Here is a 144,179-nt window from a genome sequence, read left to right on the forward strand (position 1 = left end):
AACATTGCATGGCACATACAGCATCATATAAGCATTATACACATAAAACATCATATTCACATTTTTAAAATAAATAAAACCCATCATATTATAAATGCGAGAACATGATTTCTGAATGTTTCTTTAAGTTGAGTAACCAGTGTCATTGCCCCTGTTTATGTCAGTTAGCCTGTAAGCAATGGTGTGCTGGCAAATTTTAATAACTAGTTCTCTTGAGTAGGGGATGGAAAAGGCTGATTTATGATACTCGACAATTCCTGTGGTGTAAATATTTCAATGACACATTAATGTGACATCATGGGATACTGTAGTTTTCAGAAGAATATAATCATTTCTTATGAGCAAGTACAAGTTGACTCAGAGACACCATTTATAACTACTTGTATGTGTGATAGTCATTACTATTATTTTTGCAAGCTAAAAACTGAAAAGCAAGCTAAAATACCTTTATCATTATGTATTTTTCAATGATTTTGCCCAAATCTAGATCTTCTTTCTCTGTCATTTATTTTACATATGCCCAATTATACTCCTGAATTCTTATTCTAGTTTATTGTCAGCACTGGCCTAAAACTAGACTGAAAAATGTGGTACACACATTATCATTCCCCTACCTATGGTATCTTTGTGTGCACTAGTTTACTAATTGTAATCTTTCCTGCTCAGACTTAAAAGAAATTCATCATACATCTTAACACAGCTAACTGTAGTTTACTAAATGGTTATAATAGTCTATCAATCTCTTTACTTCCAACTTCGATCATCTGCTATTAGTTACTAATGGTGACTAGCATTTATTAAATCTTTGCCATGTGCAAAACAGTACTTTAAGTAGTTTATATATAACTCACTTAATCCTCCTAATTGTATTAAATAAGTTCTATTTTAAAATCTATTATTATAGAAAATATAATCAAGAAACAAAATTTAGGTAAATTTCTCTAGGTTATGTGTTTCAGACATGTAGTTGAAACTTTCTGGAGTTCAAACCAGAAAGCTCGACTTTCTTATTTCACTTTCAAGTCAAGATGACCATTTCTTTACAAAAATTTTCTAGAGATCTTTAAAAATCCCATTTCCACAATTCTCCTGAAGTCCCTGTCATCATTGGTCTTTTCAAACACATTTGTTTAGATTATTATCCTACAGTTTTTCTTATTTCAATGTTGAACGCATCTCAAAGTTACATTCCACTTTTAGATTGTCTAATCCAAGACCATGAAATCATTTGTCATCATTATTCACTCAGATTTTGAATTCTAAGCACCAAATTGAAGCCTTTCTAGAGTCGTCACAAGGAAGCTAGACTGACTGTTTATTCTGTTCATGCCTCAACAGATTCAGTTGATCTTCTGTTCTCTAAAAATGTTGTAAATTTTCTATTCTCTAAGAATGTTGTAAAATTTTAGGTTTTCTAAAGCTTAATTTATATTTATTCTGTATTTCAAAGTGGCATACATACCTTCATTCCTATGTTTTTCAACTTTAAAGAGTTGTATTTTCTTAATTATCATTTATATAAATATAGTTGTATACACCTAGGAGGCATTTAAATGTAAGTATATAACACATGATTTCTTCTGCTGAAGAGTAAGTATATGCTACAGGGAGAAGAAAAATAACAAATTCAGAAAAGTTAGAGAATAACAGTGAATTCAAAAGTGTTGTATGGTACAATAGTTTTAGCTTATCTTGAAGAATTTATAGAGCATCTATTTAAATTCTTTTTAACTATTCATGACTCTAAAATGTAAGCAATGTTTTAAGAACACAAGACACCTAAAATTAAACAAACCCTTTTATGTAAGTATAACATATACAGAGAAAAGATAAAAATTATCTCTCTCTTCTACAGCCTTACCATTGAGTTCTTTATCACCTGTTTTAAAGTCTTATCATCTTTAAGATTTTTTTCTCTGAACAAGTTCTACTGGCATTATATGTGATATTAGTGATCCATAGAAGGAGATTAATATTTTGTTGTAGGCCCCATTTTATTGCCAATTGTTTGGGTTACTCCTTTTGAGGAAATCAACAGAGTCCGGATGGGTCCTAGAAGAGTATCTGAAAAGAGTGAGCTATCCACCAGCACAATTGTTTGCCCCTTTCCAGGGCTTTCATCCCACTGCTCACTCCCTGCTTTTGCTCATCTGAAATGGTACCTCCCTACTGCTCCATCTACTCCCTAGTGATTACAACATAAGTGGGGTCTTTGCACTGATTGGCTTATTTTCTCTTTTATTCTAGAGTATTACTGTTATAAGCAGTAGTAATCCTAGTGTTTTACTGAAAGAGACACATATTTAATTAGTAGAAGAAAACTGGCTAGTAAGGGCATTTAAAGCGGTAAGAATCGACCTTCAAGTCATGGTAAATTTTAAAATAAAATGTACCCTGTATATGAACTAAATATTGTCACAATGTAATTTATTTCTCTCATCTAATTTATGAGGAAAGTGTCATAATACATGGTATAGGGAAATTTTAAGAAATCAAATAATAATCTACTTTTTCTTGCTTCATTCTCCAAGTTTACAACAGGAATATTATATATGCAGTGGACTATGGGACAAAGGATAGATCCCAGTGGTGTACAATAGTTTAGCTGTGGTTGTAAGTTTTTTTTTTTTTTAAATGAGGGTTTATTACTTTATTGAAAACAAAGTCTTTAGGGGCAGGCAATTTACAGTGCAGTGTCATAGAAATCTGAAAAGATGCCAAAGAGTTGGTCAGGTGATGTGCTATGCCCATGTTAAGAGTGCTAATATTAGATTGTCACATAACTCATTTTCATAGTCCTAAAATCTTCTTTTTTTTTTTTTAATTTTTTATTGGATTTTAGGTTTTGGGGTGCATGAGCAGAGCATGCAAGACAGTTGCGTAGGAACACACATGGCAGTGTGCTTTTCTTTCCTTCTCCCCTTCACCCACATTTGGCATTTCTCCCCAGGCTATCCCTCCCCACCTCCCCCTCCCACTGGCCCTCCCCTTTTCCCCCCAATAGACCCCAGTGTTTAGTACTCCCCTTTCTGTGTCCATGTGTTCTCATTTTTCATCACCCGCCTATGAGTGAGAATATGCGGTGTTTCATTTTCTGTTCTTGTGTCAGTTTGCTGAGGAGGACGTTCTCCAGATTCATCCATGTCCCTACAAACGACACAAACTCATCATTTCTGATTGCTGCATAATATTCCATGGTGTATATGTGCCACATTTTTCCAATCCAGTCTATTATCAATGGGCATTTGGGTTGATTCCAGGTCTTTGCTATTGTAAACAGTGCTGCAATGAACATTCGTGTACATGTGTCCTTATAGTAGAACGATTTATAGTCTTTTGGATATTTACCCAGTAATGGGATTGCTGGGTCAAATGGAATTTCTATTTCTAAGGCCTTGAGGAATCGCCACACTGTCTTCCACAATGGTTGAACTAATTTACACTCCCACCAACAGTGAAAAAGTGTTCCTTTTTCTCCACATCCTCTCCAGCATCTGTTGTCTCCAGATTTTTTGATGATCACCATTCTAACTGGCGTGAGATGGTATCTCAATGTGGTTTTGATTTGCATCTCTCTGATGACCAATGACGATGAGCATTTTTTCATAAGATTGTTGGCCTCATGTATGTCTTCTTTCGTAAAGTGTCTGTTCATATCCTTTGCCCACTTTTGAATGGGCTTGTTTGTTTTTTTCCTGTAAATCCATTTGAGTTCTTTGTAAATTCTGGATATCAGCCCTTTGTCAGATGGGTAAACTGCAAAAATTTTTTCCCATTCTGTTGGTTGCCGATTCACTCTAGTGACTGTTTCTTTTGCCGTGCAGAAGCTGTGGAGTTTCATTAGGTCCCATTTGTCTATTTTGGCTTTTGTTGCCAATGCTTTTGGTGTTTTGTTCATGAAGTCCTTGCCTATTCCTATGTCCTGGATAGTTTTGCCTAGATCTCCTTCTAGGGTTTTTATGGTGCCAGGTCTTATGTTTAAGTCTTTAATCCATCTGGAGTTAATTTTAGTGTAAGGTGTCAGGAAGGGGTCCAGTTTCTGCTTTCTGCACATGGCTAGCCAGTTTTCCCAACACCATTTGTTAAACAGGGAATCCTTTCCCCCTTGCTTGTTTTTGTCAGGTTTATCAAAGATTGTATAGTTGTATGCATGTTGTGTTGCCTCCAGTGCCTCTGTTTTGTTCCATTGGTCTATATCTCTGTTTTGGTACCAGTACCATGCTGTTTTGATTACTGTAGCCTTATAGTATAGTTTGAAATCCGGTAGTGTGATGCCCCCCGCTGTGTTCTTTTTGCTTAGAATTGACTTGGCTATGCAGGCTCTCTTTTGGTTTCATATGAAGTTCATGGTGGATTTTTCCAGTTCTGTGAAGAAAGTCAATGGTAGCTTGATGGGGATAGCATTGATTCTGTAAATTACTTTGGGCAGTATAGCCATTTTCACAATATTAATTCTTCCTAACCATGAACATGGAATGTTTCTCCATCTGTTTGTGTCCTCTCTGATTTCGTTGAGCAGTGGTTTGTAGTTCTCCTTGAAGAGGTCCCTTAACATTCCTTGTGAGTTGTATTCCAAGGTATTTTATTCTTTTTGTAGCAATTGTGAATGGCAGTTCGTTCTTGATTTGGCTTTCTTTAAGTCTGTTATTGGTGTAAACGAATGCTTGTGATTTTTGCACATTGATTTTATATCCTGAGACTTTGCTGAAGTTGCTTATCAGTTTCAGGAGTTTTTGGGCTGAGGTGATGGGGTCTTCTAGGTATACTATCATGTCGTCTGCAAATAGAGACAATTTGGCTTCCACCTTTCCTATTTGAATACCCTTTATTTCTTTTTCTTGCCTGATTGTTCTGGCTAGAACTTCCAGAACTATATTGAATAGGAGTGGTGAAAGAGGGCATCCTTGTCTAGTGCCAGATTTCAAAGGGAATGCTTCCAGTTTTCGCCCATTCAGTATGATATTGGCTGTTGGTTTGTCATAAATAGCTTTTATTACTTTGAGATACATTCCATCAATACCGAGTTTATTGAGGGTTTTTAGCATAAAGCGCTGTTGAATTTTGTCAAATGCCTTCTCTGCGTCAATTGAGAGAATCATGTGGTTTTTGTTTTTGGTTCTGTTTATGTGGTGAATTATGTTGACAGACTTGCGTATGTTGAACCAGCCTTGCATCCCCGGGATGAATCCTACTTGATCATGGTGAATAAGTTTTTTGATTTGCTGTTGCATTCGGCTTGCCAATATTTTATTGAAGATTTTTGCATCTATGTTCATCATGGATATTGGCCTGAAGTTTTCTTTTCTTGTTGGGTCTCTGCCGAGTTTTGGTATCAGGATGATGTTGGTCTCATAAAATGATTTGGGAAGTATTCCCTCTTTTTGGATGGTTTGAAATAGTTTTAGAAGGAATGGTACCAGCTCCTCTTTGTGTGTCTGGTAGAATTCGGCTGTGAACCCGTCTGGACCTGGGCTTTTTTTGTGTGGTAGGCTCTTAATTGCTGCCTCGACTTCTGACCTTGTTATTGGTCTATTCATAGTTTCAGCTTCCTCCTGGTTTAGGCTTGGGAGGACACAGGAGTCCAGGAATTTATCCATTTCTTCCAGGTTTACTAGTTTATGTGCATAGAGTTGTTTGTAATATTCTCTGATGATGGTTTGAATTTCTGTGGAATCTGTGGTGATTTCCCCTTTATCATTTTTTATTGCATATATTTGGTTGTTCTCTCTTTTATTTTTAATCAATCTGGCTAGTGGTCTATTTTGTTGATCTTTTCAAAAAACCAGCTCTTCGATTTATTGATTTTTTGAAGGATTTTTCGTATCTCAATCTCCTTCAGTTCAGCTCTGATCTTAGTTATTTCTTGTCTTCTGCTGGGTTTTGAGTTTTTTTGATCTTGCTCCTCTAGCTCTTTCAATTTTGACGATAGGGTGTCAATTTTGGATCTCTCCGTTTCCTCATATGGGCACTTACTGCTATATACTTTCCTCTAGAGACTGCTTTAAATGTGTCCCAGAGGTTCTGGCATGCTGTGTCTTCGTTCTCATTGGTTTCGAAGAACTTCTTTATTTCTGACTTCATTTCATTGTTTACCCAGTCAACATTCAAGAACCAGTTGTTCAGTTTCCATGAAGCTGTGTGGTTCTGGGTTGGTTTCTGTTTTCTGAGTTCTAACTTGATTGCACTATGGTCTGAGAGGCTGTTTGTTATGATTTCAGTTGTTTTGCATTTGTTGAGCAGTGCTTTACTTCCAATTATGTGGTCAATTTTTGAGTAGGTGTGATGTGGTGCTGAGAAGAATATATATTCTGTGGATTTGGGGTGGAGAGTTCTGTAAATGTCTATCAGGTTTGCTTGCTCCATGTCTGAGTTCAAGCCCTGGATATCCTTGTTGATTTTCTGTCTGGTTCATCTGTCTAATATTGATAGTGGAGTGTTAAAGTCTCCCACTATTATTGTGTGGGAGTCTAAGTCTCTTTGTAAGTCATTAAGAACTTGCCTTATGTATCTGGGTGCTCCTGCATTGGGTCCATGTATGTTTAGGATCGTTAGCTCTTCTTGTTTTATCAATCCTGTTACCATTATGTAATGGCCTTCTTTGTCTCTTTTGATCTTTGTTGCTTTAAAGTCTATTTTATCAGAGATGAGAATTGCAACTCCTGCTTTATTTTGCTCTCCATTTGCTTGGTAAATCTTCCTCCATCCCTTTGTTTTGAGCCTTTGTGTATCCATGCATGTGAGATGGGTTTCCTGGATACAGCACACTGATGGGTTTTTGATTTTTATCCAATTTGCCAGTCTGTGTCTTTTGATTGGGGCATTTAGTCCATTTACATTTAGGGTTAATATTGTTATGTGTGAATTTGATACTGCCATTTTGATGCTAAGTGGCTGTTTTACCTGTTAGTTGTTGTAGATTCTTCATTATGTTGAAGCTCTTTAGCATTCAGTGTGATTTTGGAATGGCTGGTACTGGTTGTTTCTTTCTATGTGTAGTGCCTCTTTTAGGAGCTCTTTAAAGCTGGCCTGGTGGTGACAAAATCTCTGAGTACTTGCTTGTTCGTAAAGGATTTTATTTTTCCTTCACTTCTGAAGCTCAGTTTGGCTGGATATGAAATTCTGGGTTGAAAGTTCTTTTCTTTAAGAATGTTGAATATTGGCCCCCACTTTCTTCTGGCTTGTAGTGTTTCTGCCGAGAGATCTGCTGTGAGTCTGATGGGCTTCCCTTTGTGGGTAACTCGACCTTTCTCTCTGGCTGCCCTTAGTAATTTCTCCTTTATTTCAACCTTGTTGAATCTGACGATTATGTGCCTTGGTGTTGCTCTTCTTGCAGAATATCTTTGTGATGTTCTCTGTATTTCCTGCATTTGAGTGTTGGCCTGTCTTGCTAGGTGGGGAAAGTTTTCCTGGATGATGTCCTGAAGAGTATTTTCCAGCTTGGTTTCATTCTCTTCATCCCCTTCTGGTACACCTATCAAACGTAGATTAGGTCTTTTCACATAGTCCCACATTTCTTGGAGACTTTGTTCATTCCTTTTTGTGCTTTTTTCTCTAATCTTAGTGTCTTGTTTTATTTCATTGAGTTGGTCTTCGATTTCAGATATTCTTTCTTCTGCTTGGTAAATTCGGCTATTGAAACTTGTGCATGCTTCGCGAAGTTCTCGTATTGTGTTTTTCAGCTCCTTTAATTCATTCATATTCCTCTCTATGTTATCCATTCTTGTTATCATTTCCTCATATCTTTTTTTAAGTTCCTTAGTTTCTTTGCATTGATTTAATACATGTTCTTTTAGCTCACAAAGGTTTCTCATTATCCACCTTTTGAAGTCTAATTCCGTCATTTCATCACAGTCATTCTCCGTCCAGCTTTGCTCCGTTGCTGGTGAGGAGTTTTTGTCCTTTCTAGGAGGCGAGGTGTTCTGGTTTCGGGTGTTTTCCTCCTTTTTTCGCTGGTTTCTTCCCATCTTTGTGGGTTTATCCACTTATTGTCTGCGTAGTTGCTGACTTTTCGATTGGGTCTCTGAGTGGACACCCAGATTGTTGATGATGAAGTATTTCTGTTACTTGGTTTTCCTCCTACCAGCCTAGCCCCTTCACTGTACGACTGCTGAGGTCCACTCCAGGCCCTGCTTGTCTTGGGTGCACCTCTAGCAGCTGTGGCACAGCGAGGGATGCTACCCGTTTTTTTTTCTGCTGTCTTTGTCCCAGGATGATGCCTACCAAATGTCAGTCTTTTGGATATAGAGGGGTCAGGGAGCTGCTTGAGGAGACAGTCTGTACTTTATAGGAGCTCAATTGCTGAGCTGTGAGCTCTGTTGTTCATTCAGGGCTGTCAGGCTGCTCTGTTTGATTCTGCTGCAACAGAGCTCATTAAAAAAACCCTTTTTTTCTCAACTGCTCTGTGTTGGGGGGTTCGGGCTTTATTTTTCGATGTCCGATGAGGCGTCCTGCCCAGCTAGAAGGCAGACTAGCCACTGTTTGGCTGCCGAGGCTCCGCCCTGCTGTTGTGTGATTCGCCCTGTTCCTGCAGGCTCTGCTGTGGTCTCCGCCACGCCCTGCAGCGGAGTCTCTTTGTTGTAGCATGTTGCCTCAGCAACAGCAGGCTGCGTCAGCAGTGGGCGTGTATCTCAGTAGGGACGGGTTGCCTCTGCAACGGCTGGCTGCGTCAGCAGTGGGCGTGTATCTTAGTTGGGGCGGGTTGCCTCGGTAGTGGTGGACGCCCCTCCCCCACAGAGCATCTCGGACCGTCTGCTCGGGATAGTTTGAATTCGCGGTTTTGTTCGTCCCACTGGGTATCCCAAACGATCTTTCCCTGCAATCCCCTGGGCTGGCCTACTGTCCAAGTCTCATTCAGTCTCAAGTCCAGCCCTCTCAAGTCTCAGGTTGCCGGTTCAACAGGGCACCCGGACAAGCGCACCCTGTAGGGATTGCTGGGTAGGGCCGGCCGCCGCTGCCCCGGCTGCCGGCTTCGCCAGGCAGACCTACTGCCTGGCGTCCCGTGTCTTTTTTATACTTGGGAGTTTCCCCGTTCTGTGGGCAACAAAGATCAGTCTGGAAATGCAGCTCCGACTCACCATTTGCAGATTCAACAAGAGCTCCAATCCTGGGTTGTTCTCACAGTGCCATCTTGAGTCCTCCCCGTTGTAAGTTTTATACTGTGTCTTTTTAGCTGATGAGAGTCCATCTTCAGTTAATACTCTACCAATTTACACATAATATGAGAAATTTACAAGCCATATACTTGCATTTTCCCTTCTTCAAGTTTGGTACTATTGTCCAACATTTCACTTTTGGGGTGTTATAGACTCTCAATATGGTGTTATAGTATTTGCTTTAATTGTGAATTATTTACTCACACTTCAAAGTTCTAAATTATTCACATGTCAGAGTTACTTTCAAACGTTTTTATCTTTCTGAGGTATTTATTTAAAATATTTTAGGAAAGACCAGAGCTACATTTGATCTAACTCTAATTTTTATTCACTTCTGAGGTTATAGCCATCTGTGATGACCTGTGTATTACAGGTCTTTTCTACTTTTATTATTATTTATTCACAGTTTAAAGGTGGAAAACTAGTAGATTAAAAAATTAGATTATTTTATTTTCCCACATATTTTCCACTTTGAGTGCTTTTTACTCTGTGTGCATGTCCAATTGTCTATCTGCCATCACTTTCCTTCTGCTTAAAAGGTATTGTTTCCATTTACTATAATGCAGATATACCAGACACCAGTGATAAATTATTTCTGTTTTGTATATCTGAAAAATTATTTTGCCTCCATTTTTAAACATATATTTTTGCAGGAAAGAGAATTCTAGGCTCATATATTATTTTTTGCTCTTCCAATACTTTAAAGATATAGTTTCACTGTCTCCTCAACTGCATGGATCCTGAAAAGACAACTGCTGCTATTCTTGTTATTGTTCCTTTGTAGGTAACATGTCATTTTTTTTTCCCGACTGCTCTTAATTTTCTCTTTATTATTGGTTTTAAGTAATTAAATTATGATGTAGTCTATTGTGGTTTTCTCACATTACTTTTACTTGGGGCTTGTTGAGCTTTTTGAAATTGCAGATTTACAGTTTATTACATTTGAAATATTTTCAACAAGTACTTCCTAAATATTTTTTCATTTTCTGTTTCTTCCTCTCTTTACTGTCTTTCAATTACTACAGTTACACATGTATTAGGCCCAGAACTAGTTAATGTTGTGTTTATGTTGTGTCACTTTATTTCTCTGTGTTACATTTAAAATAGTTTCTATTTCTATATTTCCAAGTTCATTAATCCTTTATTTTGCTGTATTTAATCTAACTTTAAAAAAATGTAAGCCCCTGAGTTTTATAACAGATAGTATTTAAAGTTTCTTGGAGTCTGAATTGAACCTTAAAAATTACCTTTTATATGTCTACTTAACATGTTCTAGTGTCCCTCTATCTTCTTGAAGCTCTGTAACATAATTATAAGAAATTTTTGTGTCTTTGTGTTCTGATTATATCATCTGTATATATTTTTGGTCGGATTCACTTGATTTCTCTCTTTTTCTTTTTAAGTTGCATTGCCTATTTGTTTGAAGCACTGGTTATTTTTTATTTTGTAGGCCAAACACCATAAATTGTATCTTTTTGATGCTGGATATATTTATATTATATTAAATATTTTGGAGTTTTTTTCCTTGTATGTTAAGATACTTTGAAATCTTTTTATCTTTTGGAGGTACTTATTTACCTCCAAAAGATAAATAAGAGGTAAAGGTTTCTTAAATGGGAACAGGGCAACATTTGGTTTAATCCTAATTGTTATTCACTGCTGAGAAGATAGCCATCTGAATACTCTGATGACCTGTGTATTACAAGACATTTCCACTTTGATTACTGGGAAAACTAATTTGTGCTGTCTGTGCCACAATAATTGTTCTACACATTCTTTCAGACATGTGCTTTGGTAAACACCATCTGAAAGGATGTCTAGAGCATGCACTTCTCACCCCTTTGTAATTCTGGTCATAATTCCTTATATGGCAGGTGAAATTTTTGGATGTCTTTCTTCTGACCAGTTTACTGATAAAGCCAGATTTCTTTATCAGGGCACATCACCATCTCAGATGTTTTAATTTCCAGATGCATGAATAAGAAAGAGAGTTCATTAAAGGTATCTCTGGAAATCATAGGGGTCAAAACTCAAATTAACATACATTATATTTAGCTGCATCAATTTGCTAACTCCTGTCACATGATCTCGACCCAACTGCCAAGGAACCTGGAGCATAACTTCATGTGTACCTAGGGAAATGAAACAGAACTGGGAGTACTTAGCCAATGTCTACCACAGGCCCATGTGGATTATGGGCTTTCTTAGAATTGATGTGGGTCCTATAAAGTAGGAGGAAAGAGGGAATACAGAAACAAAATGACTCAGGGCTTTGAAATTCACACAGAAACCTTTGGGATAGAGTAGACTATATGGAACCACTTTAAGCTCTTTAAAAAAGCAATGGGTATTATTAAAAACAGGCTTGGAAAGATTCATATTGTAAAAATATGTGATGTAATGATAAAGGAAAAAAATAAAGTGAGCTGAAGTTTGATTTTCTTTTTTAATATGTTGGTACAAAGTGACCAGGTCAATAACCAGTGCATTTGATGACTTGAAAGTCATGATGCATTAATAAGAAAGAGAGTTCATCAAAGGTATCTCTGGAAATAATAGGGGTCAAAAAGTCATGAAAAAGAAGAGTCAAAGAGAATTTCTAAGGGAAGTGAAGGAGAGCTTGGAAATAATATGTGGGGTAAACAGAAAGGAGTATTCAAAATAACTCCAAAGGAGTATCCAAAATAACTCTTTGATTAAGTCAACTTAATCAAAATCCTCATGGAAAACAGGGGCTATGTATACACAGGACTTCCTGGGCAAATTTAAAGTATTAACAGGTTAAACCAAGTTTTGTTGGTGACAAAAGTAACAATATTATACATCATACCTCAGAGCCATGTAAATAGAATAATAAGGGAAGAAAATGAAAAACTGTGACAGGTAAAATGAGTTTTCTATTCCACAGTGGAAAACAGTTTCTTGGAAACACTTAAGGATTTATGTATTAGTAATGTATATCTTTCTGGTGTGCTCTTGCTGTGCATTTAAAAGTGTCGAACTGTAAATTCATTTAAACTGAAGAATAGTAGGAGAAAAATTCAGATAAAACTATGTATGTAACTAACTAGTCACAGGGGTATTTAAAGAGAAATGGAAATTTCAGGGTCATAAATTAGCTTTTACTTCAGTAGAAGTCCTGATAAATATAAGAACATAATTTTTGAACCTGGATACAAATTCTTGTAAGCTACCAATAACCACTCACCAATGTTCTCTCCTTAAACTTGGGAGTGGTGTATCTAAATACAAAGCACATGCATGTTAGTAAGATTTGAAATGTCTTTGTCTTATCTACAATCTTCAGAAGTATGCAAAAATGCATTTGTAGAAAATCATGTGAGCCTATACATGAAAATATTTTTATTTGATTTGTGTTTCCTGTAATCAACTTATAAATAGTAGTTGCCATTTTAGGGAACATGACTTCGTGCTCACCTCTGTAAATGTGTTTTATATATATATATATTTACTCTTTCCTGTTACTTAATCCATACGACTCCACTTTATTTTACCATTCAGTTGGCTGATATTTGGCAATGATTAAGAAAGGAGTTTTGCTGCTGAAATATTAATTTTTGAATATGAATGAGAACCTCCTAAATAAGGCAAAGAAGATTTAAGAAAGAAACAGTAAAAGACTGAAACCTTGTCTATTGTTTCCAAACAGGACAGTTTTACTAATAGAAATAACCTAACCGAAAATATATTATTTTCTCAGAAGATTTGTTAAATAAATATTCCCTATTTGAGGGATGTGGTGGTTAATATTAGGTGTCACCTTGATTGGACTGAAGGATGCGTAGATAGATGGTAAAGTATTGTTTCTGGGTGTGTCTGTGAGCGTATTTCCAGAGGAGATTTACATCTGAGTCAGTGGACTGGGAAAGGAAGCCACGCCTTCATTGTGGGTGAGCACGATCCAATTGGCTGCCAGTGCAGCTAGAACAAAGCAGGGGGACGAATGTGGGATAAGCTGGCCTGCTGAGTCTTCTGGCTTTCATCTTTCTTCTACATCTGTTGCTTCCTTCTTTTCCTCCTGCCCTTGGACATCAGACTCCAGGATCTTCACTACTGGACTCTTGGAATTATACCAGTCATTTGCCGGGGGCTGTCAAGCCTTTGGACACAGACTGAAGGCTGCCCTGTTGGCTTCCCTGCTTTTGAGGCATTTGGTCTTGAACTGAGCCACTACTGGCTTCTTTCCCAGTTTGCCAATGGGACTTTGCCTTGTGATCTGTGAGCCAATTCTCCCTAATATTCTCCCTTTCACATACACATATATCCTATTAACTCTGACCCTCTAAAGAACACTGACTAATACAAGGGGGAAGGAAGAAATGTCCTAGACCCAAGTTTTTTAGTGAAGTAAAAAGAGGTAATAATGGTGGAGTGCGGTTAGCACTGGTCTTGAAGGCATATGTCACTTACCCATGTCACTATGGCTCAGTACAGCCTACGTGGCAAGTAAAATCATAAGAAAGAGTCTCCAGTAATATCTTTGGTCCTGTGGGCACGTGGCTAAACTTAAGAATTATTTAAAAATCAGGCGTTTTTATGGCTGGGTGCAGTAGCTCACGTCTGCAATCCCAACGCTTTGGGAGTTGGAGGTATGCAGTTTACTTGAGTCCAGGAGTTTGAGACCAGCCTTACCAAAGTGGTGACACCCCCATCTCTATCAAAATACAAAAAATTATCCTGGCATGGTAGTGCATGCCTGTAGTCCCAGCTACTTGGGAGGCTGAGGTGGGAGTATTGCTTGAGTCCAGGAGACAGGTTGCAGAAGCCAAAATCATGCCATTTCACTACAACCAGGGTCACAGAGTGAGATGTCATCTCAAAAACAAATGAAAACAAGCAAACAAACAGAAAACACAGGTGTTTTTAGAGCTGTCATTAGATAATCATGGGAAAGGCCAAGGAGAAAAAAGAATTTTGAAAAATGATTGCAAAGATAGTATAAGAAAGTACATAATAGCACAGCTTATTGCTTATTGTAACACTGAAGAAATTAATGTCCATATAGATTAATAGAGTGTACCAAGTACAATGTGTCTGAGAGAAAAGGCATACATATTTTCTGAATTAGTAGAAACAAATGGGCAGATTATAAAGAGATGAAAAAAGCATAATAGCAAAAATACGAGAGTAGCAATAGGAATAACACTTATGGCTGTGCATATTAACATTTGGATTGTCTAAACAGTTTTTAAAATGAAATTCTCCTGAAAATATATAGAAAAGATAGCTATTTGAGTAAGAATGAATATGATGCTGAAAATAAATTATTTTCATTCAAGTATTAGAAGTATGACCAAGACCAGAACTGAGGCTGTGTCCCCTGTCTGGATGAAAAACATTGACATATTCCTATTGTCTGAAGATTACTAGTTGAACAAGGACCACATATGTTTAATGTGTCATATAATAAATTACATGTATACCTTTGTTGACATGCTCAAGCACCATACACACACGCACACACCCAGAAACACTGTCATTCATTTGCATTAAGTCATCAGTTATTGAGGCAATACCAAGTGTTAGACTTGGTACTACGATGTAAAGCAGGAATTTACAAACAAACAACATATTAACCCCATTCCCAAGGACTCCTGGTGATACTACTACGTTTTATACCTTAGGGTTTTATCTTGAGAACAACTTATTTCAAAGCATTACCTCAGGGACTTGCTAATAGAATGGGTCTCATATCCATTGGTTAGCCTATTTCATGAATGTGAATATGACCTAAGAAAAAGTGCCTGCATAATGTACTTTACTAATTTAAATGGAAGCTTTAATAATCTTTCTGTCTATGTATTATTTTCTATTAGAAATATACAAAGAAAGATTTGCAAGGAACTATGACTCTAGCCAATGTAGTGTATATGAGATTATGTGTATTTTGAAAATATATAAATAAGAGGGTACTCAATTATCATAAGATATTGAAAGGTCAGGCTTGATTATTAAGAAATACAATAGGCTATATTTGAAGCAATGATGTAATGATGACAGTGGTGGCCCATCTGAAGCAGCTGCTGTGAAGATGCTGGCTGCAGTGGAGGAGGAGTGGCCAGTGCTGTGCATTTCATAGAGCCTGTGGAGGCCAGGAATAGGCAGGAGCCCTGCCCCATACCAAGTTGGCAAAGCAAGAGCTGTAGCTGCCCAGCTGTAGCTCTGAATCCAGGCATTCCTGTGTTATTAGGGGCCCAGGAATCCTCACTTCCCCCACAGGCTTTCAAGTGCCTGTTCCCATCCCTGGCCTCTCCCTGCTTCGAACACCTGCTTCAATTTCCAAGCAAAAGCTCTCACAATCTGGCCAGGTGAGCACATGCTCAGGGCAGCATTGACACACCAGCCCCTGCTACCTCCTTTGGACTTTGGACACTGATGAGCATGAGATGGAGGCTGATATGAAGGCTGAGGCAGCTTAGTGCAGGCCTGCAGGCAGCCCCTTGGCATGAACAACCTGGGTGCCATGGATGGCCTGTTGATGGCAGTAAGAGGCAGATAGGCTTTTAGGCAGAAAGGGGCAGGTCCTCAGTGAAGCTCCACCTTCAAGCCAGGGACAGCCTGAAGCCTGGGGGTAGAACCACTAGTTCTGGGTGGAATCCACAGCAGCAAAATAGTGAGAACTTATGGTGTTTATGGACCAATTAGCACACACTTTCTCCCTTCTGAGCCCATAAGAACCTGGACTAAGCCAGACTCAGACAGATATCAGGATGATCTGCCTGTGGAAGTGAGGTACCCACTGCAGGTCTTCTCTTGGCTGACAGCTACACAGATGTCAAGATGACCTGCCTGTGGAAAGAAGCTACCCACTGTGGGTCTCCTTTTCACTGATATCTGGATTCTTGCAGGGATGACCTGCCTGTGGAAAGGAGTTACCCACTTTAGGTCTCCTGAGAGCTGTTCTGTCACTTAATGAAGTTAATGAAGTTTCTCTCTACCTTTCACACCCTTCATTTTCCATGTACCTCATTCTTCTTGGACGTGGGACAAAAACTTGAGACTTGCCAATTACAAGACTGAAAGAGTTGTAACACAAACAGGGCTGAAAGATGAACCCCACAGTCCCTACCAACTTGCTGCACTGTGGGAAATGGGAAGGAAAGAAGAGATACAGCCCTTCAACCTAGGGGATCCAGGATTGGGACTCACTCTTTGGGGGTGTACAGTTTGTGGCATCTTCAAACTTCTGGGCACCATGTTCCCCTCATTCAGATACAAGTGCCTACAGCAGAAGCCACTTGTGGTGCATGTGATCCAGCACCTGTGCTGGCACCTGGTGCCGCCTGTTCCACTGTAGCAGCTGGCATGCCTGGCTGTGCATAGTTGCTGGACCCCATGCTCACTCACTCATGTAATACTCGCCACTCTGCACGTGGCTCATTCTTGGCAGGCATCAGATTCAGACCAGTAGCAAGAGCTGAGTGCAGCCTGCCAGGCTGAGTTGGTGGAATGAGCCCAGCAGGCTGAGCAAACACCTAAGCAAAGGTGCAATCGGCCACAGAATGGCAGCTAACCAAAAATTTAACTGTAGTACTTTTCTTGATACCTGATAGTTTTAGAAACACTTGAGCTGAAAATGAATTCCAGTTATTTGAATTAAAGTTTGTTAAATATGTCCCAAACACTTATCTGAACCTGGAAACAATTTTCATGGGTTTTAAAATGTTTTTCAGATAGAATGTCTTATAATACTGGTCTGTGAGTTTTCCTGTTTATGCTTGGTGTTAGTGACTTTACTTGACTTTATGGTGAAGAGTCACTTAATTTTTATACTGTTAAACTACATAACTTTTTAGAAGCACTAAGCAATATTTCTTTTGTAACATCCTCTTTTTCTGATAAACTTTCCATAAGTCTTTGACAGACGTAAACTTCTGATAGAAATATTATAAATGATGGCCAATATAAAATTGAAGAAAATGTCAAGCGTTCTTTATATTAGAGATTGCTCCACAAGATTTTCTCACTTGTTCAGAAGTGAAGGTAAGGAAAATAAGAGTGGTTTATTCTGCCCTTTCTCACACAGTAATAGGTGTTTCTACAAAAAGATAACAGCAGGAAACCTATCCTGTTGAGCAGAATCAGTCAGAATGGGAGATCGTGGGGAGGACTATGTGATGTGTAAGATGACAAAATGCATCACAGTTTAAAGGCAGAGTTAGGAAAAATATAAAATGGGGATTGATCAATCACATGGATGATGAAATGCCTTAGGTTGCTTCCAGTAGTCTTCTTGTCCAAATATGGATCAAATAAAGATATTGTGTTATTTTACTGAGAAGGAAAACAAAAGGCTTTTGTTTTGTGTTTATTTTGTTTTCAGGGGGTAGAGAGATGAGAGATGGAGGCTTATCAGGGTAAGATATTGGCTTAGAAATGCGAGTATTTCTTTTACTTCTTTATATACGCCTAATGATGGAGAATTTTGTTTGTGATTAAATTAATAATTAAATCTTACAATTCAGAATATACTGGCTAGAAAAGGAGGATGGTTGATAATTGAGAGAAAACTGTTGGATAGCATTAGTGGTTTATGTACTATAGCAGAGTATAAGATTTTTTTTTTCTGTAATATTCATGGGGTTTTCTTGGCACAATGATGAGGTCAGTTAGCTTAGATGTGGTCAATGATAGCAAAGATTAATTTACGAGCCTCCACTACATTTACCTGAGCCTACATGTCTCTGTTCCAGCTGATAGAATATCCCCCGAAACATGAAATGTCAGCTTTAGGGAAATGTACTTAAGAGAGATGAGATACATGTTCTTTGCTCACTTTTTAACCCTGTTTCATGCATTTTGCTGTTTGGATCATGCATCTGTTGATAAGAGATTCTTAATGATGATGAAGACCAGGATTAAATTGTTCCTTAAACGATGCATGAAGATTGGGCTCCTGGTTTTGAATCTCCATCCTTGCCCTGATCACTTAGCTCTAGCATCTGTTCATGAAAGAGAGAGAACATGTGTTGTATCTTATTTGAAAGATGTTTTCCCCCTTGGATTAAATATTACTCTAACTGAAGCAGAATTGAGCACCTGGAAATTGTATTTTTTTTTTTAGCTTTTAGCAAAGTCCTAAAAAGAGGAAAACTCAGCTTATTACCAGTTCATCTGAAAACACAGGTGGAAGGGATTATAGCTTTGCCAAGGAAGAGTTTTTCCTCTCTGGTGCCTGAAATCTAAGCTAACAGAGTCTAAACAAATTGGAATCTTAGAGGACTGAAAAAGCTCATTGCATTTGGATTCCAAAATGAAGCACACGTAAAAGAAATAACAATGGAGAAGTTGAGGCTATTTCCCCCATTTTTTCCCCAAGAAATTACTACTACTATCTCGCTGTCAATAAGAGGAAGATGAGTCCAGCAGCAAATATCAGGTTAAGGCTGTTACCTTACCACTGATCCCAAAAGGAAAAAGAAAACAAATACAAAGTTTAAAACTAGGTCTAAGCAAAATATTTCACTGTGGTTACTTGTAGCTCTGCCTTTTAAGATCTGGGGAGAATTATATTGCCAAAGAAACTATAGGCCTAGTTGAAAAAAACCTGCACTTAAATCCTTAATACAACTCTGGGAGTCTCAAATTTACACCAACAGAAAGGAGACTGTGCAAGCTTCTAATGTTCTAGAATAGGATGCTTTTCAATGATAACTTCAATTTTAGTTATGGATAATAAAAGACATGGTATATGCCCTCCCTAACCTCCAAAGTAAAGGGATCAGGAACTATGGCAGACAGTGAACAAGACTGTTTTTCCCACAGAGTTAGGATGAATTGCTTTTCCCACAGAAGCCTCTAGATGAACTTACAAAATAAATTGCACTATTACAAAAATAGATATTTTTCTTTCTGTCCAACAGGATGTGAAAATTTTTGTAGACCAGTGATTGCCAGGTATTGATTGTCTTCCGGGTAAAAGTCTTTATGGTAGGTATCATGTTCTATCATATTCTACTTTTGCCCATCACATACTGGGTATGATCACTGTGGTGGAAGGCAGATTTCTTGTCCTTTAGTTTAGGAATCTCTACATCATGGGAGGCTACTTTCACACCTAGTAGAGAGAAATGTGATACCAGAACTTTGAACTTTGAACAAGAGGCAAAATTTGGATGAAACGCTTTTGGTGTTTCTTTTCTCCTAAATTACTGAGCATGCTGTATGTGTTCATAGAATGTCACATATCACTATTTGAGTAGCCAAAGGATGCAATTTTGAAAAAATGTTATACTATCATATTGGTTTCTTACATCTTCCATATTAATAGAAAGTCTATCTGTTTACAGGTCATGTGACTCTTGTTCATGGGACTTGATTCATTTGTCATTGTAAACATGAAAAATAAAAAAAAGAGCAAAAATTTAGGTTAAAGTTCACTCATTGAAAAGTTTGTATTATACTAAGAAATGGAAATATGAAAACAGCCATCTCAAGAGGATGTTTAGTTAGTTGAGAAAGCATTTATATACTGAAATACTAAGCCAACAGTTAAAGTTGTGATGAATATTAAAATTAACTATGTTATGCACTGTATTTTTAGATCATTATAAAAGTCTGCAATATACTCTTCAATAAGAAGAGTAAGTCATAAAACACTGTGTAGCATGACTTTTTAAAAATAAAATATGCAGATGAATATTTAATATAAATTTAGGACCAGCTCAAAAAGAGATATTAAAGGCTTTATAAGCATTATCTCATTTATTTATGATATTAATGTTATCACCAATTTGAAGCTAGAGATAATGACACCCAAAGACTTAAGTTTTGTGCACAAATTCACAAGGCCACCCAGTTAGTGGTAGAGCTGATACCAAAACTAAAGTATATTTAATGAGTAAGTTTGTGCTTTAAAACAACCTGGCTAAAAGTATATAAATGTGATTACATAAACAGTAAAAAAAGTAAATCACCAAGAATATAGAGCAGAGTGTTTGTTTGTGGAATAATTTATCCACTAAATTGATTACTGTATCATCAGGTTCTGAATCAAAACCATAAAACAATATTCCCTATTCTATACTCACTTCAACCCCAGTTTCTCCAGAAAGTTAATAATTGCCAGAAGTACCACACATAGGCATAGAAACATTGGGGTAGAGAGAGGGGAGTACAGAGATTTATGCAGGTAAATCTAGGTTATGTCTGTCAAAATAGTTTATTTATCTTCCATATATTAAAATGTCTGCAACATTGCTTTGGAATTAGTTTAAAAAAACATAAAGAAAAACAAAATTGCTCAAAAGAAAGTGTCTGTAGATGATAAAACAAATATTTGATTTTGTTTAAAACAGAAACTATACTTAAGATGGGTTTTCTTGTTTTAATTTTTCTGCTGGTAAGATTTTGTTCAAAGAATCTGTGAGAAGGTACAGGTGTTCACAAGGACTTTGTATGTCCCTGGCTCATTTCATTTACCGTTATGCACAGCAAATGAAAGCTCAGACAGTCCAGCCCCATTTTGCAGAAATTAAACAGGAAGGGCTGACTTTAATTGCTTTGCAAGTCTGCTGTTATTGAATGACTTGCAAAGATGGGTTTGAAATTTATTGGCAAGCAGCTTAATTGTCAGAGCTTAATCTCCAGTTAGCAATTTTCTCTGATTCTGCTCTGCATTCAGTGGGATCCCTCTGCTCAGATAAAAACACAGAGAAATCCCCATTCTCTTTTTTCTAAGCAAAGAATGTCCCTAGTGCCAAGCCTATTTCAATATAATAGAAATGGCATTACAAATCACTAAACTCATTTAACCCAGGACATGTGTGCTTGTCTCTTTAGAATGATTTTTCAGTCACTTTTAACTCTATTTGAACATAAGCTAAGATGTTCAAACAGTCACATAGCAGGAATGAGGCTGCTGAGAAAAGGTAACAAACAGGAAAATGTTTTGAAGAAAACCATGATGCACCTCCAGGAATATTCCATAGAATTGATACATCCAGGGATGAAAATCAGCAACCAGTAGCAACCCTCCCTGACTAAATTTTCTACCTATGTATTGCTACGTTGTTTCGATATGGAGTTTTTTTTTTTAAAAAGAAGTATGTAAAGAAAATGAATACATAGTGTATCTAGGAAATTATAAGAAACAGATAGGGAGTATCAATACAAACAGATTTTTTTTTAAGTTGAAATACCCCGCCACATAGTAAGAATCATTTATTTGTGAAAATAAATAACGAATAATCAGTAATCTCTGATGATCTGTTAGGCAGCTCCTCTTCTTTACATTGATGCTGGCAATTAGTTGTCTCATTTATAATATCTCTTTCAACATTTCAAAGCAAGAACCAAATGTCATATTTATAAAACCTATCTACCTCATTTTATGACTATTACAAATAATCTCTGTAATCTCAAATAAGAAATTTGGGCAGCCTAGATCTCTACAGTAGCTGGCTTAGTGTAAAGTAAATCAAAGAAGTGAAAAGATACACATAAGTTTTAAACATCCAAAAATAAAAAAGAAATTGAGAATGAGGTAGCTGGGTCTCAGATTGTTCAGTCCACTCATCAAAATATTTTGCACACTATTTGTTAAATAATTAGGGCCTTTATTCTTGTAATTCTACTTTTTCTTGTTAAATCTCCTTTCCCTATATAGCTTCTTGCTTGCTTATAGGTTTATCTTCCCATTCTGTCTTTTCATTTTATATCCTAGCACTGCTTTCTCTCTCTTGTCCCCTGTTAATTACCACTGATAAGGGCTGCCTGTTGCTAGTACTGGTAGTATGAATTTTAAGTTAAAATTATTCATTATTAAACTTTAAAAATCTATTAAAACTCAGGACCAAAGATGCCAAAGATGGCCACAGTGGCTCATGCCTGAAACTCTAGCACTTTAGAAATCCAAGGTGGGTGGATCTCTTGACCCAGGAGTTCAAGATCAGAGTGGCAACACAGCAAAACCCTGTCTCTACCAAAAAAAAAAAAAAATTTACAGAAATTATCATTCCATAGCCTGGGCAACAGAGCAAACTCAAAAAAGGAAAACAAAACGAAACAAAACAAAAAACCAAGGTCACATTATATTAAAGTAGGCACTTTCAGAAGGCTAACATTGTTTAAGATTATTAAGAAATAAGCTAACTAGGAATGACTTCTACCTTTTGACATCACTAGAGCTACCAGGAAAAAGAAAAAAAAGGGAAAACGAAGAGAGAAAAGAAGGAAGAAAGAGATAAAGGCAGGCAGGGAGAGAGGAAGGAAGGAAATGAGAGATGTGGAACTATTCACTGCAATATTGTTTGTAGTATTAAAGACGATTTCAATGGAAATATCCAGAGTACTGGCTGAAGATGTTACAGCACACGTAACTAATGATATAGAGTTATAAGAAAGTTTTTATTGCCATATTATGATAATAAGTGGCCTGCATATATTGTTAAGTTAAAAAAATTGTATTCACAAGAGTTTATGTTATGCTCTTCTATGTGATTTAAGGAAGGAAACAAATGTTTGTGCACATATTTAAATCTCAAACTTAAAGAAATGTTGGCTGGGTGCAGTGGCTCATGCCTATAATCGCAGCACTTTGTGAGGCCAAGGCAGGTGGATCACTGAGGTCAGGAGTTCAAGACTAACCAAGCAAACATAGTGAAACTCCTCCTCTACTAAAAATACAAAAATTAGCCAGGCATGGTGGCAGGTGCTTGTAATCCCAGCTACTCAGGAGGCTGAGGCAAGAGAATTACCTGAGTCTGGGAGGTGGAGGTTACAATGAGCTGAGATTGCGCCACTGCACTCTAGCCTGGGCAACAGTGAGACTGCATCTCAAAAAAAAAATAAATAAAAGAAAGAAATGTTTGAAATGTTTATTAGATCAGTAAAGAGGGATTAGGAAAAAGAACAGAAATAAAAATAATGTAAAGGTGCATATTCACATTATTTCAATTTTCCACTATTCATAAGTCTTTTACCTAATTAGACAACAAAAACTTCGTTTATTTCTCCTCCTCCAACAGCATTAAGCCTCTGATGTTGATCCACAGATTGGTAGAGTTTTAGGTATGTCCATAATTGCTCTGCGATGACTTTCCTACTAGTGGGACCCTCTTTAATGTTTAGAAGTTAAAGAATAACAAAATTGCCAACTGTAAAGTCTTTAATAAGTCATAAAATGAAACAAATTTAACTACATGTCAAAGGCATACCCTCACAGATAAGATGCTTTAATTTTTTAAAGAATGGTTTTATTCACTGCACATCTCTAGTGTGATAATAGAAAAAGGTTGCAAATGAATAATAGCCTGTATTTAGTAATTTTACTCTTGAAGGACAATTTGAAATGTTATAAAATTAGTCATATCACTGGTATTTTTATTTAGTTCATATTAAAGTGATACTAAAAAAGCATAAATTATTTTATGTTTAATATTTAAAAAAATTGATCATTTTCTGAGATTGACTTCACGCATAACTGTATGAAGAGTTCTGGCAATCAGCTTCCCAATGTAACTGGTAAAAGTTCCTTAAAAAAATCAGTTTCTGCAAATTCTCCCAAGGGTAAACAACAATATTTATTTTTAAAAATCTATGAAAATTCAGTAAGAAAGGCAAGAGACTGGCATTGGCATTGAGATTACTCTTTCTCCTAAGCCAGCTCAGGGAGGTGGAGTTTCTACTCCACATCCCTGCAAGAAAGAATTATCAAAACTCTACTCCCAGCTCCCAGCCAGAAATATCTCTTCCAGAGATAAGCAAGAATTCCACGTTCTTATTATGTACCCAGTAGTCTGTTGTTGAGGCTGTGTGCTTGACAAGTGCAATTAGGAGGTGAGAGCTTCCTTCTGCCTAAGCCCCACTCTTGGAACACTGGCTCTACCCAGAACATGACCCACCGAGAACACTGGGGGTCTAATAGGCTTTTCCTGGCTCATGAGGTCACTGTCAGGAATGGCCACAGGGGAGGGCCTGAGGCTAATGCATTCTCCCTTCCCCACCAAGGGCTTAGCTCTGGGAGAGGTGGGAGCACTCAACATGAGCTTGCCATTCTTCCAACATCAAGCTCCAGAAATTTTGCCAGGGAGAAGAAGCAGGTCATGAAACAACTCCCAGTTTTTTGCCAAATGAACTAACTCCATTTGCAACAGAGCTTGGAAAACTTTAAGTCTCTGGGTACTCTCGTGATCAATGGAGGTTGTGGCAAAGGGCAGTTGGGAGGAAATTTCTGGTTGATACAACTTAGACTATAAGCCAGTTAGTTTTCAGGAAATACCTGGGGAATAAGACAGCTGGGGAGAAAAACTTCCTAGAATCCAAACAAGCACTGGACACTGACCGCAGAAACTATCCTGTTATAGGAGATGTAATGTGATTGAATTAGTTTGTAGAGGAATTTATGTCCTGGACATTGTTAAGAATAATGTAGCAATTTGGTAGGAAATAGTGTAGTTTAACAGCTGGATGTTGTCAGAGAAGGAGTGAAAGAGGGTCCTGCTAGTATGAGAGTCTTCCCGGAGTGATTATGGTCATACCTAAAGCTGTACCAATCTGTAGATCAACGTTGGAGGCTTAACATTGTTGGAGGAGGAGAAATGAACTAAAATAATCTAGCCATGTATTAAATGAATGAACAAGAAAATAAAAACAAAAAGCCCCAGCACTGGGAGACTAAACATAGAGTTGCTACAATATATTATCTGAATTGTCCAGTCTCCAATAAAAAAGACTCTTAGGTTGTAAAAACTTCCCCCCCAAAAAACAGGAAATCATGACCCATACAATGAAAAGAAGACAACAGAAACTGCCTGTAAGAGAGACTAGATGTCAGGTTAACAGAAAAGACTTCAAAGTAGCTATTATGAGTATGTTCATGGAATTAAAGAAAACTATAACTAAAAAAGTAAGAGAAAGTATGAGGATAATGTTGTATCAAGTAGAGAATATCAACAAAGAGATAGAAATTATATTTGAAAAATTTAAGGCCAAGCGCAGTGGCTCATGCCTATAATCCCAGCACTTTGGGAGGCCAAGGTGGATAGATAATTTGAGGTCAGGAGTTTGAGACCAGCCTGGTCAACATAGTGAAACACCATCTTTCCTAAATATACAAATATTAGCCCGGAAATACTGTCATGTGCTTGTAATCCTAGGTACTCGGGAGGCTGAGGCAGGAGAATTGCTTGAACCCCAGAGACAGAGGTTGTGGTGAGCCGAGATCGTGCCACTCCTCTCCAGTCTAGGTGACAGAGTAAGACCCTGTCTCCCTAACAACAACAACAACAACAACAAAAATTAAATATAAACCATATAGCTGAATGTAGCTGAAAAGTAAAACAACTAAAAATTTATGAGAGGCTTGGCAGTAGATTTGACTGGCAGAAGAAAAAATTATCAACATTGGAGATATATCCCTAGACATTATGCAAATTAAAGAGATTAAAATAATAAAGGAAAATTAACAAAGCCTCAAAGAAATGTGGGCTAGCATCAACTTACATGTAATGAGGGTTACCAGAAGACAGAGAAAGGAGAAAAAAAAATTCAAACAAACAAGGATGTAGCAGTTCATATCTGTAATCCCAGCACTTTGGGAAGCTGAAGTGGGAAGAATGCTTAAGCACAGGAGTGTGAGAGCAGCCTCTGCAAGAGAGTGAGGCCTCATCTCTACCTAAAATAAGAAATTAGCTGGGCATGGCAGCATGTACGTTTAATCCCAGCTACTCTGGAGGCTGAGCTGGGAGGACTACTTGAGCTCAGAAACTCAAGGATGCAGTATGCTGTTAACCTACCACTGCACTCCAGCCTGGGTGACAGAGTGAAATTCTGTTTCAAAGGGGAGCCTGAAAAAACTCTGAGTAGCCTAAATGCAAGGAGATCTACAAATAGACACCTTATAGTAAAAATACTGGATGCCCACTCAAGAGACCTAATCTGAAAGTTGGTAAATTCAAAGACCACAGGAGGATAAACTTACAATGATGGGAAGAAACCAGCTTAAAAAAGCTGAGAATACTCAAAGTCAGAACGCCTCTTCCTCTAAAGATGATCACAGTTCCACATCAACAATGGAACAAGGCTTGATGGAGAACAAGCACATCCCAATGCTAGAATATCGCTTCAGGGAATAGATAATAACAAACTTCGGTGAGTTAAAAGAACATGTTGTAGCCCAATGTAAAGAAACTAGGAACTTTGAAAAAAGTTTGATGAAATCCTATTGAGAATAGACAACTTAGAGAGGAGTACGAGTGAAATAATGGAACTGAAGAATACAATACAGGAACTCCGAGAAGTTTGCACAAGTTTAAACACTCGAATTGTTCAAGAAGAAGAAGGAATATCAGAGGTCAAAGTCCAACTTAATGAAATAAAATGCAAAGAAAAGATTAGAGAAAAAAGGATAAAAAGGAATGAGCAAAGTCTCCAAGAAATGTGGGACTATGTGAAAAGACCAAATCTACATTTGATAGGTGTACCTGAATGTGACAGAGAGAATGAATCCAAGATGGAAAATACCCTTCAGGAAATTATTCAGGAAAATTTTCCTAAACTAGCAAAGCAGGTCAATATTCAACCCCAGGTAATACAGAGAACACCACAAAGATATTCCTCAAGAAGAGCAACCCCAAGGCACATAATCGTTAGATTCACTAGGGCTGAAACAAAGGAGAAAATACTAATGGCAGCCAGAGAGAAAGGTCAGGTTACCCACAAAGGCAAGCCTATCAGACTTACAGCAGATCTCTCAGCAGAAACTCTACAAGCCAGAAGAGAGTGGGGGCCAATATTCAACATCCTCAACGAACAGAACATTCAGCCCAGAATTTCATATCCAGCCAAACTAAGCTTCACAACTGAAGGAAAAATAAAATCTTTTATGAACAAGCAAGAACTCAGAGATTTTATTACCACCAGGCCTGCTTTACAAGAGCTTCTGAAAGAAGCATTACACACAGAAAGAAACAACCAGTATCAGCCCTTCTAAAAATATACCAAAAAGTAAAGAGCACCAACATAAAGAAGAATTTACACCAACAAATGGATAAAACAGCCAGTTAACATCAAAGGGCAGTAACCCTAAATTTAAATCGACTAAATCCCCCAATCAAAAGACACAGCCAAAACCCAACAGCATGTTACATCCAGACCTGTTTCACAGGCAAGGATACACAAAGACTCGAAGGGATGGAGAAAGATTTACCAACCAAATGGAGAGCAAAAATAAATAAATAAATAAATAAAAAGCAGGAGTTGCAATTCTCATATGGGATAAAATAGATTTTAAAGCAACAAAGATATAGTGGAAAAAGGATCAATGCAACAACAAGAGCTAATGATCCTAACACCCAGTTACATAGAGACTTAGACACAATGAGACAGAAAATTAATAAGGATATCAAGGACTCAAACTCAGATCCGGAACAATTAAACTTAATAAATATTTATAGATCTCTCCACTTCAAATACACAAAATAAGCATTCTAGTCAATACCAAATCACACGTACTCATAGGTTTAAATGAAACATTGATTGGCCATTATTAATACCCATTTTTTTTAAACATAAAGCAATATTTCCACTCACTCTCCCTTTTTCTCTTCCTCTTTCTTCCTATCTTTTACTCATTTTTTTCTTCTTTCCTACACTCAAAAAAAAAAAGAAATCAACTTGTAAACCTCTAGATCCAGGTCGGCCATGTCTCTCTCATTGCTTGAATTCCTTCCTTCCCTTCCCTCCCTCCCTCCCTCTCTCCCCGCTTCCTCCCTTCCTTCATCCCTCCCTTCCTAAAACAAAAACAAAAACAAAAACAAAAACAAAAAACCTGAAAGTTAACAGCCAAAAAAAAAGGAAATAAATTATTGAAAGCAGTAACAAGAAAAACTCAGTAAGGTTTAAAGGTGATTTCTCAGCAGAAAAAAATTCTTTTTAAAGATGTCAAAAGGCAATAGAATAACATACTTTAAAATATGTTTTCTCGGGCCGGGCGCGGTTCTCACACCTGTAATCCCAGCACTTTGGGAGGCCGAGGCAGGTGGATCACGAGGTCAAGAGATCGAGACCATCCTGGTCAACATGATGAAACCCCGTCTCTACTAAATAAAAAAAAAATTAGCCGGGCTTGGTGGCACATGCCTGTAATCCCAGCTACTTGGGAGGCTGAAACAGGAGAATCGTTTGAACCCGGGAGACAGAGGTTGCGGTGAGCCAAGATCGCGCCATTGCACTCCAGCCTGGGTAACAAGAATGAAACTCCATTTCAAAAAAAAAAAAAAAAAAAAATATATATATATATATATATATATATATATATATATATATATATGTTTTCTCTTAGCTTTAAAGCTAAAAGAAAAAAAAAGTTCTGTCACCTAAGACTCCTACATCCAACAAAGCTGTCTATGAAAAATGAAGGAAAAATAAAGACTTTTCTAGAAAAATAAACACTAATGGAAATTGTTACTAGAAAATGTGTTATCCAATAAATACAAAAGGCATTTCTTCTGAAGCAGGAAAGTAACCTACACAAAGAAACAGAAAGCAGAATTACCATTTGATCCAGCATTCCCATTACTGGGTATCTACACATGGGAAAAGAAGTCATTATATTAAAAAAGGTATTTGCACATGCATGTTTATAGCAACACAAGTCACAATTGCAAACGAGCCTAAATGCCCATCAGTCAACATGTGGGTAAAGAAATTGTGATACACACACACACACACACACACACACACACACACCATGGAATACTATTCAGCCATATAAAGGAAAAAAATGATGGCATTTGCTAAGAGAAGTAACTCAGGAATGGAAAACCAAACGGTATATTCTCACTTATAATTGAGAACTAAGCTTTGAGGAGGCAAAGGCATAAGAATGATACAATGGACTTTTGTAATTTGGAGGAAAGTGGGAGAGTGAGAGGGATAAAAGACAACACATTGAATACAGTGTACACTGTTTGGGTGATGGGTGCACCTAAATCTCAGAAATTACTACCACAGAACTTATTCCTGTTACCAAATACTACCTGTTCCCCAAAAACGTACTGAAATGGGGAAAAAGCAACAATAAAGGTAATTATGTAATCATAAAACACACAAAAACACATATTTGTAACCTTTCTTCCCTTAAGGGATTTAAAAAGCAATTGTATAAAATAGTATGTATAACATAGTTTTGGGGTCTATGACATATAGAAAGGTAATAAATATTTGTAATGTGTTTGCCAATAACAGCGCATAAGAAGTGGGTGGGAGTGAAGCCGTAATAAGCAAAGGCAATGACTATATGATAAAATAATAACTGAAACAATGCATTATTGAGTTTGTAACATGAACAGATGCAATGACAACATGACCATAAAAACATAATAGAAATAGAGTTACATGTTGTTTACACTGGTATAAATCTGAAGCTGATACTCTAGTAAATTAAGATGTGTATAGTAACTGCGAAAACAGCCATAAAAGAAACTTAAAAACACAGTGAAAAAAAGCATTAAATAAATTAAAATGGAATGTTATAAAATACTCATTTAATGCAAGAGAGATAAAAAGCAAATAGAGAAACAGAGAAGGCATATAGAAAACCATAACAAAGTATAATATAGAAACAGCAAGCATAGAGAATTGGAATGGCTTATTAATATCATAATAAAAATAGCTTTCAGACAAAAATTGTGCTAAAAATATTGGAACATTTTATAATGATAAAAGGATGAATTGGTCAAGAAGACATAACAATTGTAAATATATATGCCGCTGATAACAAAGCACCAAAATACATGAAGTAAAAACTGACAGGAATGAAGGAAGAAATAGGCAATGCAACAGTTGTAGTTGGAATGTAAATTACTAGTCATTATGAAAAAACATTGTGGAGTTTACTGAAAAAGTTAAAACTAAAACTTCTATACGATTCAGAAATCCTACATTTTGGTATATATCTAAAGGAAATGAAATCAACAATAGAAGAGATATCTGCATGCCCATGTTCATTTCACTGCAGCATTATTCATTATAGGCAAGGTATGGAAACAAGCTGAGTGTCCATCAGTAGATGAACTGGTAAATAAACTGTGATTAAACAATTTTATTCAGGCTTTAAAATGAAGGGAATTCTGCCATTTGCAACAATGTGGGTTAACCTAGAGGCTATTGTCAGTAAAATAAGCCAGAAACAGAAAGAAAAACATTGCATAATCTCACTTGTATATACAATGAAAAACGTTGAATTAATAGAGGTGGAGAATGGTATGGTGGTTGGCAAGGACTGGGGGTAGTGAAAGAGGAATATGCTTAGCAAATTATACAAAGTTTCAAATATGTATAGTAAGTTTTGAAGATTTGATGTACAACATGGTAATAATAGTAATATTATATGGTATACTTGAAATTTGCTGAAAATAGATCTTAACTGTTCTCATCACACACATAAAAATGATATGTGGTAGTTTAATTCTGATAATAATTTAACAATGCATGCACATATCAAACATCAAATTGTATGCCTTAAATATACACAATTTTTAGAATATTTTTTCTTCAGCTTTTAAGTTCAGTGGTACGTGTGCAGGATGTGTACCTTTGTTACATAGGTAAACATTTGCCATGGTCATTTGTTGCATAGAGCATTCCCATCACCTAGGTATTAAGCCCAGCATCCATTAGCTAATTTTTCCGATGCTTTCCTTCCCTTCATACCCCTGACAGATCCCAGTTTGTGTTGTTACTCCAATGTTTATGTGTTCTTATTTTTCAGATCCCACTTATAAGGGAGAACTTATGATATTTGGTTTTCTGCTCCTGTGTAAGTTTACTGAGGATAAAGGCTTCCAGCTCCTTCCATGTCCCTAAAACAGACATGATCTCATTCTTTTTTATGGCTGTGTAGTATTCCATGAAGTTTGTGTACCATATTTTAAAAATCTAATCATTACTGGGCATTTGGGTTGATTCCATGTCTTTGCTATTTTGAATAGTGCTGCAACAAACATACACATGCATGTGTCTTTATAACTGAATGATTTATATTCCTTTGGGTAGATACTCAGCAATGGAACTGCTTGGTCAAATGATATTTCTGCCTCTAGGTTCTTAAGGAGTCACCATGCTTCCACAATGATGGAACTAATTTACACTTCCACCAACAGTGTAAAAGCATTTCTTTTTTTCTGCAGCCTCACCAACATCTGTTGTTTCTTGACTTTTAATAATTGCCATTCTGAATGACATGAGATGGTATCTTACTGTAGTTTTGATTTGCATTTCTCTAATGATCAGTAATGCTGAACATTTTTTTTCTCATGTTTCTTAATTACATGAATGTCTTCTTTTGAGAAGTATATGTTCATTCCTTTGCTCAATTTTTAACGGTTTTGCTTTTTTTTTCTGATAAGTTTGTTTCAGTTTCTTGTAGACCCTGGATATTAGACCTTTGTCAGATGGATAGATTGCAAAAATTTTCTCCCATTCTGTAGGTTATCAGTTCACTCTGATGATAGTTGCTTTTGCTATCTAGAAGTTCTTTAGTTTAATTAGATCCCATTTGTTGCCATTGCTTTTGGTATTTTAGTCATGAAGTCTTTGCCTATGTTTGGTTCCTGAATGGTTAATTAGATTCCACTTTTCAATTTTGGCTTTTGTTGCTATTGCTTTTGGTGTTTTTATGAAATTTTTGCCCTTGCCTATATCCTGAATGGTTTGGCCTAGATTTTCTTCAAGGGCTTTTATGGATTCTAGCTTTATATTTAAGTCTTTAATTCATCTTGAGTTAATTCTTGTATAAACTGTAAGGTGGGAGGGGTCTAGTTTCAATTTTCTGCATATGTCTAGCCAGTTCTCCCAGCACCGTTTATTAAATAGAAACTCTGTTCCTCATTGCTTGTTTTTGTGTGGTTTGTCAAAGATCAGATAATTTTAGGTGTGCAGTATTATTTCTAAGTGCTCTCCTCTGTTTCATTGTCCTGTGTGTCTGTTTTTGTAGCAGTGTTGTGCTGATTTGGTTACTATAGACTTGTAGTATTATTTGAAGATGGGTAGTGTGATGCTTCCAAATTTGTTTTTCTTGCTTAGAACTTTCTTGGCTATATGGGCTCTTTTATTGTTCCATATAAATTTTAAAATAGTTTTTGTTATCTAATTCTGTGAAGAATGTCATGGTAGTTTAATGGGGATAGCACTGAGTCTATAAATTACTTTGAGCAGTATGGCCATTTTCATGATATTGATTCTATCCATGAACATGGAATATTTTGCCATTTGTTTGTGTCCTCTCTGAATTTTTGAGCAGTGGTTTGTTCTCCTTGAAGAGGGCCTTCACTTTACTTGTTAGCCGTAGTCTTACTTCTTATGTATTTTTTTCTTTCTCTCTCTCTCTTGCTCTTTTTTTTTTTTTTTTTTTTTTTTTTGAGAGGGAGTTTCACTCTTGTTGCCCAGGCTGGAGTGCAGTGGCTCAATCTCAGCTCACTGCATCTCTGCCTCTGGCATTTAAGCAATTCTCCTGCCTCTGCCTCCCAAAAAGTTGGGATTACAGGCATGCACAAGCAAGCCTGGCTAATTATATATTTTTAGTAGAGACAGGGAGATGGGGTTTCGACATGTTGGTCAGGCTGGTGTAGAACTCCTGACCTCAGGTGATCACCTCACCTCAGCCTCCCGAAGTGCTGGGATTACAGGCCTGATACACTGTACCTGATTGGTATTTTATTCTCTCTGTAGCAATTGTAAATGGGAGTTCATTCATGATTTGGCTCTCTGCTTGCCTGTTGTTGGTCTGTAGGAATGCTAGCATTATTTGAACGTTAATTTTGTCTGCTGCGACTTTGCTGTATTTATTTATCAGCTTAAGAAGATTTTGGGCTGAGACAATGGGATTTTCTAGATATAGGATCATGTCATCTGCAAAGACAATTTGACTTCCTCTTTTCCTATTTGAATACCATTTATTTATTTCTCTTGCTTGATTGTCCTGGACAGAACTCCAAATACTATATTAAATAGGAGTGATGAGAGAAGACATCCTTGTCTGGTCCTTATTTTCAAGGGGAGTGCTTATAGCTTTTGCCCATTTAGTAGAATATGTGCTGTGGGTTTGTCATATGTGGCCTCTATTATTTTGTGGGATGTTCCTCAATACCTAGTTTATTGAGAATTTTTAACATGAAGCGATGTTGAATTGTGTTGGAGGCCTTTTCTGCATCTATTGAGATAATCATGTTGTTTGTCTTTAGTTCTGTTTATGTGATGAATCACATTTATTCATTTGTGTATGTTGAACCAACCTTGCATCCCAGGGATGAAGCCAAATTGATTGTGGTGGATAAGCATTTTGATGTGCTGCTGCATTCAGTTTGCCAGTATTTTATTGAGGATTTTTACATCAGTGTTCATCAGAGGTATTCGTTTGAAGTTTTCTTCTTTTTTTGTTGTGTCTCTGCCGGGTTTTGGTATTAAGGTGATGGTGGCCTCATAAAATGGGTTAGGGAGGAGTCCCTTCTTTTCAATTTTTTGGAATAGTTTCAGTAGAAATGTTATCAGGTCTTTTTTGTGCCTCTGGTAGAATTCAGCTGTGAGTCTGTCTGGTCCTGGGCTTTTATTGGTTGGTAGGCTATTTATTACTGCCTCCAGTCTGTCATTGGTCTATTCAGGGATTCAGTTTCTTCCTGATTCCATCTTGGGAGAGTGTATGTGTCCAGAAATTTATTCATTTCTTCTAGAGTTTCTAGTTTATTTGCATAGAGTTGTTTATTGTGTTCTTTGGTGGTTGTTTGTATTTCTGTGGTGTTAGTGATAATATCCCCCTTATCATTTCTGATTGTGTTTATTTGATTCTTCTCTCTTTTCTTATTTGTTTAGCTAGCAGTCTATTTTATTTTATTTCATTTTTCAAAACAGCATTTTCTGGATTTCTTGATTTTTGTGAAGGGTTTTTTTTTGTCTCCATCTCTTTCAGTTCAGCTCTGATCTTGGTTATTTCTTATCTACTGCTCCCTTTGGAGTTTATTTGTCCTTGGTTCTGTAGTTCTTTCAGTTGTGATGTTAAGTTGTTAACTTGAGCTCTTTCTAGCTTTTGCTGTGGGCATTTAGTGCTATAAATTTCCTCCTAACACTGCTTTAACTAGGTCCCAAAGATTGTGGTGCCTTGTCTCTTTTTTCTCATTAGTTTCTGCCAGTGGTAATTTCATTATTTATGGAGTCACTCAAGGGCAGATTGTTAAGTTTCCATGTAGTTATACCTTTTCAAGTGAATTTCTGAATCTTGAATTGTAATTTGATTGTGTGGTGGTCTGGTAGATTGTTATGATTTCAGTCATTTTGCACTTGCTGAAGGTTGTTTTACTTCCCATTATATGATCAATTTTGGAGTGACTGATGTGGGGTGATGAGAAAAATGCATATTCTGTTTTTGTGGGGTGCATAGTTCTCTACAAGTATATCAGATCTACCTGATCCAGAGCTGAGTTCAGGTCCCATATATCTTTATTAATTTTTTGTCTCCATGACCTGTCTAATATTGTCAGTGGAATTTAAAGTCTCCCACTATTTATTATGTGGGAGTGTAAGTCTCTTTCTAGGTCTCTATGAACTTGCTTTATGAATCTAAATTTTCCTGTATTGGGTGCATATATATTTAAGATATTTAGCTCTTCTTGTTATATTGAAATCTTTACCATTATGTAATGCCCTTCTTTGTCTTTTTTTATTTATAATCTTTGTTGGTTTATAGTCTGTTTTGTCAGTAACTAGGATTACAACCCCAGATTTTTTCTGCTTTTCATTTGCTTGCTTAATTTACGTCCATCTCTTTATTTTGAGCCTATGAGTGTCTTTTCACATGAGTTGGGTCTGTTGAGGATACCATACTGATGGGTCTTGGTTGTTTATCCTGCATACTATTCTGTGACTTTTAATTCGGGTATGTAACCTATTTACAGTTAAGGTTACTTTTCTTATGTGTGAACTTGATCCTGTCATTATGATGCTAGCTGGTTACTTTGCAGACTTGCTTAAATGGTTGCTTCGTAGTGTCACTGGTCTGTGTACTTGTGTTTTTGTACTGGCTGATAACAGTTTTTCCTTTCCATACTTAGTGCTTTCTTCAGGAACTCTTGCAAGGCAAGATTAGTGATGACAAATTCCCTCAAAATTTGCTTGTCTGAAGAAGACCTTGTCTCCTTTGCTTATGAAACTTTATTTGGTTGGATATGAAAATCTTGTTGGAAATTCTTTTCTTTAAGAATATTGCATATTAGTCCCCAGTATTTTCTGGTTTGTAGAGTTGCCATTGAGAGCTACACTTTAGTCTATGGACTTCCCTTTGTAAGTGACCTGGCCTTTCTCTCTGGCTGCCTTTAATACTTTTCCTTTCATTTTGACCTTGGAAATCTGATTATATGTCTGGGGATCGATCTTCTCATGGAGTAACTTACTGGAGTTCTCTGCATTTCCTGAATAAGAATTTTGGCCTGTCTTGCTAGGTTGGGGAAGTTCTCCTGGATGATGTTGTGCAATATGTTTTCCAACTTGGTCTTACTCTCTTGGTCCCATTTAGATACCCCAATCAGTCAGAGGCTCGGTCTTTCTACATAGTCCCACATTTCTCAGAGGTTTTGTTCATTACTTTTTATTCTCTTTTTCTCTAATCTTGTCTGCCTGTCTTATTTCGGAAAAATAGTCTTCATGATCCGAGATTCTTTTCTCCTCTTGGTCTATTTGGCTATTGATACTTGCGATTGCATTGTAATGTTCTTTTGTTATGTTTTTCAGCTCCATTCAGGTTGGCTAGGTTCCTCTCTAAACTAGCCATTCTGGTTACAAGCTTCTATATTATTTTATCATGGTTCATGTAACCCAATTCTATGTGTTGGGTTACAACATGCTCGTTTAGCTAAGTTAATTACTACCCACCATTTGAAGCCTATTTCTATCAGTTCAGCTAACTAAACCTCAGCCTAGTTCTGTGCCCTTGCTGGAGAGGTGTTGTGGAGGAGAAGAGGCACTATGGATTTTTGAGTTTTCAGCATTTTGGCATTGATTCTTTCTCATCTTTGTGGGCTTATCTACCTCAATCTTTGAGGGTACTGACCTTTGAATGGGGTTTTTGTGGGGTGTTTTTGTTGATGCTATTGCTCTTGTTGCTTTCTGTTTGTTTCCAGCACATGACTTCCCTGGTTTTCTTGCCTCTGGCCGGCTAAGGCCCTTTGTTTCCACTTTCCTCACCCCTGGCCGGCTAGGTGCCTTTGTTTTCATTTTTCCACCTCTGGCAGGCTACCTAGGGACTTTCTGTCTGATTTTCCAGCCTCTGGCTCTTGAAGGTGGGGGCTCTGTGACTCAGGGTTATAAAACAGTAACCAATCTGGTAAAGGATTCAAAAATTAATCCAGAGGATGTTTGAAAGAACCACTCTCATTGGGAGAGAATATGAATGGGGAGGGAATAACTCAGGGGTAAAAACTCTAGCTGCCCCAGCCTGGACTGCACCCTCTCTTCCAGTACCTTCCATGGGCATGGAAGCTGTCCTTTCACTCTGCCCAATCAATCACACTATTACACACTCTTTGGGTCCACGAGTTCTATTTGAGCTGTAAAACTCACTGTGACCCAGGCTCCTTTTCTCATTCTTCGGGGTTAGGATGGCCAAGAGTCTAAGTTCTGGTCACTTATACTCCACTTCTGTGGTGGCCGAGCGGTTAGGACTCTTGGCTTTCACCTAGGTGGCCCAGGTTCAACTCCCAATGTAGGAACGACGGAATCCATCTGTGGCTACTCTGGTTACAGTATTAATATGCTCTCAGCATTCTTTAATTTTTTAAAGTATTTAATTTTGTAACAAAATGTGTTAGTGAAGTATTTTATGTTAGTGAAGTATTTTATGTATTAAACACACAACCTGAAATATATAACAAATGAACTGTGGGGATCACACCCATTTAACTAATATCCTGATTTTTTAAAAAAGATATATATATATATATATATATATATATATATATAAAATATATATGAATATACATAGATGTGTATACGTATATATATATATGTGTGTGTGTGTGTGTATGTGTGTGTGTGTATACAGCCAAGACCCTAAACGTCCCTTCTCATGTTCCATCTCAGAAACTGCCTTCTCAAAGGTAACCTTTATACTGACTTCTTTAATGAGAAATTGATTTGTTTCTTTTCATATATTATATTAAGTGAATCATATAGAATATAGTCTTTGCTAAATAAGATGTGTTCCCTATCCCAATGCGTACACAAACCAACACACTTTGTTGTTTTCCTCAAATATTTTTGTGTCAGAATAAACCGCTAACTATCAAATATTTGTAATGATCTTTCATATTGTAGAGTTTTTGTTCAGAAGCAGCAAGAGTCTAGCTAAAGATTATATTAACCAATTCGTTTGTAGGCCCTTACAAGTTTTCGTAAGTATAATGTGAACAAAAGTGCTGTATATTACCTTTTGGCTTCTATAATCAAAACAAAGTTTAACCTTCTTTGTGCTATTTTCTCTCATTCTCCAATTGGATATTGTCACCTTAGGCAACTATGAGGACCATTAGTTGGTACAATCAACAGATGAAAGCAGAATGGATAATATTTAAATCGCCTCTTATGAAGGAGCTTTTAGTTGATATGGAACACCTTATTAGCTTTCACAGAGTGAATAATAAATATCTATATGACTTAATAATTTTGTATTTTTGGTATTGTTTCATAACAACAGTGAGTGTTATTTTAACCAATACATGTCTTTTTCTCCTCTGATCAGTAAGCATATTTTCACTACTCTTTTAGCAGAAACAAAAGGTCCCTTTTACATTGGAAAATGCAAATAGATGTGAGGAAGCTATGAAGTGATGTTATTAAAAACCTGCCATTAGACATATCATAAGGTCTACTTTTAGTAGCCAAACATATTAACATAGAAAGGCTTAGCAGTTAGTTTCCCAAGGCCATTTAGCTCCTGAAGTGGAAAGTAAGGATTCTCCCAAGTCAAATGCATGTGCTCTTCACTACCACAGGGTATTACCTAATTTATGTCATTGTTTTGCAAATCCTGGGGGAAACCTCTTCATAAAGAGGCACAGAGCCATAGAAAATACTGTACTAATTTAAATTCAGCAGCTTAGATTATAGCATTTTATTTCACTTTTAATTTAACCACAGCCATAGAAGGTCTAGGTATTCTTTATCAGCATTCTCTGCTGCCAGAACACAGCTTTATCATTTGAGAGATGTTTGGGGACATGGGTAACCACGTTTACTACATTTCAAATCATTATAATTGTTCTTCAAATTGGCAGTGCAGGATATAAGAAGCCACAGGTATCTTGCTGTAACCGGATTTTATGCAACCAGATTTTCTGGAAGGTAGGTTCTTGGCTTCTCTGATCCTGAATGGGAAAGGGGGCCTTGGAATCGCCGTGAGTGTTACAGCTCTAATAGAGCTCATGGACCCAAAGAGTGTGCTATAGTGTGGTTTATTAGGCAGAGAGAAAGGACAGCTTCCACGCTGTGGAAGGGGACCCGGAAGGGGTGCTGCTGCAGGCTTGGGCGGCTGGAGCTTATACTCCTGAGTTATTCCCTCCCTCTTCTTATTCTCATCCAATGAGAGGGGTTTTTTAAAAAACTTTCTCTGGATCAGTTGATCTTTGAATCCTTTACTGCACTGGTTACTGTTTTAAAACCCTGAGTCACCAAGCCTCCGCCTCCAGGAGCCAGAGGCAGAAAATTCCTGCACATGGAAACAAAGCCCCTAGCCCCCCAGAGGTGGGAAAATCCAGGCACTGGGAACAAAGCCCCTAGCCCACCCTGGAAGTTCCTCTAACACGGTCCCTCATTGCTATGTTTTACCACCTGGGAAACTTTGTCTAACACTCACATCTAGGATAAAGAAATGCATTGCAATACTCTGGGAAACAAAGTATTATGGGTCATCTAGAGTTAGATTTCCATGGTTCATGTACTAAAAGCAAAGGAAGAAAAAACTAGCTGTGATAGGAGAGAGTTAAGATGGATTCTTTGTTATCTTGATAGAAGAGGGGTAGGATGGGTTATTGTAATATGTGTACCAAATAGTGTTAGTCAGGTTCTCGACATTTCAAAGGCAATTACAAAGCTACTAGTACAACTAAAAGTACAATATTATAAATACATATAAACTAATCAATAACAAAGCAATTTTACCTTTTATGGGAGCTGATCAACTTTTATCCCTCTTCCACATCAGACAGGAGGAATGGACATAAATGAGGTAGCTACTGTTTTATGAAAAAAAAAAAAGTTCATATAAATGATTACTGTATTTTAAAAAATAGTTACAAAGAGAAATACACAGGTTCTGATGAGAGTTAGAAGGACCGTTTCACACTCTTAACCCATAGTTGCACAGCATTTGACTTTACTTAATGCTTTTTAACACGCCACATTAATAATAATTCTATCTATCATTGAATAATAACATATTTAAATACTGTTTGAAATTGACAAAAAACGAATGACATGTTATTTGAAAATATTTTATCGTGAAAAATGTTAAGTGTAGACAAAAGTAGAGAGATATAACGAACTTGTGTTCATGGCCCAGTTTCAAATATTAATATTAATCCTTGTATATTAAGCTTCATTTTCCTCTCACAAAATTTGTCTGTGAGTGTGCACATACACAATTGCATATATACACATACACAATTGCATATATACATATTCATGAACACATTTACATATAGATATCTATTGTTTATATTTACATATATACACACATAGTATCTATGTGTATGTAAATATATATATAAACACACACATAGTATCTATATGTAAGTATGTTTGTGAATATGTATATATATATGAAAATATGTGTGTGCTTTTAATGAACTGTCTCCATAACACCTGAAAATAATAACTATTTCCCAATGTCACTTAATTCAAATCCAAATTTATCTGCCTTGAAACTTTTTACTGTTATTTTACTATTGGTTTGCATCAGGATGCAAAGAACTCTCACAGGTTGTAGTCACTATTAATATCTCTGTTATGCTTCAACACTCCCACTTGATTATTTCATTCTAAGCCTCTTCAATGACAGAGCTAGAAAATACATAATATTTATTTTAATTTTATTATGTTATATTTTAATAATTTGGGGGGGAACAGGTGGTTTTTGGTTACATGGATAAGTTCTTCAGTGGTGACTTCTAAGCTTTTGGAGCACCTGTCAACTGAGTAGTGTACACTGTACCTAATGTGGTATTTATCCCTCGCCTCTCTCCCACCCTTCCCCCTAAGTCCGCAAAGTCCATTACATCATTCTTATGCATTTGTATCCTCATAGCTTAGCTGCCATTTAGAAGTGAGAACATATGATATTTGGTTTTCTATTCCTGTATTACTTCAGTTAGAATAATTGTCTCCAGCTCCATCCAGGTTGCTGCAAAAGCCATTATTTCGTTCCTTTTAAGGGCTGAGTGTGGTGTATATATATATACACTACATTCTTTTTAATCCACTTGTTGGTTGATGGGTACTTAAGCTGGTTCCATATTTTTGCAATAGTGAATTGTACTGCTATAAACATCCATGTGCAAGTGTCTTGTTTATATAATGACTTCTTTTCCTTTGGGTAGATACCTAGTAGTGGGATTGCTGGATTGAATGGTAGTTCAACTTTTAGTCCCTTACCAAATCTCCATACTGTTTTCCTTAGTGGTTCTACTAGTTTATATTCACACCAGCGGTGTTTAAGTGTTCACTTTTCACCAAATCCATGCCAATTTCTATTATTCTTTGTTTTTTTTAGTTAAAGCCATTTTGCAGGAATAAGGTGGTATTTCATTGTGGTTTTGATTTGCATTTCCCTGATAATCAGTGATACTGGGCATTTTTTCATATATTTGTTGGCCATTTGTATATCTTCTTTTGAGAACTGTCTATGCCCTTAGCCCACTGTTTGATGGGATTTCTTTTTCTTGCTTGCCGATTTGTTTGAGTTCCTTGTAGATTCTGGCTATTAGTCCTTTCCCAAATAAAAAGTTTGTGAATATTTTCTCCCACTCTGTGGGTTGTCTTTTGATTCTGCTATCATTTCTTTTGCTGTGCAGAAGCTTTTTAGTTTAATTAGGTCCCATCTATTTATTTTTGTTTGTGTTGCAATTTGCTTTTGGATTCTTGGTCACAAACACTTTGCCTAAGCCATTGTCTGGATAAATTTATCTAATGTTATATTCTAGAATTTTTATGGTTTCAGGTCTTAGATTTAAGCCTTTGATCCATCTTGAGTTGATTTTTATATAAGGTAAGAGACGAGGATCCAGTTTCAGTCTTTTACAGGTCGTTTGCCAATTATCCCAGCACCATTTGTTGAATAGGGTGTCCTTTTCCCACCTTAGGTTTTGGTTTGCTTTTTGAAAGATCAGCAAGCTGTAAGTATTTGGCTTTATTTCTGGGTTTTCTGTTCTGTTCCATTGGTCTATGTGCCTATTTTTACACCAGTACCATGTTTTGGTGACTATGGCCTTATAGTATAGTTTGAAATCAGGTAACGTAATACCTCCAGATTTGTTCTTTTTGTTTAGTCTTGCTTTGTCTCTGTGGGCTCTTTTTTGGTTTTATATGAATTTTTGGATTGATTTTTCTAGTTCTGTGAAGAATAATGGTGGTATTTTGATGGGAATTGCATTGAATCCGAAGATTGCTTATGACAGTATGAGTGTGTTTCCATATGTTTGTCTCATCCGCGATTTCTTGCAGCAGCGTTTCACAGTTTTCCTTGTAGAGGTAATTTACCTCCTTGGTTAAGTATATTCTTAAGTATTTTATTTTACTTTATTTGCAGCTGTTGTAAAAAGAATTGAGTTTTTGATTTGCCTCTTAGATTGGTTATTGTTGGTGTATGGCAGTGCTACTGATTTGTTTACATTAATTTTGTATAGTAAGACTTTATTGAATTCATTTATCAGATATCGGAGCTTTTTGGATAACTCCACGGTTTTCTAGGTCTGTGATCATATCATCAGCAAACAGCAACAGTTTGACTTTGTCTTTACTAATTTGGATGCCTTTTATCTTTTTCTATTGTCGGTTTGCTCTGGCTAGGAATTCCAGGACTGTGTTGAATAGAAATAGTGAAAATAGGCATTCTTATACCAGTTCTAAAGGCGAATGATTTCAACTTTTCCTCATTTAGTATAATGTTAGCTGTGGGTTTGTCATAGATGGCTTTTATTACCTTGAAGTGTACCCCTTCTATGCCACTTTTGCTGAGAATTTTAATCATAAAGCAATGCTGGATTTTGTAAAGTGTTTTTTTCTACATTGATGGAGATGATTATATGATTTTTGTTTTTAATTCTGTTTATGTGATGTGTCATATTTATTGACTTGCATATGTTAAATCATCCATGCATCCATGGTATAAAATCCACTTGATCATGATACATTATCTTTTTGATATGCTGTTGGATTCAGTTAGCTAATATTTTGTTGAGAATTTCTGAATCTAGGTTCAACATGGATATTGGTCTTAGTTTTCTTTTTTGTTATGTCCTTTCTTGGTTTTGGTGTTAAGGTGATACTGGCTTCATAGAATGACTTAGGGAGGATTCCCATTTTTTCTTTCCTTTGGAATAGTTTTAGCAGGATTGGTACCAATTATTTGAATACCTCATAGAATTCACTTGTGAATCCATCTGGTCCCAGCCTTTTTTTCCTGGCAATTTTGTTATTACTGTTTTAATCTCATTTCTTGTTATTGATTAGTTCAGAGTATCCATTTATTCCTGATTTTATCCAGAATATATGCAGAAATTTATCCACCTTCTCTAGATTTTCCAGTTTACCTGTGTAAAGATGTTCATTATAACTTCGATTAATCTTTTGCATTTCTGTAGTATGGTTTGTAATACCTCCTGTTTCATTTCTAATTGAGCTTATTAGGATCTTCTCTCTTCTTTATTAATCTCACTAATGGTCTATCAATTTTATTTTTTGAAGAACCAGCTTTTTAAAATTTATCTTTTGTATCATTTTGTTGTTGTTGTTTCAATTTCATTTTGTTCTGCTCTGATCATTGTTATTTTTCTTCTTCTGGGTTTGGGTTTGGTTTGTTCTTGTTTCTCTGGTTCCTTGAGGTGTGACCTTAGGTTGCCTCTTTGTGCTCTTTCAAACTTTTTGATGTAGGCATTTAATTCTATGAACCTTCCTCTTAGCACTGCTTTTGCTGTGTCCAGTGGTTTTGATGAGTTGTATCACTTATCACTATTATTGTTCAGTTCAAAGAATTTTTAAATTTCCATCTTGATTTTACTTTTAACCCAACATCATTCAAGAACAAACAAATTATTTAACTTCAATATTGTTTATAGTTTTGAGGGTTCCTTTTGAAATTCATTTACAATTTGATCTAGTTTCTAGAATGTTCCATGTGGAGATAAAAGAATTAATATTCTGCAGTTGTTGGATAGAATGTTCTGTAAATATCTTTTAAGTCCATTTGTTCTGGCGTAACAAATTGTTTCAGAAAGTCTGACTATAGGTGCCTCTAGGTTGCATTCCTGGGTGAGAAGCCATAGTTGTGTCTGTGGTGGAGTGCCATGGGGGAGCAAGGACCCCTTCTCCAAGGCCCTTCATGATCACAGAGGCTGCCTGCCTGTTGGGTTACAGATGCAGACTTTCCCTACTGTGCCCAGCACTGCAGTTGTGTCTCTACTGCGAGGAACAAACTACCAGTACAAAGATCTGGAATTCAAGGCCTGGTGTTCAAATTATTTTATCCCACAGGGTGATCATTTGATGTAGTGCTCTCCCCCTTCTTCTATGAATGGGGCTTTCTGAGAGCCAGACTGCAGTGATTTTTATTGCTCTTTTGGGTCTATTCACCCAGTAGGGCTACCAGGCTCCAAGCTGCTTCTGTAAGATATCTACAAAGAGCCCTGTGATATGATCTGTCTTCAGGTTTTCCAGCCATAGATGCCAGCACCAACTCTGGAGGGGGTGGCAGAGGAGTGAAGTATACTCTGTGAGAGTCCTTGGTTGTAGATTGTTTAGTGTGTTGGCTTTCTCAAATGCCAGCTATGCTAGCAGTGAAGGTGTTACATGGATAGACTCAGGACTTCTGGTTAACCAGGATGTTGCAACCTGTGGTACTGGTCATTGTTTTCTTTTTCCTGGGAGCAAGGATATTCTGTCATGAGTTGCTATAAAGGCCCTAGATTATTGGCCTCCAGCCAGGAGGTGGTACTTTCAAGAGAACACCAGGTGTGGTATTAGCAATGTAATATAAGTTTGCCCTAAGTTGGCTAGGGTGGGTATTCTGGTTTCTCAGGCAATGTGCAGACCCATAAGGCTCCCAAGAGTGTATGTCTTTTATGTTTGGCTACTAGGGTGGGTAGAGAAAAACCATCAAGTAGGGGCAGGGTTAGGCAGATCTGAACTCTCCTTGGGCAGGGCTTCCTGCGGCCATTGTGGGGCATGGAGGTGTAGTTCTCAGGCCAATGGGATTATGTTTCAGAGGGGATTATATAGTAAATAATAATCTGCTGTACTGTATAGTTCTCCAGGGAAGTGGGGGATAGCCAGTAACAAAAGTCTCACCCAATTCCCATGCAGTTGGTGAGGCTGGTCTGGCCCCTGCAGTGCCCCGCTAACGGCATCAAGTTTAGATGCAGGCAGCCTGCATAAGGAACTCAGACCTTGCCCCAGGCCATAAGCTTCCTCATGAACAAGCAAGTGAGGCTTTCAGGCCTTGTCCCTCCCTGTCTGTCCACAATGTTAGTGGAGGCTCCTGCACTCATATCTGTAGGACTTCTTTACCCCCAGATTCTGCTGACAAAAAGTTTGTGAATACTCAATATTATTACAAAATTCATTTGGAAACTTACTTCACCCTGTTAACCCTCCCTAATTCCACTGTTTGTCTTCCCTGAAGGCCCCTGTGAGACATAGTCAGAGATGGCTTCGGTAGGCTTGAGCTGGAAAATAGGAGTACCTATGAGGCTCTTCCTGCTGATGCTTCTACTTTCATATTTTAGGCAATATCCTAAATCAATTTCAGCTCCAGATAAGGTTAAATTCTTCTTCTGTGATCTGAATTTTCAGATTTCCCAGTGGGGACGTGTGTTCAGGGGCAGGTGTTCCCCCACTCACAATTTCGAAACACAATTTTTCACCTGCTTCATGCAATTTGCAGAGGTGTGCTGTGTTTTGCAGAGGATCTGTGAATTGCTTCAGTTTTCCTGGTACATTCCTGCAGTAGCCCTTGGAGCAAAAGTTCATAGTGCGAGTGTCCACACACTATTCTGTCCATCCAAGTGGGAGATGCATGTTAGCCCTGTTTCCTATCTGCCATCTTCCAAAAGTCTCCCGAAAATACATAATATTTAGAGAAAACACAGTAACATCATACTGTTTGTCCTAATTCAGATATATGATTGAAAATTGTAGGTTTTTTCTTAACTTCTTTCATCTCTTTTATTTCATAATGAAAATTTTGCTTTCTAACTATATATATGTTTGGTGAAGATACTTTGATTATTATTAATAAGCTATGTTATACCAAAGGGACTCCCTTTCTTCACCTCTCTTACACTTTTAAGTGTAAAGTTTCTCATTGTAAGTGGAGTAATTAGTTTTTGTGGATTTTCTTTAGATTCAGAACAGCTAGACACATATGTTAGTAATAGTCATTATTTTTTCAGTTTTTTAAAGATATAATTTACACATTATATAATTCACACATTGAAATTATACAATTCAGTCGTTTTTAGTGTATTCAGAGATATGTGCAATGGTTACCATAGTCAATTTTACAACAATGTCATCAATTCAAAAACAAGCATCATATCCATTAGCTCTCCCCAACACTTCACAGTTCTAAGCACCCACTAATGCATTTTCTGTCTACATGATATTGTTTCCCATTTTTGTCTTCCAAATGAGTGGAATAATAAAATGTAAAGTGTTTTGTTTCTGGTTACTTTCAGTTAGCATAATGTTTCAAGATTTATTCATGCTCTAGCAATATCAGTACTTTTATGTTTTATTGCTGAGTAATATTTCATTAATAGATACATTTTGTCTATTCTTTTATCTATTGATGGACATTTGCATTGCTTCTACTTTTTTGCTGTGTATTGTATTACAATTGATTTTGAAATGCAGGTTTGAAAGAATTTATAATCAGCAGGACCCAGCAGAAAAAAGAAAATGAGAAGTGATATGTGGAAAGAATGGTAAACCGAAAGGAAGTGTTGTGATGATATGAGAGTGAAAATGACAAAGCTATTGATACAAAGACTCTTGAGTCATGGGTGATGACGGTGAGAACTGGGCAGAAGACAAAGGAATGAATTCAAATCTCAAAATTCCGTAGTAAAACTTCGTGAAAATTTCTTGGTAGGTTTTTGCATGGTTGTCTAAATAGCTTTAAGGTTGTTACTTCAGCCCTTATTATGTAAGCCTGTCACTGATTTTTGAGCTTAAAACATTTAGGCTAAGAGTTTTCAGTCTAAGAAATCTTATCTGATTGGATTTTATGTGTTCTATTAAGTATATATTATATTCTTTGTTTTAGTAAAAGGATGTTGTTTAAATAGAGGGCTTGAATTATTAACAACGTTAAGAGCCAAAGATAAAATTTCAAGTGAAATAACCAAAACAGTTCTCCTTTGTTATAATAATTTTTTTCACACTTTATTCCTGTAATAAGTTTTTACACAATTAGCCAATTTGTGTCTATTTTGAATGAAGTGACTTTCATACTTTTTACACTACCATTTAAATCTTCTTCCCTGTGTTTTGCTGTATGTTTCACTGAGACTTTATTTTGCTTTATTTTCTTAGGACATTATTCTATTTGGATGCTTTATTTCCCAGGATTAAATTATTTAATTACAGGTATTAGAATTCCTTTCAATTATCAAAGAAAACATAATGTATGGAGCATGCATATGAGAAAAATAAGGACTGGGTAAATTACACGTCTCGAATTAACAAATATGTACTGTGTTTGAGTTTCTTTCATGATAAACTTGTTCAGTGAATGTGTAATAGTATATTTAATTCTCTTGGCCTTAGTACTCATGTTAAAACAGATATAACAATACTTAACTCTGAAAGTAGTTTTATGATATATTCAAAGCATGAATATACAAAACAGAGTTAGGAATGTTTCCAAATAGTTATGATGATGATGATGGAATAAAGTAAGTTTTGGACATATTTTTAAATAGAAAGAGCAGAACCTGTATTAAAGCTGTAGAGTATATCAAACAGATACTGGAGTGCATAAAATTAAGTGTATAGTTTATTTCATAGCAAACATTGCTATCAATTAATTACTTCTTTGAATGTGATTTACCAATTACAATTCCTCCAATTTGCCTCGAAGTAAAAATTATCCTGGCTTTTGGTTATCACTACATGTTTATAATATATATATATGACTATTATATATAAATAACTATTATATCCTTGTGTTCAAATCATGACCAAATTCAAGATCTCCATGAAATGCCAGACTCTGAGCAAATGTTCATTGAGATTTGGTATGAATGAAAGAAGGCACATATCAAACTATGAATTCTACTTGTGTGTATGATACCTTTCAAAACTGTCAGCTAAGGAAGGACTAAAATCTACAGTCAACTATGCCAAACTCACATTCTTCATGTAAATGAACCAAAGTGATAAGAATATTGATTTATTCAGGACTTTAGAGGCAAAAAATAATATAATTATCCTCCATTTTCCTATGGTATTCAACCTGATGTTGTTTTATCTTCAGTAACACCCAAAACTATATATTATATAATTATAGATCTCTGTTCCCCTTCTTTAGTGGTCCATTCAATTGATATTGTCAATACTTATTTTTTTCCTAAGAAAATTACCAATATGTCAGAGCTGGGCACGGTGGCTCACACCACTATGCTGTAATCCTACTATTTTTGGGAGGCCAAGGCAGAAGGATTGCTTGAGCCTAGGTGTTGGAGATCAGCCTGAACAATATGGCGAAATCCCACCTCTACAAAAAATACAAATTTAGCCAGGCATTATGGCCTATTCCTGTAGTCCTAGCTGTTTGGGAGGCTGAGGTGGGAGAATGTCTTGAGCTTGGGAGATGGAAATTGCCACTGTGTGCCAGACTGGGTGACACAGCGAGACCCCTCTCAAACAAACAAACAAGAGAAATCAACAATATATCAGAATAGTTATTTTTGTAGGGTTTATGGAGGCACCTTCCTACTCTTTGCATGTCCAGACTCCTGATCATAAAGATTGTAAATTTTTCTATAAATCTTTCCTTCTCCGATAAGTAGCTGGATGACTTTGGCCATGTTATAAAGATGAGATGATCCTTAATTATGTTATTATCTGTATACTTAATGTTTTAACTCAGAAACAACATAATATTTCCAAAAGAGTTACAATTTAGTCAGAAATAAATGCATTAATTAAGATAATTTATCCCAAGGAAGTATATTCTTCACTTGTGAGATACAAACTAAGGAGCAATTAAGATATTTCCTGGTCTTTTTTGCTACTGCAGACAATGGGTTTCCTGATTTTCTGAAGCGGTCACATTTATGTAAAACTTAACTAAAATGTGATAACCAGTCATCTTACTTGTGAACCAAAATATGAACAAAAATGTGTTTTTACATTGGCTTTCAACATCCCCTCTTCTGGACCTTCCTAATGAAAAACTTCATTTCATTTGGCCCCTAGTTTCCCCATCTCAAAAATAGTTATAATTATCTTGATTCCAGAAGGAGATAATATGGTTGTTCATTTGAAATATGAAACAGTAAAATCTTAAGATAAAATCTGGTTGCCCTACTTCTGTTCTCAAGCTTCTTCATATCATGCTTTGCAAGAAGCACAAGGAGTTGTAAAACCCAGCAGGTAATGGTTTGAGGATTGGCAGGGTTGCTAGGAAAACAGTGTCAGTAAGCAAGTAGGAGTTTTCATCCAAGGAGTCTGTGAGACCAAGAAGGTAATATTTCAAAACATAGCAGCCCCTAAACATAATATTCACCTCTCACAATTATACACTTTTTAAAAGCTTTACTTAAAGTTTCAGAACACATGTGCAGAATATATAGGTTTGTTACATAGGTAAACGTGTGCCATGGTGGGTTGCTGCACTTATCAACCTGTCATCTAGGTATTAAGCCCCACACACATCAGTCATTTGTCCTGATGTTCTCCCTCCCATAGCCCCTCCACAACAAGTCCTGGTGATTGTTGTTCCCCTCTGTGTCCCTGTGTTCTCATTGTTTAGTTTTCACTTATGAGTGATAACATGTTGTGTTTGCTTTTCTGTTCCTGTGTTAGTTTGCTGAGGATGATGGCTTCCAGCTTTATCCATGTCCCTGCAAAGAACATGATCGCATTCATTTTTGTGACTGCATAGTATTCCATGGTATATATGTACCACATTTTATTTATTTTTATTTTTAGAGATGGGGTTTGGCCATATTGGTCAGGCTGATCTCGAACTCCCAACTTTAGGTGATCTGCCCACCTGGGGCTCCCAAAGTGCTGGGATTACAGGCATGAGCTACCATGCCTGGCTAAAGAATGTAGATTATTGGCTTCAACATGACGTAGTTGTGTTTTTCAGAAAAACTTTGCATGAGAAAGCTAAGATTGTAAACCAATAAATATCTTTATCACATATTTTTTTCAGAAAATTACCAGAACTATTAGAAGCAGACAAAGAGCTTCCTTGTCAAGTATAGCTTTCTTATCAAGACTCAGTTTAAAATAGTTACTTCATTGTGTCCACCAATCCTAAGCTATTATATCACAAACTTTGCCCAATCCTAGAGAGTTCAACACCTAGAAAGATGTGCTTTAACCCACTTATCAAATGAAAAAGCCCTTCTTTCTCCCCTTTTGAGACACTTTCAATATAGTGTGATTCCTTACTGTAATAAGGCCTAATAAATTTAGCTTTATTAACAGGTCTTCTGGTAATATTTTGAATGAGTTCAACAAGTTTCAGCCATGAAAGTTACTTGAAGAGAATGGAATAGAGAGATCTTGAAACAAATTCTACTACTGTTTTTGTCCATTAACCTTTCTGGACCTCAATTTTCTCATTTCTAAAATGAAAGTCAGTACAGTCATTTTTAAAAGTTTCTGTTTTTTAAGTTTCTTTTTGTTAAATGTAAATGAATCTATGACTAGACACAAGGAGTCTTCATGATCAGAAACACATTTATTTAATTGATTTATAGTGTGATTTCTGACATTAAGTATTTTCTTTTTGTATCACTCATTTCAGTACCAAGATGCTATTCTTTAAATACCTTATAATCCTGTAGATCCAGTTTACCTAATATTTCTTATGCCTCATATTACATTTTAATTTCACATTTAATTTTTTGTGGGGATGGATGTGGTCTACAGCTTAGTTCTTAACTATTAGATTTACATAGTTTATGTATTGCTTTCTGCATTCTTGGCATAAGTACAATGGCTGGCTCACATAGTAAATAAATATACACAGTTCATTTTCTTACTGCTCTTTTCTCAAAAGAAAAATATTTTGCTTAAAATATCAAAATACTTAAACAAAGTAATAAAATATGACCTTGCCTACTAGATAACAGTAGAGGCTGGCGTAACTTCCACCGAGTTGCTCCAGGCAAAGCCAAACCTTGAAGAATGTTCTGGGACTTCTGAAGTCTCCTGATTTCCTGGGTATGAGGGACTTCTCAGGAGCATAGGTAAAGTCTATTTTGCTAGAAGCACTCTGTGGAAATGACTTTTTAAGATTTTTTTCCCTGTACACTGAGACCTCATTATTTCTTTCTTCAGGCAATAGGAAATTTCGAATCTGCGCTTTTTGTCACTTTAAGTTGGGAATAATTTTCTTCAGTATGTAAATATTGGCTAAAATGACCATTAGTTTTTTCATATTGTAATTACTTTGTCAGTCAATCAACTAAGTAAGCAATTCCAACTGCATTATGCATACACAATTATGGATGATCTTGTGAAGAGGTAAAGAAATTACATGTTAATAATATGCACCCCCTCAAAGAGGTAGCCACCAAGTTAGGAAGAATATATATATGTATATTTATATATTACATATGTAAATATACAAATAGATACAGCAATAGAGTATTGCAATTTAAGATATATGGCAGTCAAACTGAAAGGCAGAGCAAGAAATTTCAAAGATATTTAAAGATTATTAATTAAACAGGTGAATAAGGCTTCATAAAGAATGTGTGGTAAAAAGATAGACAAAATTTGAATAGAGAAGAAAAGTGCAGGCAGGTATAGTAGCATAAACAAAGCTAATGAAGGTACTTTGGAAGCATTGGATAGACTGAATTCACTGTGATTGATTATCTAGCTAAAAGTAAGAAGTAAAAATGAACAGATTAATTTTGGACATTAGAGTAGCATAGTGATTTGGTTGCACCCCCAAACTCTTATTTTGTACATTGCTTATCAGGGTTTTCAGTAGATTTAATATCAAATTTTATTTTTATTATTATAAAAATAATGTTTATTATTAAAAGTTTAATAATACAGACATATACGAAATAGACAACCATAAATTCATCCATGTCTCTGACCAAAGATACCTAGTTTTGACTCTGGAATATCATATGGTGCTATGCTGACATTTTTCTATATGGGTTAGTTGATATATTGAGGCATTTTGTTATTATTATAAAATAGTGTTCTTAAATTACCTTTTTTTACATACACATATTTCCTAAATAAGATCATACTATTCTGTATTTCCCCTTATTTGCAGTATATGTAGACTTTTTGTCATCTTTGCATCAACTCCAAGTTAACTAACCATAGGATTGACAAGATTTTAACATTTTCAATGTGAAAATTTAGTTATTTTCCCATATTTTAATATTATCAGTAATGCAACTTTAGACATTTATCTTTGCAAACTTTTGTGAATAAATTCTACAAGATAACTTCCTAGATGTTTACTAGCTAATTTAAAGGCTACATGTATTTTAAAATTTGATTCCTGTAAACAGTATATGAGAGTGGCTGTTTCTATTATCTAAGAAATACTATGTAGCATTCATATCTTTGATACGTACACGCTGGTTAATTATTAGTGTTTATTGAGTACGTATTATAAAAGAGGCATGATCTTCAATGTTTATGTGAATTACCTCAAGTAATACTCATAAGATCCCTATGACGTAGGAAATCTCTTCTCAGATGAAAATTCTAAGGCACAAGCATACTTGTACTTGCTAACGTCATATAGGTAGTAACATAGCAGAATATGGATTCTAAATCTGCTCTGGCATTCCTCTTAACTATAATTTAGTTATGCTACTAACATGCAGCCTCAACAAGTAAAAAGAATCATCACAAAGTTAAACAGTATGTCTCAATTCACACAGTAGATGTAGCACCAGAAATTTGCCTCAACAGTCAAAAGTAAATTTGTTAAAATATAATTTAGTACTGCCTGTTTTTTAAAAGCATCATATAATTAAAAAAAATCACTGTTTGTCTTGACAAACTTTTAAAAATAGATCTACCTGAATAAATTATCAGGAATAAATAAAGCTGGTAGATTGGTGGTGATCAAGATAATCTTTAATGTGACAGTTATTTTATAAGTTTAGCAAAAAAACTCCGTATCACTAGAAATACATAAGTGCAGATATGTTACTTATGAATACATTAAATTATATTATTGTGGTTTATGCCAGCTCCATTTTCTCAATTATTCATAGATCTATTTCTGTGACCATGCTTTAAGAAGTGTAATACCAACATGTCACCACAGATCCACAGATTCATACCACAGGAAAATGTGTAAATGTGGTTTTGAAAAATGCAAATGAGGCTCCACAATCCATACCCATCTATTTCAAAAAAAGCTTGATTGTGCATCTTTTACACAACACTTTTGCTTGTTTTCCCTATAACACTAGAAAATATTTAAGTAGCTGAGAATTGGTATTTCAACTTCTGAAGATGTAAGCATGTTAAAGAGCAGAAGGTGACATAAAAAAATAGGTCTGAGAAATTTGCCTCTCAAAGAAGCATATGGCTACATATGTGTGTGTTTATATATACCAAATGAGAGAAAGAAAGAGAGAAGAGGAAGAGAGAAACATTATATATAATGGGTTAAGAATAATTTCTTTTGCCTTTTAATTTTGAAGACATTAATATATTGAGTATGCATTGCTAAAAATACTCTATAATATATTCAATAGCTAGTGATATGTGTATGCCATTATATAAATATTTGTTTATAAACACATATTGATATTCAAACACAAGTTCTAAAGTAGTTAGACTAATAGGGATGCTTGAAAATAGAATGTTGGACTTTTATATTTGGAAATCATTGGGACTTCAGTATGAAAGTTATACATTTGTACAATCATGACAGGGAAATGCAAAGATATTTTAAAACTTAAGATGATAACATTGATTTCCTTGAGTCTTATGATACATTTTAATATCATTGAGCTTCTTCACCCAGTAAATTCATTAACTTAAAAGTATGGTGGAAAGAGAAAAATAAAATCCTATAATGTGAATAATTATGGTTGCTGATATTCTTGACAGGTTTCTCATTGTTGCATAACAATTAGTACAAATATTTAGATCAAACAACTACAGCATAAATAGTAACAACCACTTGTTGGAAACCAACTTTAATGTGCTTTCTCCAATGGTTATTTAGAGTATACTTTTAAATGACATTATATGTATTTCTGAAATGCATGTTTTTGTGCATTCATGCCTGATTTCGGACTTCTGCATAAAACAAAAGAAACTGTTTCTGAAGAAACAGGGATTATAGACTCCTTCTTTAATCAGTAATCTGACTTAACTGGTGAGAAAAATGTAGTTGACACATTATGCTAGTCTCATAGTATTTGACCGTAAAATTATGATGCGTAACTCATAGAGGCCTTTAACCATTCATCCATTTAGTTTCTCAGTCTCTCTTCTTAGACAGCCTTTCCAGTTTTAAAATATTTTACCCCTAATGACTACCTAGATAGCTGAGGATTGTATGCATTTTTTATGAATTTTTATTTTGCTATAATTAAAATATATTAAAAATGTGCAAAATGGCAACTGAAACTAACATACTTTTCTGCCCCAGTGTTAATACTGGGATCAAGCAAAATATGTTAGCTGCTTCTCCATGAAATAACTGTTTTTTAATTTTTATTTATTTGTTTTTTAATTGCATTTTAGGTTTTGGGGTACATGTGCAGAACATGCAAGATAGTTGCATAGGTACACATGTGGCAGTGTGTCTTGCTGCCTTCCTCCCCTTCACCCACATTTGACATTTCTCCCCATGCTATCCCTCCCCAGCTCCCCCTGTCCCTCCCCTATTCCCCCCAATAGACCCCAGTGTGTAGTGCTCCCTTCCCTGTGTCCATGTGTTCTCATTGTTCATCACCCTATGAAATAACTATTCAAAGGAGGTAAGACTGTGAACAAACGTAACAGATTACTTAAAACCAATAGTTTACTCATTGACACTCTCTTGCTGTGCTCACCATTCCAAAGGGAATTTATTATTGCTTCCTTTCCATTCTAAACAGTTTCCCATCTGGCAAGACCTACCTTATTTATCCTTTTTTTTGAAATGGAGTCTCTCTCTGTCACCCAGGCTGGAGTGCAGTGGCACGACCTTGGCTCACTGCAACCTCTGCCTCCCAGGTTCAAACATTTCTTCTGCTTCAGCCTCCTGAGTAGCTGGGACTACAGGTTCACGCTGCCACGCCTGGCTTACTTTTTGTATTTTAGTAGAAATGGGGTTTCTCTGTGTTGCCTAGGCTGGTCTCGAACACCTGACCTCAGGCAATCCACCCACCTAGGCCTCTTAAAGTGCTAGGATTACAGGCGTGAGCCTCCGCACCTGTCCTGTCCTATTAATTTACTAATTTTGAGATACTACTAAGACTTGGTCGAAGTGGCCAAGTCATTATTCTCTTAATGTAGAATAGCTATAGCTGATCAATAAGCTTTCATGGTAGTCTTTTGAGAAGCTCCCTTATATCTTCACCCAGTTTCACCAATTGTGAACATTTGCTACATTTATTTTATTAGAATTTTTTTCTTTTTTCTTTTTTTTGAGACAGAGTTTTGCTCTTATTACCCAGGCTGGAGTGCAATGGTGCGATCTCGGCTCACCGCAACCTCCGCCTCCTGGGTTCAGGCAATTCTCCTGCCTCAGCCTCCTGAGTAGCTGGGATTACAGGCACACGCCACCATGCCCAGCTAATTTTTTGTATTTTTAGTAGAGACGGAGTTTCACCATGTTGACCAGGATGGTCTCGATCTCTTGACCTCATCATCCATCCGCCTCATCCTCCCAAAGTGCTGGGATTACAGGCTTGAGCCACCGCACCTGGCCAGATTTTTTTTCTTTTGAATTATTTTGTCTCAGTCGCTTGAGGTAAGTTCCAGACATCATGCCCTTTTAAGCCTTAATGCTTCAGTGTACATTTCTAGGGAGGAGAGCAGTGACTTACATAACCACAGCACATTTTCAAAATCAGAACACTTAATTTTATAAAATATGATGATCTCCTGTACAGTCCATATTACAAATTTACACAGAGGAATTTGAAACTGTATCGGTATTACAGACAATGTAACAGAGACCTGTTAATTCAGAAAGTTAAGTCAGAAGAGTTTGAGTTTTTAATCTATTTAGGAGCTAACAAGTTTGCTTGCCACTGTGTGTGTGTGTGTGTGTGTGTGTGTGTGTGTGTGTGGTATGTGTAGTATATATATATATATATATACACACAGACATACATATATGCTATAAAATGTGTATATATACATATAATACATATTATAATATGTGTATATATACACATATGTGTGTACACATAAAGTGTCTGGCTCTGTTTCAGAGAAAGAGACAGTTTATTACTCGTTGCAAAATCAGAAGCCAAAGCAACAGCTTGCTTCAATACCCCAAGCTCTATTCTCAACAACAGAATGTGTTATAAGACAGATGGTACTTGTACACGTACTGGAGTACATTACAGGAAAGTGATCCGGAAATTAAGAAGCCTAATGGCTACCTTCTCCCTTCCAGAGAGGGAGAGAGTCATCATTATTCTGGAATTTACTTAGGGAAGGGGAGCTCTACATTTGTACCTCTTGGACCTCGGCAGGTAGTAAGATGTTCCTCAGCATTTACTATCCTGCAATAGCTCTCTCTACATATAAACATTCTTAAGCTGGCGGTAAATGACTTTAATGAAGAGGACCCGGACTGTTTAGAAATATGCGATGCATGGAAAATTGTCTCTCAGAAAGGCCTAAGTTAGTTATTACAAGAAACATAACGTGTTGCAGCAAATACATCACTCCTCTTTCTAGGTATTTCTAAATAAGCCTTACCTTGTTAAAGAAACCAGAGCTGGACAGAAGTTAGAATAGTGAAGATAAATTTTATTAAAAAAATGAAACAGCTATTCCAGTGGAAGAAAAGACAGCTCCATTTAGAACTGGGCTCAATTCCAAACACGGTGTGGATAAACGGGAATTTATAGCCAAGGAGTAGATGAGGGTGAGTGGATGGAAAATTACTAAGAGAAAATATCAGGGATAAGAGGGATTATGGCTAAATTGACTTGACAGGATTCTTGCTAAAGGAGGGTCAGCATGATCAGATAACAAGGGTGAGGGATGAGGGATTTGATTAGATACGGAACATGGGAATTCTCACTACATTGATTTAGTAGGATTGCTGCTAAAGCTGGATTCTACAAGGAGGAACACAAAGCCCAAGGTTGAGCTCTAGTGAAAAAGAGCTCGGAGGAGCCTGAGCAAAGTTCAGTCAGAGTCTTGAACACATTTGAGAAAAGCTGAATAATATCAGTGGAGACTTCAGAGTTTTCATATCCAAGGACTGTAGGAATGGGTAATGGTGTTAGAAGAGAGACTAAGAGCCTTATCTAGATGACACAATTGCCTAGAAAACAACTACTTTCACTGAGATTGTATATTTGGGGCATTGAGTCTTGATAAAATTTATGGAGAAGCTGCCTTCCCTTTCCTCTTTACACCACCCCTGAATGAGAACAGATGAAAAGCTTACTTTATTTGAGCAAATAAATTTTTAAAGTACTACAAAATTTATAGGTTTGGATGACAAATACAACAGCAAGTTATTTTAATCAACTTTCTAAGTCCTCTAAACATTGCTATAAATCAACTAAAATGAATAATTTGGCAGTTTATTATTAAAATTCATTTTTAAACATCACAGTTGAAAAAAAATGAAGTCTTCAAATGTAAATAACAACTTAATCCAAACTATAACTCATTGAATAAGCTCAGTACTGATCCCTAGTAGATGTAAGATAGTTTCCCTTAATATATAAAAATGATATTGTCATAATAAATATACTAGAACCTCCCATATTTTTTCTAATGGTATGTAAATTTTATTTGTTTTGTTAGAAGGATACTAAAATAAAATGTAAATGTGAGGAGGTTTTTTGAATATTGATTCAATGAATGTTTAAGTAAAGTTAGAAAAGACTTTCGGGGAATGAGAAAAGATATTTAAAGGTAACAGGTGATTAAATATAAAAACATTAAATGAAGAAATCAATAAAAGAAGGATATCAGAACATTGTTTAAAGAATCAGAAAATGGAAGAAGAAACTTGTTGCCCTAGAGGTGAGTAAGAGGTGAAATAATGCTGGGGGTTTTGAAGCAAACTGAACTTCTGCCTGGGAAAGTACATGGGTAGCAAGACCCAAGTCAGCCCAAAGAATGAAATATAAAGAATTTACTTGAGTCAATACTATAAACAGAGAAAATGGTTGGAAGAATGCTAACAATAAAGTAGAAGAAAGTTTGATAGGGATCGTGTTGGAGGATGGGAAGTAGGAGTGTCAGGCAGTGGACATGCGAGAATGAGTAAGTCATATCCATTTCCCAGAGCTGTCACAACAAAGATTACAAGTCCAGTGTCTTAAAACAACACAAATTTGTCATATAGTTCTGGAGACTAGATATCCAAAAATCAAGATGTCATCAAGGCCATGCTCTCCCTGATAATGGCATGGAAGAATTCTTTTGTTTCATTACAGTTTCTGATGGTTTGCCTACAATCCTTGGCATTTCTTGGCTTATAGCTGCACAACTTAAATCTAGTTGTGTGTCTGTCTTCCTTTTCTTTTTCTTTTTCTTTTTTTTTGTTTTGTTTTGAGACAGTCTTGGTCTGTAGCTCAGGCTCGACTCTGCCCACCACAACCTTTGCCTCCTGGGTTCAAGCAATTCTCCTGCCTCAGCCTCCACAGTAGCTAGGATTATAGGCATGCACCACCATGCCTAGCTAAATTTTTGTATTTTTAGTAGAGATGGGGTTTCATCATGTTGGCCAGGCTAGTCTTGAATGCCTGACTTCATGTTCTGCCCACCTCAGCCTCCCAAAGTGCTGGGATTACAGGCATGAGCCACTACACCCGGCTGCTTCCTCTTTTCTTATGAAGACACCAGTCATATGGGATTCAATGCCTACCCTACTCCAGTATGACATTATTTGAACTATTTAAGTCTTCAACAACCCTGTTTCTAAATAACAACACATTTCAAACTATTGGTCATTGGGACTCTAACATCGTTTAGGGGGATGCAATTGAAATGCAAACATATGTGGAAGTCATATGCACTGATGAGGGGCTTTGTGCTCTGCTGATTGCCACCATAAAGGCATGCTATGGAAAGGTGTTAATATTAGTGACTAGATGTATGTCTTTTGGGAAGTAAGTAGTAACTATAGTTTTAAAAATGAGATAATTCCACTTCTGATAATTTTTTCATATTAATTAGCCCAAAATATGTTAATATATAAAGATACTTAATTCAGCATTAAATGTGGTATATAAAAATAATGTACAGCCTTAAGTAAAATTGTTAAATACATTGTGACATTACAGGGATGATAATATTGTTTGTAATTGTTATATTTATTCTTACAGAAAATTTATCATAAAGAATTTTATATGGTATAATGTTAAGAAAAAAGATAAATGTTATGTGCATAATATAACCACTATAGTTAAGCCTTGAACAATAAGTGAAAGAAAATATGCTAAATATTATCAATAGCTGTGTTGGGGAGATAGGGTTCTGAAAGGTTTTTTCTTTACACTTTTCTCCATTTTACCAATTTTCAAGGAGAAGTATATGGAGCTAAGAGAGAAAATATAAAATAAATATTTTGTGATTTTATTGTCTTTCCTCTTCTGAGAACACCTGTTGGTTGGATTTTTAGATTTCTTGTTTAGATTTTTAGATCTCTAATTTTGATTTATTTTCGCCCCCATTTTCTATCTCTTTGGTTTTATGGTTCTAATTTCTGGGATTTTATTCTACTTTATGTTATCAACCTCTTTCCATATCCAGGATGAACATTAGATGTAGAAAAGGGCAATTCAAGTATCAGTGGCTTAGCATAACAAACGATTAGTTTACCCAGGCTTGGTTGTTCTTTCCTGAGTATCCCAAGTGACTGCAATAAGCAGGAACCAAGGGTGAGTCTTCTTGTACTTTGTGACCCTGCTGACTTCCAGGCCCTCAAAAACCTAGCCATACCAAGCAGATGATGGCATATAATGCATTATATAGCCGGGATTGGGCATTTTCTATTTTTTAAAAATAAAATAATAAGCTTTTATTGATTACTTTGCATGTGTCAGGCTATGCAAAAGCTTTGTGTTCTTTAATTCTCACAAGGACACTATGAGCAGACACTAGTGTTCCTATTTTACAAGAGGTAATTAAGGTTTAGAGGGATTAAGTATCCCACTCAGGGTCACACTAGAAAGTGGCAGAGGCAGGAGTGAAACCAAAGTCTTGTGTGTGTGTGTGTGTGTGTGTGTGTGTGTGTGTATATATATATATAAGGTTTTGGGGAACATGTGAAGAACATGCAGGATTGTTGCATAGGTACATACATGGCAATGTGGTTTGCTGCCTTCCTCCCCATCACCTATATCTGGCATTTCTCCCCATGCTATCTGTCCCCAACTCCCCACCCCCGCTGTCCCTCCCCTAGTTACCCCCCACAGACCTGTGTGTGATGCTCCCCTCCCTGTGTCCATGTGTTCTCATTGTTCAACACCCACCTATGAGTGAGAATATGTGGTGGTTGGTTTTCTGTTCTTGTGTCAGTTTGCTGAGAATAATGATTTCCAGGTTCATCCATGTCCCCTCAAAGGACACAAACTCATCATTTTTTATGGCTGCATAGTATTCCATGGTGTATATGTACCACATTTTCCCTGTCCAGTCTATCATCAATGGGCATTTGGGTTGGTTCCAAGTCTTTGCTATTGTAAACAGTGCTGCAATGAACATTTGTGTACATGTGTCCTTATAATAGAACAATTTATAATCCTTTGGATATATACCCACTAATGGGATTGCTGGGTCAAATGGAATTTCTAGTTGTAGGCCCTTGAGGAATCACCACACTGTCTTCCACAATGGTTGCAATAATTTATACTCCCACCAGCAGTGTAAAAGTGTTCTGATTTCTCCACATCCTCTCCAGTATCTGCTGTCTCCAGATTTTTTAATGATCACCATTCTAACTGGTGGGAGATGGTATCTCAATGTAGTTTTGATTTGCATTTCTCTAATGACCAGTGATGAGCATTTTTTCATATGTTTGTTGGCCTCATAGATGTCTTCTTTTGTAAAGTATCTCTTCATATCCTTTGCCCATGGATTGGGCATTTTCTAATTATTTTTACTGTTGTCTAAAAGATAGCCACGGTTTCCAGCTTGAAGCAAGAAGATTTTTGAATTGTAGTTTAGCTGAGTATGCAAAAAGATAAGAGCTGATGTTGATCATCATATCACAGCAATTGTTATCTATATTTATAGGTGTTTCTTAGCCAAACTAACTCAGAGGTCAACTACTTCTGCCAATCTGAATGCTTTTACAACAATATCATTTATAAAGCAGTATTTCTTTTTTCTGTACCCGCTTCATATTACAGAACTTCAAGCCTCCCTTAAAACATATGTTTAAATAATTGTTAGATAAATTACAGAAACTTTTTCAAGTGTGGTCCCAGGTATGGTCTTCTCATTCACCACATTGTATCTACTATGGTCCTCTATTCCTTTTCTTATGCAGTTGAATGATATCTAATTTCTTAGTTATTCTTAAGTCTCTTTGGCAAATATTTGGTTTGCTGTAGTCAATAAAATTGCCAAAGGAACTACTATGCCATCCAGAAGGGTGATACAAGGAGCTACCTAACTGGAATGACAATGTTTATACATGCAAGTGTAATAACAACTGCTAGCCAGACACCACACCTGCTATTTTCAACTTTCATAGTAGCTTCTGGACAGTATTAAGCCACTATTTTAAAGTCAGGCATCCTTTTCTGTTTAAATATCTATTCTCACCTGATTCTACCTTGTTCATTTGATTGCTGTAGAAGCTAAATGTTTGTAAAATTTGAAGTTGGTGCTCTGGCCCCAAGATATTTGGTCTAGGGGTGATGACTTGAACACAAATAGGTCAATAATTGTCTATGAACTGAGCATTTGAAATTAAGGCAGGATAATTTAGCCTAAGTTTAAATAATTTGTAAATTAATAAAATTTACAGCTGAGGTTTTAAGGGGCATTTTTCTGCTGATGTAAACTTATAAGCTAATAATGACACTCAAGAGTTGAAGAAAAATGCACAGCAAATGATACACAACATAAAGGTTGACTGACTTGCTGGCCTCTTTACATTGCTCCAGGACTTGATTTCAGTTCAACTGAAGTCTCAGATACATGACTTTTCTCAGGGTTTATCAGGTATCTTAGGAAACTTGCTGCACACGAACAAAATTCCCCATTTTCTTTCACAAGTTTGATTGGGTTCACATATTTACAGTCATAAGTGTAATTATATTTTTAGAGGCCTAAATGACAAGGGGAGAGAAGTTTAATTTTCCACAAGTATGTAGTTTATGAATTAAGAAGTAGTAATAACAGCCCAGTTGTTTTGAATCTAAAGTTCCTATCCCTTCTATCAGATAATACTTAATTGAAAAAAAATTGGTGCTCACAAAATTCTTAGAACATCCAAGAAGGTATTTGAAATCTATTGTAAATTAACATATAAATATGTGTGAATATTTAGGCAATATCTGAATATCAGAAAGTCAATGTATATTTCTTCTGATTAAATCATTCAACAAGGAACAGAAGTGTCTGTGGGGGAAGTATTTAACTGCATATGGTATTAGAAAATGCTGAACATACTACTCTAACAGTTACATATTTTAGAAGTTTGCCCAAAAACATTTGTCATCTTTGTTAAACTTGGGAATAGAGACAGCTGATTTCTAAAGAATTTTTAGTAAATTAACAAAGAAATGTCATAACATCTTAAAAACATGTCAAAGACTAGAATAATTATTCTTTCTTCATTAAAAAATGAATAGTATTTTAGAAAATATATAGATGAAGATAAATAATCAAAATTATGTTAATATATAGAAAATATTTTGTTCATTATATGGTAATTATTTCCTTAGAAGATATTTGCTGAAAGGTAAGAAACAATAAAGCAAATTTACCAAAAGCAAATATCACAGTGTCTTAGGCAAAGTCAAAATTGGTTCCCAATTTTAAATGGCAAATATTCTTAGCCTTTTTTTTCTCAAGTCTATGTTCATGGGAATTTTTTAAAATAGCATAAAGAATGAGCAGAAAAATAATGGCGTGCTTCTCTTCTTTTATCTTGTCAATGCATTAACTGTGATCCTTCCTGGAGAGAGAAGAGAAAGAGGAAAAGGCAGAAGAAATTCTTCTTAAGAGACTTTGGACAGTGCCAATACAGTAAAAAGTTATGGCATAGTTTGGCATTGTTCTGGTATGAAAAGAGTTTTTCAGCTTTGGGGAACCCTAGGTAGAAAGTACAGTTTTCTTGGAAGACATTAGCAACAGTTAATGCTACTTATTTCACTTTTACTGATGCCACTTCTTTTTAGTGTGTGTGTGTGTTTGTATAGAACTCAAAGAAATGTGAGACAAGATGGGGAAGAATGTTAAGAAAGTAACTGGTTTTCTAACTCCCTGATTTATGTATAAAAAAGTAACATGAGTATTCATATTAGTTTTAATAAATACTTAAACTTTTCAGATCTGGCAGCATTTTAAATATAAGATCAAATTGAAGCACAAGGCAATTATTTATTAGACTTGATCAATTTAAAAAATCTTATCTAGGAATCTTTATTTCCTGGCAACATGTTGTTGCCAGTAAATACTTACATTGACATTTCCCCTTTCCTCAGTCAACCCACTTAGAAAAAAAGAAATATCCCAACAAGATGTGTAACTTCTTAAGTGTGTTCTTGAGTTGCTACTAAACAATTCATACTTAGTTAATCAGGCATTGAGGGCATTTGTCAATCTTCATAAATTTGTGCATAAGATTTTTTTACACCTCTGTGGTAGAGATGAAACATAATTCATATAAGCCAATGCAAACCTTGATAAATGCCTCTCCATAAATCTAAATCCCAACTGGGTTCGAAAATAACATTCTCTGCCAAGTGCAGTGGCTCACGCCTATTATCCCAACACTTTGGGAGGTTGAAGGGGAGCAGATCACTTAAGGCCAAAAGTTTGAAACCAGTCAGGCCATCATGGTAAATCCCCGTCCCTACTAAAAATACAAACATTAGCTGGGCATGGTGGTGTACTCCTTTAATCCCAGCTACTCTGGAGGCTGAAGAAGGAGAATTGCTGGAGCTTGGGAGGTGAAGGTTGTAGTGAGTGGAGATTGCACCACTGCACTCTAGCCTGGACGACAGAGGGAGCTCTGTCAGAAAAGGAAAAAAGGAAAGAAAAGAAAGGGAAGGGAAGGGGAGAAGAAGGGAGAGGAGACGAGGGGAGGGGAGGGGAAGGGAAGGATGAAAGGAACATTCGCAGTACAAAAATTCCTCTGTACGTTAAGCTTATATTCTAATGGAGGAAAAGAGGCATAATAAACATATGATGTATCGGAAGGTGATAAATGCTATGAAGGAAACATAAAATAGCAAGAGGAACAGTGTTATGAAGTTGGCATGTTAAATACCTTGGTAAGAAAGAGCTAGCATAAAGATGACAGGAAATTATCTGTAAAGGAATGATTGATGTATATATCTGAGAGTCACACTTTTCAGGCAAATAATAGTACAAATTTGCACATACCTTTGGCATTTTGAAGCAAAAGACCAGTATGGCTGAACTAGTGAATGAAAGTGTAAATAGAGGAAGACTAAGTTAAAGGGGTAACAGGAAACCAGATTGGGCAAGACTTTTCAAGTAGGGTAACTATATATATCCAGCTTTGTCCATGAGAATCCCAGTTAGTATACTAACCTGTTGGTCAATGTAATTTTGACTAGAATCCTTTTTTATTTTCAAATATATCTCAATTTGGATGATAAATATATGGTCACCTTATTTGCAAGACATAAGCAATGTGGTTTTTCTTTTGAGTCATATGTAAAGCTATTTGAAGATTTAACCTGGTAAGTCACCTGATTTGACATATATTTTAATATGGCTTCTTTCTCTTAGCAAATAGAGTGAATCAGGGCAAGGGTAGACTTTGTTAGACAGTGGGAGCTCAAACCAGAATGGTTTCAGCATGATTTCAAAATTGGCATTCCATGGGCTTTAAAGATAAGCACAATAGAACATGCTGACACATTAAATTTACAAGTTGAAAGAAAGAAGGAAGTCAAAATTACTCTTAAAATGTTACCTGACAAAGAGAGTGTGGTGTTGCCATTACTTAAAATAGGGAAGACTGGGAAGAAATAACTTGGAGGAATAGATTAGAAGATCAGTTTTAGACAAGACAAGTTTCTAATGACTATAAATAACTTGTTGCATATATAGGTATGATTATCAGAAGAGAGGGCTAGGCTATAAATATAAATTGTGAAATGTTGTTCACTGGTTGATATTTGAAACCATGGAATTGGGTGAAATTTCCAAGCAAGTGAGAATACATAGAGAATATCATTGGAACACAGATTGAAGCCTGAGAATGGTAAAAAATGATCATGAATATGAAGAGGATTCTGAGAAGGAACAGGGAATGAGGTTGAGAGAAAACCATAAAAATGTGGTCACCAACATGCCTAGCCCAACAAAGTCAAATACAAGGAAACAAATCAAATTCTGCTGGCAATTCAAGGTGACCTTAGCAAGACAAAGAATTGTAAGGAAAAGTCTATTGGAGTAGATTCATAAGAGTATGAGGAAAAAGTACCTTAAAATGGTAAAGGGAAATATTTGAGAAGTTTATTGGAGTAGATTCATAAGAGTATGAGGAAAAAGTACCTTAAAATGGTAAAGGGAAATATTTGAGAAGTTATTATTGAAAATGAACAAAAGAAATGGGGCAGTAGCTGAATGAAAAAATGAGATACAACAGAATTTTGTATTTGCTGTGAAAGACCCAATAGAGGAAAAAAAATCCCTGATGTTTCAAAAGAAATTGAGGGTAGGGATGGCTGGAGCCATATTCTTGAGTAGGCATTACGAGATGATTAGCAGGCAAGTAAAGAAGCTACCTAGTATTAATTAATGTTGAATGACAGGAAATACGTTAGAGTTAAATACATGACAATAATGACATCACTGTCAAAAGGGTTGTGTGTGGTATCAAACACATAGTTTTCAGTTAGAGGATGGTATATATATTGAATTACTATACCTTGCATTGATTAGAAGATAATATATGTACTGACTTCTATAGACTTTGATAAGTTAGATATGCATATTAAAATTAAATATTTATTTTTTCTGAAAATAGAGAAATAGAGTATATTTTTACATAAAACAAAAAAAGAAATAATGAGATACAAAGAGGCAAGTAAAAAAAGAAAATCTGAAGCAAAAAATTAATAAAAATGAAATAATTAAAAATCAAAAAATAATTACTATGAAACAGAAACATTAATCTGTGTTCTTGCAAGTGACACAAATTAAAAGGAAACAAAACAAGAGTAGATGTATTAGTGGTAAAAATACCATCACATCCCAGAAACATTTCGTAAACTTTCCTTCATTGCTGCATTTGCTTCCTTCAGTCCTGCTCAATAAATTATTTTCCTAAATTTTGTATTATTTTGTTCTTTCCCTCTTTCTCTCATGGATTTCACTTCTTGTGTATGTATATTAAATACAAGTATTTTGCTTTGGAGAGAGTGGAGCAGATGGCAGTCTCATCATGAGCAAGCATATTCATACAAAGTTGTTGTCATACAGATCCAAATCTAAATAGCAACTAGATATATTAGTTTGTTCTTGTACTTCTATAAAAATTACCTGAAATTGGATAATTTATGAAGGAAAGGGGTATTATTGGCTTACAGTTATGCAAGCTAGCTTCTTTTCAGCTTCTGAAGAGTGCTCAGGAAGCTTACAATCATGGTGGAAGGCAAAAGGGGAGTGAACACCTTATACGGCCAGTGCAGGAGGAAGAGGGGAGGTGCCACACACTTTTAAACAACCGAATCTCCTGAGAACTCACTCACTCTATAGTATCAAGCGGGGATGATGCTAAACCATTCATAAGTACTCTGCCTGACCAGCACTGGGGATTACATTTCCACATGGAATTTGAGTGGAGACACCAATCCAAATCATATTACCAATGATCTCATTTAGTCTAAGTCTGATTTTTATAATACCTTAGAACATAGTTTTGAAAATTAAACAAGTTAATGTGTATGGAAACATTGATATAAAGTACAAAATTAAAAAATATGTATATTATTTTATTATAATAATTAAAAAGAGAAAAAAAGAAATTGTCTCATGGATGTTTTAAAAAACACCTACATTTCTCTAATGACGAGTAATGATGAACTTTTTTCATATGCCTGTTGGCTGCATAAATGTCTTGTTTTGAGAAGTGTGTTCATATCCTTTGTCCACTTACTTATGTTTTTTTTCTTGTAAATTTGTTTAAGTTCCTTGTAGATTCTGGATATTAGCCCTTTGTCAGAGGAATAGATTGTAAAAATTTTCTCCCATTCTGTAGGTTGCCTATTGACTCTGATGATAGTTTCTTTTGCTGTGGAGAAGCCCTTTAGTTTAGTTAGATCCCATTTGTCAATTTTGGCTTTTGTTGCCATTGCTTTTGGTGTTTTAGTCATGAAATCTTTGCCCATACCTATGTCCTGAATGGTATTGCCTAAGTTTTCTTCTAGGGTTTTATGGTGTTAGGTCTCACATTTAAGTCTTTAATCTATCTTGAGTTAATTTTTGTAAAAAGTGTAATGAAGGGGACCAGTTCCAGTTTTCTGCATCTGACTAGCCAGTTTTCCCAACACCATTTATTAATAGGGATCCTTTCCCCATTGCTTGTTTTTGTTAAGTTTGTCAAAGATCAGATGATTGTAGATGTGTGGCATTATTTCTGAGGCCTCTGTTCTGTTCCATTTGTCTATATTTCTGTTTTAGTACCAGTAACATGCTGTCTTTGGTACTGTAGCCTTGTAATGTAGTTTGAAGTCAGATAGTGTGATGCCTTCAGCTTTGTTCTTTTTGCTTAGAGTTGCCCTGGCTATACAGGCTCTTTTTTGATTCCATATGAAATTTAAAGTAGTTTTTTCTAATTTTATGAAGAAAGTCAATAGTAGCTTGATGGGGATAGCATTGAAACTATAAATTATTTTGGGCTATATGGCCATTTTCAGAATATTGAAACTATAAATTACTTTGGGCTATATGGCCATTTTCAGAATATTAATTCTTTGATCCATGAGCATGGAAAGTTTTTCTATTTGTTTGTGTCCTCTATTATTTCCTTGAGCAGTGGTTTGTAGTTCTCCTTGAAGAGGTCCTTCACATCCCTTGTAAGTTGTATTCCTAGGTATTTTATTCTTTTTGTAGCAATTATGAAAGTGACCTGACTCTCTGCTTTTGGTGTATAGGATTGCTTGTGATTTTTGCACATTGACTTTGTATTCTGAGACTGCTTAAGTTGATTATCAGCTTAAAGAGATTTTGGGCTGAGACAGTGAGATTTTCTAAAAGTCAGGAAACAACAGATACTGGAGAGAATGTGGAGAAATAGGAATGCTTTTACACTGTTGGTGAGAGTGTAAATTATTTCAACCGTTGTGGAAGATTCCTTAAGGATGTGGAACCAGAAACACCATTTGACCCAGCAATCCCATTACTGGGTATACACCCAAAGGTTTACAAATTATTCTATCATAAAGGCACATACATACATATGTTTATTGCAACACTATTCACATTAGCAAAGACTTGGAACCAACCCAAATATCTATCAATTATAGACTGAATAAAGAAAATGTGGCACATATACACCATGGAATACTATGCAGCCATAAAAAGGATGAGTTCCTGTCCTTTGCAGGGACATGAATGAAGCTAGAAACCACCATCCTCAGCAAACTAACACGGGAACAGAAAACCAAACACTTCATATTCTCACTCATAAGTGGGAGTTGACCAATGAGAACACATGAACACACAGAGGGGAATATCACACACAGGGGCCTGTTGAGGGGTTTGTGACTAGGGGAGGGGTAGCATGAGGAGAAATACCTAATCTTGATGACAAGTTGATGGGTGCAGCAAATTACCATGGCAAGTGTATACCCTTGTAACAAACCTGCACATTCTGCACATGTATCCCAGAACTTAAAGTGTAGCAAAACAAACAAAAACACCAACACTTTTAATCTTGATTTGACTATATCTGCAGTTTTCTTTAAAATTATTTGCTAAAATTTCAAAGATCAAATGAAATAATTTTCTTTTAAAAGAATGTACTTTTACTGAAGTGGATGGAAAATTCAGAAAAAGCACAATATTTGACATTAGTTACATAAATAATTAACACATGCTGAAAATGTGCATGCTGAGATGCAGGTGATTACTATAAGCAATAATTTTAAGAATTTCATCTTGGATTCAAGAAGAGGAAGTGGGACTCATTGTTTAGATATGCCGTTTACACGACATTGAAGATTGAGTGGCCTTGAGTCACTTGAGTTCTGGGTATGTCACGCCACCATATGTCACTATTACAGCACGCCTTCATAGCACCTTTATTCCTCAGAGATCACACAAACCTAACTTAATTACATAATGTGTATGCCTCTGTGAAAATGTCTTAGCTTTCAACTAATTTGTCAGCCTTTTTTTGAAACTGTTTTTTGAGAGATGTTTTTCAAATCCAGGCTTCCCTACTTGTATCTCACATTTGTCCTGTTAGTAGCAGGTCTTCTCAGTTTGCCATGTTAGTTGTAGGTCTCCTCAGTTCAGTCTTACTGAACAATGGTGACAGAAACAGAATAATAATAACAATATTAATAATAATAGTACTATTAACATGTTATACCAATAATTAGTTAATAAGCAATTATTTATAATAAATAAATGACATGTATATCACATATTTTCCTATTTAGTAATTACCTGGATATTTAATTAGTAATTAATTAGCTTTTTGAGTGAATAAGTGAATAATTGCAATTTTTTTGTGTGTTTCCAGACTATCAAAGAGTGCGAAAAATAAATATTGATTACCTGACACTTGAGGTTGAGTAAAAATTAAGATTTAGGAATGATAGCATGAAATATTCAACTTTAAAATAAAATTAGAGATTTCTTGGGGTAATATATAAATAATTGAATTGTTAACATGTGACATGTTATGACATGTGCAGAGATGGGTGGCCACTGGTATGCCTAGAGAGCAAAGTAAGAGGTTAGGATTTTACGGGAGAAAGAATAAGAAGTAATCTAATTTGGAGATGTTTGAATCAGCTTGTTGGTAAACTTTTTTCTACTTTAATTTTTATCTCATATTATACAAATAAATGTCATGGGACAAAGTTCTAAACAGATATCTTTCCAATTCTGAAGTGTGTCATTAATTGTAGTTTTCCATTGCAAAAATATTGTATCTATAATTTTTAAGGCCAATGCAAATATGCTATTTTTTTTCTCTAGGATTTTTTTCCTTTCTTGACATTTAATACTTTTCTGATTTTTTTTCTTTTGGTAAAGAGGAAAACACATCAAACACTATGTTTGTCAACTCAAACAATGTATGTCAATTTACAGAGCATTTATATCAGCATTTTTTGTATCTCAGAAAGAAGAATGAAATAAAACTAGGTGGTCATGTGAATGACAAGCAAGACCCAAGATACCAAAGCCAGTCCATTTAGTACTATCCTCAAGGCATGAAATGATGGTATTCACTAAAGTGCATTTTCTGATTAATTATGCTGAAGGCATCAGTTAAATTGGATCTAGTCAAATAAAGCCAGACATAGAGTCATCCAATTTAGCTATTAAAAGATTGTTAAGTACATTTACTAATATGATTTTGTTTGAGGAAAAGACTCTCCAATCAGATATTCTGAAGTCCAGAAATTTTTTAAAAAGTTATTCCTCAGAAGACAGAATGACCAATAACAGTTGAGAAAATAAAAGCTTACAAAAGCAAGAAGCAGTTAAACAGAAGCATCTTCCTTCGAAATAAGGAACTGCCAAATGTGATTACAGGTTGGCTTCCTTCTCAGCAGTCTGGGTGAAAAAAGTTTCTTCACATTGGTTTATTGATGTTAGTGTGCTGAGCTTTTAAATATTTTATTCCATTTTAATGTTTATTTTATTGTGTTTTTAACTGTAGTGTATTTTTAATGTGAGACTCAAAAGGGGGTCTTTTCAAATTTAATTATTAATTATAATAAAGCCATAAAATATTCCACAATGAAAGGATAAATTAAGAATTTATAATAAGAAAAAAATTTATAGGAGTCTATGGATCTTATGAAAAGATAATGGACACTATTTAGAAAGAAAAATAGACACGAATAGAACAAGTGACCAAAAAGATAATTTTTAGGAATTGAGGTATCAAGGATATCAAGAAGAGCTACTGTAGTTAATATTTCTAAAACCAAAACTTTAGCTATAAAGCTTCTGCTTTGTAGGATAAAACAAGTAGATCAAAATTAAATGTCATTATTAACATTATTTATCACATATATATTTTTAAAATCCATTTTGCAATTTTAAATATTTATAAGTAGATGCTGTCTGTACTCCCAGCTGGCCGAATTTCTACTTTAGGTTCATAAACATAAAATGATGTTCTTAGTATAGCTAAAATGATCAAAGAATAGCAACTGAGTTAGCTTACCATTCTATCATGTAGAAATAATCTGCTTTTTTTTTTTTTATTTAACTTTAAAATGATTGAAATGTTTGATGGCTAGCAGGAAGGTTTCTGAGAGGTGTCCTGTTGAGTTGTGAGTAGCAATAGCCAGATTGAGGATAGCTGAACCAAGCCGAAGGATCAGTAAAGTTCAAAGAATCCCTGAGGAGCAAGAGTTTGGATACAGATGAATAGTGAGAATCACAGCAAGAAGCGCAAGAGTTACCAGGCAGAGTGATGATAACAGACATGGAAAAATGTGGGAGTATAGTAATGTAGCATGTTCAAATGGGAAACAAAAAGAAAAAACAAAAAAAAAATCAGGATGTAGAGTATTAAAGGCCAGTGCAAATTAATGAGCGGTAGTTAAGACATACCAGGAAATAGAAGGCATCTTTACCTTACCTTAACATATTGTTAAATCTTGATATCAGGATTCTTTTAGGTGAAGGTGGCAGAAAATTCTTTAAGTGGTTTATAAAAGTTAATGGGAATAAAAAGTGGTAGGATAAGCTGCTGGTTCATTATGATAAAAAGGTCAGGATTGTCATCAGATCCAAGTTCTTTCTTTTTCTTTGTTCTTCAATTTTCTGTGTTGGCTTCTTCCTATATCTGGTTCCTATTGTGGTAAAAAAAAAAAAAAGACATCTTTCCTTTTATAATGTTCTTCTGCAGAGATAGCTAAACAGCATTCTCTTGAATATGCAATACTGCAAAACAACAGCAACAAATTTTTTTCCTTTGACACAGTTGACCTGATTTAGTTCATGAGACTTAAACCAAAAATTTGTCTGGGAAATACCATACATTAACTGGATTGAACTTATCAGAATTTCTACTCTGAATATGGAGATAAGAGAGGTAATTGAAGAAAACTGAGGCATTGGGAATAGGGAGGAAGGGGAGAAGTAATGTGGTAATCTGCTGAATGTGAAAAATTGACTTGTTTTAGTTAAGAATAGGAATAAGCACATGGCTAGAATTTGGTGGGTATGATATGAGCTGTAGGGGACATTTTGGCCATTTGTTTAATAAAATTTTATTTGGCATGTGGTCAACATGGGTACAAATTATGATGCTGTCATTTTTCATTTTTGAGGACTTGAGAAATTATTTAGATAAACCATATAATGTACATAGAACCAAGCCTGGCCATTGAAAAGTTCTATTGTTAGGTTATTTTATTGTGATGAATGTTGCTGTTCTTTATTATGTTTTCCTTATACTTTTGTTTGTTTTTAGATAAACTCTTGCAATCATTGAAATTATAAATGGATAGAGAATGAGGGGTTCTAATATATAGATATGGAGATAAGGAAGGAATTTTGAAGAGAAAATTACAATCAAGAATAATTTTTAAATTATTATTAGTAGTAGCATTTGAGATTAGCATGATGAAACAGGATTTCTCATGAATGAGTATGGTAAAGAGGTCAAACACTAGTAAGGATAATGATGTATTCTTGAAGAGCATTAGCACATATCTGCTCTGTTATTGGGCACAGTAAGATGAACATTTCAAAATGCTGCATCAGGTTTTCTATATTATTATCACATTTAACATAAAAACAATTTCTTATAATTTAGTTCCTAATGCCTATATATTTTCATTTAGCTTTGTGATTGTTTCACTAGCAAAAAAAAGTCATTAACAAATACAAGACACTTGAAAGTTAGTAAGAATTTTTCCATCAGAAAAATAGTACATTTGGAAATAGTACATTTTTCCATCAGAAAAATAGTACTAAACAAATAAGAATGCCCAATATCTGAGGAAACTAGTAACTATTTCACAACCACTTGCAATTTTACATCCCACCAAGAGGAGAATATGTGCTTAATTTGTGTGACATAACTTGTTCTTTGCTCAGCGACTGGTCCTAAGGGGTAGGAAATTACACCATAGTAAAATAATTAAAGGATATAGCCGAAAAGTAAGCTTAAGTTTTGTAGCTAATGTTTCTCAGGCCAAACTAATAAGAGGACACTTGAAATAAAAGAGCCACAACAATGCCATTGCAATGATAATTATTGATTAATAATATATGAGACAGGAGTCTGAAGACAAAGTAGAGCTTATTTTGTTGTTATTTTATGACATGGAAAAATCTAATGTGAAAGGATATCAGCAATCTTAAAGATATTTACAGATAAGTACTCTTTTAACAATTCCTGCTTTTCTGATTTCTAGTAATTAGTAATGTTCAACAATTTATATGGTTAAAAAAATAAGTTCAATGACACAGGAAGGTTTATCTTCATCCATAATATATTTATTGGACTTTTGTGTTAAAAGCTATATATAGCTTTACAGTTTATCCAATATAAAACCCTCTAGGTGATTCAAACATGAAAAATTTCATGCAGAATTCAAACTCCTACTGCCTTTAGTGACTCTATTTTATTATGTTTCAGTCTCTAAACCATTTTTATTTAATGTCTACATGTCTATAGAATGTAGAGGCTCTTTCTAAGGAAAGCCACAGTAGAAGAATAGTTTTTTATTTCTCCCATTTTAAAGGGGAGAAGGAAGAGGATGGCAGTGCTACAATAGAGCATCAAAAGATCTCTTATAAACCAGGACCCAAAGAGCGTATCACAGCTTGTCAAGGCCTCTGAAGACAATTGCTTGTGCCGCTTTCCTGTTACAATAGCAGCTTAGCCTCTGCAAGGTCTCATAATCAAAAACATTGATTTGTTCTTGTCGTAGGCCTTCAGTCTCTCTCTAGCTTCTAATTAAGCCCCGCCTATGTTCTGCTCTGCTGGGCACCCCTTCTGTTACAGTGTTGTAGATTCAGTAAGGCCCACACTGTCCCTCATCATGCTCCCTGGCTAAAACACAATCACGAAGGCTCTGCTAGAGTAAAAAGAAGGTGGGAGAAGGTGGCCACTGTAAATTTCACCACAACTGATTACTAAAACTCTAAATTAAAATTACCTAAAATGTGAATACCCACAAGTCTGTTCATATAATGACTTTAACTCTGCGTATTACATTCTAGTTCCATATAGACATACATATACAGTTCTTCGAAGTATAATACATATGTTTTTGTTACCTTTATTACTTACTATCTTGAACCACAGATGTACCTAAAACATTACACTTTACAAAGATCTAATTTTTATTTAAATACAGTGAATAAATGACTATATGGTAGAAAAGTGTCATGGTTGAATATGGATGCTATAGTTAGGATTTATGTCTTGGTTTTGACAACACTATATCTGTGGCCTAAAGCATTTCTAAGCTATTCATACGACAAACGGGAGAAGAAGAATAATACATATCTTGTAGTGTTGCTATAAAAACAAATAATGTTTTAAAAAAGAAAATAATTCATACAATGTGCTTAGGATTCACTAATCAGTATCAGACAAGTATTAATAATATTAGTAGTAGTACATTAATAATAACACCCTTAAGTTCATAGTTTTGTGGATCTTTCTGCAGCAAATTTTTTGCTCCAGATTTGCTTTCTCTTACTAATGTAGAGTTCATTTCTCTATGTCACAATGTGAACGTGATTCAGTTTTGTAATCTATTTAATAATAGCATTCTAATAAAAATATCAGTAAGATATAAAAGACAATATAAAATTTTCATGTAATGAATTTAAAATTTAAATAGGTATTATTTGGTTATCTACATCTCTACCCATTACCATGGATACTTGAAAGTATCTTCGTATTTATTAATACATGTCTTAGTTTGATTACTGATGCTACTACAGAATACCTGAAACTGAGTAGTTTATAAAGAAACTAGGCCCATTTGGCTCATGATTTTGGGGGCTGGGAAGTTCAAGATTGGCCATGTGTATCTGCTGAGGGCCTCAGGCTGCTTCAGCTCACAACAGAAAGTAAAAAGAAAGCCTTCATGGGCAAGATACCACACATGGAGAGAGAAAACAAGAAAGAGAAGAAAGAGGGATGAGCTGGGCTCTTTTTAACAGCTAGCACTTGTCATAACTTATAGTGAACACAGTCTCTTTGAAGAGAGGCAATAATCTATTCATGACGGCTATCCCTCATGACTCAAACACCTCCTTATGTTGATCAAATTTCAACATAAGTTTGGAAGGGACAAACATCCAACTACAGCAGTGAGACTTAACATATTCTGTGCCTCAAATATATTTGAAAAAGCACAAACAATATTTTATTATGAATGCTTAGTAGGCTTTTTATAGCATTAGTATTATTAAATATTTATTAAATAAATACATAGCCTAAGGTTACCAAGTATATACATTGACTAGTTGGTCTGAGTGCCGAAAGTATTTATTCTCAGAAAGACCACAACAACTTTTTTCTTTGTCTTATTGTGATTTGGCTATCTCATGCCTTCACTAATTAAAAAGTGAATAATTTCATTAAGAATATCAGACACTATGCCTAAATTGTATTTACAAAGTTAAAACTATGAATTTAAAACCTGACATTATTTAATATGGACTAACAGCATATATATTTATATATATATTAAATCTTATATAAAATATATAAATATTAAATGATATTACATATATTCATTTATTGCCATCTAAACTTGAACTTATATGAATTCTCAAAAAAGGGAAACCTTGTTTACTCATTCATCAGTCGTTACAGATTTTGGCTTTGTTGAGACCTTATCATAGAATGAATCATAAATACATTTGGAATGCTCTCCCAAAATTTAATTTTAAATCTGTGTCTTGGAAAAGATGGAGCAATAATGGCAGACTAGAAGGCACCATCAATCATCACGCCCCAACAACAACAACCAAAATTTATCAATTATCTACACACACAAAAAGCAGGTTTTTAAAAAAAAAAAATTAGGTGAGCACTCAAAACATTTAGTTTTAACTTCATATGACTGAAAGAGGCACTGAAGGGGTTTTAAAACACAGCCATTAATTGCTGATACCACCCCTCTCTCATCCCTAAGCAGCAGCCTAATGTGTAGTGTTTCTGTGCTATGGGGAGAGGGTGAGCCAGCAATTGTGAGGCATTGAAGTCAGTGCTGCCCTGGTTATAGCAGAAAGCCAAACGAGATCAAACTTTGCAGATTCCTGCCCATGGAGGGAGCATTGAAACCAGCCCTAGGCATAGGGGAATTGCCAGTCATAGAGTTGGCACTTGAGTTCCTACCAACCTTGCCACTGTGAGCTAAAGTAGTCTGGCGCCCCAAATAAACTCGAAAGGCAATCTAGGCCATAAGGACTGAAGCTCTTTGGCAAGTCCTAGGGCTGAAATAGGCCCATAGACAGTCATTTTGGAAGGCATGGAACCTACTGAGACACCAGCCAGGATGGCAAAGGGAAGACTGGCATCACTCCTCCAGTAACATCAGGCTGCTACAAACTCACGGCTCCAAAAGAGACCTCTTTCTTCTGCTTGAGGAGAGGAGATGGAAAAGTGAGGAGGTCTTTGTCTTGCATCTTGGATACCAGCACAGCCAAAGCAGGATAAGGCACCAGTCAGAGTCATCCTTTCCGTCTACTTATTTCTGAATATTTCCAGACATTCCCTGGGCCGTAAAGGAATTATCTGGCTTAAAGGGAAGGAACCAGTCCTGGCAGGATTTATTGCCTACAAGCTGAAGAATCCTTGAGGCCTAAATAGCAAGCAGCAATGCCCAGGTACTTGGCTTGGGGTCCCCTCCAAAGCAAATCATGCTTAGATCACAATTCCCAAGTCTTTTCAAATATTTGGAAAGCCTTCCCAAGAAGGATGAGTAAAAACATTCCAGACTGCAGGTACTACAATAAATGCCTAACACTTTAATGCCTAGATACAAACATTTACAAGTATGAAGATGATTCACAAAAACATGACCTCACCAAATGAACAAAATAAAGCACCAGTTACCAGAGATATGAAACCTTTTAGGGAGAGAAATCAAAATAGTTGTTTTTAGGAAACTGAAAGAAATTCAAGAGAACAAAGAGAAGGAATTCAGAATCCTATCAGTTAAACAAAAATTTAAAATTATAAAAATTAATTAAACATTTTGAAGTTGAAAAAATGCAGCTGGCATACTAATGAATGCATCAGACTCCTCTAATAGCAGAATTGATCAAGCAGAAGAAAAAAATTAGTGAGCTTGAAGACAGGCTTTTTGAAAATACACAATTAGAGGAGACAAAAGAAAAAGGAATTAAAAACAATGAAGCATGCCTACAAGATCTAGAAAAAAAGAGGCCTCAGAGAGGTAAATAAGAGATATTGGCCCCAAAGAGAAGATTGAGAAAGGGATCGGAGTAGTAAGTTTATTCAAAGGGATAATAACAGAAAGGGATAATAACAGAGAACTTCCCAAACATTGAGAAATATATGCATATCCAAGTATGAGAAGGTTATAGAACACCAAGGAGATTTAACACAAAGAAGACTACCTTAAGACATTTAATAATCAAACTCCCAGTGGTTAAAGATGAAAAAAGTTTCACAAAAGCAGCAAGAGAAAAGAAACAAAACATACAATGGAGATTCATTACTTCTGGCAGCAAACTTTTCAGGAAATTTTACAGGCCGGGAGAGAGTAACATGAAATATTTAAAGTGCTGAAGGAAAAAAACTTTTACCCTAGAATAGTATATTTAGTAAAATTATTCTTTAAACATGAAGAAGAAATAGACTTTCCTAAACAAAAGCTGATTCCATCAACACCAGACCTGTCCTTCCAAAAATGCTAAAGGGATTACTTCAGTCAGAAAGAAAAAGATGTTAATGAGTAATAAGAAATCATCTGAAGGTACAAAACTCACTAGTATTAGTAAGTTCACGGAAAAACACAGAATATTATAACAATGTAACTGTGTTGTGTAAACTATACTTATCTAAGTGGAAAGGATAAATGATCCAATCAAAAAATAATAATCGCAGCATATTTTCAAGACATACTATAATAAGATATAAATAGCCAAAACAAAAAGTTAAAAAGTGGGTGAATGAATTTAAGGCATCAAGTGTTTATTAGTTTTCTTCTTGGCTGTTTTTTTGTTTATGGAAACAATGTTATTAACTTATAAAAAAGTATTAGCAAGCCCGTGGTAACCTAATACCAAGAAATGTATAGTGGAAACACAAAAAATAAAAAGCCAGAAACTAATTATGACAGAGAAATTCAGTTTCACTACAGGAAGACAAGAAGGAAAGAAAGAAGAAAGAGAAGAACACAAAACAACCAGAAAACAAATAACAAAATGGCAGGAGTAAGCTTTTAATTATTAGTAATAACACTGAATGTAAGTGAAATAAAATTTCCAGTTGAAATAGAGTGGCTGAATGAATAATAATAATAATAAAAGACTTATTCATCTGTTGCCTACCAGAAACACCCTTCACCTATAAAGACACACATAGACTGAAAATAAAGGATGGAAAGATATTCCATACCAATGAAAACCAAGAAAGAACAGGAGTACCTATATTTATATCTGACAAAATAATTTTTAAAACAAAAACTATAAAAGAGACAAAGAAAATTATTATATAATAATAAAGGGGTAAATTCAGCAAGAGAATATTAGAATTATGAAGATATATGCACCAAACACTGAAGCACCGAGAGATAAAGCAATATTATTCTAAAGAGTGAAATTCTAAAGACTCCTATACAATAATAGCTGGAGAGTTCAACACCCTATTTTCATAATTGGACAGATATTCCAGACAGAAAATCAACAAAGGCATATCTGACTTAATCTGCACTATGAATCAAATAAATCTTACAGATATTTACAGAACATCCAGCAGCTGCAGAATACACATTCTTTTCCTCGGCACATGAATCATTCTCTAGAATAGACCATATGTTAGGCCACAACACAAATCTCAATTAAAAAATTGAAAAAATATCAATTATCTTCTCTGACCACAATGGAAGAAGACTAGAAATAGATAACAGAGAAATTTGAAAACTCCACAAATACATTACAAATAAACAATATGTTCCTGAATGTCCAGTGTGTGAATGAAGAAATTAAGAAGAAATTTCTTAAAACAAATGAAGTTGGAAGCAACATACTAAAATCTATAGTACACAATAAAAGCAATATTGAGGAACATTTATAGCTATAAGTACCTACATCAGAAGAAGAATTGCAATGAATAACAATGTATCTTAAACATTTGAAAAGAAACAGCAAACCAAACCCCAAATTAGTAGAAGAAAAGAAATAATTAATGCCAGAGCAGATAAAAATGAAATTTAAATGAGGAAGATAAAACCAAAGACCATTGAAACAAAAAGTTTGCTTATTGAAAAGTTAAACAGAATTGACAAACCTTTAGCCAGACTATATCAGGAAAAAGAGAGAGGATCCAAATAAATATAGTCAGAGATGAATGAGGACATTGCAACTGATAGCACAGAAAACCAAAGGATCGTTAGTGGCTACTGTGAGCAACTATATGTCAATATGTTAGAATATTTAGGAGAAATGGATAAATTCCTAGATGCATACAACCTACCAAGATTAAGCCATGAAAAAATCCAAAACCTGAACAGACCAATAACAAGTGATGAGATCAAAGCCATAATAAAAAGTCTCACAGTAAAGAACAGCCCAGGACCTGACGGCTTCACAGTTCAATTCTACCAAACATTTAAAGACAAACTAAACATTTGGTTTAGTTCTTCCTATTCAATCCTACTCAAACTATTCTGAAAAATAGAGGGAGAGGGAATATTTCCACACTGATTCTATGTGGCCAGTATTACCCTGACACCAAAACCAGAGAAAGACATATTAGTAAAAGACAACAATACGCTAATATCTCTTATGAACATAGGTGCAAAAATCCTCAACAAAATACTTACAAATCAAATACAACAATACATGAAAAAGATCATTCATCATGACCAAATGGATTTATCCCGGGGATGTTAGGATGGCACAAAATATGCTAATTAATCAGTGTGATTCACTACATTGAGAGAATGAAGGATAAAAATCAAATGATCATTTAAATTGATGTTAAGAAAGCATTTGATAAAATTAAACATTCCTTCTTGATAAAAACCCTGAAAAATTGGGGCTAGAAGAAACATACTTCAAAATAATAAAAGCCATATTCAACATACCTGCCGCCAGTATCATACTAAATGTGAAAATGTGAATGCCTTTCCTCTAAGATATGAACATGACAAGGATGCCTGCTTTCACCACTGTGGTTTAACACAGTACTAGAAGTCTTAGCTAGAACAATTAGACAAGAGAAATAAAGAGCAAAAAGTTAAAAAGCAGAGGAATAAATTTAAGGCATAGACTTTGTTACCTTCCTTGTTACTTGTTTGTTTATGCAACCAGTGTTAAGTTGTTCTCAGTATAAAATAATAGATTATAAGAAATTTGTTGTTGTAATATTAAAAATGGAAATAAAAAAGTCAAATTATCATTTTTTCCAGACTATATGATCTTATATTTGGAAAAACCTAAAGATTCCATCAAAAACTATTAGAACTGATAAACCAACTGAGTATATTTTGCAGGGTACAAAATATAAATAGAAAAAAAACAGGAGCATTTTTATACCAACAGTGAAGTATATAAAAAAGAAATTTAAATGTAATTCCATTTACCATAGCCACAAATGAATTAAATACCTAGAAGGTAACCAAAGAAGTAAAAAAATAAAAAATCTATAATCAAAACTAAAAAACACTGATGAAATAAATTGAAGAGAAACCATAAAATGGAAAAGATATTCCATGTTCATTGTTTGGAAAAATTAATATTGATAAATGTCTAATAGACATTTAGACCCAAAACAAACTACAGATTAAATGCAATCCCTATTAAAAAACAATGACATTTTTCACATAAATATTTTTTAGAACCCTAAAATTTATATGGAATCACAAAAGACCCAGAATAGCTAAAGCTGTCCTAAGCAAAATGAATAAAGCTGGAGGGATCACTTTACCTGACTTCAGATTATACTACACAGTGGTAATAATCAAAACAGCATGGTATTGGCATAAAAACAGACACATAGGTCAATGAAACAGAACAGAAAACCCAAAAGCAAGTCCACACACTGGTAATGAGCTCTTTTTCACCAAAGGTACCAAGAACAGACTCTGGGGAAGACATTCTCTTCAATAAATGGTATGAGGAAAACAGTATATCTATGTACAGAAGAATTAAACTAGACCCCTATATCTCACCAGGTACAAAATTCAAATTAAAATTGATTAAAGACATTAATCTAAGACATAAAACTATGAAACTACTACAAGAAGACATTGGAAAAATTTTCCGGGACATTGGTCTGGGTAAACATCTCTTGAATGACACCCCACAAGCACAGGCAACCAAAGCAAAAATGGACAAATGGGATCTCATCAAGTTAACAAGCTTCTGTGCTGCAAAATAAACCATCAACAAAGTGAAGAGAGAACCCATAGAATAGGAGAAAATATTTTCAAACTACCCATCAGACAAGAGATTAATGACCAGAAAAAAAATAGTAATCCAATCAAAAAGAGCAAAAGATCTGAATATACATTTCTCAAAATAAGACATAAAGTGGCAAACAGGCATATAAAAAGGTGCTCAGCATCACTGATCATCAGAGAAATGCAAATCAATACTATCTTACCCCAGTTAAAATGACTTTTATCCAAATGACAAGCAATAACAAATGCTGGCAAGGATGTGGAGACAAGGAAACCCTCATATACTTTTGTTGGGAATGTAAATTAGTATGACCACTATGGAGAACTCCATTTTTTTCTCAAAAAACTAAAAATAGAGCTCCCATGTGATCCAGCAATCTCACTGCTGGGTATATACTCAAAAGAAAGGGAATCATCAGTATGTTGAAAAGATATCTGCACTGCCATGTTTGTTACAGCTCTGTCTGCAATAGGCAAGATGTAGAAGTAACCTAAGTGTCCATCAGCAGGCGAATGGATAAAGAAAATGTGGTACTTGCTCACAAGAAAGTACTATTCAGCCATTAAATAAATGAGATTCACTCATTTGCAATAGCATGGATGGAACTGGAGGTCATTCATTATATTAAGTGAAGTAAACCAGGCACAGAAAGAAAAACATTACATGTCACTTCTTTGTGGGATCTGAAAATCAAAACAATTGAACTTATGGAGGAAGAGAGTAGAAGGATGGCTCCCAAAGGCTGGGGAAGGTAGTGGGCAGTGGGTGGGGGGCTGTGAATTGTTAACGGGCACAAAAAAATAGAATGAATAAATAAGGCCTAATATTTGATAGTACAACTGAGTAACTATATTAAATAATAATTTAACTGTACGTTTTAAAATATGGAGTGTAGTTAAATTATTTGTAACACAAAAGATGAATGCTTCAGAGGATGGATACCCCATTTTTCATGATGTGATTATTATGCATTGCATGCCTGTGTCAAAATAACTCATGTACCCCATAAATATCTATACCTACTACATACCCACAAAAATTATAGCATCATATACAGAATTAGAAGCTAGTTTTCTTCTTTGCCACTCTGTAAAACTAATAAACCTATTACACCTCCAACTCCACCTCCCAAAATAAATCTGTTTCTTAAATTACTTATTTTCTGGATTATTTGTGAAATAAAAGTTTACAGGAAACTGAAATCAATGTTGAGGATATATAAGCAAAATAACTCTCTTTTTCAGCTCTATTTGTCCCCAAGATAAACTCTACAGAACACTGGAGCTTCAAATTTGCAATGTGAATTATTCAAATATTAGCTGTTGACTATGATCCTGTCAAAGTGATCATGCCAAAACTGGCCTCATAAAGTAAAATATTGCATAATAAAATAACTTGTGAATGTTAACATTGCCTTTAAAATCAAAAGAGATGGTTTCTTGTCCCCGACTCTTTCACTTATTCCTTTATTTATGCATTCAATAATAATATTAATGAGTGTTGCACCTTAGATCTTAGCACATTCCTTCTTCCTTCAAGGACAAAAAAAAAAAAAAACATTTGTTTGGGACATTGCAGCTTAGAAAGTACAATACTTAATAATGTGGCTAAATACTATAACATTTAGTTCCTTTTCCTATAAATAAATTTAATAAAGCATATTTAAAAGTTACTTTGGTAATTTACAGAAATAATACATGACAAAATTGTTGTGAAACATAAAGTTCCATATACATGAGAAGTGTCATTTTTCCTAAGTTATTAGACAGTGACATTTGTATTGATAACCATAAAATGCATTCTTATATAAAATCTCAAGTCCCGAGAAAGGAAATGTCAAAGAAGCAGTAGAAAACAATTTGGAATATAATTAATTTTATTCTTCTCAAGTTCTGAAAATTATATCTTCTGCTTCTTATATGCATATATATCTGACATTCTGCTAGGCTTATTGCAATTCTTTTGAAGTCAGATTATGTATTCCTTATTTGAAACCTTTATGCTTGTGTTAAATGAAATGCAGTGACTTTGAGAGTGATATATATATGAAGAGAATACAGTCCACAGTACAGGACACTTTATTGTTAAAGTTCTTTTCTCTTCATACAGAAGTCCACTGTAACCTTCACACAAACTCACACGGTTCAATAACACATTTTCTGATAGACATAGACCAAAGACAGAAATGTCAGTTAGATGATGCATTTCAAATTCAGTGATTCTGTGTTATTTAAGGAGACAGAAGGAACTGTGACATGAACACATGGCTCATTACATAGGAATCTTGGTCTAGCCTGTTGCTGATCCATGAACGTATTAAAATCTCCCTTCTGACTTCAGTTATCCTCAGACCTTTTCTGTAATAATAATAATGAAATGCAAAAGAGCATAGAAAAAAATGTTGTTACAAAATGAATGCTGAAGGCAGATGCTAAGGTCTGAATTTATCCCCTCAAACTCCGGGTATTGCCAATGTGATAGTATTAAGGTGTGGCGCCTTTAAGAGGTGATTAGGCCATGAGGGATAGGCTTTCCTCCATGGGATTAAGGGTCTTGTGAAAGAAGCTTTGGAGGGCATTTGGCTAGGTTGCCCTTCTACCTTCTGCCATGTTAGAATGCAGTAAGAAGGCTCTCATTAAACCAAATGCCATCACTTTGATCTTGGACTCCCTAGCCTCCAGAACAACGAGAAATAAATTTTGATGCTTTAAAAAAATTACCTAGCTGAGATAACATCACTGTACTCCAGCCTGGGCAACAGGAGCAAAACTTCATCTCAAACATGAAAACAAAACCAAAAACAAAAGATTACCCAGTTTCATGTATTTTGTAATAGCAGCACAAAGTGGACAAAGATGACAACCTTGACAACCTATTTTAAATTTTACCAATTAATAAAATTATTAAAAATTTTGTATTATTTAGAAAAATATAACTACTGGTATCTAACAAATTTAAATCTAACAAATGCTTTGCCTCTTTTACATTACACTAAAAACCAATTTTTTAAATAAGCTGAAAGTCATGAACAGTAAAGATGAGAATACAAAATTGTTTTGTCATTATAATCAGTTTTTTAATGTTTCGCAAATGGTTATAAAATATTCCTGTTAAATCCATGACTTGACTTTTCTTCGCCTTTATTCAGTGTCATTAAATGAAGTTCATCTTAAGGAAGTCTTCCTCTACTGTATGCATTCTCTTGAGATCCAAGCACAAAATAAAATTTGAAGTGTGCCTACCATGCTTTTTCTGTGTTGAACTGGTGAGGCAGCCATTCCCTAACAGTCACCTTGCACTGGCATTTGTGTTAGAGCACATTCTCATATGACAGAAGAATTAAGCTTCTTTCTATAACCCATCTGACTACCTAAATTTCATAATTAAGCAACTGAGAACAGACAGAACTTACAATTCTTAATGATCCTGTCCTTCTCCTGTATGCCCATAACTTGCATGCCGTTGCTAATATAACTGAGTAAATTTTTAATTCATTTTGTGTGTGTGCATGCATGGGCATGATAAAAATTGCCTCCTAAGCTTCCTTGATCGTTTTTTTCCACCTGGGAGGAAAATTTCTGTTTTTTAATCCATATACCAAATACTAATGTTATCTCTTTATAGCCTGTGGTATATTATAGATAAATACTTAATTCTTATGATAAAGCAAATGGCATAGTTGGTGAATTTGGATAATTCAATTTGTGTCCTCTTTTTTTTTAAATGTATAACGAGTTTGCCCCTTTTACCTCGTCTCTTGCCCCATCTAATACATTGCCCAGGTGTGTAAAAATTCACAAGGTATTCCAGAACTCTAGGGAGGACCTTAATGAACATTTATATTAATGTCTATCTAAAATCTTTCCCTTCTCCTGAGACAATCGACATCGCATTCCTTTCCCTTCAAGTAGCTCCAGAAATACTACTGTTTGAGTTACCCTGAATCCACTAAGGGTTTGCGATTTGAGGAAGTAATTTAATATTTCTAAATCAATTAAAGAGCTGTAAAATTTAGATACTGATAGTTTATAAGTAATACATTTGTGAGAATCAAATACATTTTTAGTATTACTATTTATTCCTTCAACTCAAATCAGATTTCAGGCAGGGCACCTAATTCATGTTATGCCAGAGTTTCTTTACCAGGACATTCAGCACTGTCAAAGTGACACCCATGATTATCTACTTTCAGAGAAGCTCTGAAATGTAGAAACAACTTTTTTCCCTGGTAGAGAAACTCGATCCATATAAAGAAATCAAAATAGCTAGGTGAGGTGGCTCACATCTGTAATCCCAGCACTTTGGGAGGCTGAGGTGGTGAGATCACAAGGTCAGGAGTTCAAGACCAGCCTGGCCAGTATGGTGAAACCCGGTCTCTACTAAAAATACAAAAAATAGCTGGGCATGGTGGTGCTCATCTGGAGTTCTAGCTACTCAGGCGGCTGAGTCAGGACAATCATTTGCACCTGGGAGGGCAGATTATGCAGTGAGCCAAGTTCACACCCCTGCACTCCAGAGAGAGACTCTGACTCAAAAAAGAAAAAAAAAGAAAGAAAGAAAAAAGAAGATAACAATGATGAAATAAAGCCAATTTGGAGAGAAAAGGAGAGATAGAAAACAGATCTGTCTACTCTATTGGATGGTTGGACCTGCTTTCAATTATTCCAGAAGATGTGTTGAATAACCGTACTTCCTACAGTTGCTTTTCAATCACTCTTTGGAATCCTCCAGCCAATGCAGTTCCTTTTTTCCTCAAACTATTTTAAGTTGGCCATGTGTCATTACTGATTACTAGAAGATAATAAAAATTTTATGTTTGGGAATTGAACACAGGAAACTTGCTCTAATGTTAAGCCATGTTAGTTTTGATGTAGTGATCTATACAACAAGAAAAAGTCAAGAGTTTAAATCTAAGATTTCTAGACCAATCAGGAGGGTGATGTGCATGCTTTAAGTCTTCCTTCAAAATTAATCAGCTGATTTTAATAATTTCTATCCTATTTGATATATTAATAAAGTATAATGACACACAAATCTAAATTGTATTCAGTGCTTTAAGTACAATGATGGGATATTTGAGGTAAAATTCTATACTGCCAGAATGACCAGTTGTCTCACTAAGAAGGAATTCCCAGTACATTTTGAAGAATACTTAAAAAAAAGGGTGCTTTCTAGTCATATATTTTATTTTAGCAGCTTTAATCACTGACACTTATAGGAGTTTTGTGAAATTGTAAAAAAAGTTTGTTGCATTTGTGTGTGTGTGTGTGTGTGTGTGTGTGTGTGTGACTGTGAAATCTGTAAATTCAGTTAAGGAAAAATAGATTGTGTATGTGAGCTCTTGTTGAAGAATCCAGCGAAGAATTTAGTTATGTAGCAGCAACTTGATCTTATTTAAATTGATTGTTTAATAGTCAAATCCTAGAAATCTCTCTATAATTTAGATAATCTAAGGGATGTAATCACTTAGACAAAGATTACCTTTCAAGGTTGGGTGCTGGGGAAGTAGTGGAGGTTGACAGTGGGTGTGGGGTAGAGGCCAGGTAAAGCTAAATGGCTTTTTCATGGAAATCTGCCTCACATCATCAAGTTTGTTCTTTGAAAGACAGACTAACCCAATCTAACCATAAAGTTTCAGCCACCTCAATTATGGTAAAGTTTTAATCTATTCAGGCTGCCTGAGTTCATCTGGCCATGTGTCATGCTGTTGTGCAGTGATTTGGGATTGGACAATTAATATATTTAATACTCAAATCATAAGAAAGTAACCAAAATGTTTAATTTCTAAGGATTCTTAAATTCTAAAATGACTTATTTCATATAGTAACAAATTATATCATTTTGATTATGATTAATTAAATGGCCTACAGAATCTGTGACAACTGTTATGGAAAAGAGAGAAGTATAATCCTATATTTTCAAGCAACATTACTTCAAAGTTTAAAACAGTTTTACATTATTGATAATAATCTATACTGTAGTCTCACATACCTGCTTTTATAAGAATCTTTACTCCTGAAAAGCTTCATTGTACATAATTTGTGAACTCAAAAGCAGTCAAAGGGGCCATCTGCCATTTCATTTGAACATTGAATAAAAGAAAAAACTGTTATACTTCCACATAAATATAAAACCTTATGTAACAAATTATATTTCCCTTATTTTATTTACCCATACAGAAGCCAATTAAAAACTGTCAGAACACATTGTGTGATTGTGGTTTGGATTTTTGGTTATTGTTATTGCACTGAATTTTTTCTTTCTCTTTTTATTTTGTGGCTTACTGCTGAATTTTAGCCTTTGTGTTTAGAAGCATATCATTAATTTTTATATGATTTTCATGGGTAAGTTGAATGACAGTGAATTTTTACTTTAAAAAGAAAAATGGAAAAAGTTAACAAAAAACAATCAGGAAAAATATATTGTCTTCCACAAACAGGGCCCTAATTATGTAGGATTCATACTCAGGACTAACCAAGATGTGGGATGTTAAACCATGCTGCGTTAAATAAGAAAAGATGTTCTTAACAAAGAAATTGTAGAAAATAATTACTGGAAGTAACTTAAAACATGTATAGTGGTTCATCAAATACGCTCTGGAGTCTGCCTTCTAGGATTCTGGCACCGTGTATGAGTCAATGACTTTGTAACAGATTTATGGACTATCCTTTTCCCCTTTGTAAGATTAGTAAATCACTATCTTATAGAATAATTATCAGGATTTTATAAGAAATACTTGTAAAGCACATAGAACACTGACACATGTTAACTATTATAATGTGAATAATTAGTAAGTGAAAACTTTAAATGACTTATTTTCCTGGCTTCCTAATTCTGAGATAGTATTCAAAAAAAAAAATAGGGACCTTTATTCCAATTAATGTTCCAGGACATTTTATTTGGACCTATTGACCTTAGCAATTTTGGGGTTACAGTTGCCTTTGAAACTTTATACTGTGGAATATATATGTGTATATATATATATATGTATTCCACATATATTTATCAGAATACACACACACACACACACACACACACACACACTCAGACAAAATGTTAATGGAGAGAAAATCATCCTGACAAGTTTCAGCAAAAAGTCATTAGGGCAGGAAATAAAAAAATTGATAGAGTGGACTTTATGAAAATTAGAAACTTACACGTTGAAAATTATTTTGAAACAATTTAAATAGTTAAGTCATAAATTAGGGTAAAATATTTGCATGTATTTTTGACAAAGGGCCTTTGTGAAATACATATAAAGAATACTTAAACTCCTACATCTCCATAATACAAAAAAAAAAAAACACACAAGTATTGCCCAGTGTATAGCATTGTTTATTTATTTTCATGACAGTGTAAATTGGTAAAATCAGTTTGGAAAATAGTGTGATGTTTTTTCAAACAAAAGAAGAATACACTTTTTATGTGACCCAGCAATTCCACTTCTAAGTAATATCCAAGAGAAATAAGAAATTTTATAAAAATATTAACAATTCATGTTGAAAGTAACCCGAAAATCTATATATCACAAACGTTTTATCCATTTTCCCTCTATAAAATAATCAATTGCTCAGCAATATAAGAAATAACCTACTGATATACTTAAAAACATAAATGTAAAACATGCTGAACAAATGAATCCGGGAATAAAAGTATGTGTACTATAGTACTGCAGGACTCCATTTTTATTAACCTCTGTTGACAAAACCTAGACCAGTGATTACCTAGGACTGTGTGTGTGTGTGTGTGTGTGTGTGTGTGTGTGTGTGTGTGTGTAGGCATAATTGTAAAAAGGCAAAGGGGTACTATTTGGTGTGATGGAACTCTCTATTTCTAGGTAGAGGTAATAATGACAAGTTTATAAGGTTGTATGTAGTTGCCATCACTCATGAAACTGTAAACTTAAAATGTGTGCATTTAGTTGTATATAAATTCTAACTCAATGAAGTTGAAAAATAAAAATGAAAACAAAAATGAAAAGAAGGCTTTAAAAAGTAACTTGAAACTTAAAATGTTCTAGAATATTGTAATTAAGTTTGAAAAATAAAACTAGTTTTATATAAATTAGTATTTTGAAAAATAACATATACATGAAATAGTGTATAAAACATAAATAGATTGGACGTGGTGGCTCATGCCTGTAATCCCAGAACTTTGGGAGGCCAATATCAGCAGATCACTTGAGGTCAGAAGTTCAAGATCAACCTTGCCAACATGGTAAAAACCTCATCTTTACTAAAAATACAAACATCGGCTTGGCATGGTGGCACATGCCTGTAATCCCAGCTACTTCGAAAGCTGAGGCAGGAGAATTGCTTGAACCTGGGAGGCAGAGGTTGCAGTGAGCCAAGATTTGCCACTGCAGTCCAGCCTAGGTGGCAGAGTGAGACTCCATCTCCAAAACAAAACAAAGTAAAAACTCATAAATAAACATGGTAAAGAACAATTATAATTCTTTGACTTGGAAAAGATTGTGATTACTCTATTTTTTTATTTTTAATAAAACAGTGTAGATTGGTTTTATCAGGTTTTGAGAATTTACATAAATAAAATCATACTATATGTTCTCTTTTGTGGCTTCTTTAATAGTATATAATTATATTAATACATCACAATTTATCCCTTCCGCTGCTGCTGAGTTATGTCGGTTGTTTCATTTTGAGGCTATCCTAAATGCTGCTCCATGTCTATTTTATGTGGGTATTAATACATGAAATTTTATAAGATAAAACAAACCCTAAGAGTGGAAGAGCTGGGTCAATGGGCTGTGACATTATTCATCTTATTTAGACAATGTTAAACATATGTGTATTTGTATGCGTTTGTGTTTGGGCACATTAGAAAAGATATTTGAATTCCATGGATTCCCTCCTTTATTATTTCAGGCAATATTGCTATATCCTTAGGATACACTGAAATGAATTATTCATACACTCGTATTTTTTAGACACTAGCACTTTTTAAGTTTTGTTTCATCCCTTTAAATTTATTTTTTAAGTTTTTTTTTTTTTTTTTTACTTTCTTCTTTAATGTATTCTAGTCTTAGAAAAATTATAATGTTACTGGGCTTTTCAGTATTTTCTTTTCACTCAGTGATACCCTTTCTGGGCCTTTCAGTTTCACATGTATTGAGTGGGAAGAATGTAAAGCAGCACATCCTCTGTTTCTAATATACTCCACAGATTTATGCACAAGATACATAGGAGTGGAGAGAATAAGAATTAGTGTTTTGTTTTATTTGGTTTGAAAAAACTAAATCCTATACTCTAGTTTAAAATTCTGGATTTGAAAATGAAACCTTGTTAGCTTGTCAGTGTTTAGACACAGCTTATAATATTTTATAATCTTTAAGCATTGTGCTGTTTTTTTTAATTTTTTACTGCATTTTAGGTTTTGGGGTACATGTGCAGAACATGCCAGGCAGTTGCATAGGTACACACATGGCAGTGTGTTTTGCTTCTTTTCTTCCCTTCACCCATATTTGGCATTTCTCCCCAGGCTATCCCTCCCCAGCTCCCCTCCCCGCTGGCCCTCTTCTTTTCCCCCCAATAGACCCCAGTGTTTAGGACTCCCCTCCCTGTGTCCAAGTGTTCTCATTTTTCATCACCCACCTATGAGTATGCGGTATTTCATTTTCTGTTCTTGTGTCAGTTTGCTGAGAATGATATTCTGCAGATTCATCCATGTCCCTACAAACGACACAAACTCATCATTTCTGATTGCTGCATAATATTCCATGATGTATATGTGCCACATTTTCCCAATCCAGTCTATCATCCATGGGCATTTGGGTTGATTCCAGGTCTTTTCTATTGTAAACAGTGCTGCAATGAACATTCGTGTGCATGCGTCCTTACAGTAGAACGGTTTATAGTCCTTTGCATATATACCCAGTAATGGGATTGCTGGGTCAAATGAAATTTCTATTTCTAAGGCCTTGAGGAATCGCCACACTGTCTTCCACAATGGTTAAACTAATTTACACTCGCACCAACAGTGTAAAAGTGTTCCTTTTTCTCCACATCCTCTCCAGCATCTGTTGTCTCCAGATTTTTTAGTGATCACCATTCTAACTGGCTTGAGATGGTATCTCAATGTGGTTTTGATTTGCATGTCTCTGATGACCAGTGATGATGAGCATTTTTTCATATGATTGTTGGCCTCATGTATGTCTTCTTTTGTAAAGTGTCTGTTCATATCCTTCTCCCAATTTTGAATGGGCTTGTTTGTTTTCTTCCTGTAAATCTGTTTGAGTTCTTTGTAAATTCTTGATATCAGCCCTTTGTCAGATGGGTAAACTGCAAAAATTTTTTCCCATTCTCTTGGTGGCCAATTCACTCTAGTGACTGTTTCTTTTGCCGTGCAGAAGCTGTGGAGTTTGATTAGGTCCCATTTGTCTATTTTGACTTTTGTTGCCAATGCTTTTGGTGTTTTGTTCATGAAGTCCTTGCCTACTCCTATGTCCTGGATGGTTTTGCCTAGATTTTCTTCTAGGGTTTTTATGGTGCCAGGTCTTATGTTTAAGTCTTTAATCCATCTGGAGTTAATTTTGGTGTAAGGTGTTAGGAAGGGGTCCAGTTTCTGCTTTCTGCACATGGCTAGCCAGTTTTCCCAACACCATTTATTAAACAGGGAGTCCTTTCCCCATTGCTTGTTTTTGTCAGGTTTATCAAAGATTGTATGGTTGTAGATATCTTGTGTTGCCTCCGATGCCTCTGTTCTGTTCCATTGGTCTATATCTCTGTTTTGGTACCAGTACCATGCTGTTTTGATTACTGTAGCCCTGTAGTATAGTTTGAAATCCAGTAGTATGATGCCTCCCACTCTGTTCTATTTGCTTAGAACTGACTTGGCTATGCGGGCTCTCTTTTGGTTCCATATGAAGTTCATGGTGGATTTTTTCAGTTCTGTGAAGAAAGTCAATGGTAGCTTGATGGGGATAGCGTTGATTCTGTAAATTACTTTGGACAGTATAGCCATTTTCACGATATTAATTCTTTCTAACCATGAACATGGAATGTTTCTCCATCTGTTTGTGTCCTCTCTTATTTCATTGAGCAGTGGTTTGTAGTTTTCCTTGAAGAGGTCCCTTACATTCCTTGTGAATTGTATTCCGAGGTATTTTAGTCTTTTTGCAGCAATTGTGAATGGAAGTTCATTCTTAATTTGGCTTTCTTTAAGTCTGTTATTGGTGTAGAGGAATGCTTGTGATTTTTGCACATTGATTTTATATCCCGAGACTTTTCTGAAGTTGCTTATCAGTTTCAGGAGTTTTTGGGCTGAGGCAATGGGGTCTTCTAGGTATACTATCATGTCGTCTGCAAATAGAGACAACTGGGCTTCCATCTTTCCTATTTGAATACCCTTTATTTCTTTTTCTTGCCTAATTGCTCTGGCTAGAACTTCCAGTACTATATTGAATAGGAGTGGTGAAAGAGGGCATCCTTGTCTAGTGCCAGATTTCAAAGGGAATGCTTCCAGTTTTTCCCCATTCAGTATGATATTGGCTGTTGGTTTGTCGTAAATAGCTATTATTACCTTGAGATACGTTCCATTGATACTGAGTTTATTGAGGGTTTTTAGTATAAAGGACTGTTGAATTTTGTCGAATGCCTTCTCTGCGTCAATTGAGATAATCTGTGGTTTTTGTTTTTGGTTCTGTTTATGTGGTGAATTACATTGATAGACTTGCGTATGTTGAACCAGCCTTGCATCCCCGAGATGAATCCTACTTGATCATGATGGATAAGTTTTTTGATTTGCTGTTGCAATCGGCTTGCCAATATTTTATTGAAGATGTTTGCATCTATGTTCATCATGGATATTGGCCTGAAGTTTTCTTTTCTTGTTGGGTCTCTGCCGGGTTTTGGTATCAGAATAATATTGGTCTCATAAAATGATTTGGGAAGGATTCCCTCTTTTTGGATTATTTGAAATAGTTTTAGAAGGAATGGTACCATCTCCTCTTTGTGTGTCTGGTAGAATTCGGCTGTGAACCCGTCTGGACCTGGGCTTTTTTTGTGTGGTAGGCTCTTAATTGCTGCCTCGACTTCTGACCTTGTTATTGGTCTATTCATAGTTTCAGCTTCCTCCTGGTTTAGGCTTGGGAGGACACAGGAGTCCAGGAATTTATCCATTTTTTCCAGGTTTACTAGTTTATCTGCATGAAGTTGTTTGTAATATTCTCTGATGATGGTTTGGATTTCTGTGGAATCTGTGGTAATTTCCCCTTTATCATTTTTTATTACATCTATTTGGTTGTTCTCTATTTTCTTTTTAATCAATCTGGCTAGAGGTCTGTCTATTTTGTTGATCTTTTCAAAAAACCAGCTCTTGGATTTATTGATTTTTGAAGGGGTTTTCATGTCTCTATCTCTTTCAGTTCTGCTCTGATCTTAGTTATTTCTTGTCTTCTGCTGGGTTTTGAGTTTTTTTGATCTTGCTCCTCTAGCTCTTTCTGACGATAGGGTGCCAGTTTTGGATCTCTCCATTCTCCTCATATGGGCACTTATTGCTATATATTTTCCTCTAGAGACTGCTTAAATGTGTCCCAGAGATTCTGGTATGTTGTGTCTTCATTCTCATTGGTTTCGAAGAACTTCTTTATTTCTGCCTTCATTTCATTGTTTATCCAGTCAACATTCAAGTGCCATTTTTTCAGTTTCCGTGAAGCTGTGCCGTTCTGGGTTGGTTTCTGAATTCTGAGTTCTAACATGATTGCACTATAGTGTGAGAGACTGTTTGTTATGATTTCAGTTGTTTTGCATTTGCTGAGGATTGCTTTACTTCCAATTATGTGGTCAATTTTAGAGTAGGTGTGATGTGGTGCTGAGAAGAATGTATATTCTGTGGACTTGGGTTGGAGAGTTCTGTAAATGTCTATCAGGTTTGCTTGTTCCAGGTCTGAGTTCAAGCCCTGGATATCCTTGTTGATTTTCTGTCTGGTTGATCTGTCTGATATTGACAGTGGAGTGTTAAAGTCTCCCACTATTACTGTGTGGGAGTCTAAGTCTCTTTTGATGTCGTTAAGAACTTGCCTTATCTATAGGGGTGCTCCTGTATTGGGTCTATATATGTTTAGGATCGTTAGCTCTTCTTGTTGTATCGATCCTTTTACCATTATGTAATAGCCTTCTTTGTCTCTTTTGATCTTTGTTGCTTTAAAGTCTATTTTATCAGAGATGAGAATTGCAACTCCTGCTTTTTTTTTTTTTTTTGCTCTCCATTTGCTTGGTAAATCTTCCTCCATCCCTTTATTTTGAGCCTTTGTGTATCCTTGCATGTGAGATGGGTTTTCTGGAGACAGCACTCTGATGGGTTTTGGATTTTTATCCAATTTGCCAGTCTGTGTCTTCTTATTGGTGCATTTAGTCCATTTACATTTAGGATTAATATTGTTATGTGTGAATTTGATACTGCCATTTTGATGCTAGCTGGCTGTTTTGCTCGTTAGTTGTTGTAGATTCTTCATTATGTTGATGTTCTTTAGCATTTAGTGTGATTTTGGAATGGCTGATACTGGTTGTTCCTTTCTATGTGTAGTGCTTCTTTCTTATAAAGCAGGCCTGGTGGTGACAAAATCTCTGAGTACTTGCTTGTTCGCAAAGGATTTTATTTTTCCTTCACTTCTGAAGCTCAGTTTGGCTGGATATGAAATTCTGGGTTGAAAGTTCTTTTCTTTAAGGATGTTGAATATTGGCCCCCACTCTCTTCTGGCTGGTAGAGTTTCTGCCGAGAGATCTGCTGTGAGTCTGATGGGCTTCCCTTTGTGGGTGACCCAACCTTTCTCTCTGGCTGCCCTTAGTCTTTTCTCCTTTATTTCAATCTTGTTGAATCTGACGATTATGTGCCTTGGGGTTGCTCTTCTTGTCGAATATCTTTGTGGTGTTCTCTGTATTTCCTGCATTTGAGTGTTGGCCTGTCTTGCTAGGTGGGGGAAATTTTCCTGGATAATGTCCTGAAGAGTATTTTTTAGCTTGGATTCATTCTCTTCGTCACATTCTGGTACACCTATCAAACGTAGGTTAGGTCTCTTCACATAGTCCCACATTTCTTGGAGACTTTGTTCATTCCTTTTTGCACTTTTTTCTCTGATATTGGTTTCCCGTTTTATTTCATTGAGTTGATCTTCGCCTTCTGATATTCTTTCTTCTGCTTGGTCAATTCAGCTATTGAAACTTGTGCATGCTTCGCGAAGTTCTCATATTGTGTTTTTCAGCTCCTTTAATTCATTCATATTCCTCTGTAAATTATCCATTCTTGTTATCATTTCCTTGAATCTTTTTCAAATCTTTTTTCGAGGTTCTTAGTTTCTTTGCATTGATTATAACGTGTTCTTTTAGCTCACAATAGTTTCTCATTATCCACCTTTTGAAGTCTAATTCCGTCATTTCATCACATTCATTCTCCGTCCAGCTTTGTTCCCTTGCTCATGAAAAGTTTTGGTCCTTTGTAGGAGGCGAGGTGTTCTGGTTTCGGGTATTTTCCTTCTTTTTGTGCTGGTTTCTTTCCATCTTTGTGGATTTATCCACCTGTCGTCTAAGTAGTTGCTGACTTTTCGATTGGGTCTCTGAGTGGACGCCCAGATTGTTGATGATGCAGTACTTCTGTTACTTGGTTTTCCTTCTACCAGTCTAGCCCCTCCACTGTATGACTGCTGAGGTCCACTCCAGACCCTGCTTGTCTGGGGTGCACCTATAGCAGCTGTGAAACAGTGAGGGATGCTACCAGTTTCTTCTTCTGCTATCTTTGTCCCAGAATAATGCCTGCCAAATGTCAGTCTTTTGGATATAGATGGGTCAGAAAGCTGCTTGAGGAGATAGTCTGTACTTTATAGGAGCTCAAGTGCTGAGCTGTGAGCTCTGTTGTTCATTCAGGGCTTTTAGGCTGCTACGTTTAATTCTGCTGCAGGAGAACTCATAAAAAAACCTTTTTTTTCTCAGATGCTCTGTCTCGCGGGTTTGGGGCTTTTTTATTAGTGTCCGTTGTGCTGTCCTGCCCAGCTAGGAGGCAGTCTAGTCACTATTTGCCTGCCAAGGCTCCGCCCTGCTGGTGTGAGGTTCACCCTGTTGCTGCAGGCTCTTCCCTGCTGCTGCGGTCTCTGCCCTGCTTCCACAGGCTACACCCTGTGGCGGAGTCTCTCTGTTGTAGCGGGTTGCCTCAGCAATGGCAGGCTGCATCAGCAATGGGTGTGTACCTCAGTAGGGGCGGATTGCCTCCGTAATGGTGGACGCCCCTCCCCCACGGATCTGCACCATCCTGGGTTCAGCTGTGCCCACACCCGGACATTTGGAATCGCCATTTTGTTTGTCCCACTGTGCTACCCCAAATGCCATTTCCCTGCAATCTCCTTGCCTGGCTCACTGTCCAAGTCCCATTCAGTCTCAAGTTCAGCCCTCTCAAGTCTCAGATTGCTGGTTCAACAGCTCACCCGAACCAGTGCGCTTTGTGCAGAGCGCTGTGTAGCACTGCTGCGCTACAGCGCCGGCTGCTGGCTGCACCGGCTGCCGACTGCACCAACCAAAACCTCTGCCTGGCGTCCTGTGCCTCTTTTATACCGGGGAGTTTTCCCATTCTGTGGGCAACAAACATCTAACTGGAAATGCGGCCCTGACTCACCCTCTCTGTGCATTCACCGAGAGCTTCAGTCCTGGGTTGTTCTCACCACGCCGTCTTGAGTCCCTCCCAGCATTGTGCTGTTTTAAGAATTGAGAGGGAAGATCATTCTTTTGATGACATAGTCCCAAAACCCCAAACAAAACTTTATAATTTTCATCTAATATAATTTATAATGTAAAGAGACAAAGAAATTGAGATTTCAACAAGAACAACCAGAGTGGAGTTTTTATTGATGACTACAGTAAAATAAAAACAAACTGGAAGCCATGTTTACTGTGGAAGACAAAGTATCTTAATTTATAAAGGTCATTCTTAGGGGACTTTAGTCATAGTGTTTCAATTAGGATCACTCCAGAAAATAAAAACCACATCAGATATTTTAATAGATATCATAAGAAACTGTCTACACATGTATTAGAGGCAAAACTAGAGCACTGAGATATAACAGGGATGGTAAACTCATAAAGCAGTTGCTGTCCCTTGAACTGAGGAAACAACAAATCTTGGGCAGAGCTGAGACCCAATTTCTGAAGAATGGGTCCGCACTGGCTGGAAAACTACCTTAGTAGGCTACAGGAGAAACTGATTGGAAATTGAGCATGAATTTCTGAAGAGGGCCTAGAGCTTGGCTGATGTGGTATCTTAAAGGGACACAATGAGGCTGGATTCATGAAACTGGAAAAAAAAAAAAAAGAAAATAACTGGAAATTGAGACAACTTGTTGTTACACTTACTAAAACGGATACTCATAGCCTTAGTGTCCAGTCTTGCTTCTGTAAAGCTTTAAGGAACAGGCAGCAAACATAAAAAAAGAGACCTGTTTTCCTTTCTCAAGCCAACACTCTCCTTTCTTATGACCATTCCCATACTCCACCCACCACAGACAGGATTTAACAGAGACTAACTGGCAAGGGAAACTGTGATTTCCTAGTCCCAGCCCCAGCATGACAAATCACTTATAGAAAGATGGATTTGAAGCTCAAAAACGATAATGAATAAGCACACATGGAATTTTATAAAATTCCTCATCTTTTAGCAAATAAAAAGGTATAACAACCATCACTTGAATGTACTTCCATTTTCTGAAGGAAAAAGGATTATTTTGTGTGTGTGTTTGCTATCGGCTGTAAGAGTGTTGCTTCTCCTGAATGGTTAAAAGACACTCTTCCACTAAAATGAAGCAATGAGTTAGATATGGGATTCAGTATATTTCCAAGTGTTCTAAAATCAAAATATGTTTCTTTTATATCTATGTATGTAAAATATACAATGTATGTATTTAAAACATATATATGCAGTCCTGAAAATATAGGTTTCAAAGAAGGTAATCAGAAATATAGGTAGTGAAACAAAAGGAAATAAGAAAGCAAACAAGTTAACACAGAAACATTTCATTTTTTATACAAAATAAGCCTCTTAAATTAGTAATATAAAGGTTTTTTCCATATGATTACATTGAATTAATTTTTTAACAAAATAATTATTTAAAATTTGATTACCAAAAGGATAGTGACTTATGCTATATGGTTGAATTCATCATCAAGATGTCAGTTGCATCAAAACTGTCAAAAATTGTGAAATTGTGAAGCATGAAATCCAGAAAAATAAAAATATTGTGCCATGTGGTAAAATTATTTTTAAACTGTATGCAAATGAAAACAAAATTTAGTACTATTTTGTCTTTATGAAAAGTATGCAATTAGTAATAGATTGTGATTTTTATGTTATTACTCAAATCACTCAGCTTTATGTGTATGTGAACACTGGTCATTAGAAAAGTTATGAATTATTTTAGAAATTTACTTATTTATTAGCAACTAAATTAGGGCCTTTGGAAAGCAAAGGCAGTTGTGTTTATCCCTTGGAGCAAGCATATTAAAGCAATGGCATTATTTTGGTGTGTTTAATTCTGATAACCCCAAAGGAAATAAAAGAATTATTGATACAGATTTAATTTTAGAATTGATTGTTAATTTCAGGCATGCAAGTTGGCATGGTGAATTTTAATTTTGAGGAATAGGACTATTGAAGGAAACATAAAATTTTCCTAAGAATATAAAAAAAAAGTCTGGATCCTAGCAATCATTGGTTTATAATGCAGTGTTTTAATAAGATATTTGAGCCATGGTCCTCAGTAAAATATAGCCAAATTTTCTTTTTCCACCTTAGGGAAAACACCTTAATTTTTCTAGCACATTTAAACTCAGAAGGAAGCTGCAAATCCTTGTTATTCTAGAGAAACTGCTTTGCTAATTTGACTTGCCCCACATCCCTGATGCTTGTTTCCCTGAGGTTTTCCTTCTCTCCTGGGTGACACAACTGATCAGCAACAGCTAGCTGAGCAGATGTTATTCCCCAACTGGCATATGATTATTTTCTTCTAAGGGTAAATTTTCCCATGTGTGTACCTTCCATTTCTGATCAGCTCTTGTATTGTATAAAAAACAGATTGTGTTCTCAGTTTTCCTTTTTTAAATTTTTTTATTCGTAGTATATAGACTTTTAGGACATTTCCATGTAAGTGTATGATTTTCTAAAAATTTCTGGCAATTAAGACAAGCTCTACTTTATTCTTCTCCAATATTCTTCTAAGTATTAACTGCCTCCAAAAAATACTTTGGCTTCCTCAATGTTGTTTTAGCACAAGCTTTTATTAACTACATCATTCAATCTGTTTACATTTATTTTTTTCAAATTATTTTATTATGCATATATGATATACTGACTTGATATAAAATCCTCAGATGTTAACATTTTATATTGATATTGATTCAGAAGATAGAAATGTACTAAACCAGGAACAAAATATGACTTCATTTATACAACTTACCATGAATGACTCTGTTGTCAAAAATCTTTTCTTCAATTCTTAAGCCATAACCTCTTTCTCCTAAGAAACCTGAAATTAAAATTTAAGGATCTCATGCTATGATCTCCTAGCTCATATGTTTATTGGGACTTACTTATTGATGAATCCACAGTTTTTACTGCTTATTCCTAGACAAATAACATCAAGATCTTAACCTCATCCTCCACCTCAAAAAAAAAATCATAATAAAAAAGAAGAAAATTTTTATCCCTCTTAAAATCGAGGGGAAAAAAAGGATCTAGAGTGTGTGTATTATTTCACAGCATCAGTTGCTTTCAATCACCACTTATCTAGAGACTGTGCACAAATAACATATAAATCATTGAAGAACAGATTTAAAAAGAATCTTACTCTATTTACTTATTTTACAAGCAAGATTATATCCCAGAGAGAAAATGATGTTTTCTCATGACCATGTTACTTAATAGCAAAACCATTTCATATAATTCAGACAAGAGGTGTAATGCACTCGAAAATAACAGCTTGAGTTTTCTAATTTATATAAACAGAAATCTGGAGAGCAGGCATGGGAATGGATATTAAGGGAATGAGATATGGTGGAAGGAACACAAAGTTGCATCAGGCTGAATTTCTTGATTGGAACCCAGTAAATAGGGACTCTGCATTTAATATTGCAGCTCAGATGTTAAAAAGGTTCTAATAGTTTACTTGCTTGGTTAACTGAAATATGGATTAAAAGATGTCCCACTGTAAGTGAGCTAGAAATGCCTAATCTCCCTTGGTTTAATGTAGAGGTAGGGATCCAAAGGCTTAGGGATTGGGATGGTGGAGTGGTTTAGGCATTTTAGATCTATTCATATGAGCTGGGAGAGAAGATATACTCTTGAACAATACCTTGCAAAGTAGATTTCTGAGGGCAGCACCTGTATCTTTGAAGAGCCCTGTAATTGCTCTTTTCTGTATTTCAGATATACAGTGGAAATCACAGTCACTCAACTACAAAATTTAAATACAATGGATATAATTGGATACCAAGGTGGCAGAGGCCAAGTGGCAGCACTTGACCATCAAAGGCAAGGTGGATGTAGCTACTGTAATGAACAGAAGAAGCAAAGCAGCAATAACAATAGTCTGACTCATGTAGAGCTCTGGCTTTGGCTTATTAATCACAGTGTTTCTAGAAGTGAAATTGATAGGAAGCCTACTGCATTGCTACTTAATTTATATAAACAGAAAACTTCTCGGTCAAACATACAAAAGACTAATTTGAATTCTAAAAACAGAGAAACATCAGCCCCTCAATCAATTTCCAGACTTCAGCCAGTTTTCAGACCCAGAATCCCATGAATGAAGGGGAGGCCAAGTCCCTTTGAGAAGGCCCTCACTACACTAATAAGAACTTATGCTGTTAATCTTTCTCCCATCCTTCTTCCAAGGAGTCCAGCCTTTTACCAGAGTAAGTGTGCATTGGGAAAAGGGAAATGATCAGACATTTCAGAGACTACTGGACACTGGCTGTGAGCTGACATTGATTCCAGGGAATCAAAACGTCATTGTGGCTTTTCTGTTACAGTAAGAGCTTATGGGGTTCATTGCCTCCAAGGCCTCTGTTCTGTTCCATTGATCTACATCTCTGTTTTGGTACCAGCACCATGCTGTTTTGATTACTGTAGCCTTGTAGTACAGTTTGAAGTCAGGTAGGGTGATGCCTCCAGCTTTGTTCTTTTTGCCTAGAATTGACTTGGCTGTGTGGGCTTTCTTTTGGTTCCATATGAAGTTTAAGGTGGTTTTTTCCAGTTCTGTGAGGAAGGTCATTGGTAGCTTGATGGGGATAGCAGTGAATCTATAAATTACTTTGGGCTGTATGACCATCTTCACAATATTCATTCTTCCTAACCATGAGCATGGAATATTTTTTCACCTTTTTCTGCCTTCTCTTATTTCCTTGAGCAGTGGTGTGTGGTTCTCCTTGAAGAGGTCCTTTACATCTTTTGTTAGTTGTATTCCTAGGTATTTTATTCTCTTTGTAGCAGTTGTGAATGGGAGTTCACTCATGATTTTGCTCTCTGTTAGTCTGTTATTGGTGTATAGAAATGCTTCTGATTTCTGCACATTGATTTTGTATATTGAGACTTTGCTGAAGTTGCTTATTAGTTTAAGGAGATTTGGGGCTGAGATAATAGGGTCTTCTAAATATACAATCATGTTTTCTGCAAATAGAAACAATTTGGCTTCCTCTTTTCCTATTGAATACACTTTATTTTTTTTTTTCTTGCCTGATTACTCTGGTTAGAACTTCCAATACTCTATTGAATAGGAGTGGTGAGAGAGTGGTTATCTTTTATTGAAGATTTTTGCATCCTTGTCTATTGCCAGATTTCAAAGGGAATGCTTCCAGTTTTTGCCCATGCAGTCTGATATTGGCTGTAGGTTTGTCATAAATAGGTTTTATTATTTTGAGATATGTTTTTTCCATACCTGGTTTATTGAGAGTTTTTTGCATAAAGTGCTATTGAATTTTGTCTAAGGCCTTACCTGCATCAGTTGAGTGAATCATGTTGTTTTTTGTCTTTGGTTCTGTTTATATGGTGGATTACATTTATAGACTTGTCTATGTTGAACCAGCCTTGCATCCCTGGGATGAAGCCTACTTGATCATGGTGAATAAGTTTTTTGATATGCTGTTGCAATTGGTTTGTCAGTATTTTATTGAAGATTTTTGCATCTATGTTCATTATGGATATTGGCCTGAAGTTTTCTTTTTTTTGTTGTGTCACTGCTGGATTTTGGTAGCAGGATGATATTGGTCTCATAAAATGATTTGGGAAGGATTCCATCTTTTTGTACTGTTTGGAATAGTTTCAGAAGGATTGGTACGAGCTCCTCTTTGTATGTTTGGTAGAGTTCAGCTGTGAACCCTTGTGGAACTAGACTTTTTTGGTTGGCAGGCTATTAATTGCTACCTCAACTTTGGCCCATGTTATTGGTCTGTTCCAGATTTCAACTCCTTCCTGTTTTAGGCTTGGTAGTCTGTAAGTTTCTAGGAATTTATCCTTTTCTTCCAAGTTTACTGGTTTATGTGCATAGAGTTGTTTGTAGTAATTTCTGAAGGTAGTTGGTATTTCTGTGGAATCAGTGGTGATATCCCCTTTATCATTCTTTATTGCATCTATATGATTCTTCTCAGTGGTCTATTTTGTTGATCTTTTCAAAAAACCAGCTCCTGGATTTATTGATTTTTTTGATGGTTTTTTTTTTTGTGTGTGTGTGTCTCTATCTCCTTCAATTCTGATCCTATATTAGTTATTTTTTGTCTTCTGCTAGCTATTGAGTTTTGATCTTGCTCCTCTAGCTCTTTCGATATCAATGATAGGGTGTCAATTTTAGATCTTTCCTTGTTTCTCTGGTGGGCATTTATTGCTATAAATTTTCCCCTAGATACTCCTTTAAATGTTTCCCAGAGATTCTGGTACATTGTGTGTTCATTCTTGTTGGTTTTGAAGAAAATCTTTATTTCTGCCTTCATTTCATTGTTATCCAGTCAACATTCAGGAGCCAGTTGTTCAGTTTCCATGATGTTGTGCAATTCTGAGTTAGTTTCTTAATTCTGAGTTCTAATTTGGTTGGACTGTGGTCTGAGAGACTGTTATGATTTTCTTTCTTTTGCATCTGCTGAGTGATTTACTTTTGATTCTGTGGTCAATTTTACAGTAGGTGAAATGTGGTGCTGAGAAGAATATATACTCTGTGGATTTGGGGTGGAGATTTCTGTAGATGTCTGTTCGGTCTGCTTGGTCCAGATCTGAGTTCAAGTCGATATCCTTGTTAATTTTCTGTCTCATTGATCTGTCTAATGTTGACAGTGGAGTGTTAAAGCCTCTTACGATTATTGGGTGGAGTCTAAATCTCTTTGTAGGTCATTAAGAACTTGCTTTATGTACCTAAGTGCTCCTGTATTGGATGCATATATATTTAGGATTGTTAGTGCTTCTTGTTGCATTAATCCTTTTACTATTATGTAATGTCCTTCTTTGTCTCCTTTGATTTTTTGGTTTAAAGTATATTTTATCAGAGACTAGGATAGCAACTCCTGCTTTTATTTGCTTTCCATATGCTTGATAAATCTTCCTCCATCCCATTATTTTGAGCCCATATGTGTCCTTGCACATGAGATGGGTTTCCTGAATACAGTGCACTGATGGATCTTTACTTTTTATCCAATTTGCCAGTCTATGTCTTTTCATTGGGGCATTTAGCTCATTTATGTTTAAGGCTAATATTGTTATGTGTAAATTTGATCCTGGCATTTTGATGCTAGCTGGATGTCTTGCCCATTAGTTGATGTGTTTTCTTCACTGTGTCAGTGGTCTTTACCATTTGGTATGTTTTTGGAGTGGCTGGTACTGGTTATTCATTTCCTTGTTTAGTGCTTCTTTCAGGAGTTCTTGTAAAGCAGGCCTGGTGGTGATAAAATCTCTCAGCAATTGCTTGTCCATAAAGGATTTTATTTCTCATTCACTTATGAAGCTTAGTTTGGCTGGATATGAAATTCTAGGTTGAAAGTTCTTTTCTTTAAGAATGTTGAATATTGGCCCCCACTCTCTTCTGTCTTGTATGGTTTCTGCTTAGAGATCTGCTGTGAGTCTGATGGGCTTCCCTTTGTTGGTAACCCAACCTTTCTGGCTTTCCTAAGCATTTTTTCCCTTCATTTCAACCCTGCTGAATGTGACTATTATGTTCTTTGTGGTTGCTCTTCTTAAGGAATATATTTGTGGTGTTTTCTGTGTTTCCTGGACTTGAATGGTGGCTTGGCTTGCTAGGTTGGAAAAGTTCTTCTGGATAATATCCTGAAGAGTGTTTTCCAGCTTGGATTCATTTTTCCCGTTGCATTCATGTACACCTATCAAAGGTAGATTAGGTCTTTTCACATAATCCCATATTTCTTGGAGGGTTTGTTTGTTTCTTTTCACTCTTTTAAATCTATTCTTGCCTGCTCATTTTATTTCATTAAATTGATCTTCAGTCTCTGATATCCTTTCTTCTGCTTGGCCAATTCTGTTATGGAAACATGTGTATGCTTCACTAAATTCTCATGCTGTGTTTTTCAGCTCCATCAAGTCATTTATATTCTTCTCTAAGCTGTTTATTCTAATTAGCATCTCAACTAGCCTTTTTTCTAGGTTCTTAGTCTTTGCATTGGGTTAGCACATGTTCTTTTAGCTCTGAGAAGTTTGTTATTACCTACCTTTTGAAGCCTGTTTTTGTCAATTAATCAGAGTCATTCTCCATTCATCTTTGATCCCTAGCTGGTGAGGAGTTGTGATCCCTTGGAGGAGGAGAGGCATTCTGGTTTTTGGGGTTTTCATCCTTTTTTCACTGGTTTCTTCCCATCTTAGTGGATTTATCTACCTATGGTCTTTGTAGTTGGTGACTTTTGGATGGGATCTCTGAGTGGACATCCTTTTTGTTGATGTTGAAGCTATTTCTTTCTGTTTCTTAGTTTTCTTTCTGACAGTCAGGCCCCTCTGTTGTAGGACTGCTTGTGGTCCACTCCAGACCCTGCTTCCCTGATGATCACCAGCTGCAGCTGCAGAACAGTAAGGGTTGCTGCTGGTTTCTTTGTCTCTTATCTTTGTCCCAGAAGGGTACCTGCCAGATGTTGGCCTGAGCTCTCCTTTATGAGGTGCCTCTTTGGGTGTACAGTGGTTGGGGAGCTGCTTGACAAGACAGTCTGTCCCTTATAGGAGCTCAAGTGCTATGGTGGGCGATCCATTGTTCCATGCAGAGCTGCTGGGCAGGTACCTTTAAGTCTGCTGCAGTGGAACTCATAACTGCCTCTTTTCACAGGTACTCTGTTCTGGGAAGGTGGGGCTTTATTTATAAGTTCCTGACATGCTGTTGCCTTTTTTCTTAGATGCCTTGTCCCACATGGAGTAGTCTAGTCACAGTCTGCCAGCAGAGGCATTGTTGAGCTGCCACAGGCTTTGCCCAGCTGCTGTGTGAACTGCCTCAGTATTGGCAGACTGCCTCAGTAGTGGCGCACATTGTTCCTCCCACAGAGCTGGACCACCCAGATCCAGCTGCACTTGCTGTGAATCTCTCAATCCAGAGCATTTCAGAATGCTTGTTTTGTGTGGGTAGTATGCACCTAGCCAGATTGCATGGTTCCCTGTTTCAGCCCTCTCCCTTTCAGTTGAATGGTGGCTGTGTCTCCCAGGCATTCCAGGTGCCAGTTGAAACAGCTGCCCAGATTTGTGTGAGTTTCTGTTTGCCAACCCATGGCACTGGCTGTAACAGCCATGCTGAAAACTCCTGGTGCTTTTCAACCTAGGAATCTCCTGGTCTATGGGCAGTGAAAACTTGTTTGGAAATGTGATGAGTACTCACCCTTTGCATTGTTCTTTTTGGGAACTGCACTCCAGAACTGTTCCTATTCGGCCACCTTGGATCCCACCCCTGTGGATTATTGTTAATATAAATTTATTTTAAAGAGTCATTTGTCCTAATAATTTCTAAATATATATACATATTTTATAAAATATCATTTATTACAACCCTGTATATTCTCTATTATGTGTGGAATCTAAAACATTGACTTCATAGAAGCAAAGTGTAGAATGGTGGTTATAGATCCTGGAGGATGAGAAAAATAGGAAGACTATGTTCAAAGGGTATAAAATCTTATGTAGAAACAAAAAATATGTTTTTGGGTTTTTTGTTTTGTTCTCTTACATAGCATTGTAAATATAGCTAATAATAGAGTATTGTAAATTTCAAAATTGCTAATAAATTGCAAATATTTCCATCACAAAAAATATTAGGTATTTGAGGTGATACATATGTTAAATAGCTTGATTTTATTCTACATTGCATTCCTTAATTATAACATCCTTTTTTTCCTCATAAATGAATACAATTATAAACTGTCAATTTACAACAAAAACACAACAAACAAAAGGACAATTATCAGGAAATACATCTTTAATGCAAATACATTTCTTCTTTTATTCCTGTATTACTCTCTGGCTTTCTGTGGATTTTCTTATTTCAAGGGCTCTTAGATTTGTACTTGTTAAGCTTTTATTTGGAAAAAACACCTCTTGATTTCTTAAAATAACTCATACCCATTAAATTTTGAAAAAAAGTATGTTACAACATACACAAATCAATAAAAGTAATACTATACCTTAAGATAATTATACAAAAAATATAATTTTCTTAGCAAATGTACAAAAAGCCTCTGTCAAAATTCAACATTTTTTCAGATTAAAAAGATTTATCTCAACAAATTAGTGAAAAATTGAAAGCTTTCTATGTAAGCTTTAGAAAAGAGAAGGATGCTTACTCTCACTACTACTATTCAACATGGCTCTTTTAATACCAGCCAGAGCAATTGAGTAAGACAAAAAAAATGAATGATAGCCAAATTAAAAAGGAATAAGTAAAATTATCTGTTTGCAGATGACACAATCATATATACAGAAAACCCTAAACACACATTCACTTTGCAACGCTGTTAGAACTAACAAATAAATTACATAAAGTTGGAGAATACAAAGTTAACACACAAAAGTAGTTGCATTTCTATACATGAACAAAGAATTGTTGAGACAGAAATCAATAAAACAGTCTCATTTACAATACATTTTACAATTTTATTTACAATAATATAGTTAGAAATAAATGCAAATAAAGGCTTAAAATATTGTATACCAAAAACTATAAAACATTGATAAAAAATTAAATCAAACCAAATAAGTGTAAAATATCCCACGTTCATGGATCAAAAGAATTAATATCATCAAAATGTCCATACTAACAAAGGCAATCTAATGATTAAATGCAATCACTATCAAAATCTCAATGGAATTTTTTACAGAAATTGAAAAAAATTAAATTCTTACAATACCACTACAAACCCCTGATAAGCAAAGCAATTTTAAGAAAAAAGAACAAAGATGGAGGCAAATTACTTGATTTCAAAACATATCACAAAGGTATAGTAGTAAAAACCATATGGTTCTGGATAAGAGAGATGTATAGACCAATGGAACAGAATAGAGAGCACAGAAATAAACTGATGACAACTAATCTTTGGCAAGAATGCCAAGATTATGCAATGATCTCTTTGATCGATTGCTACTTACACATAACATGATTATGTAGATAACAAATAGTGAGAAATCTAATAAAAAATTATTAGCCCCAAAATTATTAGTTTACCAGGACAAAAATACCTTAAAGTTAATAGACTTTTCTCATAAAAAGACATACAAATGGTCCAAAAATTATATAAAATGGTACCCAACATCACTTATCATTAGTTAAATGCAAATCAAAATAATAATAAGATATCTCCTTACTTCCTGTTAGAATGGCTCTTTTAAAAAAATAAAAGATGTGTCAGCAAGGATGTAGAGATAAGATAACCCTATTATATTTTTATTGAGAATGTAAATTGTAGAGCCATTATAAAAAACAATATGAAAGTTGCTCTCAAAATTCAAAATAGAACTAACAAATGCTTTGGCAATGCTATAAAGATTACCAAGTATCTTCAGATGTCTATCTGAAGTTGAAATTAGAATCTCAAGGATATACCTGCATTCCCATGTTCACTGAAGCATTACTCACAGTAGTCAAGATGTTGCAACAAACTAATTTTCTGTCCACGAATAACAAAAACTTTGGTTCATATACACCATGATTGTAAGTTTCCTGAAGCCTCCTCAGCCTTTTGGAACTGAGTCATTTAAACTTCTTTCCTTTATAGATTACACAGTCTCAAGTATTTGTTCATAGCATCATGAAAATAAATACAGGTTCGGTCATAATATATTAAAAAGGAACAATTGATAGATTTGAGGACATACCATTTATACAGGAAAGAAAAGATCTGAATTGTCTGTAAAGACACATTAAATCTATACTATAACCATCGCATTTATTGATGCAATTTTCTATTCTTATTTTTAATTTTAAAAATAAATAAAGCCAACAGCACCCTGTCTTCACAGTGGTCTCTCATCCATATACTAACCTGGCCCAATCCTGCTTAGTTTCTGAGATCAGATGAGATTGAGCACATTCAGTGTGGTATGGCTGTAGACTGATATCATTTACATAGTGGATATTTTCATGAATAATAATAAAGACAATAGATCTGTCTGTCCTTTCTATTTCAGTGAAAAATGTGGTACACTCTCATGCATATTACAATGAACTGGCAATTATAATTGGTTCTTATTACAGGTCAATTTGTGAAAATTTTATCATCAGTAATTTAGAAAGCAACATTAAGATAGAGTTGATAGGAATAAATCATTATAGTTTATTAGCATTTAAAGCATTCATTTCCAGTTAACACTAAATGAATAGGAACTGAGAAGAAATTGTATGGGTGTAGCATTTTAAATTAGTTTTTGATCTTAAATGCCTTGTCCTAGATAAATGAAAAGTAAGCCTTTTTTTAAAAAAACTCCTTTGCAAATTTCCAGAGGTTCTCATACTAAGAAGGTATCTAGATAGTAAAAGTTATATTGAAAATTTTCTTTCAGGATTTTGTTATTATAACTTTAAAGTTACACTTTAGCTTTTCTTTCATGGTTGATAGTTGCAATTTTATATTGGCATTAATTCTGGATTAGCATTTTATTATAAAGAGTACATGTATGTATAAAGTCTACAGAATGTTCTATAAGATAGTAAAGGCACACATCCTTGACACATAATTGTTCTGATCAGTCATATCTAAATCCTAGAGCAGTACCAAAGAATGAAATGTATGAAAAATGCTTCTAAGTTGGTCCTGTGGGCACCTTGTTTTAGTTCTGTATATATCTAGAGAATATTTCTGTTATCAAAATAGTTTTTGTAGAAAAGATAAAAACAATAGTAAGATCATTTCATTGGTGCATACTCATGGATAACATGACATTTTTTTTATCAAATTTGAGCTCCATAAATAATATAAAGCAACACCAAGTTTACCTTGGCTAAGTGATAAAAACTGAGTATATTACAGTGACATACATTTTACAATGAGATGTATTAACTTTGGCTTCCTCCTTAAGCAATGAATTGTTCAGCATCAGCTATATTGCATGAAATATCAACATATTCTAAGACTTATATTTAGGTACATTGATGAGAGAATAGAGAGGTAAAAGTGTATGCCATGAGAAATTTGAGACCAATAATGAGATAGAATTAGCAACAACCATAAAATGCATAAAAATTACAAGATATTTTAATTCCATCCCTTTATTTTGAGCCTATATGTGTCTTTGCCCATGAGATGGGTCTTCTGACTATAGCACACCAATGAGTCTTGACTCTATTCAATTTGCCAGTCTGTGTCTTTTAATTGGGCATTTAGACCACTTACATTTAAGGTTAATATTGTTATGTGTGAATTTGATCCTGTCATTATGATTCTAACTGGTTACTTTGCCCATTAGTTGATGCGGTTTCTTTATAGCATTGATAGTCTTTACAATTTGGTATGTTTTTGCAGTGCCTGGTATCAGTTGCTCCTTTCCATGTTTAGTGCTTCCTTCAGGATCTGTTGTAAGGCAGGTCTGGTGGTGACAGAATCTCTCAGCATTTAATTGTCTGTAAAGGATTTTATTTCTCCTTAGCTTATGAAGGTTTTGTCTGGATATGAAATTCTGGTTTGAAAGTTCTTTTATTTAAGGATGTTGAATATTGGCCCCCACTCTCTTCTGGCCTGTAGGGTTTCTGCTGAGACACCTGCTGTGAGTCTGATCGGCTTCCCTTTGTGGGTAACCTGGCCTTTCTCTCTGGCTGCCCTTAACATTTTTTTCTTCATTTCAACCCTGCTGAATGTGATAATTATGTCCCTAGGGGTTGCTCTTCTTGAGGAATATCTTTGTGGTATTCTCTGTATTTCCTGGACTTAAATGTTGCCCTGCCTTGCTAGGTTGGGGAAGTTATCCTGGATAATATCCTGAAGAGTGTTTTCCAGCTTGGATTCATTTTTCCCATAATATTCAGTTATAACTATCAAATGCAGATTCATCTTTTCACATAATCCCATATTTCTTGCAGGCTTTGTTCATTTCTTTTCACTTTTTCTCTAATCTTGCCTTCTCTTTTTATTTCATTGACTTGATCTTCAACCTCTGAAATAGTTTCTTCTGCTTGGTCAAGTCAGCTATTAAAACTTGTTTATGCTTCACAAAGTTCTTGTGCTGTGTTTTTCAGCTCCATCAAGTTGTTTATGTACTTCTCTAAGCTGGTTATTCTACTTAGCATCTCATCTAACGTTTTTCAAGATTCTTAGTTTCTTTGCATTGGGTTAAAATGTTGCTTGAGCTCAGAGTAGTTTGTTATTACACATGTTTTGAAGCCTGCTTATCTCAATTCATCAGACTAATTCTCCATCCAGCTTTTTTCCCTTGCTGATGAGGAGTTGTGATCCCTTGAAGGAGAGATGTTCCGGATTTTTGTGTTTTTATCCTTTTTGTGCTGGTTTCTTCCCATATTCATAGATTAATCAACCTGTGGTCTTTGTATTTAGTAATTTTTCATGTGGTCTCTGAGGTGACATCCTTTTTCTTAATGTTGAAGCTATTTATTTTTGTTTTTTAGTTTTCTTTTTAATAGTCAGGCCCCTCTGCTGCAGGACTCTTGAGGTCCACTACAGGCCCTGCTTACCTGGGAGTCACCCATGGGAGCTGCAGAACAGTAAAGGTTGCTGCCAGTTTCTTTTTCTGTTATCTTCATCCCAGAAGGGTACCTGACATATGTCAGTAAGAGCTCTCATTTATGAGGTGTCTCTGGATATATGAGGGTCTGAGGCTGCTTGACTTGATAGTCTGTCCCTTATAGGAGCTCAAGTGCTGTGCTGGGAGCTCTGTTGTTCCATTCAGAGCTGCTGGGCAGGTATGTTTAAGTCTGCTGCAGCAGAACTAATAACCACCTCTTTTTCCAGGTGCTCTGTCCTGGGAAGGTGGGGCCTTCTTTATAATTTTCTGATGTGCTGCTGCCTTTTCCCAGAGATGTCCTGCCCAGCGAGGAGGGGGTCTAGTCACAGTCTGCCAGCAGAATCATTGCAGAGCTGCTCTGGGCTCTGCCCAGCTGCTGTGTAAACTTCCTTGCAGTTTTGCTTACAGAGGTACAGTTAGGACTTCCTCAGTAATGGCAGACTGCCTTGAAAACGGTGGACTGCCTTGGTAATGGCGGATTCCCTTAAGAATAGCATACAGGGTGTCTTGCTTTATTTTGATGACCTGGTGACTTAAGCATTCAAGTCTCCTGAGATGATGAAGGCACATAAAATGGCAGAATGAAGAGAAGGGTGACATCTTAAGGAGCTATCTCCACAAACAACACATGTGATCCTAAACAATTCCTACAGCTCCTTTTGGCCATTCAAAAGTAAAATCTAAATTATGGAAAATGATACTTCTTAAATAAAGTCTTACTTTTTCAGAAGAGCTCCACCATTACAAACACTATCCAAATTTCTGTGTAATCCTTACAGTTCTTCCTCATGCAAATATTTAGGAAAAGGGTCTCATAAAACTCATGCTGACCCCAAATTACAATGGCTAAAGTGGTGTACCTTTGAAATAGCTAAATGAGTTTATCTGTGCATTCAGTTTGAAAAAGCTGGCTGTAAAATAAAGCAAAATAAGTAGAGGAACCATACATATTCAGTGGTACTTAGAAACCCACCAAAAGAGGTTCAGAAAAAGTCATTTCTTTGAAAGGAAAAATGAAAGATTGTCTAAAACAATTTCTGAATGGAAAAAAATTGCCAAAATTTCTCCCCTTTCTCAAACTTCTTCTTTTATTTTAGCAAAACTGTCTTGTCTAGACTTACCTCCTTCTCTTCCTCCTTCTCTTTATCTTTTTCCTCCTCAATCTTCTGATGTTCTGGCTCCATTTGGGGAATATCCTGTGTATGTTAAAGGAGTGCTTGCCTTAGTTAAGCAATCATGGTTATGAATAGAATATAGAAGCATAATTTTAAAATTCCCAGATTATTTTCCAGACCTGATTGATGTTATTAGATAAATTGAACAAAACATTTGATCTTAGGACCCTGGATAATCTGATTTATATCAGTTATTTCACATGTAAGCATCAAGGAGTAAAACCAAAGATTAGATAGCAAAGGCAAATTTGGGCTACCCTCTCAAACTCATGATTTAGTTAATTTTGTTGATCAAATATATGTATCATCCCTAACCAAGGAAGAAAAGGAAAAGGAAGTTAAACAGAGGTGAGAAGTAAATAAGATCATGAGTCTACAACCAATATTCCAACCAATCTCTAACCCCCAAAAAGCCTAATAAGTTTCAAAGTAAACTGAATTCCCTGTTCTGCAATTACTGCAAAAGCCTAGATGTTTCAAAAGGAATTACAGAAAACTAAAATGTAAAGAACACAAACAAGCCAAAGAGAAAGTAGAATAAACATGGTCCATAAAAATTATAGAGACCTTCTTTTTTCTTTTAACACCTTAGAGGAAGGTGAAATTAATTCAAATGAATATTAAAACATGAGCTGTTATTGATGCTGGAGTTTTGTTATTGGCAATAAATCCAACCTTATTTATTACAATGTCTTATTCCTCAGAGCAGAAAATACAAATGATGAGTGTTGCAAATACTACTCCATCAGGATATAAATCTCAACCTATAGTTTTCCAGTTAGGTCTCTTATAAGGAACACATGTTTTCCTCTTGGTTCCCTCTGCCTTATGCATTTTATAGAGAGAAATTTTTTAGAATTCAACAATATTCACATCTTTTTATTTCAAAATGGGAAAGTGCATTTAGAATTAGAAGATACAATGAAATTTTTAGGTTTAAAACAATTTTTAAAATATGATTTTCTTAATTCAAAAATTGCAATAGATATTGTCATGGAATAAACTAAATTGTTAAATAATAAAAAATTGCAAGACCTATTAAAATTAGTACCATCTCAACTGTGGTTGAAATCTTCCACCAATATTGGGAAAATGTTTTTATCTTCCCCAATTAATTTTCAAGTAGATCCATCAAAACCTCTTTCAAATTCTAAAACCCTCTAAGCTTAGAGTGTGTGAAAGGGATAAGACCTACAAATATGAATTATATAAAAACAAGCTTGATTATTCCTTTTACAAGTCTGTATAATGCTGAAGGACTGAAGTCCTTTCTCTAAGAAAACCAAACAGTAGAATGTGAAGATTTATACAGAATTTGAGAGTAATTAATAAGTCATTCCTCAACCCCCATATGTTGTCACCTGCCATCTCAACTGAAAGTGAATTCTTCACTGTAACGTATCTGTGTAGTGCATAATTTATCACACCTGTAGACAATGATAGTGAATTTCTCTTCACCTTCACTTGAGAAGACAGATGATACACATGGACAATTATGCCTAAGAGATATATTGAGATTTCAATTTATTTTTCATAAATATTAAAAGCAGTTTCTTCAGATGCTGACTTCTCTAATAAATCCACCTTGTTACACTATGTAGACAATTTTCTTCACTGTTCAGTAGATAAGCAAGCTTCCATAGAGGAAATAATTTATTTATTACAACTATTAGCTTCAAAGGGATACAATATCTCAAAATAAAAACTTCAGTTCTGCCAAAAAAAAAAAAAAAAAAGAAAGATATTTAGGTCACCTAATTTCAAATAACAAAATTTTAATTAATCTGGATAGAATAAAATAAATACTGGCTTTCCCCAACCCCAAAACTAAGAAACGACTGAAAGAATTTGGGAGGTTGGTAGAATATTGCACAAATTTGACTTCAAACTTCTTAAAAACTCAGTCTTTATATATGGTTTTAAAGCAAGTTAAGCCAGACCCTCTGGAATCAAGAGAGAAGAACTAGTTACCACTGGAAGAAATTATAGTCTTATAGATGCCCCAGTGTTAAGGCATTCATTTGTTTTTTTTATTGATTTTTCATGAAAATCAGAAAAAAAGTGCCTTTGGCAGTCTGACTCAAATACTTGGATATTAAAACACACATGTAGAATACTATAGTCAACAAACAACTGGAGCCAATGGCTGAAAGCTTTCCAATTTGCATGAAAGTAATAACTGTTCCTACCCTATTAAGAGCAAAGAAATAGTGATGTAATCTCCCACACTTGCTTCCTTCCTCTGTGTGTGGAAGTGCTCCCAAACTTGCCCCATACTCAATGCTATTCAGTTAGTAGACTGGCTTCTTATGAAGTTATTTCTTCTGTTCCCAATATTACAGTCTCCATGTATAGTAATCTCAATCCTGTTCCTCTTCTGCCTCTGCCTTCAGATGAAATGCCACATGATTGCATAATCTTAACTGACTGGCTTCTTTCTCCAAAAATGGACCTGCAAGAAACCCCTGTTACTAACAATTGTGTTGTTTGGCTTACAGAGGAATTGTACTTGAGGAAATAACTGGAATTTATTGTGCGGGTTATGCTGTAACTTCTTTGACTTAGGAAATAGAATGTGCTTACTTTGAAGGAAAGACCTTGGCTCAAAAAGCAGACTTAACAGCTTTAATTAGAGCCTGTTAATTGACATAAGAAATAACTGATAACATTTTGACAGATAGAAAATACATTTTAAAACTAGCTCATGACTTTGAAATGTAATGAAAGCAAAGGATTTTTAACCTCTTTGGGTCAGTCCATAAAAAATAAGCACCTTATTTCATAATTATTGGAAGCCATATCATTGCCCAAATTATTAACCACTATCAAGATTTCAGGCCAATCAAAGGTAGATATTCCAGAAAGCAAAGGAAATCAGTTAGCAGATAATACAGCTAAAAGGGTTATTTAATGTACATGAGCAAGAAAATCAACCAATTTTTAGCTTTTATGGAAGTCCTTGATCTTGATATACAATTAGTTTAAACCAAAACTCCAAAAACAGAACAAGAAATTTGGGAATTAAAAGGAGAAATGTATCCCTCTGAGAATGTGCTATGGTATGGGCCAATTATCTGCCCATATTTCCAATCAAATTACTGTCATTTTCTTTACTTTTTTACATTATCTAACTTTGGAGCCATAATAAAATGATTGTTTCAGGTGAACAATGTTATTGGAAATCATCTCCAATAGTTTCTCTTAAGGTATACGATGGCTGACACATCTGCCCAAAACAATTCAGGGAAACATTTGTATAGTTCTTAAGGTGATTTTCCTTTACTAGAATGTGGCAATTAGATTTTAGTCAGCTGCCATCATCATACAAATAAAAATATCTTCTGATGATGGTTTGCATATTTTCTTATTGGGTAGAAACATTTCCATGCAGAAGAGCAACACAAATAGCAGTAAGTAAAATCTTAGAAACAATTTTTCCAACTTGGGAAGTTCCTCTAGAATTTCATAACAACAGAAGTACTCATTTTATTAGACAAATAATCCAGTCAGTATGTAAAACCTGGTCCATTACTCAACATGTCCATTATGCCTATTACTCCCAGTCATTTGGATTAGTGAAATGCACAAATGTAATAATCAAACTCAATTGGCAAAATTATCAGGGGCTTTTATAATTCCTTTGCCAAAAGCTCTTCCTTTGTCTTTGCTTAACATAAAATTGACCCCTGTGGGTAGACATTAACTGTCTCTATTTGAAATTACAAAAGGCAGACCTATGAAAATTGTCTTCTGGAAATTGTGAATCTGTGATATTCAAAGGAGATATGCTGTATCATTTCAGCAGCCTTATAAGGCAGCTAACTAAAAACTGTAATTTCATAAAAGATTCTTTCCAGTGAGCTTCCAGGAGATAAAAACTCAAGGCCCACAGACTTCAACTAGGAAGCTTTGTCTATCAGAAACAGCATTTTTAAAATGAGCTTCTCCAACCAAAGTGAAGTGTACATTATCGGGTTCTTCTAACCAACCCTTGTGTCACTAAGCTGAAAGGATTAGCTCCTGAATACACATCACCCATTTAAAAAAAGGTGTTCGGGGGGGTGGGGGATTTAAGATGGCATGGTAAGAACAACTCAGGATCGCAGCTCTCAGTGAACCCTCAGAGGGTGAGTCAAAGCTGCATTTCCAGATGGATCTTTGTTGCCCACAGAACAAGAAAATTCCCAGGTGTAGGAAAGACATGGGACGCAAGTGCAGCCATTTTGGCTGTTGCAGCTGCTTCAGCCAGCGCTGCAGCGCAGCCGCACTCTGCAACAATCCACACAAAACACACTGGCCCGGGTGCCCTGCTAAACCAGCAATCTGAGATTTGGGAGGGCAGATTAGCATATCCATCCGATTAAACGGGACTTGGACAGTGAGCCAGACCAGGAGATTCCTGGAAAGTGACGTTTGAGTGGCTCGCTGAAAAGGAAATCACACAGATCCTGGTGCCCTAACAGTGGGCGACTGAAACTCCTGGGAGAGAGCCATCCTTTCAACTTAAAAAAAAAAAAAGAAAGGCGCTCTGAGGCAGGGAGCCAGATGAGCAGGCTTGGTGGGTTTCAACCCCACAGGGACAAAAAAACAAAAACAATTAGAAATGCTCCAGGTGGAGAGTTTCACTTCGGGCACAGCTGAACCCAGGACAGTGCAGCTCAATGGGGGAGGGGTGTCCACCATTACCGAGGCAATCCACCCCTACTGAGGTACACTCCCATTGCTGATGCATCCTGCCATTGCCGAGGCAACTCGCCATAACAGAGAGACTTCACTGCAGGGCGAAGCCCGTGGCTGCAGGGCAGAGCCCAAAGCAACAGGGCAGACCCCACATCAGCAGGGGGGAGCCTCGGCAGGCAAATAGTGACTAGACTGCCTCCTAGCTGGGCAGGATAGTGCAATGGACACTCATAAAGAAAGCCCAACTCCCCGAGACAGAGCATCTGAGGAAAAAAAGGGTTTTAAGAGTTCTGCTGCAGCAGACATAAATGTAGCAGCCTAACAGCCCTGAATGAACAACAGAGCTCACAGCTCAGCACTTGAGCTCCTATAAAGTACAGACCGTCTCCACAAGCAGTTCCCTGACCCCTGTATATCCAGAGTCACCTCAAAAAGGACTGATCAGACTGACATTAGGTGATCATCATTCTGGGACAAAGATAGCAGAAGAAAAAACTGGTGGCATCCCTCACTGTTCTGCAGCTGCTACAGGTATACCCAAGGAAAGCAGGGCCTGGAGTAGACCTCAGAAGTCGTACAGTGGAGTGGCTAGACTGATAGAAGAAAAACCAAGCAACAGAAACACCTCATCATCAACAATCTGGGCATCCACTGAGAGATGCAATCAAAAAGTCAGCAACTACTCAGACGACAGGTGGATAAATCCACAAAGATGGTAAGAAACCAGTAAAAAAAAGGAGGAAAACACCAAAAACCAGAACACCTCACCTCCTACAAAGGACCAAAACTCCTCACCAGCAAGAAAACAAAGCTGGACAAAGAATGAGTGTGACAAAATGACAGAATCAGACTTCAGAAGGTGGGTAATGAGAAACTTCGGTGAGCTAAAAGAACATGTTCTAAATCAGTGCAAAGAAACTAAGAATCTTGAAAAAAGATTTGAGGAAATGATAACAAGAATGGACAACTTAGAAAGAAATATGAATGAATTGAAGGAGCTGAAAAACACAACACAAGAACTTCGCAAAGCATGCACAAGTTTCAATAGCCGAATTGACCAAGCAGAAGAAAGAATATCAGAAGTCAAAGATCAACTCAATGAAATAAAATGAGAAACCAAGATTAGAGAAAAAAATGCAAAAAGGAATGAACAAAGTCTCCAAGAAATGTGGGACTATGTGAAGAGACCCAACCTACGTTTGATAGGTGTACCAGAAGGGGACGAAGATAACGAATCCAAGCTGAAAATTACTCTTCAGGATATTATCCAGGAAAATTTCCCCAACCTAGCAAGGCAGGCCAACATTCAAATCTAGGAAATACAGAGAATGCCACAAAGATGCTCTGCAAAAAGAGCAACCCCAAGGCACATAATCATTAGATTCACCAGGGTTGAAATGAAGGAGAAAATACTAAGGGCAGCCAGAGAGAAATGCCGGGCCACCCACAAAGGGAAGCCCATCAGACTCAAAGCAGATCTCTCGTCAGAAACTATACAAGCAAGAAGAGAGTGGGGGCCAATATTCAACATCCTTAAAGAAAAGAACTTTCAACCCAGAATTACATATCCAGCCAACTGAGCTTCATAAGTGAAGGAAAAATGAAATCCTTAGCGAACAAGCAAGTACTCAGAGATTTTGTCACCACCAGGCCTGCTTTACAAGAGCTCCTGAAAGAGGCACTACACATAGAACAGAACAACTAGTACCAGCCATTCCAAAAACACACTAAATGCTAAACAGCATCAACAAAATGAAGAATCTTCATCAACTAATGAGCAAAACAGCCAGCTAGCATCAAAATGGCAGTATCAAATTCACACATAACAATATTAACCCTAAATGTAAATGGGCTAAATGCACCAATCAAAAGACACAGACTGGAAAATTGCATAAAAAATCAAAACCTATCAGTGTGCTGTATCCAGGAAGCCCATCTCACATGCAAGGATACACAAAGGCTCAAAATAAAAGAATGGAGGAAGATTTACCAAGCAAATGGAGAGCAAAAAAAAAGCAGTAGTTGCAATTCTCATCTCTGGTAAAATAAACTTTAAAGCAACAAAGATCAAAAAAGACAAAGAAGGTCATTACATAATGGTAAAAGGATTGATACAACAAGAAGAGCTAACAATCCTAAATATATATAGACCCAATACAGGAGCACCCAGATATATAAGGCAAGTTCTTAATGACTTACAAAGAGACTTAGACTCCCACACAATAATAGTGGGAGACTTTAACACTCCACTGTCAATATTAGACAGATCAACCAGACAGAAAGTCAACAAGGATATCCAGGGCTTGAGCTCAGACCTGGAGCAAGCAAACCTGATAAACATTTACAGAACTCTCCACCCCAAATCCACAGAATATACATTCTTCTCAGCACCACATCACAACTACTCTAAAATTGACCACATAATTGGAGGTAAAGCACTTCTCAGCAAATGCAAAACAACTGAAATCATAACAAACAGTCTCTCAGACCATAGTGCAATCAAGTTAAAACTCGGAATTCAGAAACTAACCCAGAATCGCACAGCTTCATGGAAATTGAACAACTGGCTCTTGAATGATGACTGGATAAGCAATGAAATGAAAGCAGAAATAAAGAAGTTCTTCAAAACCAACAAGAACAAAGAAACAACATACCAGAATCTCTGGGACACATGTAAAGCAGTCTCCAGAGGAAAATATATAGCAATAAGTGCCCATATAAGAAGAGTGGAGAAATCAAAAATTGAAACCCTACCTTCAAAATTGAAAGAGCCAGAGGAGCAAGATCAAAAAAACTCAAAACCTAGCAGAGGACAAGAAATAACTAAGATCAGAGCAGAACTGAAGGAGATAGAGACATGAAAAACTCTTCAAAAAATCAATAAATCCGAAAGCTGGTTTTGTGAAAAGATCAACAAAATAGACAGACCATTAGGCAGATTGATAAAAAAGAAAAGAGAGAACAACCAAATAGATGCAATAAAAAATGATAAGGGGAAATCACCACAGATTCCACAGAAATTCAAACCATCATCAGAGAATATTACAAACAACTCTATGCACATAAACTAGTAAACCTGGAAGAAACGGATAAATTCCTGGACACCTGTGTCCTCCCAAGCCTAAACCAGGAGGAAGCCGAAACTATGAATAGACCAATAACAAGGTCTGAAGTCGAGGCAGCAATTAAAATCCTACCACACACAAAAAGCCCAGGTCCAGATGGGTTCACAGCCGAATTCTACCAGACACACAAAGAGGAGCTGGTACTATTTCTTCTGAAACTATTCCAAATAATCCCAAAAGAGGGAATCATTCCCAAATCATTTTATGAGACCAACATCATCCTGTTACTAAAACCCGGCAGATACCCAACAAGAAAAGAAGACTTCAGGCCAATATCCATGATGAACATAGATGCAAAAATCTTCAATAAAATATTGGCAAGCCGAATGCAACAGCACATCAAAAAACTTGTCTATCATGATCAAGTAGGATTCATCCTGGGTATGCAAGGTTGGTTCAACATATGCAAGTCTATAAACGTAATTCACCACAAAAACAGAACCAAAAACAAAAACCATATGATTATTGCAATTGATGCAGAGAAGGCATTCGACAAAATACAACAGCCCTTTATGCTAAAAACCCCTCAATAAACTCGGTATCGGTGGAGCATATATCAAAGTTATTAAAGCTATTTACAACAAACCAACAGCCAATATCATACTGAATGGGCAAAAACTGGAAGCATTCCCTTTGAAATTCAGCACTAGACAAGGATGCCCTCTTTCACCACTCCTATTCAATATAGTACTGGAAGTTCTAGCCAGAGCAATCAGGCAAGAAAAAGAAATACAGTGTATTCAAATAGGAAAGGTGGAAGCCAAATTGTCACTATTTGCAGACGACATGATAGTATACATAGAATACGCCATTGCCTCGGCCCAAAAACTCCTGAAACTGATAAGCAACTTCAGCAATGTCTCGGGATATAAAATCAATGTACAAAAATCACAAGCATTCCTCTACACCAATAACAGACTTAAAGAAAGCCAAATCAAGAATGAACTGCCATTCACAATTGCTATAAAAAAATAAAATACCTAGGAATACAACTCACAAGGAACGTAAGGGACCTCTTCAAGGAAAACTACAAACCACTGCTCAATGAAATAACGGAAAACACAAACAGATGGAGAAACATTGTATGTTCATGGTTAGGAAGAATTAATATCGTGAAAATGGCTATACTGCATAAAGTAATCTACAGAATCAACACTATCCCCATCAAGCTACCATTGACTTTCTTCACAGAACTGGAAAAAACCACTATGAACTTCATATGGAACCAAAAGAGAGCCCGCATAGCCAAGTCAATTCTAAGCAAATAGAACACAGCAGGGGGCATCACACTACCGGATTTCAAACTATACTACAAGGCTACAGTAATCAAAACAGCATGGTACTGGTACCAAAACAGAGATATAGACTAATGGAATAGAACAGAGGCATCAGAGGCAACACAACATATCTACAACCATACAATCTTTGATAAACCTGACAAAAACAAGCAATGGTGAAAGGATTCCCTGTTTAATAAATGGTGTTGGGAAAACTGGCTAGCCATGTGCAGAAAGCAGAAACTGGACCCCTTCCTGACACCTTACACTAAAATTAACTCCAGATGGATTAAAGACTTAAACATAAGACCTTGCACCATAAAAACCCTAGAAGAAAATCTAGGCAAAACCATTCAGGACATAGGAGTAGGCAAGGACTTTATTACCAAAACACTAAAAGCATTGGCAACAAAAGCCATAATGGAAAAATGGGACCTAATTAAACTCCACAGCTTCTGCATGGCAAAAGAAACAGTCACTAGAGTGAATCAGCAACCAACAGAATGGGAAAAAATTTTTGCAGTCTACCCAACTGAGAAAGGGCTGATATCAAGAATTTACAAAGAATTCAAACAGATTTACAGGAAAAAAACAAACAAGCCCATTCAAAAATGGGCAAAGGATATGAACAGACACTTTACAAAAGAAGACATACATGAGGCCAACAAACATATGAAAAAATGCTCATTATCACTGGTCATTAGAGAGATGCAAATCAAATCCACATTGAGATACCATCTCCCGCCAGGTAGAATGGCGATCATTAAAAAATCTGGAGACAACAGATGCTGGAGAGACTGGCTGTGGAGAAAAAGGAACACTTTTATACTGTTGGTGGGAGTGTAAACTAGTTCAATCATTGTGGAAGACAGTGTGGCGATTCCTCAAGGCCTTAGAAATAGAAATTCCATTTGACCCAGCAATCCCATTACTGGGTATATATCCAAAGGATTATAAATCATTCTACTATAAGGACACATACACACAAATGTTCATTGCAGCACTGTTTACATTAGCAAGGACCTGGAACCAACCCAAATGCCCATCGATGATAGACTAGATTGGCAAAATGTGGCACATATACACCATGGAATATTATGCAGCAATCAAAAAGGATGAGTTTGTGTCATTTGTAGAGACATGGATGAATCTAGAGAACATCATTCTCAGCAAACTGACACAAGAACAGAAAATGAAATACCGCATATTCTCACTCATAGGTGTGTGATGAAAAATGAGAACACATGGACACAGGAAAGGGAGTATCAAACACTGGGGTCTATTGGGGGGAAGAGGGGGGGACAGTAGGGGGGCAGAGCTGGGGAGGAATAGCCTGGGGAGATGTGCCAAATGTGGGTGAAGGGAAGGAAGGCAGCAAAACACACTGCCATGTGTGTACCTATGCAAATGTCTTGCATGTTCTGCACATGTACCCCAAAACCTAAAATGCAGTAAATAAATAGTTAAAAAAAAAAAAAAGAAAGGTGTTCCCAGCTTTTTGGAATGCCGAGGCAGGTGGATCACGAGGTCAAGAGATTGAGATCATCCTGGTCAACATGGTGAAACCCTGTCTCTACTAAAAATACAAAAATTTAGCTGGGCATGGTGGTGTGTGCCTGCAATCCCAGCTTTGAGGAGGCTGAGGCAAGAGAATTCCCTGAACCCAGGAGGCGGAGTTTGAGGTGAGCCGAGATTGCACCATTGCACTCCAGCCTGGGTAACAAGAGTGAAACTCCGTCTCATAAAAAAAAAAAAAAAAAAAAGAAAGGTATTTCACCAATTTGGATTTTATCTGAAGTGAGTGTTCTAAAATTAAAATTTTCCAGAACTCACAGGCTCAGAAAAAGACAATATCTTAGGTAGTCAGCTTTCTCAAAACACCAGACCAGGCCTGTATTTAAATGAACACTTAGTATTAACAATTGTTAACAGATAGAGAAGGTCTTCCTTTTCAGGTTCCTACTTTTTAAAAAAATTTTCATGTTGAGTTCTTATGTTTTGTTGTTACTATCACCAGCTGTTGCTCATTAAGCAAACATCCTTGCAATGGGCTAAAGACTATGCTGACAAATTACCGAAAAACACTTGGTAGGGTATGGGACCTCATGATACTTTCCAGTGGTGTGGCCTATGATGGTGGGTATGTTCTTTCTAAGGACAGGATTAAAAAGAATATCAGAGATAGATGCCTTTTTCTCAAGAACAGTCATTGGTGTTTAACAATAGTCTAAGTATGACATGCATTATTAGCTTATTAATAACACTTTCCAAAGCAATTGCAAGTATAAATTATCCTGAGCCTTAAAAGATATATGGCTGTACAGCCTGAGTCATTTGGCATGCAGCTTCAACTTCCACCTATTTTTCTCCTGTAGATAATTATGAAGATCAAGCCACACCCAAGATAAGACCCCCTTAGACCTTTACCTCTCCTCAAAGAGTGATAAGTTAATCTTCCTTAGAATGTAACAATCTGTAACCAAATTGCTATAATGTATATATTGGTGCTGAATGAAAAATGTAATGCTGCTATTACTTCTCTGTCTCTGCCTATACAAATGAATACTTAGCTTCTCTTCTTTGGGTGTCCATCTTCAAGGTTTGCACTCATATAAACTCTAGAGTTAATATATTTTTCTGATCTTATTATTTAAGGTTAACAATTGTATGAAACATGGATATTCTGCATGTGGATAACCAGTTTTCCTAGAACCTTCTATTTGTTGTAACTGAGCAAGTCAGAAGAAAAGTGCCATGCTCTGAGTTCCAAATTAAGAGTCCTTTATTGGCTGGTGACTGAGAGTCAGCTCAAGCTGAAAATCTCTCGGCCCCAAGGAAGGGGCTTGATTTCCCTTTATACCTTGATTTAGGTAGGGGAGGGAGAGCCTAGCTGAAGCAGAATTTTACTGAAGCAGAACAAGCAAGTTAGGTAAAGAAGCTGGTAACCAGAGGGCAGGAGGTTCCCGGGATTGTTGGTTGCTAAGGGTATTTCCATACAATCATCAAGGAGGGTAGGAGGGGGAACTTTCCATACAATCAGTCACCAAGGAAGGTATTCACAATAGCAGGTAGACTTGCCAAGCAGGATGTGATTACAGTGGTTACGGGTACTGTGAACAGTGTGAACCACTCTTAATGGTTCAAGGCTTTGAGTGCAGGGTGACCCAATAATGCACCTGAGGGGGCTGTGGCAGGGAGGGAGAAGCTAGGCTGGAGCTTACCACTGAGATAGAGTCAGTTAGGCAAACACAAACTAGGTTATTACATTCCCAACTTGTGTTTCTGGGGAGTCAAAGCATTGACTCTTCAGTTACAAGAAGGGGGTTATAGTGGCTTCTGAGATACATAAGTTTGACAGCGTTTATGCACTGCTTTATGAAAGTAAGGGGACAGTTTAGTATACAGTGCCCAAAGACCAAGTAAGAGAAGAAGAAGAGGTCTCGCTAGCCCAGTTATTAAAGTAGTTAGTCATGGGCTCCAGTTAAACATGCTTTGGTACCGTGGGATATTCTTCTCCCACTCCTGATGGCATCTATTTAAATTATTTTCAACCCTTTGAAGAGTGTCTTTAATGACTCCAGATTGGTTAGAATAAAAACAACAGCTTCCCCCCAATGTTGCCCACAAGCATCCCTGGGAAAGGAACACTAGATCTAAGCCACGGCGGTTCTGGAGAACAGCTTTAGCTGAGGATTTTACTCCAGTCTTTACACTAAGGCAGACTGGAGATTTCTTAAATCAGCATTTACTTGTTAAGATAGAGACATCAGCCCAGTTTCTCCTTGGACCAAAGCCTCAGTGCCAATAGAAGCCGACTCAGCTATGCTAAGTCTGGTCAGGAGGGACACAATGAGAGGAACAGCTCAACAAAACCTGGAGTGTAGGCCAGGGGGTGTGAGGAGATGCCATCCATCTGCTCCACTGTACACATAGACCTGGGGAAGCACATGAACCAAGAGGCACAGGACAGGTCCAGGTTCCATTCCACTGATGCAGTAGGTGAGGCCTGAGGTGCAGGCCAGCTAAATATTGTTAGGTGCCCGGTAGGAGACTGAGGGGCTCAGGGAAGTAAGTAGAGACTGGTTACAAGTAGCCTGAAAAGGAGAATTAGACAGTTTACACCCATTGCTGATTAAGTAAGAGGTGTTTCCTGCAACGTCTCCCAGTGTAAGGAAATGGGGGAGTGTCTGGCAAGCAAGAGGCCCAATGTTCAAAAGGGCTTTAACTCCCAGTCCAATATAGTATGGGGGTTTAGCCTTTAGGCACAGCCAACAATCTCTGGACAGTTAATCTTAATCCCCATGTCATATCATAGTACCAATGAGTTAAGCTAGGGTTAGGAACAGTTATGGTAAGAGGATTGCAAGTTTCTATAGTAATGTTTTAGGGTGAGAAGTGTGAGCTATGGAAAATAAGTAGCCAAGATTACATAAGTCTAGTAAGGGCAGGAAAATTCATTAACTTGCTAGCAGCTAGTATCAGGGTGATCTCCTGGACAGAGGTAAAAGTCAACTAACTGAACTTTCCTTTCTGCTTTTGTCTCACATCTGACTTGGGCTGCTGTATGTTCAAAACCAGTGGCAAGGTTAGCGGCGCCTGCTCCAATAGCACAAGCTGGGCGAGGGCCAGGTTCTGGGAACAGAGCACAAAACAACCACAAGACAAACCTTGTTAGAGGCACCTGTCTTCCAGGTGATGTAACTAGAAGGAGCGGGTAAAGGAGATAAACCAGAAGGATTAGGGTGTGCTCCCCGGACAAGTGGCTGGATGATGTCTTGAACCTGTAGGAGAGACTTCAGGTACTGTAACAAGTTAGCTTGGAATATTTCTGCTAGATGGGTATTCCTTAGCTTAGGCAAGATAGGGGGAGCCCTTCCATACATGATTTTAAAAGGAGAGAACCCCACCTTGTAAGGGGTGCATCTGACTCTAACAAGGGCTAGAGGAAGGATGTTTGTCCAACCCTCACTGGTCTTCAAGATCAGTCTTGTAAGCTGGCCCATTTTTAGCCCCTATGGCAAATGGCAGTTCATATTGAGAAATCATTTCATTTTTTTTTAACGTGTTCATTGGATATTGATTTAACAAACCTGTGACATGATTACATGGAAAGGATGTAAAAAGAAAAGTAGATAAGGTAAAGGTATCCTTTCTAAAACCCTCATCAACCATAGCAGGAAGGCAGGAGATTATGTCTAAAATGGAGAAGTCGAGAATCAATAGTATGTCTTTTTTTTTTTTTTTCTGCAGTTTGGAAAATACATTTGTTTTGGTTTTAGACCCAGTCTTCTTTTTTTTTTGAAAAGAAAGAAGAAAAGAAAGAGAAAAAAAGGAGTGAGGAGAGGAAGAAGGAGGAAGAAAAAGAGGGAGAGATAATGGGAATATTGCTTTATTCTAAAAATGGGTATTAATAATAGCTGATCAATATTTTGTGTATTTAAAGTGGAGAATATGTATTTTGTGTATTTAAAATGGAGAGCTCTATAAATATTTATTAAGTTTACTTGTTCTGGATCTGAGTTCAAGTCCTGGTTGTCCTCATCAATTTTCTTTCTCATTGAGTCTAAATCTCTTCATGGGTCTTATGTATCTGGGTGTTAGGATCGTTAGCTCTTATTGTCACATTGATCCTTTTACCACTATATCTTTGTTGCTTTGAAATCTGTTTTATCAGATGCGAGAATTGCAACTCCTGCTTTTTATTTATTTATTTATTTTTGCTCTCCATTTGGTCGGTAAGTCTTTCTCTATCCTGTTGTTTTGTGTCTTTGTGTATCTTTGGATGTGAAATGGGTTTGCATGCAGCATATCGTTAGGTTTTGGCTGTATCTTTTCACTGGGGGATTTAGTCGACTTAAATTTAGGGTTACTGCCATTTGATGTTAACTGGCTAATTTATCCATTCGTTTATATAAATTCTTCTTTATGTTGATGCTCTTTACTTTTTGGTATATTTTTAGAAAGGCTAATACTGGTTGTTCCTTTCTATGTATAATGCTTCTTTCAGAAGCTTTTGCAAAGCAGGTCTGGTGGTAATAAAATCTCTGTGTACTTGCTTGTTCATAAAAGATTTTATTTTTCCTTCAATTGTGAAGCTTAGTTTGGCAGGATATGAAATTCTGGGCTGAAAGTTCTTTTCTTTAAGGATGTTGAATATTGGCCCCCACTTTCTTTCAGCTTGTAGGGTTTCTGCTGAGAGATCTGCTGTAAGTCTAATAAGCTTCCCTTTGTGGGTAACCTGACCTATCTCTCTGGCTGCCCTTAGTATTTTCTCCTTCATTTCAACCCTGGTGAATCTGATGATTATGTGCCTTGGGGTTGCTCTTCTTGAGGAATATCTTTGTGGTGTTCTCTGTATTACCAGGGATTGAATATTGTCCTGCTTTGCTAGATTGGGAAAGTTTTCCAGAATAATATCCTGAAGAGTATTTTCCAGCTTGGATTCATTCTCTCCGTCACATTCAGGTACACCTATCAAATGTAAATTAGGTCTTTTCACATAGTCCCATATTTCTTGGAGACTTTGCTCATTTCTTTTTATCCTTTTTTCTCTATTCTTGTCTCCTCGTTTTATTTCATTAAGCAGGTCTTCAACCTATGATATCCTTTCTTCTGCTTGATCAATTCGGTTATTCAAACTTGTCCATATTTCGCTAAGTTCTCGTGTTGTGTTTCCCACTCCGTTAGTTCATTTATATTCCTCTCTATATTGTCTATTCTTGTTAGCATTTCGTCAAACCTTTTTACAGAGTTCTTAGTTTCTTTACATTGGGTTAGAACAAGTTCTTTTAACTCCCAGAAGTTTTTTATCATCCACCTTCTGAAGCCTACTTCTGTTAATGGTACACAGTCCTTCTCCATCAGGGCTTGTTCCGTTGCTGATGAGGAACTGTAATCCCCTGTAGAGGAAAAAGGGTTCTGATTTTGGGTATTCTCAGCCTTTTTAGGCTGGTTTCTTCCCTTTGTTATAAATTTATCCATCTGTCATTTTTACAATTACTGCCTTTCTAATTAGGTTTCTGAGTGGACATCCAGTGTATTGATTCCCAGCGCTAGAATCCGAGCAACCCACTGTGCCGGCCAAAACAGCAGCAATAAGACTGATGGTGCTCTTTTGCCCAGGAATTTCCAGTCTGGCTTTCTTCTTGAGTCTGTAATAAGCAGCTATGCCTTCCTGGAGCTCCAAACATTGGTTGAAAGGGGAAGCAGTCCCGTTTACTCTGCACAAAGAGCTGCCATGCCAAGGTGCTGGCAAAACCACTGTGCCAGCCACAAGAGTTGTGCTGGCGACCTGTGGGGCTCCTCCACTGGGAATCTTCTGGTCTGTGTGTGACAAAAATTAGTCTGAAAGTGTGGCATCCTCTTGTTCTCTGTGCTTTCACTGGGAGCTACAATCCCGAGCTGTTAGTGATCAGCCATCTTGGATCCTCTCTCCAAGAGAAGATAATTTCACTGGGATAATTTCATTGAGTAAAACTTTAGCTACTGTAGAGGCAGATTTGTTTCTGGTGGCAAATGCCTCAGTCCATCCAGAGAAAGTATCCACCATTACTAGGAGATACTTATATCCTTCCCAGTGTGGCTATACTTCTGTGAAGTTTATTTTTCACCTCTCTCCTGGGCCACATTCCTGGAGGCAGTGGCCCAGTTCAGGCCTAGGACCTTGTTTGATGTTTACTTGTGCAGAGGCTATACGTCAGGAGGCTGCCTGATTAGCTAAGTCCTGGAGGTAAGGAATTTGAAATGACTTATCAAAAGCTGGGCTAATTTTATTCCTCCTAAGTAGGTGGAATAATGGAGATGATTGACCAAGGCTTCTCCTAGGGAAGAGGGTAGGAAAATTCTGAAATCTGGAGGAATCCACCAGCCATCTGAGTTTTTACTGGCCTGAAGATCCGATGCTTGCTTTTCTTCTGGAGAGTAAACAGGGCAGTCCGGCAGGCTAGGAAGTAGGAATGAAATAGCTGGCAACAAAGTTAATGGGGCAACTGGGAGTGTAGCTGCCTCACGGGCTGTAGAATCTGCCTTTTGGTTCCCCTGGCAACAGCTGTGCTTTCCTTATGGTGCCCTTTGTAGTGGATAACAGCCACTTACTGGGGAAACCACATGGCTTTCCATAAGGCCAGGAGTTTTTCTTGGTTTTTTTAAATAGTTTTTTCCAGCTGATGTGAGTTATTTCCTTTCCTGGTTGATGGTGTCATGGACTTATGGAGTGGCAAAAGCATACCGACTATAAGTACAGATGTTAACACATCTGTCCTTTCCCCACCTGAGAGGATGGGCAAGGGTTCAGCATTTTGGGCAGATGTTTCAGGTAGCAAAGCCTGAGCCCACACAATGTCTGTCTCTGTGGTGACAGCAGCACCTGCTTATTTTTTTTGTACTCCCTGCCCAAGGAAGCTGCTACCAACCATAAATATAGTGGCATCTGCCTTCTCCAGGGGAATATCCTGGAGATCAGGTCAGCCAGTTCCCATAGTCTCTAACAGCTCTTGGGAGCCATGGACAGGTACAGTCAAATCTGGATCAGGGAGTAGCTGGATTTAAACACCTTGTTGGGGAGAAAGTTAAATGAGACTGATTTAATAGCAACTCTGATACTGTAATATGTGGGCATTTGACATCCATTTACCAGAAGCACTGTGAAGCCATGTCTTAACAGCATGAGGAGCCATGAGGGTTAAGTTTTGGCCCAGGGTTAGTTTATTAGCCTCCTCGACCAGACCATGACAGGTTGCTGTCATGGCTCACAGACAACTTGGAATGCTCATGTTTAAGTCCTTAGAGTGCAGCCACTAAGATTTTTCCTGCCTTATTGAAGGCTTTTCAGCTGCTTTTTCAGATGCTAGAGAAGCCTGTTTCTGTTTTTCATGGTCTCCATTGTCAAAAACATTCTGAGCTATTTCTAGGAGCTGGGTGATATTCATCCCGGCAAATCTCTCAAGTTTGCTTGAATATCACCCAGCACATCCCTCTTTCAAATGTCAGGAGCCGCCTAGGCCAAAAATGCCAAATTAATAGCATGGCTATTTTTTGGAGCAGCTGGATTAAATGAGGTGTAAATTCGATAGGCCTCCTGGAGGCATTCCAAAAACACTCCGGGTGACTTATCGGGCCCCTGGACAACTTCAGTCAGCTTAGACAGATTTGTAGGATTTCAAGTGGCTCCTTTAATATCCACAAGGAGATACCAGTGGAAATTGTCCAAAGTCCTAACCAGTGAGGTTAGAACCTGAGATTTCTCAGAGGAAGGTGGCTTTTTGAGCCTTCTAGTTGTACAGGTCAGAAGTAGAAAAATGGACATAGACCAAAAATGAGACAGCTCGCTCAATACCTGGCAGGGGTGGTGCCTCCCTTAAAGGGAGGAGTGAGGCAGCCTCCTCCAGCCGAGGCCGCACCTGGGAGGCAATAGGTGGAGAGACCACATGAGATGACTTCAAGGAGACCGAGGGGGTTTCCAGGGGAGCAGGAGGCTGAGGGTCGGAGTAAAGGAGAAGTCCGGCTCAGTCAACAAGGGGTCAGACCGGTTGTTTGAGCGTGGTGTGTGATGATCTAGATGCCAACAACAACATTTATGGTGCCAGAAATTCCAGACTGGTGGATATTTAGCACAGTTTTTCCTGTAACAACACCTGATACATTTTTGACAGAAAAGACAGGACTGAGATGGCCAGCTCAAATTGCTAATGAGGGATTTGACTTCCTGAGATAGGAAGTCTGCACTAAGGACCTTGAAAAAGTTTTCACCCAATCATCTCAGGCAATAAAGACAACAGGACATATAAATCCAAATGCTAGAGACAAATAGGACAACAGACATGAGACATACAAATTCAAATGTTAGGGACAAAACAGGACAACAGACACTAAGGTAGATCAGGCACTGAGGTAGATAAATGATTTTGGTTTCAAAAGGACAGACAATGGAAAGGAGGGCCCTGTACTGGGGATTACTCAGATGCCAGCCTGGCCACTCCCCTTATGTGGACTTAGGTGCCTCTTGACATATACAGGTCAGTATAAACCCCGACTTGGATCAGAACTAATCTGATGCTGTCATTAAGCCATGAGGTCACCACGGAACCACAGGTTAGTGCCCATTCAGACTCCATAGCTTTCACTGTGGAGCCACAAACTAGATCCATAGATGCAAGCCTCTAAGGTCCCCACGCACTCACACATACGTGTACGCATGCACTCAGAGATTGTGGCAGTTTTGCACATTTTGTAAACCAGTCAGGATCCCAGAGAAATTTCCTTTCTCACTCACTCACACATGTGTGCACACAACCATCCAGACAAAACCAAGACTCGAGCTACTTAGAAAACCAGTGACAGCTCCAAGAGCCAAGCAGGACCAGGACTCCAAAGAGTCTATAGAACCAGGACTGTGTCCTCCAGTGTTGTGGAATATTGGCAAAGCCCTGAGGGGTGCCCTTATTAGGGCCAATGGCCCTCCCTGAATTAAAAACCCAGAGTCAGAAAACCAGATTACAGGTGAAATTTCTCAAACCAGGGAGAAATCAGAATACAGGAGTCACAGTAGTTAATTCTGGTGTCCTGGAATTGGATGACTCCCGTAACTTCTAGGAATAACCAGGTCAGGCCTGACTTACCTTCTCTGCAGAGCAGGACTTGGGACTCAGAAGAATAATTTGGTGGGCAAGCTGGTGATTGATCCTATCTCCTCTGGAGGATGATGACCTACAGGGCCCTGAAACATTTCATGGGGCATCTCCCCTATAGTTCTCCACCATATCTGGGGGAACTCAGAACGAGTCTGGTCCATGCCTGGTGGCAACAATGATCTTGCTGAGGCCTCCAAATGTTGTACTGAGTGAGTCAGAAGGAACGCGCCACGCTCTGAGTTCCAAATTAAGAGTTCTTTATTAGCTGGCAACCGAGAGTCAGCTCAAGCTGAACATCTCTCAGCCCTGAAAGAGGGGCTTGATTTCCCTTTATATCTTGATTTAGGTAGGAGAGGGAGAGCCTAGCTGAAGTGGAATGTTGCAGAAGCAGAACAAGCCAGTTAGCTAAGGAAGCTGGTAACCAGGAGGCAAGAGATTCCCCAGATTGTTGGTTGCTAAGGGTATTTCCATACAATCATCAAGGGGGGTTTCAGGGGGACCTTTCCATACAATCAGTCACCAAGGAAGGTATTCACAATAGCACATAGACTTGCCAAGCAGGATGCCATTATAATGGTCACAGGTACTGTGAACAGTGTGAACCACTCTTAATGGTTCAGTGCTTTGAGTGCAGCGTGACCCAGTAATGCACCTGAGGGGGTTGTGGCAGGGAGGGAGAAGCTAGGCTGGAGCTTACCACTGAGATAGAGTCAGTCACTCACACATGTGTCAGACCGGTTATTACATATTGAAGAGACTATCCTTTCTTCATTTTGTGTTCTGGACACTGTTGCAGATCAGTTGACTATAGATGTGTCGATTTATTTCTTGGTTCTCTGTATCATTCCATTGGCCTATATGTTTTTTTGTTTATGTCAGTACCCTGCTGTCTAACAATTGTAGCTTTGAGTATTTTGAAATCTGGCAGTGTGGTACTTTCAGTTTTATTCTTTTTGCTCAAGACTACTTTTTAAAATTAGGGTATTTTGTGCTACCATCTAAATTTTAGATATTTGTGTGTTTCTGTAAAACCTGCCATTGGTTATTTTCACAGAGATTTCATTGAATCTGTAGATGACTTTGGGTAACATAAACATGCTAACAATTTTAATTTTTCCAATATGTGAACACAGGATATATTTCTATTTATCTGTGTCTTTAATTTCTTTTATCAGTGTTTTGTGGTTTTTAATATATAAATCTTGTATCTCCTGGTTAAGTTTATTCCTAAGTATTTTACTCTTTCTGTTACTATTATAAAAATAATTGCTTTCTGAATGCCCTTTGTGGATAGTTTGTTGGTTGTGTATAGTTTCTGTTTATATAGACAATTGATTTGTGCATATTGATTTTGTATGTTGCAACTTTTCTGAATTTTTAGTTCTTACAGATTTTTGTGGAGTTTTTAGAGTTTTCTACCTGTATGATCATGTCATCTTGAAACAGAGATTAGTTTTATTTCCTTAGTACTTGAATGTCATTTATATTTCTTCTTCTTGTCTGCTTGCTATGGCTAGGAGTTCTAGGACTATCAAATAGAAGTGGTGAGAGTTGACTTGGACCAGATCTTAGAGGAAAAACTTTCGGTTTTACTCATTTGATTATGATGTTAACTGTAGATTGTTCATTTATGGCATGTATTGTTTTCAGGTTCATATTATACCTAACTCATCAACAGTTTTAATCATGAATGAATCTTAAACTTTGTGAACTACTCTTTCTGTGTCTGTTGAGATGACCATGTCACTTTTTATTTCATGAAGTTGATGCGGTTTATCACATTGATTAATTTGCCTATGTTTAACCATTCTTACATACCAGGCAAAAATCCCATTTGACCATGATGTATAATCCTTTTAATGTAGTGTTTAATTCAGTTTGCTAGAATTTCACTGAAAATTTAGGCTAAAAAAAATTCTTACCATATTGAAGATCAAATTTGTCATCTGAAAGACTACCAGAATAGGTAAATAGTATAAAAGAGAGTTTTATTGACAATATTGGTTTGCAAGCCAAGAAAGACAGTCTTGTGTGTGTTGGAAAGAAGGACATGTTGGATTTTATGCCACACAGGGCCTGTATCACACAGTAGAGTCATACATGTTTAAGCAAATTTGGGGGAAAAGCTATATATATTTATGAGGGGAACTGAGTGTGTGAGGAATGGGTGAACATATATGTAACATACATCTCATGTTCACTTGGGGGTGGGGTTTTAGCATTAAAATGGGGTGAAATTTGGCTCTTTACATGAAAAGTAAACTGTAAGACACAGAGTTTTTGTGCAGCCTCTATAAGCTGTTGGAAACTAGCTTAAGGTCTACAGTAGTTTATCAGAAGGGAATATTTGTAAAGCCATTCCTCTGTCCAGTCAGAGTTGTGGTTGTCTGGATTATAAGTCAGAGTTAGGAAAGATCTAATAATTTGCCTGATAGTGCAAGAGAGTTTAACAAGAGAGTGATTTTTCTTGTACTTTAGGAATTTAGAAATTTGCCAAACCCCCAGGTCTTGAACTTTCAACTAATATTAACTGTTTCTTTAGTTTTAGGATCCATTTTAGTTGATAAAGAGTCATCTATTTTGGTCCCGCTGACCATAATGAAATGAAACCAGAAATCAGTAACAGTTTAAAAAAGTTTTAATTTTGACCAAGTTGGATTTCCTGATTTTTTTATTTTAAAATTTATGTATTGTTAAGAAAACTTTGAAGAATTTATGATTACTAAGATTTTCTTATGCTTTTTTTAAAAAAAGTTAAAGTTTTAACACTAAATTTCTAACTATGATGTTCCATTTTATGTTAATTTTTGTGCATAGACATAAAATTAAGGACTTGTGTTGTTATGTGTCATATATTTTTATATATGACACACACACACACACACGCACACACACACATATATATTAAGACAGAGTTTTGCTCTTGTTACCCAGGCTGGAGTGCAATGGCATGATCTTGCCTCACTTCTATCTCTGCCTCCTGGGTTCAGGCAATTCTCCTGCCTCAGCCTCCTGAGTAGCTGGGATTACAGGCATGCACCACCATGCCTGGCTAATTTTTTGTATTTTTAGTAGAGACGGGGTTTCACCATGTTGACCAGGATGGTCTTGATCTCTTGACCTTGTGATCCACCCGCCTCAGCCTCCCAAAGTGCTGGGATTACAGGCTTGAACCACCGCGCCCGGCCATATATATATATATATATATATATATATATATATATATATATATTTTTTTTTTAAGAGCGAGGGTTTCACCCAGGCTGGAGTGCAGTGATGTGATCATAATTCACTATACTCTTGAAGTCCTGGGATTAAGCAATCCTCCAACCTCAGCCTCCCAAGCAGTGACTACAGGCATGAGACACTGCACTTGGCTTTCTCCTGTGTTGGTACTTTGATCAAAATTATTTTTCTATATCTCTGGGGCGTATTTTCCCACCCTCTAATCTGTTATATTGACCTATAGTCTCACCTTTATGTAAATATTACAAGATCTTAATTACTATGGTTTATGTTAGCTTTTGAAATCAAATAGTGTTTGTTGTACAACTTTGCTCTCTTTCAGAGTTGTTCCAGCTATTCTAGGTCCTTTGAATCTCCATACAAATTTTACAATGAGCTTGTCAATTTCCTCCCAGAAAGTGTGCTAGGATTTTACTGAGATTTCATTGAATCTCTAAATTAATTTGGGTAGAAGTGATTAAACAATATTGTATGTTCTCATATATGCACATGGTATATCATCCTGTTAATTTAGATTTCTAATTTATAATAGCAATGTTTTGTAGTTTTTGTTGTTAAGGCCTTGTACACTTGTAAATATTTCTTTAAGTGTTTCATATTTCAAAAACTATTGAATATAATATTGTCTTGTAAAAATTTATTTTAATGCATAAACATATTTAAATTTATCCTTTTATTTTGTAAAGTTGCTAAATTCTAAAAAAACTTATTGTAATTTTAGATTATATAGATAATAATGCAGACTGGGGATAATAAGAATTTCATTCTTTTTCATTCAAACTGTGGATATATTTTATTTATTTTTCTTGTCTTTTTGCAATGGCTGGAACCTCTTGTACAATGTTGAACAGTAATGATTAGAATAGACAGGCTTTACTTATTTCTGATGAAGAAGTAGACATTCAGTTTTTAGCATTAAGCATGATATTAGTTATATAATATTTGTTTTTATTAATGCAATTTATTTTTTAATGTATATGTTAGACATCTTATCTTTAGAATTTCTTTTTTTTTTTTTTTTTTGAGATGGAGTCTCACTTTGTCACCAAGCTGGAGTGCAGTGGTGTGATTTCAGCTCACTGCAACCTCTGCACCCTGGGTTCAAGTGATTCTCCTGTCTTAGCCTCCGAAGTAGCTGGGACCACAAGTGCCAGCCAATTTTTGTATTTTTAGCACAAACAGGGTTTCTTTATGTTGGCCAGGATGGTCCTGATCCTCTGATCTCATGATCTGCTCGCCTTAGCCTCCCAAAGTGCTGGGACTACATGCATGAGCCATCACGAATGGCCTAGAGTTACTATTTTTTTTTAACTATTTTATTTAGGTATGATAAGCATGTAAAAAGGTATGCATATAATGTGTACATCTTCATGAGTTTGAAGATATGTATACACCCATGAAACTATAACTACCATTAAGACTATAGGTGTATCCACAACCTTCCAAAGTTTTCTTCCATCACCTTAATTTTATTATTTCATTTTTTGTGATAAGAACATTTAACATAAGGTACGGTCTCCTAGAAAATTTCAAAACTACAGTAAAATATTGCTAACTATAGGCACTATGCTGCATAGTGGATTATTGGAACTTATCTTGCATAATCAAATTTTACTATAGAGGTGCTTAAAAAATTAAAAATTCAGTGATTGTATGTTTCAACTATCCCACTTCAGATATTTATCCAAAGGAGTTGAAGTCGGAATTTTGAAGATATACCCAAACTCACATATTTTTTTTAGCATTATTCAAAATAACTATGATGTGGAAACAAACTGAATGCACATAAGTGGATGAATGCATAAAGCACACGTGGTGTATACACACAATGCAATATTATTCAGCCTTAAAAAAGAAAGCAATTCTACCACTTGAGAAAAAATAAAGGGACCCAAAATAATCATGCTAAGAAAAATAAGCTTGTTTCTGTAAATACCTTTTATCAGATTGATGAAGGTCTTATGTATTTCTAAACTGCTGATAATTTTTGATGATGAATGGCTGCTTGTTCATCACTTATTTTCTGTATATAATGATTACCATTTTTAAATTTTGTGCAAATGTAAACATGGTAGATCACATTCAATTGGGATTTTAAACCGACCTTGTGTTTCTGAGCTGAGATTTACTTGATCACAATGGATTACTCTTTTTACATGTTGTTGGAGTTAATTTTCCAACATTTTTTAAAGAAGTTTTGATAATGTTGGGAAGATATAATAATCTGTGGTTTCACATTTTCTGTAATATTTTTATGAACAACTAATGAAATGTCCAACTATAATTATGATTTTTTTCCTCATTTAGTTCTATCACTGTTGCCTCATTTATTTTTATATATTTTAATATATTTTGCAGAAAATCATTTAGAAGTATTATGTATTACACAATTTCCCTTTTTACCATAAACTCTTTGCTCTAAAGTTACTTCATCTGATATAGCATTTTTATTCTGGTTTTCTTTGCATTAGTATTAGTAAACTATTTTTTTAATATTTAAAGAAAATCTATTTGTGTCTTGACATACAAATCTTTACATATGAAGTGGGTATCTTGTAGACAACTAAGAGTTTGGTCTACATGTTTTTAGCCTTTATGATGTTCATAGAGTTTTAACTGGATGTTTTATAACATTCACATAAAAATTAAAATATTAATTTAAAATTATTTTTATCTTCCAATTTTCTCTATTTACCTTTTTAAGTGTATCTTTTAAATTTATATTTTAGTGATGTTTTGGTGCATCTTTAGAGTATTCTAGACTTAAATGTATTTTTATATTATCATAGTTGACTTTCATGTATTTTTCATAGTATTTCACACTTGTATTATGAAAATGTTACAGCAGGTACTTCTGTGTTCTCTCTCCCAGTCCCTTTGCTGTTGTTGTCACATAGTTTACTTATACATACTTTTAAAATATATATATTATTTCCCTTAAACTGCCATTAGTCTTTCACAGGGAAGTTTCAGGAACAGTAAACTATTTCTTCTTTACTGAAATATGAAAGTAAATAAGCTACAACCTATTTATTTTCAAAATTGATAGCCAACAGGCTGTCGTCTTGTCTTTGTATTGCCCTATTTAAACAAACTGAATTTTGATTCAATTGACTGTGATGAACTAGTTTTATTACCAAGATACCAGGATTCTAGGCCTAATTGGGATATTAAGAAAGCAACACACATACCTGGTTCCATTTTATTCATCTGTATAATGAGTGCTATAGAAATACTGGTAGTAAACACATGCTCACATACATTGTTGTGTGACATATTAAAACAAAACAAAACAAAATTGTATAAAATTATCTGAGTTGAGCATTCATTAGTTTGGAAACCACAAAATATCATGTTTTATTCAAATGCCATCATAATTTTAATAATATTAGTATTGTTTTTCATGCGTGTTATACTGAAATAGAAGAATTATAAGATGACATATATATAAACACCATTATCTTATTATGGAAAGAATAAGCCCTCTTGAATTCTGCAATTTAAATGCAATACATGAGAAATTAATGATTATATAGCTACATAGAAGTAATTCTAGAAGCATTTTAAAGTGGTAAAAATCAGATATAATAACATTGTGAAAATGCACCATAACTAAGCTTTTTCTTAATGAGCAATCAACAAGCAATTGCGGTTAGCAGCTCTGATGGAGTTGCTTTTGTACCTTTCTGATTTAGGTTACAGAACAGCAGGAAAGTATCACACAAAGTTTCTTAACAAATTCATTATGTACAATGAGACTAGAAGTATTATGAAATAACTAAGAAGCATAAAGGGAAGTAAATGTTTATCTTCTGTGAATGGATGAATACAGTAATAACATTTGAGAATTGAAAAGACCAAGTAAAAGATGTGATAACTAATGATAATATGCTTGATTATCATGCTTAAAATACAAATTACAAATATGGTTAGAAAATGTCAATGTAACACATAATATTTTGAACAGGGTATCACAAATCCTTCTGAAATAAGGAAATTGATATTATACAATGTTAGATAACAGTCAACACTCTGTTTGGAGCAAAAACTGAATGTATTAAAATTTTGGCTATGATCTCCTGTGATGCTTAATTTTATGTGTTAACTTGGCTAGTAACAGGTGTCCCAGATAAAGCATTGTTTCTGGATGTGTGTCTGAGGATATTTTCAGATGGGATTAGCTTTGAATTGGTGAAATTAGTAAACCACACCACCCTCCCCAGTGTGGTGGGTATTATCCAGGGCCTGAGTAGAAAAATAGGAAGAAGAAGGAACAATACATCTCTTTGCTTGTTTGAGCTAAGACATATCTCCTCTCAGTTTTTTTTATTTTGTTTTGTTTTCTGTTTTTTAGAGACAGATTCTTGCTCTGTCACCCAGGCTGGAGTGCTGTGGTGCAATCTCAGCTCACTGCAACTTTTGCCTCCCAGGTTCAAAGGATTCTCATGCCTCAACCTCCCAAGGAGCTGGGATTACAGGTACACACCACCAAGCTCAGCTAATTTTTGTATTTTTATTAGAGATAGGATTTCACCATGGTGGTCTTGGGTCTCTAGCTTGCAGATAGATAGCAGATCCGGAGACCAAGCAAAGCAATGTAAACCATGCCAGTGTATCCAAAACTATAGTCTTGCTGGAGACCGACAATTTCTAGGCATTCTTTATCATATAACTTTATTTCCTTCACAGTACAAGTTGGAATTTTAAATTGTCACATTCATGTCCTGTTTATTATCTGTCTCACCCTACTGGACTATATATTTTTTAAGAGTTGGGATAGATTGTTCTAGCAGCTGGAAGCCATAATTTTTTATTTCATGTTTTAAAGTTTATTTTGTGTGTGTGCACATGAAGAGGAGGGCAGTGGAGAAAAATGATACATGTAATGGCAGAAATAAATGAATATTTATGGTTTTAATTATATACTACTATGCTTCAAGTGGTTTTTATACCTTTTAACATCAACTGACAATTAGAGAAATACATAAGAAAAATAGTTATTATAGCTGAAGTGTGACTTTATTCTGAAGTGTGATTTTTGGGAACTCCTCCATGGCTAATTCTCAGTAGAATTAGAAGAATTCAGAGCTTATGTCTTTTTAATGGGAAAGAGCAATGATAATATAATCAGAATTCCTAAGTCATTTAAAATGAAAATGTAATCATCAATCTGTACTGATATTAAAACTATTTCATTTTACTTTTGTCTTTTAAATAAATGGCTCATGTATTCAAATATGTATTTACAATATATAGTTTTATGTATATTTAAAATATATTAAATATAAAATTAACAATATTACACATAGTTATATTATTATATTGTATATATTGTATAAATACATACAAACATGCATATATATTTCAAACCATGTATTTTCTATCTGCCTGCCTCAGCCTTCTGAAGTACTGGGATTATAGGTGTGAGCATACCATGCCCAATCAAAACTTTTTTTGTTTACAAAAGTGGAAAATAAAAATGAAATTCATGAAATAATGACTTAAAAATCAACTTTAGAAATACTAATGTTGTCAATTATCAATTATTGAGATTACTTGGGTTGCTTTAGGTTATTTTAAAATATAAAAAAATGATTTCATTCATTTCACCAAACTATATACTAGATTTGTGTTTCCTGGTATAGGATGCACTTTTGCTGATCTATAGTGAATTACTCTTTATCTCACTATCATGATAGGGAATAATTTACATTTCTTCCTTTTGTACTTTTCTCTTTCTTACCTATGAGAAAGGAAGCTATACTCTGGATACATTGTAAATCTTTTACTTTTAAATTTTAGATGAAGAACACAATCTTTACATTGTTCTTTTTCATTTAGTTCCAGATTTCACCTTATAATTAGTGCTTCGACACTTTCCAAGAAAAAAAATAACTTAAATGTGGGCATGTCCAAGGCAATTTCCCAATATGCAATTCTGTAATGTTACTGATATCAGCATGTATATAAGAATAACTATTCATTAGACTTATAGTATTTATTTATAGACTTATAGTATCAGATTTATTTAAGCTGAACATGAATGTGGTTTCTAAATCATTTTTCAAACGTTAGTTTATTTCTTCCCTAGTAGTCAGTAAACTAGCATTAAATTACATGACTGTGAATAAAAAGTTGTGAGGGACATAATTACTGCATTCATTATTTTAATCAATGTTTACTACTCCTGAGTTAATCACATAGCCTTACATAAGTTTATAATTTAGTGTGTGAAAAAGAGAGCACAGACTGTGAAAGACAAATACTAGGAGACAACAATTTATGTAAGATCTCAATAGTCTATTATTTACTTCCAACTCAATATTAACAAAATAATAAATATTTCTCAAACAAAGACATTTAGAGATTTAAAAATTTTTGCAGTCTACCCTTCTGACAAAGGGCTGGTACCCAGAATCTATAAAGATCTAAAACAGATTTACAAGAAAAAAACAAACAAGTCCATTTAAAAGTGGGCGAAGGAAATGAACAGACACTTTACAAAAGAAGACATACATGAGGCCAACAAACATATGAAAAAATGCTCATCATCACTGGTCATTAGAGAAATGCAAATCAAAACTACATTGAGATACCATCTCACACCAGATAGAATGGCGATCATTAAAAAATCTGGAAACAACAGATGCTGGAGAGGATGTGGAGAAATAGGAACACTTTTACACTGCTGGTGGAAGGGTAAATTAGTTCAACCATTGTGGAAGACAGTGTGGCGATTCCTCAAGGACCTAGAAATAGAAATTCCAATTGACCCAGCAATCCCATTACTGGGCATATATCCAAAGCATTATAAATCATTCTACTATAAGGACACTTGCACACGAATGTTCATTGCAGCACTGTTTACAATAGCAAAGACCTGGAACTAACCCAAATGACCATCGGTGATAGACTGGACAGGGAAAATGTGGCACATATTATGGAATATTATGCAGCCATCGAAAATGATGAGTTCATGTCCTTTGTAGAGACATGGATCAACCTGGAAACCATCATTCTCAGCAAACTGACACAAGAACAGAAAATCAAACACTGCATGTTTTCACTCATAGGTGGGTGTTGAACAATGAGAACACATGGACACAGGGAGGGGAGCATCACACACTGGAGTCTGTTGGGGAGAAATAGGGAAGGGACGGTGGAGGGTGAGGAGTTGGGGGAGAGATGGCATGGGGAGAAATGCCAGATATAGGTGATGGGGAGGAAGGCAGCAAATCACACTGCCATGTGTGATCTTGCATGTTTTTCACATGTACCCCAAAACCTAAAATGCAATTAAAAAAAATAATAAAATGCAAATGAAAAAAAAGAATATACTTTGAAAGATATTAATCTCTTAAATATTGTTGATACTTGCTTTATGAGTTAGTATATGATTGATTTTGGTAAATTTTCAATTTGCATTAGAAAGTAATGTTATATTTTTCAGTTTAGGTTATTGTATCTTATATATGTCAGTTAGGTAATGTATGCTAAACATGTTGTTTAAGTATTCTCATTTTTAAATTTTTGTTTATCTACTTTTTCAATTATGGAGAGAGTTATATTAAAAATTTCACACTACAAAAAAAGAATATCTTAAAACACAGCTCTGTATTGTGAAAGTCAGCTGTGATATTAGTTTTGTATTTCCGTAGTACTCTTTAAATTCTAGTGTATTTTTTGTTTTTGTTTTTGATTTGTACTATAGGCACTAGGGTACATGTGCACATCCTGCATCCTGCGGGATTGTTGCATAGGCACATACATGCCATGGTGGTTTGCTGTCTCCAACCACCCACCTCCATCACTTATATCAGGAATTTCTCCTGGTGTCATCTATCCCCATCCTCCTGCCCCTCAATGTCCCTCCCCTCCCCTTTCCTCCACCTCCCACTTAGCACAGTGAGTGTTGTATCTTTCCCTGTGCTCAAGTGTTCTCAATCTTCATCACCTGCCTATGAGTGAAAACATGAGGTGTTTGGTTTTCTGTTCTTGTGTCAGTTTGCTGAGAATAATGGTTTCTAGATTCATCCATGTCTCTACAGGGGACACAAACTCATTGTTTTTTATGGCTGTATAGTATTCCATG

Source organism: Callithrix jacchus, chromosome 10 (genome assembly GCF_049354715.1).
Source record: "Callithrix jacchus isolate 240 chromosome 10, calJac240_pri, whole genome shotgun sequence".
NCBI lineage: Eukaryota > Metazoa > Chordata > Mammalia > Primates > Cebidae > Callithrix > Callithrix jacchus.